The 133,818-nt window shown below is 36.6% G+C and overlaps 8 protein-coding genes, 1 long non-coding RNA gene and 3 pseudogenes across 15 annotated transcripts in view; 5 read left to right on the top strand and 7 right to left on the bottom strand.

Moving 5' to 3' along the window:
- The first annotated feature begins 45,396 nt into the window (after nt 1-45,396).
- Nucleotides 45,397-49,073, top strand: LOC137716826 (carotenoid cleavage dioxygenase 8 homolog B, chloroplastic-like). Its single transcript, XM_068456196.2, has 6 exons — nt 45,397-45,714; nt 46,806-47,549; nt 47,643-47,836; nt 48,018-48,207; nt 48,328-48,430; nt 48,676-49,073. The coding sequence occupies exons 1-6, from the start codon at nt 45,397-45,399 to the stop codon at nt 48,825-48,827; spliced, it is 1,701 nt and encodes a 566-aa protein (XP_068312297.2). The 3' UTR covers nt 48,828-49,073.
- Nucleotides 49,074-51,036: 1,963 nt separating this feature from the next.
- Nucleotides 51,037-53,659, bottom strand: LOC137718636 (YebC-like protein). Of its 3 annotated transcripts, none has more exons than XM_068458185.2 (7): nt 53,400-53,659; nt 53,155-53,318; nt 52,955-53,016; nt 52,592-52,748; nt 52,184-52,458; nt 51,617-51,737; nt 51,037-51,456 (listed from the first exon to the last, which is right to left on the bottom strand). In XM_068458185.2, the coding sequence occupies exons 1-7, from the start codon at nt 53,518-53,520 to the stop codon at nt 51,364-51,366; spliced, it is 993 nt and encodes a 330-aa protein (XP_068314286.2). In that variant the 5' UTR covers nt 53,521-53,659; the 3' UTR covers nt 51,037-51,363. The 3 variants fall into 3 exon arrangements, with proteins under 3 accessions (XP_068314286.2, XP_068314287.2, XP_088554328.1); XM_068458186.2 differs by having other exon boundaries at nt 53,406-53,657; XM_088698202.1 differs by having other exon boundaries at nt 53,155-53,299; nt 53,400-53,537.
- Nucleotides 53,660-57,104: 3,445 nt separating this feature from the next.
- LOC148695186 (xylan glycosyltransferase MUCI21 pseudogene) lies at nt 57,105-57,491 on the bottom strand (annotated as a pseudogene).
- Nucleotides 57,492-66,649: 9,158 nt separating this feature from the next.
- Nucleotides 66,650-67,340, bottom strand: LOC148695187 (uncharacterized). Its single transcript, XR_015965244.1, has 2 exons — nt 67,269-67,340; nt 66,650-66,973 (listed from the first exon to the last, which is right to left on the bottom strand). It is a non-coding gene; the product is annotated as an uncharacterized LOC148695187 (long non-coding RNA).
- Nucleotides 67,341-77,677: 10,337 nt separating this feature from the next.
- LOC137717503 (protein unc-13 homolog) lies at nt 77,678-82,202 on the top strand. Its single transcript, XM_068456889.2, has 5 exons — nt 77,678-78,273; nt 78,644-79,510; nt 79,902-80,357; nt 80,545-80,734; nt 80,824-82,202. The coding sequence occupies exons 1-5, from the start codon at nt 77,734-77,736 to the stop codon at nt 81,756-81,758; spliced, it is 2,988 nt and encodes a 995-aa protein (XP_068312990.2). The 5' UTR covers nt 77,678-77,733; the 3' UTR covers nt 81,759-82,202.
- Nucleotides 82,203-83,324: 1,122 nt separating this feature from the next.
- On the bottom strand, nt 83,325-85,851 carry LOC137717726 (ultraviolet-B receptor UVR8). 3 transcript variants are annotated; one of them, XM_088698583.1, is made up of 4 exons: nt 85,418-85,851; nt 84,885-84,917; nt 84,673-84,773; nt 83,325-84,579 (listed from the first exon to the last, which is right to left on the bottom strand). In XM_088698583.1, the coding sequence occupies exons 1-4, from the start codon at nt 85,689-85,691 to the stop codon at nt 83,593-83,595; spliced, it is 1,395 nt and encodes a 464-aa protein (XP_088554709.1). In that variant the 5' UTR covers nt 85,692-85,851; the 3' UTR covers nt 83,325-83,592. The 3 variants fall into 3 exon arrangements, with proteins under 3 accessions (XP_088554709.1, XP_088554708.1, XP_088554710.1); XM_088698582.1 differs by having other exon boundaries at nt 84,885-84,920; XM_088698584.1 differs by having other exon boundaries at nt 84,885-85,338; nt 85,418-85,521.
- Nucleotides 85,852-90,749: 4,898 nt separating this feature from the next.
- LOC137718667 (uncharacterized) lies at nt 90,750-92,082 on the bottom strand. The gene has a single exon (XM_068458217.2). It carries the CDS (start codon nt 91,683-91,685, stop codon nt 90,939-90,941), a length of 747 nt encoding a protein of 248 aa, XP_068314318.2. The 5' UTR covers nt 91,686-92,082; the 3' UTR covers nt 90,750-90,938.
- Nucleotides 92,083-92,942: 860 nt separating this feature from the next.
- On the bottom strand, nt 92,943-95,794 carry LOC137716994 (uncharacterized; annotated as a pseudogene).
- Nucleotides 95,795-96,479: 685 nt separating this feature from the next.
- LOC137718479 (protein NONRESPONDING TO OXYLIPINS 2, mitochondrial pseudogene) lies at nt 96,480-99,824 on the top strand (annotated as a pseudogene). Its single transcript, XR_015965104.1, has 3 exons — nt 96,480-96,811; nt 96,947-97,086; nt 98,820-99,824. The product of XR_015965104.1 is annotated as a protein NONRESPONDING TO OXYLIPINS 2, mitochondrial pseudogene (transcript).
- A 5,743-nt stretch (nt 99,825-105,567) lies between these two features.
- On the bottom strand, nt 105,568-107,287 carry LOC137718683 (GATA transcription factor 12). The gene is made up of 2 exons (XM_068458230.2): nt 106,755-107,287; nt 105,568-106,535 (listed from the first exon to the last, which is right to left on the bottom strand). The coding sequence occupies exons 1-2, from the start codon at nt 107,088-107,090 to the stop codon at nt 105,741-105,743; spliced, it is 1,131 nt and encodes a 376-aa protein (XP_068314331.2). The 5' UTR covers nt 107,091-107,287; the 3' UTR covers nt 105,568-105,740.
- A 5,080-nt stretch (nt 107,288-112,367) lies between these two features.
- Nucleotides 112,368-121,122, top strand: LOC137716861 (uncharacterized). 2 transcript variants are annotated; one of them, XR_015965169.1, is made up of 8 exons: nt 112,368-112,833; nt 112,950-112,994; nt 113,265-113,334; nt 113,426-113,467; nt 120,076-120,149; nt 120,312-120,382; nt 120,498-120,607; nt 120,886-121,122. XR_015965169.1 is itself a non-coding variant. In XM_088698385.1 (7 exons), exons 1-7 carry the CDS (start codon nt 112,675-112,677, stop codon nt 120,544-120,546), a joined length of 510 nt encoding a protein of 169 aa, XP_088554511.1. In that variant the 5' UTR covers nt 112,368-112,674; the 3' UTR covers nt 120,547-120,626. The 2 variants fall into 2 exon arrangements, 1 of the variants encoding a protein (XP_088554511.1); XM_088698385.1 differs by lacking the exon at nt 120,886-121,122 and having other exon boundaries at nt 120,498-120,626.
- Nucleotides 121,123-128,608: 7,486 nt separating this feature from the next.
- Nucleotides 128,609-133,818, top strand: part of LOC137717670 (homeobox-leucine zipper protein ATHB-8) — a 6,826-nt gene continuing 1,616 nt past the window's right edge. The window contains exons 1-14 of the mRNA XM_068457107.2: nt 128,609-129,103; nt 129,301-129,536; nt 129,674-129,833; nt 130,412-130,524; nt 130,685-130,775; nt 131,510-131,605; nt 131,709-131,822; nt 131,929-132,012; nt 132,266-132,421; nt 132,521-132,595; nt 132,772-132,878; nt 132,966-133,155; nt 133,362-133,547; nt 133,679-133,762. Coding sequence (XP_068313208.1) covers nt 129,316-129,536; nt 129,674-129,833; nt 130,412-130,524; nt 130,685-130,775; nt 131,510-131,605; nt 131,709-131,822; nt 131,929-132,012; nt 132,266-132,421; nt 132,521-132,595; nt 132,772-132,878; nt 132,966-133,155; nt 133,362-133,547; nt 133,679-133,762 — 1,677 coding nt within the window. The 5' untranslated portion in view covers nt 128,609-129,103; nt 129,301-129,315. The remainder of the gene's footprint in view (nt 129,104-129,300; nt 129,537-129,673; nt 129,834-130,411; nt 130,525-130,684; nt 130,776-131,509; nt 131,606-131,708; nt 131,823-131,928; nt 132,013-132,265; nt 132,422-132,520; nt 132,596-132,771; nt 132,879-132,965; nt 133,156-133,361; nt 133,548-133,678; nt 133,763-133,818) is intronic.

A 133,818-nucleotide genomic window follows, 5' to 3' on the forward strand; every position in this document is an offset into this window, starting at 1 on the left:
CCGTTCGTCGCAAGTCCCAATCTAACGTTCCGAGGCTCACGTGCAAATTCGGTGTACAGTTGATCAAATTTTTTCTAGGCCTCTCCATCTGCAGGATGTCTCATAACTTCATCATCCACTCGCCTGTCTTTATGCCACCTCATGTCGCTTGCAGTGTGCGTGACATATACATTCGCTGTAACTTGGGCTTTAATGGGAGATAAAGCATAACTTTTTGTGGAATCTTCGTTTTTCTATTTTGAGATGTCATTTTAAACCGCAACTCTACATACAAGACATTTATCCAACGCTTTATTCTCTTTGTAGAACAAAATGCAATTATTTTTGCACGCGTGAATTTTTTCATATCCCAATCCAAGACCACTCAACACCTTCTTTGCACTTTTATGATCTTTAGGAAAGCAATTGTCTTTTGGAAGTATCCTCTTGAAAACCCCCAAAAAGTAATCAAAACATTAGTTCGACATATGAAACATTTTTTTTTTCCATGCATTAACTTAACAATGGCCATGAGCATTGAAAATCCTTCACAATCGGGGTATAATTCTTGCTTAGCATTTTTTAATAGTATTTTGTATTTTTCGAGTGCTTCACTGTCCATGGTGGAAGGGACGCCATCTTCTACTTCCACAGTCGTATTCGAACTAGCGGTTGGAAGAGCATCATTGATAATGTCCATAATTTGATCATTTGGCTCCACAACAGAGTCAATTGTATCCACTGCTTGGGTAACGTGGGAGGATGAAGCGTATTGTATTTGTTCTCCATGATGATTTCACATAGTATAGGTTTCCATCATCTCATTTCCCACTAAATGGTATCGAACAGTTTCAAAATATTGAATCCTTAAGTTGTTCCACTTTCTACAAGGACACCGAATTTGAGTTGAATTTCGGTTGTTTGCAATTGCAAAATCGATGAATTGATTTATTCCATCCAAATATTCGTCAACTCATCTGTTAGGATTTTGTATCCACTGTTTGTCCATTTCATCTGCAAACAAAAAAAATTTACAAAGGTTTACAACAACTTTAATTATGACATGCCACCTTATGCCTCCGGTATGGGTCCCATCTCATTCGAGAATGCATAGTTACGTGCTGTAATTTAAGGTTCCAACAAATTAGAGTTCGAGCATGGGAAAAATTCAGCAGCATCTTCCTGCAGTTCTTCAAGTGCACGACGTAGATACAAAAAACTACGAAGCACCCAAAGAACTCAAAGAGATGCTACCACATTTCCCATGTTCAAACTCTAATACGTGAACCGCAAACTACAACATGTAAATGTGCAATCTCAAACTGTCCAAAATTTTGGGACAATTCAAGAATTAATTGGACTGTAGTCATGGTTTCGCATCCATTCGCGAAATCCAGCTAATTCTCAAACGAGAAACTAAGCACATATGAACATTGCGAACCATTTTTTGTACATCCATACTAAAATGATTGCATATAAATACATAAACTCACAACACCTATAAACTACATACAACACAATTTAAATGAATGGAAATTAGATAAATTAGTTAAGAAAAATTATACCTCAAACTGTTGGAAATTGCACCAAGGGAAGGCAGCTGGTGCAATTGGTTTCCAGCTTCTGCCTTCTTGCAATCTGGTTAAGTTCAGTAAAGTGAAGAACTTTGTCCAACGCAACCATCGTCGCGCAAAACCTTGGGCTTCAACATTTTTGGCATTATTTGACTACGATTTCCCAGTACATTGACGTGGCCTTCCACTTTTTGCACGCCTTCCAACTTTCCCTAGTTTTTTTAAACCCATTGCGCGACAAACTATGGTTTGTCGCGCGTGTATTTTATTTATTATTATTTTTTTTTTTGGGATATTGACAACATTTTTTCATTAACTCTTCAAATTTTTTCAAACCACATACATATTTAATAAATAATACCATTTGTGCATATTTAATTAATATACTTATTAAAATGTATTAATTTCATTCATAATAAACATATTTAATAAAAAAAATTTCATACTAAAAAAAACTTAAAATTCATAAATAATTATTAAATGAGCAATAAAATCAAAATAAGAAATCTTATTCTACTCATCCGCCGGTACTTCTGGTTCTTGTTGTAGTGCTGCAGCGCATTCATTATCAAACTTCCACTCCTGGAATCTCGACTTGAACACATTGTCGATAGCCTTCATTAGATTGGGTCACATTTGTCAATGTCCCAATTGGCCTATCATGCAAAAATTAATAAATTAAAATCTTACTATTCTTAAATAAGCAAGAAAATCAAAATAAGAAATCTTATTCTACTCATCAGCAGGTACTTCTGGTTCTTGTTGTAGTGCTGTAGTGCATTCATTATCAAACTTCCACTCTTGGAATCTCGACTTGAACACATTGTCAATAGCCTTCATTAGATTTGGATCACTTTTGTCAATGTCCCAATTGGCCTGTTATGCAAAAATTCATAAATTAAAATCTCACTATTATATTATATTTAACAAACATAATTATTATTTAACTAATGAAATTAGCACATGCAGCTAACTCATAAATTATGTGCATCTTCAGCTCCTCAGGGATAGCTCTCCAAGACTCCCAATCCGCAACACATTTGGTACACACCATTGCTCCTACATCGGACGAAATGTCGGCTCGCTTATTTGACTTCACAACCCCTATAATTTCGTCCATAGTGATTTGGTAACAGCTCCCCCTATAAGTGTGTCGGACCCGTACCACAGCTCTTTTCCTCTTGTCTATCAACAAAAAATAATTTCATAATACTAAAGCTAAATAAAAACTTTATACAAAATGCAAAAATTTCAACGCAAACCTTTTCCAAAACCTTCTCCATCTGTTGCCTTTGATGAACGTGCATCTTTGTCGCCCATCGTACCAACACTCCCTATAACTGAACGCCCTTGCGTGACTAAACCTTTGTCGCTCAAGAGTTTGCATAGCAACAACTTTGTCGTGAAAAGGTTTTAGCGACCAAGTTATTGTAATTATAAAGTTTACGTAAACATAGATATCTATGTTTACGTCAACTTTATAATTACCAACAAATTTTCAGTTATAATATATATTCTAAAAATAATTACTACCTTAAATAAATTGATATTATATTCCATTCAATTAATAAATTAAATAATTAATACCTTAAATAAATTGATATTATACTCCATTCAATTATGTAATTAACCAAACATGAATTAATACATAATTAACTCCAAATACATAACTTATAAAAAGTACCTTAAATTTAAATATTGTCATACAAAACATAAATTTAAAACAACTATTTCTATGGTCCTCCATTCCACTAGACTTCATAACGCCACCTATTGTAACCTCCCTCCAATGCATCCTCTATCAACTTCATCAACTATTCGTTTGTATCATCATCAAGAGTATACTTACACTATTACACATATATGCAAATAATTAATTCTAACATATAACAAAAAATTTCACAAAGTTAATTATTGATCCGTCAACAATATACTTACTAATAATTCATCCATCACCGCCTTCTTCGTATTCTCCGGCACATCTTTCCAAGAATACCACTCAATAGTAGGACAATTGTTCCCCATGGCTACAACAATCGCATGCGCAAACTAAAAATGCTGCCTCAAATCATTTGGGTCATGTTATCATCCTTGTTTTATAGGCAGGCTAGGGCCTTTGCACGACAAATGCTTTGTCGTGCAAAGACCTCACTAAATACATTGCAGATTATGTTGATTCACATGCACTGAATGCTTTGACTGTAACTTGCTCGATGAAGCCTTTGTCGCGCAAGTGTTCCTCGGTTTCCCAAGCGTTGAATGTTCTGCCCTAGAAAATGAACAAACTTTGCGTGACAAAGACTTTGTCGTGCAAAGATACAGCGGGAAAATCTTCATTGCACGTTAGTTTTCTCGCTAAAAAAAAATCGCTTTTTTCTTGTTGGCTTTGCGTGACGAACATGTTTTTTGTCATCGTGCAAAAGGTTTTGGGCGACTAAGTGCTTCGTCGCGCAACGTTCACTACCCTTGCACGATAAAGGTATGTTCATCATTGCGTACGGTCTCATTGTGTTACAGAATTTGATTTGTCGTGCAAAATTCTGTCGTGGAAGTAGTTTTTCGTACTAGTGTTTAGATTTTAAAAAGTGAAGTGAGAGGCATGGACTTCGGATGTTAACAGTTTCACTCAAGTTCAGCCATTTGAAAGCTCTGAGAAGATGAAAATAGGCAATGGTCAAGGTTTGCCTATCAAGCATGTTGGATCTACAATGCTTACAACTCCTTCATCTCTTAAACTTAATCAAGTTCTTCATGTTCCTAATCTTACTGAGGACCTTTTATCTGTGAAACAATTATGTAAAGACAATCGATGTTGGTATTTATGATGATACACTGTTTTTTGTGCAGGACAAGGTAATAAGGGCAATACTGTACCAAGGCAGGAGTAAGCCTAATGAGTTGTTTCAGATTCCTGTGTTCAAGAATGTACAATCTTAACATTTTCCAAGACATACCTCTGCATTTCTAGGTCAAGCTATCAGGTCTACTCTCTGGCACCAACGAATGGGTCATCCTACCAATGAGGTCCTCTCTGTTATGTTACATAAGTCTCAAATAAGTCACCAAGTAAATGACAATTGTAAATTGTGCTCATATTGTATTAAGGGAAAAACGTCTAGATTACTTTTTTCTCAGGATTCTTCTAGATGTTTAGTACCTTTTGAGAGAATTCATTCAGATATTTGGGGTCCCTCTCCAGTTAAATCCATTGAAAAATATAGGTATTATGTAACCTTCGTGGATGATTATACCAGATTTGTATGGATCTTTCTGTTATGCAATAAATCTGATGTTTTCCCATTATTTGTGAGATTCTACACCTTTGTTTCTGTGCATTTTGGTTCTGCCATAAAGTTTTTCCAAACTAATGGAGGTGGTGAATATGTTTCAAGCAGTTTGATAATTTTCTTGCTTCTAAAGGAATTTTACACAGGATTTCTTGCCCTTACGCTCCACAACAGAATGAGTTTGTGGAGCGAATGAATAGACATATCATCGATACTGCTATTACTTTGTTATTTGTTGCTGGATTGCCCTTGGATTTCTGGTATCATGCATGTGCACACTCTGTGTATCTTATTAATCGTATGCCTTGTAAAGCTTTACATATGGAATCCCCTTTCTCAATGTTATATCATCACCTCCTCAGTTACAGCATATAAGGGTCTTTGGATTAGCTGCTTACCCTTATATCAGGCCATATAATTCTCATAAACTTTAATTTTGATCTGTGTTATGTATCTTTCTGGGCTATGCAGTTGGTTACAAAGGTATTATTTGTTGTGATCTTCAACACAAGAAATTATTATTATCCAAACATATGGTTTATGATGAGATTTTATTTCCTGCTAAACAATGGCATTCATCTGAGCCTGTTAATTGTGTGGTACCATACTTTCAATTGTCTCATCGTTTGGTAGTTACATTGCCTTCCATGGTTCATTAGCAACAGAATTCAGATACTTCTAGTGCAAGATTGTTTGAACAAGAATCTAAAACTTATACACCAACAACTCATTCTAGCTACTTCTTCATCTACTTCAACCTTGTTACTTGTTCTCCCTCATACGCAATTACAGGTATTACTTCCTCCCCTTGCTTCTAATGTTTCTAGTGATACTCCAATTCATCATTCCCTCATCAAGACTAGGCTTAAGACAAGTGCTATCTCTAGACAAGATTATTCAGCTTATTTGGCTACTTCCTCCGAGTCTAAGTCCCTGCAAATTAATGCTGATGAATTTAGTTTCTCTGGTTTTATTTTTCTTGCCAATGTTGTTGATGTGGATGAACTAAGAACTTTTCGAAGTGTGTGTACCAATCCTTTGTGGCAGAAGGCTATGCTAGAAGAATTTGATGCCTTGAAATCTCAAGGCACATGGGTTCTAGTTCCCTCTCCTCCAGATAGGTTTGTCGTGGGTTGCAAGTGGATTTATAAAATTAAAAGAAACTCCGATGGCAATTTTCTCGCTATAAGGCCTATTTGGTTGCTTAGGGTTTTACACAAGAATAAGGTGTTGATTTTTTTGAGACATTTAGTCCTGTTGTGCGGCATTCCACAGTTCGACTTATTTTGGCTTTTTCTATGACTCATCGTTGGAATCTACGCCAATGGGATATAAAGAATGCGTTCTTACATGGTGAATTGCAGGATGAAGTTTATATGCAATAGCCCCCAGGTTTTGTGGATTCTCAACATCCTTCTCATGTGTGTAGATTAGTCAAATCCTTATATGGTCTTAAACAAGCCCCTAGGGTTTGGCATTCTAAGTTCACTGGAGTTTTACCTGCATTAGGCTTTATTGTTTCTCAATCTGACACCAGTTTATTTGTCAAACATGATGGCACTTATATTGTGATTTTATTATTATACGTGGATGATATAATCATCACAGGATCCAGTGATACACAGGTTCAATCTGTTATCAATACTCTTGGTGAACTATTTGAAGGACATGGGCAAACTGACATACTTTCTTGGTCTTCACATTCAATCCAAAGATAATGGGGATTTGTTTGTAAATCAAACCAAGTATGCTATTGACTTACTGAAAAAGCCAGGGATGGAGAATTGTAAACCTGCTTTCACTCCTTCCAAGCCTCACTCTCAATTACTTGTCACAGAAGGTACTCCACTTCCTGATGCAACTTTATATCGTAGTCTTGTCGGTACTCTCCAGTATCTCACATTCACACGGCCCGATATTGCTCATTCAGTTGGTGTTGTTTGTCAATTTATGCATCAACCTACTGATGCTCATTTCTTCTTGGTCAAACGCATTCTTCGATATATCAAAGGCACCTTAACATGTGGTCTTACTTACCAAGCTGCCTCTTCTGCTATGCTATCAACTTATTTTGATTCCAATTGGGCAGCTGATATTAATACACGGCGTTCCATCACTGGTTATGTTGTCTTTTTAGGTGCCAATCCAGTCTCATGGCAGTCCAAGCGGCAAGCATTCGTGTCTTGTAGCTCCACTGAAGCTGAATATAAAGCACTTGCTCACTGTGCTGCAAATGTTTGTTGGTTGCGATACATTATAAAGGATTTGCATATTTTTCTTTCTTCTCCTCCTTTGCTGCAGTGTGAAAACTTGTCTGCTCTTGCTCTTAGCACCAATCCTGTCTTCCATTCCCGTATCAAACATCTTGATACTGATTATCATTTTGTGCGGGAAAAAGTTCAAAAAGGCGATATCTTGGTGTAGTATGTTCCTATTACTGATCAGGTGGCTGATGTCTTTACAAAAAGGCTTCACATTCCTGTTTTTGTGCGTCATTGTTACAATCTTAACCTTGGTGTCCTTGGTTAAGATTGAAGGGGGGTGTAATAGCATAAATGTATAGGTGTCATTGTTGTATTGATCCATTTGTCAAATGAGTATAGGTATCATTGTTGCTAAGGTTGCAAAACTATAAATAATCTGAGTTGTAATAAAGCGGTTGATGAGAAAATGTAAAAAAATTGCAATCCTTTCTTCGAGCTCTCTTTCTCTCTCCTTCTCTCTCTCTCTAAACTGTGATCATATTTCTTCAAGCTCAAATCCTAGAATTCAACTGTTAACAAAACATGGCTTCTATGCCTACTATGATTAGAGTGGACGTAGTCATTTCCCAAAGGGAACACCTCAAATTGTATTCGTCTTTGGGCAAACGGGAAGGATAGTGGCTGTGGCGACTTAACGGGCTCCGGTCACAATTGGTGTCGTGTTTGGGGCAGAAAAGAAAGGAAATGCAAGCTGACCCTGACAACGACTGTCGGCATTGCGTTAGGTCTCCACGTGTCCCTGTTCTGACCACTATGATACTTTTGCATGTCCAGGCTGTCACTCACCCCGGGTTAGAGTTACAAAATTATTATACATGTCCCACCAGAGATTTAAATTTTTGATGTGGCCGTGCGTACTGTACCGGGCCTGCTATGACAATGATTGTATGCGACATATGTTGGAAAATAATTCAGTATATTAAGTGTTAATAATTGAAGTTGTTAATTTTTATTTTATTTTATTTTATGTATTCAATCATACTATATTATAATATTTGATTTAACGGATCATGTTCATGATACGTACACAAAAAATTCTCACATTTTCTCTTTGAATTCCAAACTCTTATGTTTGACCCATCCAAGCAAAAAATTGTACGATGTTTTATATTTAAAGGACTGTCTATATTTTCTTCGTTAGCAGCGAAGCATTTGAAGCAACTTTTGCTCATGTGTGTTGTCAAGCAAACGGCATTGTTCATCGCTCTGCTCTTCATTTTGGTTGTTTTTTGTAACTGATTTGAGGAGCATCTGACCTAATATCATATATGCTTGTTGAAGATTGTAGGGTTTGGTTTGTTGGCTGCTTTGTTTTATCAGCCCTTGTGTGCTTCTTGTGATCTATTTGTTTCACTTGCTCAATGAAAGCTATCAAGCAACTTTAGAAAAAAATAGTGTTGGACGTAACAAAATTTATAAAATAAGCGATTAATTTTGGGTATAATTGCTAAAGTGCGTGGTTGGTGACATGTATGGATTGCATTCTCAATATTTATGGCTGTCCAACCATAGTGCGATGCTAATATGCACGAAACTTCTAATATACAACTTGTAGGAAGGAAGGAGGTAAGCATTGGTTGGCTAGTGGTCCAAACATAAAAGTGAAGATTAAATGATGTCAAGATACAGTCGGCGATCGATTAATGAAATATGCTGTAAATTATTATGTTCATTGGAAAGATCAGTATGCAAAATTATTGGCTTTTCTTCTCAAGATTACGACTAACCGGGAGATGTGTTGAAAATCAAGAAATTGTTCATCATCATGTGCAAGCAAAGCCAAAGAGCTGGGCCAATAATTTTTGGGTCTAATGGCTTAAACTCAAGCAAAATATAAGACAGAATTTCAAATTTTCTTTGTCGGCATGGAAAATATCAAAAACTGATTGAGTGTGATCTCCAAAAAAAGGGAAATAAAAAGCTCCACTTGACTTGTAGGTAATGGAGGTCTACATCTCATTGTCCCATGGAACCATGGAAGGCTTGCCAGTGGTGTCAAATAATTTAGATTCTTAACAATAGGACAGGATACTTTCCGGATATTTAATGTGCGGACCTTCGAGATTCATTGATCCTGATCGTTCACGACAAATCTAAGGGTTAAGATCCCACTCAGATTGTTCACTGCCTTTTCTCTCTCCCTTTTCTACTGCCATATGCGTCCATCTCTCCTTTTCTTCTTCTTCCTCTTTTTCTCTACCTTCACAGACTTCTGAACCTCCCAACAACCCACCATTGCCTACTCCAACTCCCCCTACTACAAGTCTACAACCCCTTTTCTTCCCCTCTCAATCCCTCTCCTACGACACCCACCTCTCCATCCTCTACTCCCACTGCCGTGACATCATCAACCCCGTCCATGATAACCTCTTACACCTAGTCTAGCAAGGAGGAGCTGACGGCGTAAAGGATCCGGAAGGGCATGAGGGATCCGGAGGGCATCCTAGTCCCGAAACAATGATATGGGAAGCTATATAACATATATTTATTATTATAATATGGCATAATATATAATCCACTCATTAATAATTACAAAACTGTCACATAATTTTAGTTTGCAAATTTGTAGAGAGATTAATTTTGTAGACTAAATTTTGTAAACTAAATAACATGAAAGTTGATGATTGGATTATTACATAAACGTTGATAAATATGTTCATTTTCTATTAGTAACACATTATTTAGTTTGCAAATTATGTAAATAAATTTAGTCTCAAAGATCAATTAAAATAAAAAAATAAAAGAAAAAAATAATCGTTATAAATCAATCTAAACATTATTTAGTTGGTTTTAGATAAAATACTTATATGTATTCAACACAATCACCAGTTTGACGGTCAAATTGTCATTATATTAAATACATATTCACATGAATTATATAATGTGCGCAAATTTTGTATAAAACTAACTTACCCTATACTTCCACGCACACACCTTTTTTCTCCTAATATCACATTATTTATAAAGACGCATGATGACATTATTATTTCCATTGCAAACCCTCAATTTTCTTGGGAGATAAGTTTATCTTTTTTCTATTGACAATATATATTTAGCGTTAAGAGCATTTCATGTTCCACTCGAAATTGAGTTTTCCACTCCATAATATTATTTGTGTAAAAGCAAAGTTATTTCAAAATTAGATAGACTAATGATACTAATTACTAATAATAAAGAATAACCTTTCTATTTTGTTCTCACAATCCCAAAGGAGCTACGCTACTTTCCCAAAATCATAGAGGGGATTTACTGCTTACCATCTTTGATGACATTGAACAAAATAGCTTCATTCAAAAGACGCCTCCCCCCGCTAGGAAAATTTTAAGGAGAATAACCTTCGTATGCGGCTAAAAGTTTGATGGGTTTCACCAAGTTTGTGTGGTCTATTTTAGCCCCTAAACGCGATCGCAATTCGAAAATACTAAATATATTTCATGGCCAAGTCGGGCAAAGCAACCATATCATGTAGTGATATATTTTTAATATTGGTGATACTAAAGAGATTATCTGCTTGAAGTATATTTTGTAAATTATATGATGTGACACTTAATAGATGAATTCCTTGTTTAATTATTAAATAAGGTATTCAACTATCAATTACCTTATTATGTGATCAACAAAATATAATCTAAAAACATGATCATCTCAGCATTTTTTTTTTAATATTCAGAAACTTAAGAGGTGCACCAAGTGAAAATTATTGGCCGTCAATCGTATTTATAGGAGTCACATCCACTGTTAACTAAGCGGTGGAATTCTCAAATAGCAAAGAGAGAACAAAGAAAGAGAGAGAATAGTGTCACAAGAATTGAAAGATTTCTAGGGAGAGAAAAGGAAAACTGATTTCACTAATGATTGCCTAATAATAACATTGTTCAATTACAAATGATGATCCTCGCCGGATCTTCTTTGTGAAGATTTTTGCCGAATCCTCTTTGTGAGGATTTTAGGGATCTTCCAAGCACATCCGTTCATCATATATCGTGTGGTCAGAAATCATTATAAATTTTTTTATTTAAAATTGAACATAAAGAGTACTTGATAAAAACTGACCTCACGATGTACGATGAACAGATGTGATTGAAAGATCATCATAATCCTCAAAAAGATAATCCGACGAAAATCCTTATTAAAAGAATCCGATGAGGATCCTCACAAAGAAAATCCTACGAGGATCCTTTATCTGTTAACACAACAATTCATTACAACAAACCTCCTAATATATTGCCTTTCACCAAAAGCGAAAAAAAAAAAAAAAAAAAAAAAACCTCCTAATCTATTGCCACTTGGCAGTCAATACAACCTTTAGATCTTTACTCTTATCATCCACATCGTGTAGTACCACAGCTTTTGGTGATGCGACGTGTCCACTTATCAGTGGACTGCCGTACAATGTGGTCCTAAGTAGAAATGGGAGAGGATGGAAAAGTAAGAAAATGAGGGGATGGCCGGGCTGCGAGCCCACGACTTTGCGGCGTTTGAACCACCAGCCCAATTGTCTCCCCTGAGCTTTTTGTCAACGACACCAGTACGTGTAAGTCCTTGGGACAACCATGCATGGACCAGCTAAGCCAGGCTTGACTAGTCACTGCTCCAGGAGGATTCATTTCAGTAGTGTAGGACATGGCATATTTCTGCTATGTCAGCTGTTGACTAATAGTTAGATTGATGGTTTTACCCTTCTATACTAGGGGGTTTAGGTCAAGCCACACTTAAACTAAACTCGGACATCAATTGTATTAACGTTTTTCTTACCAGCCTTATATGTTATGTTCTTATATTATTCATTTGAATTATTAAGTACAATGTTCTATCTTTTAAGACTTGAAGATCACACATATGTATGGATAACTCTTGATCATCAGTTATTATTCTGAATATTAAAATAAGAAGTTTCCAAGTTGATTAAGTAAATAAATAATTAGGGTCGATGACGGATCCAAATAGGAGACCATGAAAGGCTATTACTCCCTCTCAACATTCATGCCAGTCATCACAATACCCTAAAGCATTCTTCAATATCACAGCTCATTGTTTTTCTTTTAAGGTTGGGGGGCAAAAGTTGCTTGATAAGACCAGTAGGGGTAAACATATATTTCCTTGAGAGCCAAACTTCATCATGCCTCCTCTAAGAAAAATATTTCTGAATATGTTTCACGAGTCACTTTGCCAAAATTAAATATGTTCATTTAGGAAGACATAAGATCATATTACTCTGACAGTGACCATATTGTTTCTCTTTCGAGCAATGAATGATGAACCAGATATATAGCAACATTTTCTCTATGAAAGCCATGTTTCATTAGAGACCTATGAAAGAGCTCAAGTTTCTCTATGAAAGCCATGTTTCATTAGACATACCGATTGGATTGAACTGGTGTTGTCAGTAGTAGTTTTCTCTTTTTATAATTTTAACCTATTGACATATAGGATTGGGCAACCCATGCGGCTCGGTGCAAATAGGCAGACAGATTCAATTAGACCCATGTGAATCGCGCCATGGCTGGCTGGCTGCATTGCAGGGTTATCATGCAAGTTAGCATCTCTTGTCACTGTGGCTGCTGGCTAGGCAACAGCCACGACTGGGTGCTGCATGGCATTTAATCAAGTTTGCGACATTGAGGAGGACCGATCGACCTTTTCACCATAAAACTCCAAGCTGTGGAAAAATATCAAATATACGTACCATCAGAGTCACTACACAATAATTTATAGGGTAGTATATATTGACAAAATTCATTTAAATTTCCTGCTTCTCTTGCCGTCCAAAATGTTTTTCTGAGATATGGATAAAGATTACGTAGGGAATAGTCCTCTCAAACATTTATTTGGTACGTATAGTATGTATTTTAAAAGTGCCAACTATTAATGAATCATTCTTCCTTCTGTGACAAGTGGATGAAACACCATGTTCGTAGCAGCAGGGAGATTATTGAAGGTTTCCATGGACAAGTTGCATTATCGTGACTCATGCATTGCAAACTGAGTGAAAAACAGTCCTTTGATTCGGTTTCTCTGCTTATAGATATGCAAGATCTTACAGATATATGTAATCGCGGTGGAATGATTTTAGCATCCAATGCTGTTGAATTAGGGTTTGGCCCATATAATGCAAACGCATGAACATTTTGGGCTGCATGTAAATTTCTGTGATGAGACAATCTAGTTGGATTAGGCATGTATGCAATAAAACTACAATTCATTGTTTGTCCGTATGGTTGGAAACTTGGAATATGGTAGAGATCTTCAGATGAGCAAACATTCGAATATAATGGGCTTTTTTCACCAAAAGGAGGGAAAAGTTCTGTGGGCTTTGAAGCACCCAGAAAATCCAACTGTTTTGTAAACTTAGGGCGGATAACTTATATGTTTTGTAGAAAAGAAAAGGAAAGAAAAAAAATGATTGACATAAAAATGCAGAGTACATAAAGGAAAGAGGGAACCATCTTAGCACTTCTCTTTTCAGGTAAAAATTGATCAAACTAAAGAATGAAAATCTATTTGCCACATTAGGCTTAATTCACCACATTATCACAAACATAGAGTACTTCAACTTTAGAACCATGATAGGACATATAGCTTTATTGATTAAGCAAATTTAATCGTTCCGTACTTCTCAAGTTCAAGGTCCCTAAGCTAATAACGTTGTTTGATAGAAAAGAGAGGGGAAAAAAAAAAAAAAATCTCAGAACCATGAAGAAATATTTTTAACCATGCACTGTTTTTATTGGACAGTTATTCACGTCACAATAATGGATAGATCACTCCTTAAATTATGGTTGGTAATTGAAAGATTGAAGAAAAATTGTCAAATAAAAGCACTCATTAAAGAGCATTGGGTGGTTCAGATCGGGTTGGTAACCTAAGTAGATGGTAAACCAACTCATCCAAACTATTCTTAAATGGGTTGAGTTTGGGTGGCGAGTTCTACAAGTTTGGCCTAATTACTTTTTTTTTATATTACTAATGAGAATATGAGGGGCACATATTAAAGATTCGTTGTATATAAGGCATGAATCATATGAATCTGGTGTTGCAGAATCACATGTTACTTACATTAAAATTTCATGATTCAAAGTAGGTTTAGGAATCAATATTGTATTACACAAGTACGGTTGAGAATCATTGAATTTTATGTATGTATGTGGGCCGGTTTACTAGTGTTCCAACTCCCACGGGCAGGCATCTCCCGCAACGTAAGCATGTTGTTCGCAACCACCCAAGAAGCACAAGATTTGAGAGTCCAGGCCCCTGCGCGAGTCTTTATTTTTATGTAAAGTAAATCTTCGGCTCTCACTACAGAAACGAGAAATATGCGCTCAACAATACCTCCTAAGCCCCCTGCCAAGTGATCGAGGCATCGGGCCCGATTTAGAGAAAGGGGAGGCCTCCGTTGATTGTGTACGGACAAAATATAACAAGGGTCGGTTTTTTATTAGGATTTTTTGTGGTTGGTCGGTTTTGTTTATAATAGGATAAGGATTATAATCTTCTAGGGCTGAGGATTGCTTTTCTGTTGGGTCTTTATAAATTCATCTCTTTCTAAATTAAAAGCCTAAGACGGTCAGAACCCACCCCCATACCCTCCTTAAAAATGAAAGACATACAGACACTGCTTTAATATGATCAGAGGAAGATGTAGTAGATTAGCATGAGACTTATAGTCCTCAATAAACGCAATATAAAACCATTATATGTTGAAAATAGTGTTTTATAACTAGTGTGATTGTGTAAACAAAAAGTAGTAATTCTAAAGAATTTAAAAGACCATTTTTTCTAGTATAACTTGTATTATTTGGAGGGTAAGTAAAACCATTATAATTAGTAATAATAAAGGCACTTGACATGAAAAATAACATACATAATTCCTCAAATTAGCATTAATAAATATATGAAACTCTTCTTGTGAAGGAGTAATTTTTGGAGTCTAAAAGATATCTTGTGGAGGAGGTATCAAGCTAGTATATATTGATTTGTTTCCATCTTTAAATCTTGTGTCAATATGTCTTGGCAGTTCAATTTTCTTTTATCCATATCGAGTCACAATCAATAGGGGCTTTTTAACTTCCGGCTTACTAATATCGTATCGATGATGGGCAAGCTTCGAACTCTAAACCTATTTTTCAACTCATTACCTCTCTTCTCGATCATGTGCGATTGTATTTATTATTAAACACCAGAGAGCTTGCTGATGAATATGCTTTGGGGAATATACTTACATATGTATACGTACAAGATATATTGTTTCTCATGCTTAGTTATCATTAGTCAATACTCATAGATCAAAAGACAAAACAGAGCTATCTGATGGATAATATAGTTTTGTGTACTTAACAACAAAACGCTCTAGCTAGGAACAAAATTGACGGGCTTGACAAGAAATACAGCAAATCAAAATTCAACCATTGCTTGTTTGTTATACAACGTCACAGTTCATTTTGGATTGGATGCTCTAATTCTAGCTACTACCATATACAAAAGCAACAATCCAAATACAATCCATGTATTAGTTCTTCTTTTGCAAATAGAATCATAAATGGTATGTATCTACTTAACCTATATATATAGTGATCGTAAATGTTATAATGGATTACGGCTTCATTTCATCATATTCATGACTATGATCTAGTGATATTTCTCATCACTTAAAATACTTAAAAGTAAGAGGTCTTAGGTTCTATTCTCGTCAAATGTGAAGTTGAACCACATTATTATGGCAAACTCATTGTGAGTCTAAGCCCACTCCCCCTTCCCCCTTCCATTTTTAAATGTAGATAATATCGTTTGTTTAAAAAACAAAAAAGAGTTGAGGAATTGTTGATCTGTGATGATATGAATGGAGGTTTACTTTTTCTCGCATGAGTTTTCAATTATAGGAAAGCAGTTTTCTTTAAACGAACATTAATAAAGGATTAGTCAAGACCTTAATGCAGATAAATGAGAAGAAATGTCATATTCGGCAAAGAAATACGCCGCTTGCATTAAAATTAATGAGTGTTATTAGACCCATCTCATTATTCTATTCTAAACTCACATTATAATCCCATCCACTATAAAATATTAAAAAAATTAAAATGTGTTGTAGTCATATGTAAAATAAGAATGTGATTGTGTAAATCCTAATGTATCTAGGGATATCTTTGAATATTTCCTTTAGTAGTTAATATATTATTAAAGTTGTAATCCCAAAAAGGTAAGGATTTAACATATCCTACCACTATAAATAAAGGCATAAGGGATGTGATACAAGACACACCTCACAATTAAATCTCTCTCTTCTCTCTCTCATTGTCGTCGGCCTCCCCCTCTCTATTCCCTTAGAATAGCTCAGTTAAATAAACCTACTGTTGATGTATATTTCCTTCCTAATGCTAGAATATATTTAGTATAATGGCATAAGTAAGGGTGTCGAATCCACAGGGACTGATTGGACCTATGTAACTACTTGTTTTGCTTAAAACTCTAAGAAATGAATCAAACTAGTCTAAATAGGCAGATTTGAATCAAACTAATCAAACTATGCAGATTTGTTGTTGTAACTTGAAAGCATAAGAGAATGAAGTAAACACAAATCAATGAATCAACAACCAATATAATGAGATAGTATCAATGGAAATGAAACTAGGGATTCGATTTCACCATTGCTCAATTAAATCCATGTTTGTTAAGTTGGTTTATACTCATTCATCTACAAATTTCTTGAGTTTGTTTCACTTGGATATGATCAACCATATGATGTGTGGATTTGATCAAATGTCTCTAATCTTGAACCTAATTGTGATGTGCAACTTTGGTTCATAATCTAGAGTATGTAATGCACAAGAAACGTTCACTAAACCAAAGGGAACACTCGGCAGGATGTTTGCCAAGCTCTCCCTTCATTCATTCACAAATCCACCAATATTAGACATGATGTATGTTTTAATCTTGGCTAAATAACTTGTGGTTAACTCAAATGGAGATCAAGCATACAAATCAACTCACAAATTCACAATTATAACAGAGAATGAAGCAAGAACTAGGTAGACAAACTGAGCATTCTAACTTAATTACATAGCAAACTTTGCAAGGTTACATCGAATCCCTAGAAGAAGCTTAGTTACAATTCATGTCTACAAAAGATTTGACATAAAAGTATAAAACATGAATGAACATAGAATTGATAAGAATGAACCCTTGAAGCAAAACTGATGTTGAAGTCCTTGAAGAGTTCCTTGGTGTTGCTTCTCCAAATGTGGTGCGGATGAAGTAGATTGGTTTGGTTTGGATGGTTTCTGCCCTTAGGACAGAAATGGACAGAGAATGGAGTGAAATGGGAGAGGTTATGGGTGTGTAAATGGACTGAAATGAAGAGGGAAACTTGCGGATGGGAAAGGGAGAGAATAATGGACAGTTTCTGTGAAAGGAAAAGAATGTAGAATCCAATGGTATGGAGGGGAAGAATGAGTGTATGATGGACAGAAAATGGAGCCAAATAGAGTGTGTGTGATCTCCCAACAATCAGATTGGATCTAGGAGTTGTTTAACTCAGATGGCAGAGCATAATTCAGATGGAATGATGGGTTTCTGAGTGTAGTGGACGCATGGCTTGGACAACTCTGCAAGTATGTGTTTTGTTTAATCAAAATGCATGTGTAAAGTCTGCCACAAGGGAGTGGAACCTGCAAAGGTCAATTGGAGCACCAGAAAATGTTTATACAAGTCTGAAAATGGGAAGAACACACGGCATGGACAAAGGAATGGGTTGGATTTATGAAATGATGGCATGAAATGGAATTTCTGGAATAAAGGATGCAAGGAATGGACATAATCTGCAGGTATGTGGATATTTAATCCAAGAAACATGTGCAAAGTCTGCCACAAGGGAGTGGACAATCTGAAACTTGGTTAGAATAATCTGGACATGGGAATGGAAGTGCAAAGGTGATTTGTTTCGGATGTGGAAATGCACAAGGGAGCTGGAAATGCATGAGAGTGCTCGGCAAAGTGTTTGAACATGCATGTGAATGTATGTTTTGGTGTTGAAACCACCTAATCTGACTTCAATGCTTGTTTTGTTTAGAATCACTCAAAATGGCCGAATTGCACCACTTAACATTTTCACATCATTTCCTGAAATTCCAACATTCAAACGTCTCCTAGGTTCTTCATTTGGAATTCAATTTAAATCCCTAGAATCCTCTCCACGTTTTGAGTAATGCTCAGCTACCAAAAGGAATGTTTTTACTCTATTTGTCTTCTCATTGATCCAAACTCACCCTTGGCTGCACACTAACACAAAACAATGTAAAACGCGACTAGTTTAATCCAAAACAATCACAAAGACACCAAATAAGGAAGATATAAATGCATGCAAAATGTGACTTATCACCTACAACACGTTATCAGTATGCTCTTGTTAGAAGCTAAGGAACTGAAGGATCGTAGGAGGAGGCTATCTTCTACAAAATTCAAAGGCTTTTACTTATTTTTTCTGCCAATCAGATACACTTAAAATAACGTAAGATATTTGAAACGACCATGAAGTATGAAAACATTCCCTATGATGCATGAACCCTCAATGTTTATATTTTTCTTCCGATATATATATATATATATATATATATATATATATATATATTGTATATGTTTCATATATTTGTCAATATATATATGTTTCATGCATTATGCAATTATATATGTTTCATACATATATATATATATATATATATATATATGGAATTTGTGAGTCAAAGAATATAAATAAATTAGAAGCAATTTAGGGTTTGAATTTTTCAAACCCTAGAGAAGTCAAAAAAAATAATAATAAAATTTAGGGAACCGTGGGGCACCGCCGCCGCACCACCACTGTGGCATCACCATTGACCTCTACGCTGGTCTGCAGCCCAGCCGTGTCTAGCACGCCACTAGGACCATGTCTAGCACGCCACTAGGACCATGTCATTTCGACGTCTGGACCATGGCAGCAGCGCTTTGGGCTTTGCTGCACCTAAACGGACATGGCCTGGTAGGCTTAATAGGCCCGAAACCCAGCCCATCCTTTAAGAAAGCTTGCAGCCTTTTCTTGGACCTATCCATGTGTTCCCGACCCAATAAGCTAGCAGCCTTATGCTACTCGGCTTTGTCTTGCACCCTAGGCCCGTCTGCTGTAAGTCCATGTCATTTGTTGGGCCTTATCCATGCCTCAGCCAACTTGCCTGAAGTTTTTGCTGCTGAGCTTAACTCGCCCCGACCCAAAAATCCAAAACCCAGCTTCGGCTGGGCTTCCCCACACTAACCTGTAAGCCAGCCTTAGGCTGGGCTTGCCCCATGCTTGGTTTTTAAGTCCAAAACCAGTAGTTTTTGCTATTGGGCTGCCCAAACCACACGACCAGAGGCCTGCAGCACTCCTGTGACCCAATAAGTCTGCAGCCGAATTGCATAGCCTATTGCCGTATTATTTTTTCGACCCAATGCCAATTTTTGGCAATCCCCACGTTATAAATCATGCCCAAAATATGTTTTGGGATATTTGGTTTACGCTGATTAATTCTAATTTAAGTATCACTTGGTTTATCACCAACCAAAGCTAATTTGACATGTCTGTGATTATTTTGCTTCCACGATCGACCCGGTTTGGTCCCGATCTATTGAACTAATTAAAAGTGACATGCAGTCCATTAATCTGATAATTAATCCAAAATTATTGACATGGAGATCACTTTTGGACATTAACGATTCAATAATTTATTTAAATACTTTGAACCGTTAACATCTTTTCGTAGTCTCGAATCTCTCACACTTGAGTTCCCGAAGCAACTCAAATCCACTACACTTCAATCAGCATATTGCATTCTATGTTCTTATAGGAACCTCTCCTTTATGAACTAATCGTTCATAAAACTAAATTGAACCTATAGTTTCATATTTAGTGCCCTTGAAACCCAAAGTTTTCAATCAAAACTTACCACATGAAACCTGTAGCTTTCATGTTTAAATTAAACCAATACATGTCTATAGAACCCGAATGTTCTACAATGTATGTCTATCGATTACCATTTGACTAACCATGTTTTGTTGTACCCTTTTTTAGGGACATGTCCAACTTGAAGAAGCTCGATTTCACCACTTTGGAAGTCTATAGAAGAAACTACCTAAAGTGGGTTCAAGATATGAAACTCCATCTTACTGCAAAGAGTATTAGAGCCACTATCGAGGCACCTACTGACACCAAAACCCGTCAATGAAGCTCAGAAAGCTATTGCAATGATCTTCATTCGAAGCCACATCCATGATGCTCTGTAGACCGAGTTCCTCGCTGAAGAGGATGGACACACCCTCTAGCTTATTCTGGCTAATCATTTCGATCACTAGAAAGACATCTACTTGCCTAAAGCAAGACACGACTAGCAACATCTTCGTTTCCAAAACTTTAAGTCTGTGAATGAATACAACTCTGAAGTTTATAGAATTCGATCACTACTTAAGTTTTGTAAAATGAACTTAACAGAATCAGATCTCTTAAAGAAGACCTATTCGACCTTCCATGTCACCAATATTGTCCTGCAGCAACAATATAGGGCACAGAAGTTCATCAAGCTTGACCCACTAGCTCGAACGTCGCGCCTGAAGGGCATGCGACCAATTCAAGCAGCCATAAACGACACAAAAATCATCTTGACCGTGCCAATAGACGGCAAGCCCAACCATGGGCCCAATGTTAATAAAGCCAAGGCCCACCCAAAGGAGGAAATTTTACCCAGAAGTGTCAACCCCTTGCTCCTAAGGCCCCAAACTTCAATAACAAGGGAAAAACTACCGTTTAATCGGCTTCCACTGAAATGGACATGTGTTACCATTGTGGATTAAAGGGTCATTGGTCACGCGTATGCTGAGCTACCCCTGAGGTTATTGCCAAGTATCATTCCTGTCGTGAGTCTAACTTTGCCCATGTAGAACATCCCGAAGATGCTACTACATCCATGGAGATATCATATTTTCAGGAGGCATCAGCTCCTATGGATGAATAAGTTTTATTCTTCTAGACATGTTTTAAGGTGTTTTTACCCCTTGTGGCTGAACCCACTAGGAGTGGCCGAACACCCCCCCCCCCCCACCAAAAAAATTTGTATCTTTATGGTTTAATTTTTGGACAATTTTCCTAAGTATTTAGAATAATTTGTTTGGTTTTTGTTTGTTTTGAATTATGGATAACTTTTTTATGGATATTATTTCTTGAATTGATTAATTGAATGAATGGAATTATATTTATGCATGTGATCAATTCAACCAATTTATTTCTAGGTATGTCTAGTAGGGAAGTTAGTTGTCTGGTTGATAGTGTCACACACACCATATTGCGTGAGCGACACTATTTTACTAATTTCGTACCTAAGAAAACACCTCTAACAACTCTCTCAGGCTCATCCAACCTGATTGAAGGATACGGAAAGGCTTGTATCATGTTGTCTAATGGTACCGTCTTAACTATTAAAGAGGCGTTCTATTCTCCACGTTTTGGAAGAACGTTGTTGAGTTTTAGAGATATTCGAGATAATCAATATCATATTGAAACCACTGAAGAGAATGGATCTGAATTTCTTTGTATCACTTCTTACGAGTATGGCCATAAGCATATTCACGAGAAGTTGGAACATCTTCCGAGTGGGTTGTACATCACAGCCATTTGTGGCATAGAAGCCCACCATGTGGCCGACCTTATGACTGAGTTCCATAGCACTTTGCTGCTTTGGTATGACCGTATGGGATATCTCGGACATGACATGATGCGTCGTATCCTCAAATCATCACATGGGCATTATTTACCTCCATACTTTGGATTCCCGCCATGCAAAGCGTGTTATTTGGGTAAGTTATACTCAACCCTCAATTACAAAGATTATTCACAACCCTTCTAAGTTTCTTCAAAGGATTCAAAGGGATATTTGTGGACCTATCCAATCAACATGCGGATCATTTAGATACTTTATGGTGTTGGTTGATGCATCGACACGATGGTCACATGTTTGCCTACTATCGGCACTCAACACTGCATTTGCGAAACTCCTAGCACAAATTATGAAGCTAAAGGCTCACTATCCTGATTATTCAATCAAGTCGATTCGATAATAACGCTGGAGAGTTTAAATCACATACTTTTAGCGATTATTGAATGATTGAAGTCGAACATCTCGTACCCCATGTTCACACCCAAAATGGCCTGGCAGAAGCTTTCATAAAGCATCTTCAATTGATAGCTCGAACTTTGGTTATGCGAACCAAGTTGTTGGTATATGCCTGGGGCTATGCAATATTGCACGCAATTATACTGGTCCGCCTAAGGCCCATCGCTACCCAACCTCATTCACCGTTACAGTTGGTTACTGGATACAAGCCTGACATATTGCATTTACGTGTGTTTAGGTGCATAGTCTATGTACCAATAGCTCCGCTGTGACATCCCACATCGCCCAGGGGAGTGATCCTTAAATGTATATTCCCATCCCTACCTAGCACGAGGCCTTTTGGGAGCTCACTGGCTTCGTGTTCCGTAGGAACTCCGAAGTTAAGCGAGAAGGGGGCTAGAGCAATCCCATGATGGGTGACCCACTGGGAAGTTGCTCGTGAGTTCCCAAAAATAAAACCGTGAGGGAATGGTAAGCCCAAATCGGACAATATCGTGCTATGGTGGTGGAGCGGGCCCGGGAAGTGATCCGCCCCGGGCCGGGATGTGACAATTTGGTATCAAAGCCTAACCCTGACCGCGTGTGTGCCGACGAGGACGTCAGGCCCCTAAGGGGGGTGGATTGTGACATCCCACATCGCCCAGTGGAGTGATCCTTAAATGTATATTCCCATCCCTACCTAGCACGAGGCCTTTTGGGAGCTCACTGGCTTCGGGTTCCGTAGGAACTCCGAAGTTAAGCGAGAAAGGGGCTAGAGCAATCCCATGATGGGTGACCCACTGGGAAGTTGCTCGTGAGTTCCCAAAAAAAAAACCGTGAGGGAATGGTAAGCCCAAAGCGGACAATATCGTGCTATGGTGGTGGAGCGGGCCCGGGAAGTGATCCGCCCAGGGCCGAGATGTGACATTCGCCACTACGTACCAAAATGGGTCCTCAGAGAAAAATGGGAACCAATGTTGGTTATGATTTGCCATCAATTATTCGCTATTTAGAGCCCTTGACAGAAGATATATTTACCACACGTTTTGCGGATTGTCACTTTGATGAACAGTTTTCTTGTCGTTAAGGGGAGATAAGCATGTTAACGTTCCTGAAGAACACCACGAATTATCGTGGTATGCTCCAACTATGTCTCATTTAGATCCCTGCACTACCCAGTATGAAATTGATTTGCGACGAATTATAGATCTCAGAGCATTGCTCAAAGCATGCCAAATGCTTTTACTGATCTAGCTAAGGTGACAAGATTATATATATCTGCTGCAAACACACTTGCAAGGATAGACGTACCCCGCGTACGTTGTAATCCCATTTGGGAAGGCCGGACCATCCTTGAAAGTGGGGAGGCCGTACTTTCCATGTGGCCCGGTACATTGATGGCTAGCCAATCATCTGATCCGACCCTGAAGCATATCAGACCCTTTGGTTTAAAGGATTCACAACCCTGGAAGAGGAAAACGGCATAAACTAGTGACCCTAGTTTGAATCCGACCATCGTGTACTCATCTTTACCAACGTATGAGATTATTCTAGATTACGGTGATGTCTTAGATGAGACAACCTGACCTTCCAAGAATCGCAAGATTTCGGTCCACTACCCAATATTAGATAAGGTTTGGAATCGGAATGAGATGATCGTCGATGATGCATTTGCGTATATAGTGGCTACTGACATCATGCTTAGCAATGACATTAAACCACGTTCTGTTGATGAATGCTAACGTAGAACGGATTGGTAAAACTGGAAATAAGCAATCCAGGTCGAACTTGATTCGCTTGCGAAACTTAAGGTGTTTGGACTAATAACTCTTACTCCACCATATGTGAAGCCCGTGGGAGACGTATTGCCTTGTAATGGACATTATAATGTTCTGCTACATAATCAGATTGGTAGTTTCTGAAAAACTGAATATGCAGCTTATGGACGTGGTAACTGCTTATCTCTATGGGGATCTAGGTACGGAAATCTATATGAAAGTTCCAGAAAGACTTCCATTGATTGGTTTAAATAGCTCTAGATCACGGAACACTCTCTCTATCAGATTGAGGAGATCACTTTACGGATTGAAACAATCTGGGTGAATGTGGTATAACCGTCTGAGTGAATATTTGACAAGTCAAGGTTATGTGAATAACAAATTATACCCATGCATGTTCATAAAGAAGTCACATTCCGGATTTGTGATGATTGCAGTTTATGTCGATGACATAAACCTTATCAGAACTCCCACAAAGCTAGAGGAAATTGTTGTTCACTTGAAATCGGAATTTGAGATGAAAGATCTTGGGAAAACTTGATATTGTCTCAGCTTGGAGATCGAGCATTGCTCGGATGGAATCTTAGTACATCAATCGAACTACACCCAAAAGGTATTGCGACATTTTAATAAGAATAAAGTGAAGCCTTCAAGTACTCTCATAGTCGTTCGGACTCTAAATGCTGAACAAGATCCCTTTCGTCCCAAGGAGGATGAGGAAGAGATTTTGAAGCCTGAAGTTCCATACCTAAGTGCAATTAGGGCTTTATTGTACTCGGCTCAATGCACTAGACCTGACATCTCCATCATTGTTAATCTATTGGCTAGATATAGCAATGTGCCCACACGTAGACATTGGAATGATGTTAACATTTTCTGCTACCTCAAGGGTACGATAGATTTGGGCTTGTTCTGTACCCACGAATCTTTAAGATGAGCCGCTGCCCCCTATGTTGTCGAGTTGATTCTCACCTTGTTGGTTACGCAAATGCTAGATATCTGTCTAACCCATATAGGGCACGTTCTCAAACGGACTATGTCTTTATCGTTGGAGACACCGCTATATCTTATAGGTCTACCAAGAAAACGCTAGTTGTGACTTCTTTGAACCATGCTGAGATCCTTGCCCTATATGAAGCATCGCTTGAGTGCTTTTGGTTGAGAGCAGTCATGGAACATATTTGAAGCACTAGTGGTCTTACTTCCGTCGTTGACCTTTCTACGACGATCTTTGAAGACAATGCAACATGTATCAAGTAGTTGAAGAATGGAAACATGAAGGGAGACAACACCAAGCATATAATGCCAAAGTTCTTTTATTCTTACCAACAACAACATCATCAGAACATTGAAGTCAAGCAAATCCTTTCTCAGGATAACCTGGCCGATCTCTTTACCAAGTCATTGCCCAAGTCTGCTTTTTAGAAGCTCGTCCAAGGAATCGATATGCATAAATTATCTGAGTTGAATCACTTGTAGTTCTCTTATTTGGAAGTTATGTCTAACTCAGAGGAAATATCCTGAAGCATACTCCCTTGATCTTAATGTACTATTTTTCCTACGATTATGAGCATTTTTCTCACTGGATTTTTGCTACCTAACGAGGTTTTGATGAGGCACCCATCTTGGGATGATCATACTTCGTTAAGTTCACTATTTACATCCTGTTTGACGTTTATTTTAGATATTATGCATACTTCTCATTTTTCTCTTTAGTCTATGAGTTTTCACTTGCCTTAAGTTTTACCATAGTGAGGTTTTGTAAGTTTCACTACCAATGCATATTTTCTTTATATTTGAGACTCGCATTCGTCCGTTACGCTACCGACTTCATCAACTGTTCTACCTTATCTGCTGAAGATCTTATGCGATGTTTTGTTTGAGTATTTACACACTTAAGGGGGAGTGTTGCAGTCATATTTAGAATAAGAATGTGATTGTGTAAATCCTATTGTATCTAGGGATATCTTTGAATATTCCCTTTAGTAGTTAATATCCTATTAGAGTTGTAATCCTAAAAGGGTAAGGATTTAACCTATCTTACTACTATAAATAAAGGCACAATTAGGTGATACAAGACATACCTCACAATTAAATCTCTCTCTTTTCCCTCTTATTGCCGCCGGCCTCCCCCTCTCTATTCCCTTATAATAGCTCAGTTAAATAAGCCTACAACAAAATGTTATTTCTTTACCCACCATTATTCCCAAGATAATCTCTAATATATATATTAATTGTCAAGGAATAATATTAATATGCTTTAAAAAAAAAAAAAAACCACCATCCTTTCTTAATTGCAATACCGTACCTCCATTACCCTAGCCACCCCAACACCTCCACCCATCCCCCTAAAAAGCCAAAAACCTTTGACACCTGCTTGGTGGCATCTCCTTTGGAAAGAAATAAACAAGAGGGGTAGGAAGAGAGAAGCATGAGGGAGATTGCTCCAATACATAGGCAGTTGCTCCAAATCAATTTATTCCAATTGGGATTTGGGTATTTTTCAACTTGAAAATCTGGTTTGTTGTCATCCTCTTCCATGGTGCCTCCTTTGTTTTGCATCTCCATTCTACACGTGACTAGTAGCCGTTGTTGTTCGTCTATGAGGAAGAGGAAGAGAGGGTGGAAGTGGTAGGACCGGAATTGAAAGGGAGAGTGGGGTGGTCTTTATCGCTAGGGAGGGGTGATGGATGATTGGGGACTTGATAGTTGTCGACTCATCATGGCTGATTTAGGAGGGTGATGGATTTATTTTATGTTTTTTTTAGTTTTAGTTTTTCTTTATCTTGTTTTAGTTTGTCTAATTACAATTATAACGAATTTATAAATATGAATCTAAAAGTCTTTTGCTAAAAGAATAAATATGTGACTGACATTTTCATTAAAAGGCAAGTGTGAAAATAAGACTTGTGGTTTTAGTAGCACTCAAATTAATTAATTAGAGACACTCTTTGGACTAGCTAAAACGAGCTTTAGAGGCAGCTAGGGTTCTGACGTTATGTAATAACATTCATTTCCTTCTAATGTATCTCAAATTCAAACCTTCAACCAAAATAATTAAGGCACCAAGATAATGGTACATGTTCATCATTTGTGCTTAAAATTCGACATCTCACTATCAAATATTGATACATAATTATTCATTTGTTCTAAAACTTGTGCTAATAAACTATTCTAAGAGCATCTACACGTACACGATGAAAATTCTATGAAATCATAATTTATCATGAGCTAGCGCTTTGGTAATGTTGCAAAGTGTACCGTAAAATGGATTCTCTTCCCACTAATTCTGAATCAAGGAATGGAATCAGCTTGCTTTATTGACTTGAAGTCTTGAATTAGCACCAAAGAAGACTACAAAAACAAAGGCTGACCTAACGACTACCATTTAAGCAACTTATTTAGGAAATTATGAGAAGCTGACACGTCACTCCGCATCAGCACGGGCCACAGATTCATATTATCGTTTTGGACCGTCCACTAACAAATTTAATTAGGCTTAATTAAACAAGGTGTTGCTTGTATGGGGAAACCTTAATTTTGTCCGCCACATTCGAGCACTTATGTCATGCTTTGATTAAAAAGCTGTGGGAATCAATTAGGGCATGAAGAGACAGAAGCAATTACAAGGGTCTTGATTTCACTAAGCAACAGGAGAGTAGTCATCCAATTGCAAACCAGACATGACTTTGTATGGAGGCACTCAAGTTCATTAGGTAAGTGGACCATTAATCATTCTTCAAATAACTTGATTTGGGATTTCATCATGCTTTACATATCCTACGCAACAATAAAATGTTTAGCATATTTACTTACTTGGTATGGGTAATCTAATAAATAAATAAAAAAAGAGATAAGAAGAACTGAGTATGAGAAAAACTCTCATTGCTCATTAATTATCTCATACCTTAACTTATTCACTCTTTTAGGTCTTGGTAAACACATAAATGAGACTGATACTTATTCTTTACAACATCATTCCTCTTAACAACACTGCAAACATTTAAATGCATGAATGAGAATGTTATGTATTGCATATTCCTTATAATGTCCTAAAGTTATCTTTGACTCGAATCAAAATAGTTCAAGTTATACCATATCACATGCATAGAGATTACAGAGTCAAATTTGAGTTTTAAACTTTAACTCTTTTGCATTTAAAAAATTTATACTCAATTACGTATAAATCAAAAATACAAATTTTAATCTGTATCTTCTAAGGTGGAGTCCCAATTTTAACTCTAGAGCTACATCGAATTTGAAATATAACTTTGAATATTACTCTAAAGTCATATATGAACTCCAAACTTTTAATATTGAGTCAAATTTAGAATCAAATTTAACTTTATACTCTAATTTTTAGGTTCATTTCTATTAATTTTAACTTCTCACTCAAATTAACTGTATATTGCTAATGCCACCAATCAAATTATTATCAAAGTAAGTGATATTTTTTAGGAGTAATTAGAATTCCTTACATTTTTTTTCCAATTTGTTTACCCTAAACATCTGTTCTTTTACAAAATTTGGTTAAAATGCTTTGGTCAATTGCCAGCATTTTTCTATTTATTTAATATATATCCACTTAAGCTAACTAAAAACTAATTTCCTATGATCTATGATCTACAAATTTTAAATTCGTGGTTTTATTAAAAATGTTAATTTAACTAATTCCTTATTATCACTAAAAAAAATAGTCCCTTCCTTTATTAAAAAAAATTCGTTAATACTTTCATAAGAAAACTTTATCAATTTGTTAGAATTTTACGTATAGTTATATAAAAATTATATTTAAAACTTATGATACATGTGAAAATAAACGTACCGATTTTTGGTATGTTTAGATTCTAAATGTACCAAGAAACAAAATGTACCAAATATCCAAATGTACCATATAATCAGACGTACCAATATTATAGGTAGTTAGACATACCTCTAATAAAATTGTAAAAAAAAAGTTTAATCAAATTCTTCAAATAGATGTTTAATCAATAAAATTAAAAAACAACGCACTTATATAAAAAATTTAAGAGTTGTACACCTTTGTTAATTAGACATACCTCTAATAAAATTGTAAAAAAAATGTTTAATCAAATTCTTCAAATAGATGTTTAATCAATAAAATTAAAAATTAAGGCACTTATATCAAAAATTTAAGAGTTGTGCACTTTTGTTTTCCATGTGGAAGAAAATATACAGTAAACAACAAGTTGACCAACCTAAATAGGCTTGTAAGACCACAACCATCTACTCATTCCCATCACCAATATGTGTACAAAAACTGACATCTAAGAATTAAGGCATGTGACATATCGAAATATAATATAGGCAAGAATTAGAAAGCATGTTCGTTTGGCTGTTGAAACTGAACATGATTTAAGTGGGGTTGGGGGGTAGGGAGGGGAGGGGCGGTGGTTTACTTAAATGAAGCTCAAATCATGAAAAGTGGTGGATTATTCATGGAAAATGGAAAGCATCATAATTTTCTTTGGACATGAAATGACCCAACAAGTTTGTTTTGTCTCCCTCCACTTTGGACGGCCATATATACCATGACCCATAATGTTTGTTTCTAAATTCCTTGTCTTCTTAATTTTTTTTTTTCTTCTTTTTTTTTTTTTTCCTTTTTCCTTTTTCCTTTTTTCTTTTTGGGGTTTCCATTTTTTTTTTTTCCTTACGAATTTTTGTATTGTTCCCAATTTTGGAGCTTTGACACAAATTATGTAGTCATTATGAATGAGTCCTAGCTAGCTAGTGACCTGTTTGATTAAGGATAAGTCAAAATTGATTTATTGATTTCAATAGGTAGAAGATCAATCCCACATTTGAGTGGAAGCTTTCAAACCACAACATGAATATGTGTGGCGTTGGTATTCTTAACACAAAATTGATGGGAGAGCTAATCGCCTCTTGGATTTGAAATGAAAGCGAAACTTGTACTGATCCCCTTTGTTTTAGCAAAACGTTTGATGAAATAATTGCCAGATTATTGCTATACATCATCATAAACATATATCACACATGATTCAAGCTACCTGTTCTCATGATATAAGGCATTTAATTATGTCTTCATTTCTTCCAAATAAATGGTTTACGGTTTAAGTGATTCATGGTAGACTGAGAAAATATAATTGAATTAAGATGGTTGAAATTAGTGGCGGAACTAACTTCAAAAATTCGGAGAATGAGCAATTACATAATGCTTCAACATGTTCATCAGCATGAAAAAAGCCCTTTGATTAAATTTTTTTGCACCTTTTTTCTGGGCTATTTTTTCTTAATAAGTTATTGCTAAAATTAAGTCAGACAAAACAGGTATATATGGTTTCTCTAGCTACCCATAGTGTGTAAATTTCAAAATATTCTTTCACACAAAAAATTTATGAATATTTGCTAAAATGTTCGCAGCCTTGCATGTACCAATAAGAATCTCAACCCAAATAATAGTTAAATAAAGGTACCTATATTGTAATTGGGAATTCTTTTGCTCCCGCTTAAAGTGGGGTTGTTGTTCATCGTCTTATTGTTTAAATCTCGAAATTTCTTATCTTAGAATTAGATCAAGTAAACCAAACTAATTTAAATATAATCAATAAAGTGGTAAGCATCATCCGTACGCATTGTAATTTGCATTGGCATATGGATCCCCACTCGATGCATACTGATCCCATATAAGTTTTTTAGATCTTCTATAAAAAAATTTGTCACATGAAGGTATTTATTATACTAACAGTCTAACATATATCTTTATCTTCACCGTTGTCTAAGTTTTGCGTGTGTTATTTAATTTTAATGATTTCTTTTAAAGAATTTTTGTTGCAATTTTGCTTCATTATTGCTTTTTGTTATTTAAAAAAAAAATAAGTCATCATCAACTCCATTAATAAAGAGTTACAGAGATTGTGGGGGCTCATTGGAACCTTGCTCAAAGAAAATTCTTAGTGAAAACTCTGAACGAAGGAGAAAGAATGCCACACCTTCCTTACAACTCCAGAACTGGTTTACCGGCAACAATACAACTAATAGCCATGCATGGCCAACTTCAAACAAGAAAAGTAAGATTCTAGGTCTGCTATTGCTTATAAGGTGTCCCTCAAATAACTTAAACGTGTTGTTAAACAAGTTTACAAACAGAAGCACACCGTACTACATGGTTAGGTTTTCTTTGAAAATAACAATGCAAGCATAGATAAAAGTTGTGAAGATGACACTATACCTATTAGGACAAATTAAATAATAGGAGTTTTAACGAAAAGCTTGTGGTACTGTTCACTTTAACGAAAAGTCAATCCTAGTGTTATTCACTTGACCTTTTATTTTGTCCTTATCGTTAAAACTCAAAATTTTCAAGTCATTTTCATTAAGTTTCCATTAAATAATTAATGATCCAAAACCAACTCTTAAAAGTACTTTTCCCAAAAAAAACCTCTCGCCTTTCCTATACCCGTGACCTAAACATCAAACCCTAACTAACGCTCCTCTAGCCATCGGCCTCTTGCTACAGCTCGGGGTTGGCAACAGCTGCTCTTCCTTCTTCCTTTACTCATTCTCTCTATCCCTTCCCCGCACCTCCCACTCCTCCATCTTTCTACCCACTATTTTGTGAGCAACCCTCCATGCTTTAATGGAGTGTCATTCTCAAAACTATGAAGATTGAAGAAATATTGATGAAGATGAAGAAAGAATATGCAGAAAACAAAGAGAGAGAGAGCTCGAGAATGTTTGAGAGAAAAAGCTTGTAGTTTGCTTTATGATGAAGTAATCTTTATAGTGTACACATATACTGTTTTTAACAGTTTTCTAATCTTGTAGTGAAAGCTAACAACATGGACAAGATTCTAATAACCTTATAACTACCTATTACAATAGTTATAACAACCTATCTTATATGTCGACAAGTGGCTACATCTGTGCCCTTTATACATTCTTCACTTGGATCCTTATCTTTGTTACTCTTACATTCCCCCTCAATCTCATGCTTCAGTGAACTGAGCATGAGATTGCCACAGTGTTGCTGAAATAATGGAATAGATAACCCTTTTGTAAAAATGTCAACTGATTGATCAGCTGAGGATACATGTTGAACAAATGAAGGTATCCTCTAGTAACTCTTTCTCGAACAAAATGGTAATATATTTCAATATGTTTGGATTTTACACGAAATACTAGATTTGTGGAAAGGGCTATGGCTAAAACATTATCACAATGTATCATTGGAGGAAGTGTTATTGGAACATGTAGATCACAGAAAAGTTGTCTTATGCAAGCAAGTTCTGATACTGTGATGACAAGTGCTCTATATTCAGCCTCGGTTGATGACCTCGAAACAATATGCTACTTTTTTTAAGCCCATGAGATAGGATTTGAACCAAGAAATACAACAAAACTAGAAATTGATCTTCTATCATTGTGATCTCCAGCCTAATCCGCATCACTATATGATTGAATGTATAGTGGTTTTGGTTTGAAGTGAATTTCATAGTCTGATGTGCTTTTAAAGTACCTGATAGTTTTCTTGAATGCAATTACATAAAACTTCATTGGATTATGCATGAATTGACATGCTTCATTCACTGAAAAAGTTATATCAGGCCTTGTGAATGTAAGGTATTGCAGTGCCCCCAACAATAATTTGATATTGGTCAGGACTATGGTATGGTTTTCCATCATCCTTGATTAGTCTGTGATAAGGAAGACATGGAGTAGCACATGGTTTGTAGTCTTGAAGATCCACTTTATCAACTAAATCTTTCACATACTTTGACTGAAACACAAATATCCCTTCAATATTGTAACTTATTTGTAATCCCAAAAAGTAATGTAAAGTGCCCAAATCCTTCATTTCAAATTCTGTTGTCAAATCTCTAATGACTTTGGAGATCGGTTGTGGATCACTACCAGTTAATTTCACATCATCCATATAGAGTAAAAGTACTACAATTCCCTGTGCTAGGTGTTTAACAAATTGTGAAGGACCAGCTTGTGATGCTTGAAAACCCAAACTTGGCAAAAAGTTTGTGAATCTTTTATTCCAGGCTCTGATAGCTTGTTTGACTCATACAATAACTTTTGAAGTTTGTAAACGTAATTGGATGGACAATTTGAACTCTGAAAACCTGGAGGTTGTTCCATATATACTTTTTTTTTAAGAAATCCATGTAGAAAGACATTTTTAACATCTAACTACCTGAGATACCACTTAAACTGAGCTGCAAAAGCAAGAATGAGTTTAATTGTTGTAGGCTTGACAACTAGATTGAATGGTTCTACATAATCAATACCTTCTTAACTGTATCCCTTAGCTACAAGCCTAACTTTGTATCTTGACACTGAACCATCTGCATTTGTCTTTACTCTATATACCCATTTGCAGCCAACAAGGTTTTTATCAAGTGGAAGAAGCATTAGGGACCAAGTTTGTTGAGAATGAAGAGTATCAATCTCTTCTTGCATTGCTGATTTCCATTTTGGGATCTTAGATGCTGCTTAATGTCTTTGGTTCTATAGTAGGTATATGAGAAGTTTTGACAGTTGCAGAATAGGTTTTCCTTTTAATAATACCATTCTTTGACCTTGTTTGCATTGGATACAAATTCATATGGATTGGAAAAACAATAGTGAGTTGTTCAGTTTAGAAATCAAGATCAACAGGGATTGGTGATTGTGTAGATTCTGGTATAGGCGCTGTATTAGGTGATGATTATGTAGCTGATGTATCTGAGTAATGCAATGTGGGTGATTGAACAAACTAGGGATGGGTTCAAAAAACCGAAAACCGAAAAAAACCGAAAACCGAACCGGACCGAGACCGAAAAAAACCGAACCGAAAAAAAAACCGAACCGAATCTGATCGGTTCGGTTTCGGTTTTTGAGGCTCGGAAACCGAACCGATATATATATATATATATAATTTTTTTGAATATTTATAAATAGTTTAGTCATACAATCATAACAAAACAGAACCTGTTGCCAAGTTGGTTTCAGTGAAACTTTACAAGCATGGAGGCATGGGTTCGAACCCTTATGCCTTCAGGATTTGTGAGATTTTTTTAATTTTTTAATCTTTTTAACAAAACCCTTAAGTGTAACCCTAACCCTCCTCCTCCTTATTTTTCATTCCGCCTGGCCTATTAATATGAATGTGAACTTTCATATTTCCTTTTTTTTTTTTAATAATTTTGGAGGGAGAGAGAAAAAAAAAAAAAAAAAAAAAAAACCGAAAAAAACCGAAACCGAACCGAGAAAAACCGAACCCAAAAAAAACCGAACCCAAAAAAACCGAAAAAAATTTGAACCGAACCGAACCGAACCGAAAATTTCGGTTCGGTTTCGGTTTTGAGAAAAAACCGAACCGATTAGAACCGAACCCAGCCCTAGAACAAACTATGTGGCACTAGATGAAGACGAATGTGTTTCTAAAGATTCTAAAGCTCTAGATGCATTCAATAATTATATGGCTCTACATGAACTTTGATTCAAAGATTTTGTGTCTCGAGATGATCATGAATGTATATTAGATGATGGTAATGTAAATTGATTATGCATGGAGATTGATGGTAATGGGATACCAGATGAATGTAGTGGGTTATTGTTTGGTGATATTGTAGAATATGGAAACTGTGTTTCATAAAAAAGGACATGTCTAGAAACGTAAATTTTATTGGTAACAACATCTAGACATTTAAACCCTTTAGATCATCTCCAACCCTTGGCTAAAACCTAAAATTTTTAGCCCATAAAATTTAAGTTTTAGCCTAGAAACAACTTTTTTGCTTCAACCCTTCTGACCTAAAATTTTAGCCCCAGATTATTAAATAATGAATTCAGGTTTTTCTTTTTTGGTAAATTAATTTTTTTTAAAATTGTGTAGACTATCGTACATTCATTTTTATGAACATTTTAATCTAAAAATATTTAAATTCTGATAAATATTGAAAAATCACTAAATCGATACATGAAACACTATGGAAGAATATGAAAATCATGATAGAGATGTATAAATACAAAATACATGAAACACATAAGACACACAAAACACATGTGAAGCGCATACAAAACACATGTGAAGCACATACGCATGTGAAGGACATGCAAAACACATGATAGAGATGAAGCACACACAAAACACATGTGAAACATGTGACACACACGAAACACAAACCAAATACATACAAAACGCATGAAACGCATGAAACACACCTACACATATTAAACACAAACCTTCAATCATCCTCTATATAAACACAGGTTGAATATCAAACCATCACACAATGTATTCACCAAATTTTCAACTTTCAAAGTGTTTTTATTTCCTAAAAATCCTCAATATCTCATTAATGGGTGATAGAAAAAGGTGTAGCTTGGCAATGCAGATGACATAATACCAAGCAACCTTGACAATACGAATGTAGAAATGAACAACGCAGAAGCCAAATTTGCAAACTCACTTATGCAATATGAGCACCATGTCAAATCTAGCCATCGTGGTTTTGTCACGGATCGTTCATTTGTGTAATGTGATAAAGAATAGTGTCATGATCGAATGATGAAAGATTATTTCATCGAACGTCCTAGATATCCTGCTCATGATTTTCAGAGGCGGTTTCAGATGAGAATAGAGCTTTTTGAAACCATCTTAAACGCAGTTGTCAATCATGACCACTATTTTGCAAGGAAGATAGATGTCGTAGGCCGACAAAGTCTATCACCTCATCAGAAGCTCACACCTGCATTTCAGATGCTAGCTAATGGGTGCTCTGCAAACTCAACTAACAAGTATTGCCGACTTGTACAAAGTACTGCTATTGAGAACCTGAAGTGCTTGTGTAAGGCAATTGAAGCCATATATGGAGCCACATACCTCTGCAAGCCAAATCTTGAAGATTTGAAGAGGCTTCTATGTAAAGCAGACAAAAGAGGCTTCCATGGCATAATAGGAAGTCTCGATTGTATGCATTGGGAGTGCAAGAATTATCCTATTGCTTGGGCTAGCCAATTTACGGGCTGACACAACAAACCAACAATCGTGCTCGAGGTTATGGCGTCTTACGACACATGGATTTGGCATGCATTCTTCGGCACTCCTGGATCAAACAACGATATCAACGTTCTTTGGTCATGACACACTCCGCAAAGATTTGGTTGAGTATATATGGCGCCGAGAAGGTGAACGTTGATGATATTGGTGTATTAATGTGTTCTTGTGTTAAGTTAAAGTGTTCTATTTCTTTTATTTTATGTAATAATTTTAAGTGTACTATGTTGGTATTTTCTAGTAATAAATTGAAGTGTCTTCTTATGCAAAGTCTTTTGTCTAGTACATTGTCAAAATTATTGAATGCCGTTTGAATTATTGAATGCATCTATTGTACATCAAAGTGTGCAATAATAAGTACAATAATTATTGAAGGCATCTAGATTAATAAAAGCAATAATTAATAAGCCATAAATTTAATACACACGACAATTAATGAACCACATAAATTTAATACAAACGACAATTCATAAACCACATAAACTTAATACAATCGATAATTCATAAACTTAATAATGATATCCACCATATTGACTTGGTGGTGGACTTGGGATATAGCATTGAGATGAATCATTATCTTGAAATATACTCCTTGGGGCATGCCTTCGCAAAATTTCCTTTTGCTTATCACGTAAGAATTTTTTCCTCTCTGGAGTGTATTTGTTGAGGTCCTCCATCATGAAATTACATTCAAACCTTTCTTGCTCCCTATCCCCTTCTTCCTTCATGGCCAAATGCATTCAGGTCGTTTCTTCTTGCCGAGAGTTATGGCTTTCGGTCAGCCTTGCAAATCCGGTAGCAATTTTTGCACTCATCGAATCTTGGGACTTATCTTTTCTCTTTGCTTCCTTTTGCTTATCTCTTCATAGGGGCCTTGCAAACGAAGAAGTTGGGGTCAATTCATTGATACATTCATCGACACCTTCATTCACATCACTTGTTGGTGCAGATTCACGTTGAAATAATCTTCCCTATTGTTGGTCCGCATCGTTTCCCCACCTCGGACAATCCTTGAGGATATCCCAAGCATGATGCAACTTAAAAGGTTGTCCTTTTGATGTTACTCTTGTCTTGTAAATTGTCATTGCTTTGTCACCTTATGCAAAAAATACATAAAAACAATTAGTTGTAAAATAATATTATATACATGACAAATCTCAATAAAGAAACTCACAATTTCTGCAACACTCCTTCCACTAGCCATGTCAACCATGGCTCTTTCCAAGCTTCCCTTCCATAAGTGCATTCTTTGTTGATAACCTTCCACCAGTCGTAAACAACACCACCTTCCCTTCGGTCGGATTTGAAGTTTTCATGGAACTTATCAACGATTTTACCCCACAAAACTTTTTTATTTTGATTTGTGCCAATGGCACCATCTTCATTAATAGAAATACATGCCAAACATAAAGTAACATCTTCTTCACAGTTCCAATTACGACCTCTAACATGTTCTTTTGCCATCTTGAAAAATTTGGAAATGGGAAGAAATGGTAGAAAGAAAAATTGGAAGAATTGTAGGAGAAATGTGAGTTTTGTGTGGATGTTTGAACAAATACATAGGTATTTACAGAGTTTTTGGGTGATTTTTGAGTTAAATATATATGTTTTAAATTATTTTAGCCGTTGGATTTAAATTTGGGCCGTTAGATCTTTTTTTTTTTTTTTTTTACCATTAGATTTGATTATATTCGATCTTAGCCATTGGATTCAATAAATATATAAATATAAAACTAAAAAAAAAAAGTTTGAATCTAGGCTGTTGGATCAACCAACGGCCTATTGATTCCATCCGTCGGATCAAAAGAGCTGCTGGCTTAACTAGGGAATGTGGCCAACATGCCCACATGGGTAGGGCCTAGTCGGCCTGAATGCTTGTGTGTCGCGTGCATCTGGCGAGTGGGTGGAGAGCGTTTGGCGCACAAACTGCCCGGTTTCAAATGGGTGGGGCTCACACCGAATCATGGGCTAAAATTTGGGTGGAATTTGGCTTTCTTTTGGCTTTTAAGTTTTAGCCCACACATTTAGCTTGGGTTGGGTTTTTTTTTGTTGTTTTGGGGGGGGGGGGGGGGGGGAATAAAAGCTCAAATTTAGCTTTTAACTCCTGCATATCCCAGAAAAATGCAAGTTGTTTTTGGTTGAAGTTTTATAGTATTGTATGGTTTAAGCAATGGATAGCATGCACATCCAAAAACTTTGGGATGAGTAATATCTGGCACTTTACCAAATAGTAAGGTATAAGGAGTTTACATTTTAAGAACAACACAGGTCATTCTATTAATCAGATATGTGGCAGTGACATAAGCATTGAACCAAAATTTGATGGTAGTTCAGCAATTTGGCGTAATGTAGTGGTAGTTTCCACAATATGTCTATGTTTTCTCTTTGCCATTCCATTTTGTTCTAGAGTGTATTGGCAAGATTTTTAGTGTAAAATGCCTTTTGAGGTAAGAAAGGTTTGAAACCTTATGCTTGTATATTCACAACCACAATCACTTTGAAATTTTTTAATTTGTGCAGTAAATTAAGTACACAAAAAAGTATAGAACTGAACAAAAATTGCACAAACTTCTTATTTATTATTCATCGGGAAAACCCATAGGTATCTAGTACATTTATCAACAAAGTTAACATAGTATTTATAGCCTTCAAATGACAATACAGGGGCATGACCCCATACATCACTGTGTATCGCTTCTAGAGGATGTATAGACTTATTTGAGAGGATAAAAAAAATGGTATTTTAGTAAATTTTCCTTCTATACAAGGTGTACATATAGTTGGACATATATCTGTGAATGCAGAAATCTTAGTGTGTTGCAGTGTTGTAGAGGTGGTAGCATTGGATTGATGTCCTAGTTTTTTTGTGCCATAAGCTTTTGCTAATTGGTTTTATATGGTAACATGCATGTAAAAGTGAGGATGCAGGTGATAGTTTTTGTGAAGATAGAGGATTAAATGGAATAGGATAATGACCAGCTCTACACAGTCTCTTGAGAAGAATTTTCCCTACAATTTTGTCTTGAACACAAAATGAAATATCATCACATATGAATCTACATTGATTATCCTTGCACAGTTGATAAATAGATAGCAGATGTTGTGATAGCCTAGGAGCATGCAATACATTTCTCAATGTGAAAGTATGTGTAAGAGTTACTAATTTTGATGTGCCAATATTGGAAATGCTCAAATACGCACCACTAGCCATGGTTATCATATCATTTCCTTAATAAGTTGCAACAAAGTCCAAATTTGCAAGCTCAAATGTCATATGAGATGTTGCACCAGTATCTGCAACCCAATATTGCTCAAGTGGTGCAATTGGATTATGATTAACATACATTGCAATGAGATGAGGAGATGTGGTCTTCCTTGATATGCAAAATTGTTTCTGTGATAGCATTGAGTGGCTAAATGTCCAAACTTCCAACAAATTTGACATTGAAATGTGATGTCAGTGGTTGAATTGTTATACCTTTGAAAATAATTTGATGTAACATGACCTCTTTTGTTGTAGATTTGACAAGTTGGAATCTCAGTGGGATGCTCAGGACATGAATACTAATAAGGTTTTCGAGTGCCAAAAATTCCAGAACTCGAATTGGGAACATTAGATCTTTGACCACTATTGTATGGAAACCTGCCTCTTCCTTTTTTTCTCTGAAGTTAGAGCCTTTGTAACCACCAAAATTGTAAGAATTAACCTGATGATTGTTTGATGATTCATAATTTAGAGTTGACCTATGGCTTGAATTATGCCCCTGAGAACTTGATCCACCATTAAATTATACTCTTGACTTAAACATCCAAACCAGCAAAAAACTGTGATTGAGATGGATGACTATCAAGAACCAACGTTTTCCTTTTATCTGGTTAAGCACATACAGCCATTACAGTCTCAAAGTTCAAGGATGTCTCAAAAGATTAACTAATAATAGCTTCTTCAGCAATTGTGATTTGAAATCTTTAAGAGTAATACCACTGTCTCTTACTCAAATAACATGGCAAAATGTGTTATATTATACAGAGAGCCCCTTGAGAGCAAGAATGATAACATCATCATCTTCAAATGTGACTTCAGCTACTGCAAGATGGTCTTTTGCATCTTTGATCTTCTAAAGATACACAGTTACTAAATCAGACTCTTTCTTAATGTTTTGAAGCTCCGTTTTCATCTAAAAGATGGTAGTTGTGGTTACTGTAGAAAACCATTCCTTGAGATTTACCCACATGTCATGAGAACTCGTGCTTCCAAGTATACACGAAATTGCAGTAGGAGACAAAGTTGTTGTGAGAAGTTACATCAGGGCACGATCGTGCCTTTTTCAGACTTGATACATATCAGTTTCTAGTCCTTCGATGTTTAAGTCATCAATAAACCTCTATAGGCATTTCTTTGATCCATCGATGAAACCCAATATACCATGTCTTTCCAACAGGAACATGATCTGAAAACTTCATGTAAGGTAGCTGGAATCATCCTACTTGACTGTTACAGATGTAGAAACAGTCGGAATTAGGCTCGTAATGGGAGGTTGTACAATCTGTAATTGAGCAGTTCTAACCATTGTTGCAGAAAGAATGAATCTTTGTCACTAAGAACTTTAATTAAGCAGTTGGCGTGCAACAGAAGAACACCTTATTTTCTGGCGATTTGACACTTCAAAGAATCCCAATTTGTCACAAATGCTTATCAAACTAGAGGGTTTAGAAAAGAAATCAGAGTGTAGAAGTTTTGCGAAAGCACCAGTCCCGGCAATGATACCATGTGAAGATTGAAGAAATATTGATGCAGATGAAGAAAGAATATGCAAAAAACAAAGAGAGAATGAGAAAGAGAGAGAAATAGAGCTCGAAAGTGTTTGAGAGAGAAAGCTTGTATCTTCCTTTATGATGGTGTAATCTTTACAGTGTACACATGTACTGTTTTTAACAGTTTTCTAATCTTGTAGTGAAAGCTAACAACCTAGATAAGATTCTAAAATCCTTATAACTACCTATTACAATCCTTATAACAACCTATCTTATATGTCGACAAGTAGCTACATCTGTGCCCTTTGGATGCTTTTCTTTGTTATTATTACAAAAACCATCACATTATCATTTCAAGATAGATTTGTGGGATTGAGTTGGACTTATGCTTGTGGTCGGTTGAAGCCCCCTCTTACCAGTTAGTTTCCACAATGGTCGTGCACCCTCGACGTTTTAGTGGCTAAACCGCTTCCTTGCTTCAGATTCCAGTCCAGTCCACCTCTAAGGACTATAAAGGTGTGTTTGTTTGCCCTCTTTAGCTTTCACTAGACTAGACTAGATTAAGTTTTTGTGTAAGCCTATGTTTGGTTTCAGCAATGACTAACTTTAATGGGATAAAGTGGGGCTCGCATGGACTAACGGGTTCGCTAAAGGTTCTTAGCGAGACCCCCCAATTTTGGGCGGATTGCTAAGACCAATGAGCTTCGCTTCATCTCTCACAGCTTCGCCCGTTTCGTCTTTTTCTTCCTCACTTACTCAACCATTTTCAAAACCAGACAGCACAGTCTGAAACGCAGAATTTGACCCAAAATTCGAAACAACCCAGAATTTGAAACCCATTTTCAAAAATCCAACCACGAATTCGAAACAAAAAACAAAAACAAATTTACAGAATCGTTGTGCATCTATCGTTCCATCAGTTGCACATTAGTTGTTCCAGTACCACCAAAATCCAAATCTCGCTATGGGATCTATTGATTTTTTTTTATTTGTTCGTTTTGCTTAGCTGTGAGAGGGGAAGTTTTTTTTGACGACGAGTGGGATGAGCACCGATACCTTTGCACTAAAAGGGAGAAAAAGGAAGTGAAGATGTGAGAGAAAGTGAAGAGGGAGAGATGTGTCGTCTGCAAAGTTGTGAGAAAGAGGAAAAGGGGAAGCGGTTGTGAGAGAGAAAGGGGAAGCTCCTTCCAGAAATGAGTAGGGGGAAGCTGCAAAAATATTTAAAAAAAAAAAAAAATCTAATGCAGAAGATATTTTTATAATTTAAAAATGAATTAAAAATAATAAAAATTTAAGAGTTATAAAAATTTTTATTTTAGTCTGACACTGCACCAAACACTTCACTAAGTTAGTCCAATTTAGTCTAATCTAAGTCAGTCCAGCGTAATCCTTGAAGCTAGTCCAGTCCGAGATAGTCCGATGCAACAAACACACCCTAATTGTTATGAATCTAGATTGATTAGTGATGGTTGCGGACCCATGAAAAGATCTATGATTGAATTGTTGTCCATGACCAAGTATATGACAAATACACCTTGATTAGGTCGTGGCTGGTGTAGATCCGGTGGCGTTGCAGATGGTCCGGATCAGCACGCCCCACTTCGGCGTTGTGGATATAAGCTGATGGTGAATTCTTTCTAGCTTAGCAGCGTTTTGTGTATGTTTGTGCCGCCCATCATTTTGTGTGGCCTCGCTTCTTAGAGATTGCTTTTGTGTTCCTAGATTTTGAATTTTCCACCATTAATCTATTGTGGCAAATGTATACTGATGGTTCTTGTGTGTCCATGGTTTCCATATAGGGGATTAATTAAGTTTGCTTATATGCTTATTCTCTCCAAATCCAGGATTTTGTCATTGAAAAAGTTCTACTCAATTAGCACACTTGTAATTGTAATTGTGTTGTAATCGTGTTGTTTTGTATCAATGAATTATCACTATCACATTTACTTAAATTATCACTTTCATAATGTTTGATTTAACTTTATGTGTGACCGTCCAAGGTTTGTTGTTAGAAGGAAGCAGAATATATGTTTATGAAATTATAACATATCCGTGTGTGTAATTTGTCTCAATGTTAGCTTTGGACATACAAAATAAATTGAATAAATTTTGAGATGCTAACGAAATATTCAGGCATAAATAAAAGAATTAGTATGGCGGCTTCCCCTTTTGTACACACGTCCAGCAACATAATGGACATTGGCTGCAAAAATATGGCACATAAGTATACAAATAAAATTGATGTATGAAAAAGGCTAGAAATACCATTACTTGTATACTACATTTAAAGTATTTCTTGAAGGTTTCCTTAACGTCACTCTCCAAGTACACAATGGACAAAAGATTTAATAAAAAAAAAATTTAGATTCCATGTGAGTTGTAAATGGATTCGAAACCTCTTGATGTTTGGATATTAAGTAATGTTTGGTAAACTAAATTTGTACATTCTATTTAGAAATTAAATATATCACTAATAAGAAATAAATACATTAATCAACGTTTATATAATAATCCAATCATCAACTCCCATATCATTTGATTTACAAAATTTTGTCTACTCATAATTTCTCCTTAGCATTATCCTTAGATATTTTATCAAACCATCACATCAAGACAAATAAGAAAACTTCTTGTTAATTGTCGCTTACAAAGAAAATTTAAGAAGTTAGCCATACGGTCGATTTAATCATGTAGATTATATGAGACAAATTACACGTAACGCATGTGATTTCTGATAATTATCAGTTACTGTATAAAATATAATAATATTACTCTGACTATATATTTTTACTGTCATTTTTGAGTTCTTCTTATGTGCAATCTTTAACAAAATGATATAATAATTAATTTGGAGGTATCTAGCTAATTTTTTCAAATAAATAAAAATATTGTTTCTTTTCTTGCATGATGATCTGACGTTTTTTTTTTTTTTTTTTTCGACAAATGATAGTGCTATTATGTTAAAACGTTAGTTAGGGAAAAGAAGGATCAGTGAATGTCAAACTTGCACTAGGATTCATAGATATAATTGATTTCTGAACTGCTCTAAAACATCATCGACTTCTCACAAATATTATAACATAAAAAAGGGTAAGCTATATGTCATAGTGTTGACTTTAAAAATTACAAAACCTACGTGGCACGCAGGCCAAGTAACTAATAAGCTAACTACGTCATTCGGTTGAATGCAGGGCGTGCCAACTCGTCGGCCGAGCTCGGCCGAGGAGTAAAATTCGTTGATGTCACGTTGAGCGCGTTGTTGACTTCTCTATCTTGCGATTGCGACCGAGGAAGGAACAATCTCGGTCTCTGGGTTTTATAGCCTGAAGACAAGGCTACTAATTCTGCGAAGTTCACAAATCGTCGGAGCCCGATTCGGTCACTGTGATTATATTCGTAAGAGTATAAGCACGTCGAATCGAGACCAAACTATATGGACACAGGTACTCAAATGTGATGTATATCTTGATGGTAAATGTAGTTCGGCCGTCGGAATGCCGAACTCTGAAATTTACTTGTGAGTATCCAATCATAAAATCATTCAGCGTCCAGTACGCTGAATAACGCAATTCGTAACACCTGACTATGCTGAGAAGGCTAGCAAGGTGACCTCTACCAACAAGGGTTCGAAAACCCTTCTCGGCCGAGACTTAGATAGGTAACCGGTCGGCCTCGACGCAGTACTGTTTATCCAAACTAAAGGTGCTTCTCGGTCGGCTGATTATGCGGCAACAATGCTGTTTATCCAAACTGAAGGTGCTCGACGGGTGCCTCCACAGTGTTGTTTATCCAAACTGAAGGTGTGTCGGCAGAAAAAGAAAAGGAAAAAAATCTCAAGGTATTTGAGAGGTTTTGCGCAGGGCAATTGTATGCTGAATTGAAGGTCCTTTTTTTTGTTGCATGATTTCTTGTATTTATAGCACCCCATTCCTTGAGACCGAATTGCATCCTTATCTGGATTGGGAGTCCTTGTCCCGTTCCAACTCTACTTCGAACAAACCTACTCCCACTAGGACTTTGAACTTTCCCCTCTTCTGAGGCTTTATTCTTTGCCAGCCGAGAATCCTGGTCGCACCAGGACTTCCTCGACCCTTTCTGTTTATCTAGACTACTTCTTAGGATAGGACTCGACTGACCTTGCCAACTGGCCCGGAATTTATCACTCGGCCCATAGCATTTGACACAGCCTTGGGCCGAGCACAACCTGCTGCTTGGCCCAACAATATTATTTTGGGCCCAACCACATAGTAATAAGCTCTTGTAGCTCGGTTGACTAGAGCACCCATTCAGTATAAGGTTGTCTTTAGTCAAACCACCAACGGAAGCATATTGGTATGCCCATCTTCTCTATTTTAGGTTTTCCTTGAAAAAATATACATACAAAACAGCCATGTCAGCTAGTGAAGGGGAATTCCACCAATGAAGATTCCAAATGGGGATGCATAGGACACTTGTTTCCAACTAGTTAACTTGCCCTATTTGCAATCTTTCCCTGCCGACCCTCCTCTATATAAAGGACATTAGACCTCACACTCTTTAACCCACTCTTAATACACAGCTGCTTAGTTCTGAACTAGTTTTCATGGCCTCCATAACATTTTCAGGCGCTACTGGAAACTTCTCTTTGCTGCCAACAGCTGCCGTTTCTGAGAACTCAAATAATATAAAAGGTGGGTTTAATCCCTTAAAAAAGAACTTGAACAATACCAGAAAAAAGCACAATGGTCGCAGCTTGGTGTCCACAAACGTAGCAAGTCCACCATTGCCCGCAATAGCTCATCCACCCCCAAAAGAAGAGAGTGGTGATGGTTACGACAGGAGTCACGTAGCATGGACGAGTGTGCGGCAGGAGAGATGGGAAGGAGAGCTGCTTGTCCAAGGAGAAATACCATTGTGGCTGGTATGTGATCGTTCATTAATTAATTTCATGAACATAATTCTTGGTTTATTCTATCAAAGAATTGTTGCTAATGATGATTCCTTGTTACTAAATCTAAACTACAAATTTATTTGAGATTCACCATGATAAATTGGTTCAAATTCATAACACATCGTATCTTCTGTTGCCATACAACAAAAAAAAAATTATTCAAAATATCAAATACACCCAATAAGAACTCAATCTATATCATATATATATATATATATATATATATATTAGGGTTAGGTCAAAAATAAAAAATAAAGGATCAAAATACGGTACGATGTTGTAAGCCAAAATAATGTAAGTTTACGACTTTACTCAGAAACTTGCAGGAAATAAAAATAGAAGAAAGCGCAAATTTGTAAAAAAAAAAAACCAACCCTTTTCTTATTCCCACTAATTTGATCCTGCTTTTCTAACCTTTCTTGCTTCGTAGTGAGAGGCCTACCTACCACGCACATAGAAAGAAGATTTGTCCTTGATGACGCGTGTGTCTTCTTGCTAAATGCTAGTGCTAGTATATGATTAATTTTGAACAATGATATCATTTATATTAAGAGAGGGAGAGAGGTTAGCTTATCCTAATATTGGATTAATAATAATGTAGTTCAAATTTGTTTTTGACGATAATCGAACCTAAGATCTATCACTTACAAATAAAAAGAAGAATATCACTAAAATGTAGTACTAAATGATAATATATGATTAATTAAGCTACACTAAGTCTGATAATGAATTAATCAACTTACTGTCGATCGCCACATAATGCATCGGACAAATGTGGCGCTGGGCCTGCCGGCCAAGTACAAATATTCCCGACTTTAATTACTTTTAAAATGCTATATAATTCATCGACAAGAATGTAATATGACGTTGGCCTTGTCCATTTCTTTTACTATTTATTTATTACCAACTATTTGTCTCATTCCTAATAATTTTTCTAATACTTCTATCTACAGTTATCTGTAGACAAATAGATCCAAATTAATTAGGCACCATTTTATTATAAAGGGTGAACATTTGCTGAATATATAGCTAGCTCATAATTAACTTAATGTCACATGCAGAAAGGTACGTACCTAAGAAATGGTCCAGGGCTGTGGCACGTTGGGGACTACAACTTCCGCCACCTCTTTGACGGCTATGCCATGCTCGCCAAACTCCACTTCCACGACGGCCGCCTCACTGCTGGCCACCGCCAGATTGAATCCGAGGCCTACACAGCTGCCATGAAGAACCAAAAAATATGTTTCCGTGAATTCTCTGAGGTCCCTAAGCCGGCCAATTTCCTATCTTATATTGGAGAACTAGCCAACTTATTCTCTGGTACATCGTTGACTGACAACGCCAACACCGGAGTGGTTAAGCTAGGTGATGGTCGGGTTGTGTGCCTCACAGAAACCCAGAAAGGATCAATAGTGATTGACCCGACCACGTTGGACACTTTAGGAAAATTTGAGTACAGTGACACATTGGGTGGTTTGATACACTCGGCACATCCTATTGTGACCGATACCGAGTTTTTGACTTTGTTGCCGGATTTAATCAAGCCGGGGTATTTAGCGATCAGGATGGAGCCGGGTACTAATGAGAGGAAGGTGATCGGGCGGGTTGATTGTAGCCGTGGACCGGCTCCTGGTTGGGTGCACTCTTTCCCTGTGACCGAGCACTACATCATTGTGCCCGAAATGCCACTGAGGTATTGTGCTGGGAATTTGCTCAAGGCCGAGCCCACTCCCTTGTACAAGTTTGAGTGGCACCCTGACTCGAAGGCGTTTATGCATGTCATGTGTAAAGCTAGTGGTAACGTTGTAAGTTACTACCCATCTGACATTTTATGTACTAATTAGTATGTTTTTTGATCTTTCGATTTATTATTTGTATGCAATTCCTTTGTTTTGAAGGTGACAAGTGTGGAAGTTCCATTGTACATTACGTTTCATTTCATTAATGCTTATGAGGAGACAGATGAGGATGGTAGGGTTACTGCTATCATTGCCGATTGTTGTGAACACAACGCTGACACCACGATTCTGGATAAGCTTAAGATTCAGAATCTTCGGTTGTATACCGGCAAAGATGTACTACCAGATGCTCAGTACGTACATGATATGACTACTCGTCTTATATAAATCAATACATAACATGATCTTGCGAGACTGGGAATTCTTTATCATGTTTAATATATTCGAACAAAAATTCTGTCAAAATTAACCATATATGTGACCTAAATTGGAGCTAGCTATTAATTTGTTATTATTCTTTTGATGGAAATTCAGGGTTGGTAGGTTCAAGATACCACTGGATGGGAGTCCATATGGAAAATTGGAGGCAGCACTAGACCCAAATGAGCATGGAAGAGGGATGGACATGTGCAGCATAAACCCTGCTTATCTGGGCAAAAAATACAGATACGCTTATGCTTGCGGGGCTCAGCGCCCGTGTAACTTCCCTAACACCCTCACCAAGGTATTATTAATTAAAGTTACAAAATTACATGCACTACTTCCATTTTTCCACGTTGTATTATATCATCAGCGGTTTTGAGCTAGTTTCTCACTCAAATTCTTTGAATATATGTAATTGCAGATTGATTTGGTAGAGAAGAAAGCTAAGAATTGGTACGATGAGGGAGCAGTGCCATCCGAGCCGTTCTTTGTTGCCCGTCCCGGGGCAACTGAAGAAGATGATGGTGAGATTATCATACTTGAAAACTAAAAATCAAAATCAAGCCAAATTTTAAAACTCTTAAAGGCACTTTTCAGTGGTTTTTTTTTTTTTTTTTTTTTTTTTTTTTTTAAAGTAGAAAACGAAATGGTTATCAACATCTCCTTAATTTTATAAAGAAATTACTTACAATTAGAAAACTTAAAAAAGAAGAGTTATTACTTTTTTATTTGGAATGATTTCTAAGACATTTATGTGTACATGATATAGGTGTTGTAATCTCGATGATTAGTGAGAAAAATGGAGATGGATATGCATTGCTGTTAGATGGATCAACGTTTGAAGAGATTGCTAGGGCAAAGTTCCCCTATGGTCTTCCATATGGACTGCATGGATGCTGGGTTCCCTCCAAAGAATCATAGAAATGATGAACTAGACAGTATCAGTTCTACATTCGTTATTTACAGCTAGCCAAAGAATGTTCCCACTTCGACTACGTTGATATATATGTAGGTCACGGTTAGCTGGGTACACAAAAATATGCTATTCGTTTATATGATATGAGTGACATGTAAGCAGATAGATATAGGCTGTACCTACGCATAACAATGTGACAAAATCTATGTTCATATTTCTTTTCGTTTTAAGTGAGCGTTGCGAGTTATAAACTCTATATATATATATATATATATATATATATTTTTTTTTTTTCTTTTTGTTAAACATGTACTATACATATTTATCCCATAATTTGAAAGCTCAATCAATATTTGTTGGTCGGCCGAAAAATAAATTAGTATTTTGAAGTTCATTTGATAATCATTTCGTTTTCAGTTATTGGTTTTAATTTTTTAAAAACTAATAACTTATTTGATAATTATATTTAGTTTTAAAAAAAATAAAAGGGTTAACTACAAGTAACTACCCAACTTTAAGGATGATTCCAAATTAGTCCCAACACTTTCTAAAACATTCCAAAAACTACCAATCATTTTGAAAAATGAACATTTGTTAGGTCACTACCGTTAAGTGATGAGGTGAGCAAATTTAGTGTTTAACTTGACTCAAGAGACCAATTTTGGGTTTTAGAGCTTCAAAGATGGTGATCGGTAAAGATCAACTTCAATTTTTGTCCACGTTATCACTTAACATTAATGACATCATCATTTTACACTGGTAACATGTGATTATTGCCTAAGATGTCTAATTTTCAAAACGTTAGGTACTTATTTGAAATGTTTTAAAAGGTTAAGTCAATTTGGAATCACCCCTAAATATAAAATAGTTATACGTACCTAACCCAAAATAAAAACTATAAGCCAAAAACTGAAAGCAAATTTTTTAAGTTTTCAAATTTTGGCTTTCAATGAAATCTGAAAATAGTTACAAAAAAAAAAAAAAAAGTTTTTAATTTTCATACTAAATAAATAAAAAAAAAACTGAAAACTGAGGGAAAAAAAAAAAAAAAGTTAGTAAACGAGCCATAAGTGCATTTCTATTTTCCGATACCAAACTGCCTCCGTGGGCAGCCAGTGCAATATGATTTTGGGTACGTTCCTACTGAAATCAGTTAGCCGGTATACATAGATTATTATAAGTTATTCTAAAGTTCACCAAATAATTTCGGCATAGAGAAAGAAAAAATGGATAACTAATTACATGCAGAGAGGGACGTACCTAAGGAAATGATCAGGGTCTTTGGCACATTGAAAACTACAATTTCCGGCACCTCTTCGACGGCTATGTAATGTTAGCTAAGCTCCACTCCAGACGGCGGCCTCACTGCCAAACCAATTCCGAGGCTTACAGGACGGCCATAAAAACCAAAAAGCTACGTTATCATGGATTCTCTGAAGTCCCAATGCACTATAACCTCCTATCCTACCTCCTCGAGCTTGCCAGTCTATTAGTCTTTGGTGCATCACCGTAAATTCGTTGATGGCCGTGTTGTTTGCATTACCGAAACTTAAAGGACACATTGGGGAAACTTGAGTACAGTGACTTGTTAGGGGGTTTGAACGAAAGGAAGGTGACAGGCCAGATCGATTGTAGGGGTGGAAGCACTGCGGATTGGATTCCCTCTCTTCCTATGACAGATCACTATGAAATGTCACTCAGTCAAAAGCGTTTATGCAGGCCATGTGCAGAGGTGGTGGCAAAATTTTACGTCCCTTTCTTGACTGAGTGGTATTTCTCTTTTCAGTGTTGGAAGAAGTCCCAAATTTAATTTTCGCTTCCCTCGTACCATAAATAACTTTGTAATATTCATTTCATTGTTTTGAAGGTGGTGTGCATGGAAGCCCTGCTGTGTATACCATATCACCTCATCGATGCTTACGAAGAGGAAGACGAAGATGAAGGCGGGAGGGTGACAACGATTACTGTAGATTTTTGTGAGCACAATGTTGATTGTCGATACAATGATTCTCAACAAGTTTAGGTTACAGTACCTCCAGTCGTATACCGGCAAAAATGTACTACCAGATGCTAGGTATAATTTAGTGCCACACCATTCACATTTTCCATTACCAAGACTATATTATGAAGGTGATTTCCGCACTCCGCTTTTCTTTCCATGAACTCTTTTTTTTTAGCCGTTAGATTGAAAAGAGTAAGGAGAATCAAGGCCCGTTTACAAAAGGAAGAATGGAAATCATTTCCCCACATTACTATTGTTATTCAAGGATTTCTTTTATTTGTTCTCTGATAACAAGCACATTTCAATATATGCTCTTCTTCCTCAAACTTCCCAAGTATGAAAATACAGTACAACAAAATTTTCTTCCTAGAGAACAGAATGGTAAGGTAACGACCCCGCACCCGTCTCTCCTCTTTAAGTGATCTCGACAGACATACTTCAATTGAGTTAGATACCAAAGACAAACCAGATCGAAGAATATTGTAAGGCCAAGAGCTCAATTCGATTGCTGAAATGATGACTAAAGATAGAGATTTTGATCACTTCTGGTCCGTATACACAGCATCAACATCATCAAGTTCAAGCAATTGGGACATAAGTTCCTTGTTCAACTCCATAGCCTCGTCATCTACCTGCAACAGACCAGTAGTTTTACCTCAAATGCTTGAAATCGACTTGTAAATATGAAGACAGTTTGTGAAACAGTATACAATTCGCATGGTGACAAGAAGAAGAAATCCCAGCTATAAGGCTGTAACAGATCAAAGTCATATGTATGCAGGAGAGACAAACCTCAATAGCGCTTATTGGAAGCAGCTCAGAACCATTATCCGTCTCAAAACTTACTCCTTCCTCACGTAGCTTTGAAAGTACTGTTGTGTAGTTCTCTGATGAGCTTACGATTTTGAAATATCTACCAGAAACCCAAAAAACAAAAAAATAAATTAAATAAAGTTAAGAACTGTATATAGCGAAAGGAGAATAGTTCACAATGATGGGTGTGTGTGTGTGCACGCCTGTGTGTGCTCACGAAAATATGCATATATCCACATTTCAATGATTGAACCAGGTGCCTACAATAACACGTATGAAGGGAGTTCAACTACTAGATGGGCTTGAGGCTCCCATTTAATGAGCATGAAAGTTGACCTGACCACAAGTGAAGATCTTGTATTTCACAGAAAACGTAAGCTCACAGGCAAAGTGAGTCAAGAAGACTCATACCTTGGACAATGGCAATCACAACTCAATTGGATGACGTTAACTTAGCAAAATCATATATCGGTTAAAAAAACCAGAGAAAGTTGAGTTACAACACAAATATAACACATAAGGAATGCAGCTCTAGTGGAAAATTACCCTTCTGAATTATCTTCGGTATCATCTTCATATACTGGTGGTTCTATAACATCCTCAGCACCAGCATCTAAAGCAATGGAAAGGAGCTGATCTTTATCAACATCTGAAGCTTTTATGTTTACAACCCGAGCACGCCTGAATTTGAACAAAACAGATCCTGAGTCAGCCATCTTCGCCCCACAGTCCTTCAACACCTCTCTAACTGCTGCCACAGACCGGTTTATTTTATCAGTCAAGACCTCGACTACCATACAAGCTCCACCAAAACCATATACCTGACAATAGTAGCACCCAATAAAATCAGGTCACATGAGAAAAGTATCAAGCCAATAAAATAAATCCTTAATGTTGAACATAAAACATTTAAGTAGGACCAAAGAAGATCTAGCAGATGACACTGATACCAACCTCGTATACTTTCTCAATGTAAGCTTCTTGTCCTTTCTCAGATGCTTTCTTAATGTTGCGCTCCACAATTTCCTTGGGTACATCCAGCTCCTTGGCTTTCTCTAAAACAGTTGCCAGGGCCATATTCGATATAGGACTTGGACCGCCTTTCTTTACACTGCACCATTAAGGCACAACGAAAAGTTACCGGCATTGCACAATACCAAATACCCCCTATTGTTGAAACTATGAAACTTGTTATATTCTCAATAACTATGACTAGGAGATAACATTTGCCTTTATACAAAGATTAGACTTTAATCAATGCTAAATCAGGCAATCAGCAGTAGCAAAATACAAAGAAGGCCGGAGCGACTAACTTACGCAGAAACAACTTCCTTCCCTATCCTGCTATATAGCTTTGCCTTCTTTGCATCTTGAGCCCCCTGCAGTACCAATTCCACAACTTTCAAAACAAACCCAACAAACAGTCACAAAACGCTGACACACATTACACGGGCATTTCATCAAACATTTGGCGTGCAAGAAAATAAAAACCTACAAAGCAGAACGAATGAGCTGACCTTTCGGCCGGCGATTTTGCTGGAACGCCTGCCCATACAGAGAGGAGCGACGGTCCATATGGTTCTTCTCGCTGCAGCGCCGCCGTGCATGTGGGTCAAAACCCATGGCGGCAATGATGAAATTGCAGATGAATACGATAACTTTCTGCTCAGCAGAACATTCCCTGAATCAAAAAGTCAGCTAAAATTTCACTCTCGAAAGCAAAATTCAGAATTCAAAGAGAGGAAGAAGATGGGTATATGACATGTACAGTGAAGAGCCAAGGAGTTAAGGGACTTGGAGGAGACGCCATTGCTGAATCTGTGAACAATTGCTCCTAATGCTCTCATTGTACTAGACGACCCCATCACTGTTTGCCGCCGCATTCGAATTTGTGTCCGAGTCCGTGACGCTGTCCAGTGTCCACTGCCACTGGAGGTGAAAATCTGCGAGCAGCTTCACGATCATACCCTTTTTTATTGGGCCTTGGCGCCACCAGCGCATATGAGCCTGGCCCAAACCTACGTGAGCCTGGATTTTGAGTACCAAACAAGCTTTTTTCTGCATCTCGGTTTCGTATTTCTAATATGCTCCGGTGAATTCTACACCCCGAAACATTTTGCTCGAATTTTTTGTAAATGATTCGATTCGGAGTATTGGGGTATTGATTTTCGGTTTGATTTATTTATTCATTATTTTTAAAGAAACTTTAACTAAAGGCTTCTAGTTAATTTTCACAAAAAATCACATTTTTACACTAAAAGATCAATCCTGGTACTATTCATTTCACCTTTTATTTTATCTTTATCGTTAAAACTCAAACTTTTCAAACCATATTCATTAGTTTTTCTTTATTTTAACAGAGTGGATGTTTCAAATTTTTTGGACATCTTCTAACATTAGTTTCATTTTCCATGTAAGAAATATAGTTCATGACGATTTGTATTGTGATTTTGCAATTAAACTATAAACTATCCGATCACCCTTTACTTTTCTTCCGAAAAAACCGAGCACAAACTTTTGGGACGTTTACTAATTTGGATAAAGAATTGGAACTATTTTGATTCCTGATTTTCTCGAAAAAACTTATATGGGACTTAACTTGCTACTAAAATTTACTGAGTGGTACTACAATTTACTCAAAACTCATCACGTGACAAATCTTAAGGACTGGTTTGGTATTGCTGTGCTTTGAAAAAAAAAACTGATTTTGCTGTGCTGTGAGAATAAGCAGCAGAGTATTTGATAAACATTTTTGTAAAAGTGCTTTTGAAAAAAAAAAAAAAACAATATTATAATGCTTGATAAACTTTTATGTAAAACAGATGTGAAAAAAAAACTGGTTTTTCAAAGCTGGGTTTTGCAGCTTTGTGTTTTTGGTTTTTTTTCACCCAAAACTGTGGAAAAAAAAACTGAAGCTGAATGTTTACCAAACTAGGGCTTTATGTTTTATAGCCCTAGTTTGCAGCTTTGTATTTTATAACCATTTTTTTCAGAATTACCTCAGTACCAAGATAGAGCTTAGATATCTTTTATTATTTATATTTAAAACTTTCATAACTATTTTTCCTACTAATTAGTATACACGATGAATCAATCTAATTGTTCATTTTTTTTTTCTTCTTTTCCCTTTTTTTTTTCGTTCCCAAATATTCCCTCCAGCATATATTTTGCCAGACTCTTCACTTTCTTCTCCCGTACTTCTTTCTCTCTTCCACTTTGTTCTCTTGCGTTTCTTCAAAAAAAAAAAAAAAAAATATATATATATATATATATATATATTTGTAGGGCTTCTCCAACTTTTATCATGGGAATCAATTAAGAATTTGTAAGTTTATTTTTCGTTATTTATACAATAATTGATTTGATCTTGTGAACTTGACATGAATAACCCACATATATATAGGCGTATTAGGGTTCGTATATTAGTCCAATCTTTAATTTTAATTTCAAAACAATCTAAGTTTAATATTCTTTAATAAACATCTTGATAAATATCATGCACAACCTCTCCGGCAACACTTTTGCATCACCTTTTAGAGACAGAACACTCTGATTCACCGTATCAAAATTCAATGCCTTAGAATCTGTGTGAAAAGAGTTTTCCAACAAATATCAATTCTACTAGATTGATGCGAACAAACAATTTAAAAAATAAAAATAAAAATTACAAATGAGCACACATGATGTGGGCACGATTATTTTATGAAAATAGAATCTCAATTTCCAAAAAATGAAAAATAAAATCATGTGTGACTAACTAGCCTTGAGGTGAGTGGAGATGCTAATCAGAACTTGTTTCCATGCTTTTGGGAATGAAAATGAGAGAGAGAGAGAGAGGAGAAGAAGAAAAAAAATGAATGGTACTAAAATTTGAAATATTTTGATACAAAAAGAAAAAAACCTATGATATTGGAAGTAATTTGATTCCTGATTTTCTTGAGAAGAACTTGTGTGGGGTTTAACTTGCCATTAAAATTTGCTGAATGTCACTACAATTCATTCAAAACTCGCAACATGGCAAGGCTTAGATATCTTTTATTATTTATATTTAAGACTTTCATAATTATTTTTCCTACTAATTAGTATACACCATGAATCAATCTACTGGTTCTTTTTTTTTTCTTCTTTTCCCTTTTTTTTCGGTCCCAAATATTCCGTTCAGCATATATTTTGCCAGACTCTTCACTTTCTTCTCCCACACTTCTTTCTCTCCCACTTTGTTCTCTTGCATTTCTTCAAAAAAAAAAATATATATATATATATATATATTTGTAGGGATTCTCCAACTTTTATCATGGGAATCAATCAAGAATTTGTAAGTTTTTTTTTTTCGTTATTTATAGAATAGTTGATTTGATCTTATGAACTTGACATGAATAACCCACATATATATAGGCGTATTAGGGTTCATATGTTAGTCTAATCTTTAATTTTAATCCATAAAACAATCTAAGTTTGATATTCTTTCATTAAGCATCTTGATAAATATCGTGCACAACCTCCCGGCAACACTTTTGCATCACCTTTTGAGACAGAACACTCTGATTCACCATATCAAAATTCATTGCCTTAGAATCTGTGTGAAAAGAGTTTTCCAATAAATATCAATTCTACTAGATTGATGCGAACAAACAATTAAAAAAAAATTACAAATGAACACACATGATGTGGGCACGATTATTTTATGAAAATAGAATCTCAATTTCCAAAAAATGAAAAATGAAATCATGTGTGACTAACTAGCCTTGAGGTGAGTGGAGGTGCTAATCAGAACTTGTTTCCATGCTTTTGGGAAGAAAAATGAGAGAGAGAGAGGAGAAGAAGAAAAAAATGAACCATTAGATTGATGTCATGGTATATTTTAGTTTGTAGAAAAAATAATGGAGCATTTAGATCCAAGTCGAAAAATTTGAGTCAAACTTTCTGATTGAGTCCAGTTCCATGTGCCTTATATCAGTTTATAGGTTCAATTGATCTTTTTATGCCCATTTTGCCCTTTTATAATTTAAATGAAAATATATTTAAATTTTTTTATTTATCCAAGTTTTGAATCTTCAAAATGCCTTTAATCTATCCAATATCCAAGGAAAAAAAAAATTAATATCAAAATTCATAGCACGTTTTATCAACAACAAAATCTACTGTGATATAATTAGGTTTATTATATTAACACCTCACAAATTGTTGAATAAACCCCATACACTTAATACACCCCATATTTTCTTTTTCACTTAAAAATTATCTTAATACACCCCACATATTTTCCCATAATACCCCCACACCCCACATTCTCAATATACACCTTATATTTTGTACATACACCCCACATTTCTCAAATCTTATAACACTCATTTTTAATTTTTAGGGATTGAATCTGACCATTTAAACGTTTAGTCTGCCGAAAGATTTCAAATCATCTAAACGTTTAGTTTGCCGAATGATTTCAAAATGATGATTTGAAATCATCTTAGTATAGTTTGCATTGACAGATGTCTACCATCGTTAAGTAGGGTAACATCAATAATGGCTTCATTGCTGGATTTTTAAGAACAGGATCAACTTTACCATACTTATCGTACAATGAGCTCTCTGTGGGAAAAATTTTGTCGCCGCTGTAGTTTAAATCAAGCTTTCTTGCAAGTTCCCCAAAGTATGCCTCTGCTCCCCAACTAGTTCCAAGAGGAATCACTTGGATCAACACATAGCCAGGTCTCATGAACAGAAAATGTGTCATGGTAGCACCGTGAACCCCTATCACGACATCACTCAAATTAAGAACCCAATAAATTTTTACCAACTCAATCCTCCAATCAGATCTAAGAACTTCAACTTCAAACCCAATTTTCTCAGACATTTCCACCAACAAGTCCTCATTGGTTTTGCTCTTGATCCGTTTCTAGATACGATCACCAATTTAGGCCTCTCTATTTGTCAAAAACAATTTTTCTTAATCAACATGTTCATAGTTTCATTGGTTAGGGTTTTGTTGAACAATGGAGGGTGAGAGGGTTTTGATAGTTGAGAAGAGAAATAATACACTAAAAGTGATTTGAGGTGTATTTAGAATTTTTATTTTATTTTAAAAAAAAAACCTAATAAGGTCAAAATTGTCATTGCATAGTGGGGTAAATAAGTCATTTAATATTAAATTTTAATGTGGGGTGTGTTCAACATTTTGTGGGGTGCTAATATAAAAATCCTATAATTATCTAAATATTATTCATTCTTGATAAAAGTATATTACAAAAAGAAAAAACCTATGATATAGGTACATAAATACAAGTAATAAGTGATGAACATATGTAAATAATATCTAATTAAACTGTGGTGTAGGTAAATAATGCATCTAATCTGTGATGCAGGTAGACAATGCAATCAAGCTTTGATGCAAGTAGTTTACAAACAAAAAAAAAACATATGATACATATGCAATTAATGATATAGGTAGAGTATTATTTAAAAAATAATAATAAAAAAATTAAAATTAAAAAAAAATTAAAAAAAAAAAACCTATGTTATAGGTAGATAAACACAAATTAATCTTAGATAGATTATCAACAAAATATGTGATATATATAGGTAGATAGATACAATTATTCATGGTACAGGTACACTATAATATAAAAGACAAGTGATATAGGTAGATAAAAACCAAAAACATTCGTGAAGAAAGATGATATTGAGGGAGGAAACACAAAAGAAAATACTAATTCCTATAAAAAGGAGAAATAATCTAAAAATAAAAGATAAGGAGACGAAGAACCCCAAAATACAAGATTGACTAGTGTAATCTCTTTTTTTTAATCCAATCAAATGTATATTGATCATCCTTATGGAAGGAGGAGGAGCAGAAGAGGAATATTATGGAAGAAGATTATTGAGCAAAATAATGCAGGAAGAGAAATATATTGTGAGGGAGAAACAAGAAAAGAAAAATGAACGGTTTGTGGAAGGAGAAGAAAAAATGAGATTTAAATCCCTATAATAATCCTATAATTAAGAATAAGATTAATATTAATCACAAATTAAAAAAAACAGTAATTAGTTAATTAGTTAATTTTTAAGGGTAAATGTGGCAAGAGAATACAAATAAGCTGATGTGGATAATAAATTACTCGACCTAACTCAAAAATTAAACAAAAGTGGACTATAACTAATAATGGCTCATAAAATTGGACCTATATTAAGTTTTTCCAAAAATTATGAGAATTTTAAATATAAAAGAAAGGCAAAAGATTATATTTAAGATTTGCCCCGTGGCGAGTTTTGAATGGATTGTAGTGCCAATAACCGTTCGTTCCGGTATAAATAGTCAGTATTTGTTTTTCCAGCAAAAGTAGGGACAATTGAGATTGTTTAAGCAACTCACATAATCATTGACCTCTTGCCAATTGATTCTAAGTAGCTTTATCGAGATTAGAAGCGAATTGTGCAAAGGCTTCTAATTCTGCAAATTGTGCCAATTCCAATTTTAATTTGCCAACTACTTGTTTCATCGCTTTAATTTGAGCAGCAGATCCTACCTTGGAAATCGAAATACCCACATTAATGGCCGGTCTGATTCCAGAATTGAATAAATTGGCAGATAAAAATATTTGTCCATCTGTAATGGAAATTATATACAAGTCAAGTCTCATACAAATTTTTCTCAATTTTCTCGCTTTTTACTAACACATAATAATTAGAATTTCTCCAATTTATAATCCTTTTTAGGTCAAGTTTTTGTTTTTGTTTTAATTTTTTTTATATACAAATAATTTTCATAAAAACCTTAAACACGACCCATTTACCTATCTTCTCAACCCGCTCTAGACATGCACTAGCTATTTGAGACTACTTTTTTTTCCTAATGTCCATGTATTTGAAATTGACATGCAGCATGCTCCATGGCCACACAAACTCTACAGCCTTGATCTAATGACATTCTTCTTTATATGTAGGTACGTAATCTTATGTTAAATTCTTTTGAATGACGAATTCGATAACTAATAATAACTGACTTTAACTCAAATCCTTACTTTATAATATTGTTGCAGAAAATTTGTAGTAGACTTTCTAATTTTGGGATCATAAAAAATACGAACGAATAGGAATTAAACACTCATCCTCGTCAAAAGAAAGATAATTTTAATGTTATCCTCCAAAATCATATCAATAGCAGGTTGACTTGTTAGCCAATAAAATCATACATGAAAAGGGTCATCAAATTTTTTTCCCTACATGTTGTATTTGAGTTTGCTTTTCTCCAACACCGAGTTTTCCACGTGCTATTCACACGATTACGTGTGAGGTCCCCGTATGTTCAAGTTGTATATATGTTATTTGGAGGAGAATAATACTACGTTGGTGATGCAATTAACCTTTAGTTAGGTTCTTTAATTGGCAATATGCATGTCACGAGGTGTAGTTTTTACAAGTTTGTCTTTTATGTATGGTGGTGTCAAACTATTACTAGTTTGATCATTATGTAAGCAGGAGGTGGCCAAGTAATTACATGCAGTTGTTGTGTTGGCAACAATCTTACATGCAGAGGATTTGCACGTAAGTTGTTAGCATGAGGTGTTAATATTATCCAAGTTTTGGAGATAGGTTTTGCAGCCACATTCAACTAATAAGGGCATTGTAAATTGTAATTGCGGACTTTATAACCTATAAATAGCAGCATTGCTTCATTGTTTTTTCATGGCAGCATGCAGAGAGTTTCACGTAGAGATATAGAGAGTGTGGGAAAGAGAAAGAAACAAAGAAATGATGACGTATGGAGTTGGCAGATAAATTTCTTTGCCAAGGTTCGGTTTATTGAGGTCAGTGGTTTATGTAATATGTTTAAAATATTCTTATTTTTCTTATAAATGTGAAAACCACGAGCTATCATGTGTTTTGATCTATATATTTTCAAATATCTCCCTATTTCAAGTCAAGCATGTTGGATATGTTGAAATGTTTCAGAGTTATTATATATGGTGATATGTGGTTTATTTGGAAATGTTCATGGAGCATGAGAACTTCAGTGTTGGGTTATCCGAGTGATAAATGCAAGGCACATGGGAGCATTAGGGCAAAATGGCCAATTTAGGGGTCACGTGGTGAACTACATGTTATGGAGGACACTAACATGTGAAGGGACAATGTGATATGGCATGATACGTCATAAAGACTTTGATATGATTGTACTATGTTATAATGTGAGTAAAATAGCATGCTTGACTGGCATATTACCTATTCTACTAATTGGTGATGATGGTTGTTGCTCACCCCTTATCCTTTTATTATACAAATGAGTTATTTGGCAAGATAGGTGCTAGACAAGTTGAAGTTGCGTCAGACAACAAATTTAAGAGTTTATATTATTTATGTACACCCTGTAAAGATTTTCGAGTTATTTGTATAAGAGAAGTTTTTTTTTTCTTTTTATTTCATTTTACTCGTGCGCCTACGCGGGGTCATATTTTTCCGCCAACTCCAAGTTCGAGACGTGACATTATCTCTAAAGGGCAATAATGTCAATTTCTCCATACTCTCCTTCTTCGTCCTTTTCTCCACACCCAAGTTAACCAATTCACCTCTCAAACCTAGCATTTCTATATGTTTCTACTCTGTTTAACCTCTCAAACCCAATATTTCTCTATGTTTCTCCTCCAATCTCCAAACCCATCATTCAATTTCTTATTATTTTGTTATTCAGTCAAGGTGTAGATTGGGTCAGTGGTGTTGAAGCTCCTGTCGCCGCAAGAGCTGAAGTGGAGAGAAGAACGAGCTTACCACTGGAGTTTTCTGTTAATCTACATAAATCTATGGTGTTTTTAGAGAGAGGAAGGAGTTGGAGAATATCAAAGAGAAATGAGAGAGAGAAGAATCTTTAAGATTTTTGTATTAATTTCTTAATCATTAAGAAAGTACATTGACTTGGTATTTATACAATTTACAACACTTCTAACAAACAAATTACCTCTCTAAGACTGTGACACTTGTTATAATTCTACAGTTACAATATACCTCTATCACCCCCCTCAATCACATGCTTTGATGAACCAAGCATGAGATTCTTATAGTGAATTCTAAAAAAAGGGTGCACTCAGCTCTTTAGTTAATATATCAGTTCTTTGGAAGACACAAATTGCACACGAAGTTTCCCTTTGGCTACTCTTTCTCGGACAAAGTGAACATCGATCTCTATATGCTTGGTCTTCTAGTGTTGTACAAGATTAAAGGAAAATGTAATAGCTGAGAGATTGTCACAAAACAACATCGAACAAATAAGGAAGGAAAACTGCAAAAATGTAAGAATCTATTAGATCCAATCTAACTCTGCATTAGTAGTGGACAGTGCTCTATATTAGCTTCAGTAAAGAACTTTGACACTGTCTGTTGCTTCTTAAGTGACCAATAAATGAGATTGTTGCCTAGGAAAACAACCAAATCAGTGGTGAACCTTTTGTCATTGGGATCTTCTTCCCAATCAGCATCACTAATGGCCTTCAATCCTAATTCACCTCTAAAATAAGAGAGATCAAAATCTGTAGCTCATTTCAAATATGTCGTAATCCTTTTCACTGCAAAGAAGTGAGAGACCATAGGTGCCTGCATAAATTAACAGACTTGATGTAATGAAAAGGCTAATGAGGTCTAGTAAATGTTAGGTACTGTAACACACCTACTACACTTTTATACAATGCAGGATTGGAGAAGGGTTCACCATCATCTTTCAATAGCATGTTATAAGGTAAACATAGAGTGTCACGTGCTTTAACTTCAATCATTTCAGTCTTGTGAAGCAAGTCCTGATCATATTTCTATTAAGACAAAAATAAACCATTGGCTGTTCTTGAGATTTGAATGCCCAGAAAATAATGAAGAGGGCCCAAATCCTTAATATTAAACTCAAAAGTTAAGGCTTTAATCACTTGTTGAATTGCATCAACATCACTGCCATCGACATAGAGCATCAAAATCACAATTTAAGAACCAACAGTTTTCACAAACAATGAAGAGTTTGAGTATGTGTTCTTGAAACCCAGCTGAGGAAGAAACTGAGTAAATCGATCATTCCCTGCTCTTGGGGCTTGTTTCAACCTATAAAGAGACTTATATAACTTACAAACCAACTGAGGAAAATTTAAATCTTCAAAACCAGGTGGCTGAGCCATATACACCTCCTCCTGCAAAATTCCATGCAAAAATGCATTTTTGACATCAAGTTATCTGAGTGACCAATTAAATTGAGTTGCAAGGGCTAGAACAATTCTCACTGTTGTTGGCTTAACAATAGGACTGAATGTTTCACTATATTCTATAACATGCTCCTATCTAAACCTTTTTTGCAACTAATCGAGCCTTATGCCTTGTTATTGAACCATCAACATGTTTTTTTATCTTGAATATCCATTTCCAACCTGCAAGATTTTTGTTTGCAGGTAAAGAAATCATACTCCATGTTCCTTGATGATGCAATGCCTCAATTTCTTCTTTCACGGCTTATAACCAAACTGGACTTTTAAGGGCAAACTTTAAGTATGCGGCTCACTAGCAGATAAATCAACAGGCTGAGAGGCACTTAATGCATAAAGTAATGCTTTCTTTTTAATAATTCCACTGTTACTTCTATTCTACATAAGATGTAAATTGAGAGGTGGTATAGAGATAACCACTTGAAAAGCGTCACAAGAATGATCAAGAGCAACAAGGACTGAAGAAGTTGTACTTGCTGCATCAGTAATGGATTGGGATGTGGATGGTGTGGATAGGTAGGAAAAGATATGTGAGGTACAAGAATATGAGATTCAGGAGATGAAAACCTCTATAATGATGTATTTGAAACGGAATGTGTATCAGTAGGTAATGTATTTGTATGTGACTTAACTATAGGTGTTGGAGGTTGTGCAACAACATTTTGAGATGTAACAACTGGAAAAATATTTAAACCAATATAAGTGCATAAGGAAATTGCATTTGTTTTGTTTTGGTCAATAAGTCTGTGTAGGGAAATTTTTGTTCACAAAAAACCACATGCATAGACACATATATCCTTTGAGAAGGCACATTAAAGAATATAAAACCTTTGTACTTGATTGCATCACCTAGAAATACACATTTGGTGGCTTTGGCTTGTAATTTGGTGCTGTTGTAAGGTTTGAGAAGAAGGAAACATGCACATCCAAATATTCTTAAGTGAGATAAGACCAGAACACACCCAAATAGAGGTTTAAATGGCAAATTATTGGATAAGACTGAGGAATGCATTTTATTTATGACATATGCAACCGTTTGACAAGTAACTGACCAAAATTGGGAAGGTAATTTTGCTATTTGTGACAATGTAACTGTGGTTTCAATAAGATGCATATGTTTTCTCTCAGCTAACCCATTTTGTTCTGGTGTATATGGACATGATTTCTGATGTAGATGCTTTTGGTTGACAAAAAATTCTGGATTGTCTTACTAATGTATTCACCTCCTCCATCAATTTGTAAAATTTGAATTGTTGCAGAGAATTAAGTAAGTAGAAATGAAAGGCAATAAATGTTGCAAAAAAGTTAAAATCCAGCAATATCTAGTATATTCATCTATTAAAGTAACAAAATACCTAAAGTCATCCACATATAAGCAAGGTGTTGGACCCCACAAATCTATCTGCACCACTCAAATGGTTTTACATACTTATCAATACTTATAGGAAATGGTAACTTGCAAAATTTCCCTTTTAGACAGCTCTGATACATGACAGATACAGACTCTTTTGCACAACTAATATTGAATTGGTGTAACATCAAAGACACAATGGAATCAGTGGGATGACCTAACCTATTATGTCATAGTATAGAAGTGACAAGTTGACCAAGGAAAGCTTTGGTTTTCAAACTGCTTTGAGTAGATGCTGGATAGAAGTTGACATGAAAAGAAATGGGATAGAGTCCATTATTGCACAACCCCTTGTATAGTATCCTTTATGCGGCCTTGTCATGTATTCAAAAACAAAAAGCATCAAGGATAAGCCAACAATTATTGTCTAAACATATTATATGTACTAACAATAAATTGTGTCAGCTTTGGAACATATAATACTAAATTTAACTTAATAGGATGCACTAATGGTTTGAGAATACTGTTACCAATATGTGACATAGACAAACCTTTACTCTTTGCAGTTTGAATGGTTTCATTAGATGGATAAAGAGAAGCCATATAAAGGTTGGTCAAATCAGATGTCAAATGATTTGTTGCCCTTGAGTTAGTGAGCTAAACTTGTGGCTGAGAAAAAGAAGGTTGAGACACCATTGTATGCTAGCCTGCATTTGTGAGTGTGGAGATGGATTGTAATTGGCTTGAAACTGTTGTTGAGGGCTAAACTGAGACTACTGACTTCTGGAACTAGAACCAATGTAGTTAGGACTCTTCTCATTGTAAAAATAGTACCAATTAGAGTGATTGAACTTTTCACAAATTTGACCGTTAGACATCTCATGTGAATTGGAACCACAAAATGCAGCAGAGTGACCCTCAGTATTACACAGCTGATATGTGAGTAATGGTGGAGCTGAAAGTCATGTGCTGAATTGAGGAGATGGACCAAGAACACCAGGATTTGGTGTTTGTATGACATGAGTCTAAGTAGGGTAATAATGTCTAGGCTGAAAGTTTCAAGCCCCTTGATTAAATCTCCTCTTACCTTTGTTTCTGTTGCTGTTAAACTGTTTAAACCCTCTCGAGACAAATCCAAATTGACCAGAATTGGAATGAAATTACTGATTGAATTTATTTTGAAAATTAGAAGGAGGATGATTAGCCACCGTTGCAAATAAGAACTGTGTAGTTGTATTAGAGTTAATGATAGTCTTTTCAACAAGCAACTGAGACTTGAACTCTTTAAGAGATATGAAATTCTCTATTCCCGGTCCTGAATGTGTTATATTATGCAGGTAAACCATTCAATGCAAGAATAACAATATCCTCATCCACAAAGTATACTCCTACAACAGACAAATAGTCCCTAGCCTCCTTGATTTTTTGTAAGCATTGAGATATAGAATCAGACCATTTCTTAATTGTTTGTGGGTTATACTTCATTTGGAAAATGCTAATTTAGATATTGTAGAAAATTGTTCTTTTAGTTCAAAGATCTTTGGAACTGACACTTCCAATAACACAAGACATAACCACTTAAGACAGAGAAGCAGTTCTGAGTTGCATAATTGCTCGATCATGCATCATCCATACTAAATATGCATCACCATCAGTAAAAGATGAAGAATCTGTTGAATGAAGTCCAGATTCACTAGACTAAGATGCATTGTGTGGAGGACAAGGATTGGAACTATCCACAAATCTCATAATTCCATTACTTTCAAGCAATACTTTTGGAAATGCCAATTCAAGTAATTTGTATCATCAAGTTTAACATTCATAGAAGTTGAAATTGATGAAATAAGAGCAATAACAGGAAATTGAAGAAGTTGCAATTGATAAGCAATTACCATTTTCGCTGACTTTGCAAAAAATTATGAAATTGCACCAAAAGCTAAGTGCGATAAAACGTTGAACACTTGTTGTACATCGATCGAAGAAACTAGGAGAAGAACTGAGGTCACATATGTCTTTAAGCTTTCTTGTATTAATTTCTTGATCATTAAGAAAGTACATTGACTTGGTATTTATACAATTCATAACACGTCTAACAAACTAACTACCTCTTTAAGATTGTGACACTTGTCACAATCTTACAGTTACAATATATCTCTATTATGTTGACGGGGTGGGGAAATGTTTAGTTGACGACCATGACGGTGTAGACACAGTCGTAGCCCCATTTGGGAGTATTTTGTACCCCGTTGGAGAGATAGCTCATGTCGAATCGAAATCTGAAACCTATTGGAATTCATCAGGACATTGCCTTATGTCACTTAAACTCTTCCATCTAGGGATGACAACGGTTCGGTTTAAGGATAGAAATATTATATTCATTTCCATAACCACAAAAATTAACCACATCCATAACCGCAAATTAACCATTACAGATTATCCATAACCATACCCACTGATGCAAAATACAAATTACCAGTTGTACACAACAAATTGCATATTTACTACAATACAATGATTACATGAAAAACCACATATTCAAAATACAAATATTGCCAGTTGTACGCTAAAACTAATAACAAACCAAAGAGTTATACTAAGAAATACCAAACTATCCAAGAAGTACAAATAAGCTTGCAATAACAAGGACATTGTCGCTTGAAGACTTTACATTTCTTTGAATACCTCCAAGCGAAATGACCTTGAGAATGAAATAATGCCCTTAATGCTTGACCCTCAACAATTGTTGCCTCTCTCTATCTACATGGACATAAGCATATGGATCAAAAGAAAGAAAATCTTGAACTACTATATGCAAAAATAAACATTTGATCTTAATCAAGAAAAGTGAAAAGATATACACTTGAAACCAAAAGTTTTTGATTTTATTTTATTTTCATTAACCAAACCAATACCATAAACAAAGACTTCTTTTTTTAATAAAGCATAAACAGTAGTAACTAAGCCAATGCTATAAACTAAATCATTAATTAGCCCAAAAATTAATCTCAAATTCAATCATTAATTAGCCCAAAAATTAATCTCAAATTCTTACCTTGTCTGCAGGTTCTTTGTGCAAATAGAATAGAAACTGCAAAGCAAAGAAAGCCACGGCTTAAGAATGAAACATGACTCAAAATTTATATTAAAAAATCTTAAACGTATAAAAAGTTAAAAACTACATGTGCAGAAGAGTGCTAGCATGTATCAAATCAAGAGCCTTGAAATATTAATTTCATTAGATTACTACTTCACGACTAACAATAAGGATTGATTTTTATTTTCCATATTCAACACCAGAATTTGATAACTTTTTCTCCAAAGGCTACCCACTAATTAAAGTTTTCAAGAAAACAATTTGTGACAAAATTAAACTGAAATGAGTAAATAATATTTCTCCACAAACTAAAATTATAAGCATGAATAAGCATTGAGTTTGGTATGATTAAGGACCAAGAAGGGGAAAGTAGAGTCACAATTTGTGATGGAATTCAAGAAACACAATTCCAATAAGAGTATAATCAGAATCACACTTAAGGAATTGGGAGTCAAAATTGTCTAAATAATATCATTAAAATTAGATAACAAAAAAAGACAAAAAAAAGAAAGAACAAGCACCCTGGTTGAATTGCGGAAACAAGCATGCAATTAAAAAACTAGGGTAACCCTCAGTCTCACAGTTTTCAAAATTCTTAACCCCTTCAATGCTCACCTTTCAAAACCCCAAACCCACATTGTCATAGAGAAAATCATAAATCCAACTCCATCTCTTTGGTTTTGAAACCCTAGCCCAATCCCCGATCCCTAATCTTTCGATTTTAAAACTTGAAATCAAAATCACCAAAATGGAGAACTTGAAATCAAAATCAAAGAAGCAATACCTTCAAGAAAATTAGGACATATGTACATCAAAATCGAATATAAATTCAAGTTTGAAATCGAACTCAATTGGAATCAGATTGAAAGCAAAATCTAATAAACAATCACGATTTGAGAAATGAAAATTGAAATTAGAGAAATATACAGAGCACACACCTAAAGAAGTTATAACATGAAAGAAAGATTCACAATATCATCAATGGTGGAGATTCACCGCCCATAATTTAATCAATCTCATAGATCGATTGCCATTTCGACTGACAACAGCGATTGTGCCAATGCCGCCATCGCCTCTGAAATCGACCGAGATATAAACCGATGAGATCTCGTGCTCTCTAGTTGGAGACGAAAACGAAGATCTTGTAGATTGGGAATACCTAACATGCCCAAAGAAATAGAAAAAAATTAGGGTTAGTTTGGGGTTGGGCTAATCTTCGACATAAGAATAGGGGTGAGACCTGGTGGTTGGTGGCGTCTGATATGAAAACGGTAAATAGGTTTCATTGAGATTTGAAATTTGAGTGTGTATTATTATATTGGTTGATAAAAAAAAATTAAAAATTATAATTATAACGACAACACTTACAGTCCATGGTAGATTTAAAAAGGCGCTATTGTCAAAAGTTTTGTAACAACGGACATGCCTCGTGATAATATATAGCCAAACTATAACAGGCTTTAAACGCACGTTGTTGCTTTAACACCTTCAGCCACGGGCCACACTACGCCCGTTGTTAAACTAATTTATTTACCACGGACTTCAAACATCCGTGATTAAATTGGACTTTTTATGTCTGTGGTCAATCAGCCGTGGTAGATGTGGTGTTGTAGCATAATGGTCTAATAATAAAAAACATAACAATGAATGAATTTTATAGAGTATAAAAATAAGAGTATTAAATAAAATATTGATGATGTGAGCTGTTGATATCTCCCATAAGCATTATGTTGAGATCTCCCATAAATAGTATATATATATATATATATATATTATATATTATTTGGTTTGGATTCGGGAACGGATACAGATTGAGGACCCCTATAACCATATCTAAAACTATAACCGATTAAAGTTCACGGTTTTCTCCATACCCATTATATACCCAAATTTTCATACCCAAATCCACTCCATTCGGATGATTATCCACAGTTATCAAGTTTCACGGTTTGAATTGTCATTCCTACTTCCATCCTTCATTTGGGGCTCTTTAGAAGTTGTCAAGTTCCTCACTTTTGTGATTTTCTTCCCAAAAACCCAATCTTGTTCTTTCAGTTTCGATACCCATCTCTTAAAAATTTAACCTTGTGTTTATATATTTGGTTTCTGCTGTGTTATGAATGTTTTCAGCAATGCCCATTTGGTTTTTCTTCTTTAATTTAATTGAGTTTTGGGATATAATTGAAGATCATAGTTCATTTCGACATTGATTTTTCTACTGTAAAATATAGTTTAAGCACAAAAGTAAGGTTAATTTTAGTGTTGATTAGCTTGGAGAGGTTGATGACAGCGGTGGCGAGATGATGCGTTGTGGACAGCATGTGGGTGGAGAAATGGAAAGGAGAAGAAGGTATGGAAAAATTGGCATTGTTGTCCTTTATGGGCGATCATGTGGATAGCACGCGGAATACTAAACAGAAAATTAGATAGAAATTTTGAGAATTTAACAGCGAGGTGGAAATTGACCAATTATAAAAGTTGAGAAGACGAAGCAGTCAAACTTAAAGTTAAGGAGAAAATTGATTAATCCTTACAAGTTCAGGAGGTAAATCGACGAATACCTCTTTGAATTACGTATTTGTAAATCCGTTGCCTAGTAAGACAATCATTCTTGGATTAATAGTAGTAATCACTTATGATTAGAACATGTAAGCATTCTTAAAACCATGTGTGGGCATGTTGTCGTGTAATAACCACTCACTTATGTTCTATAAATTATTCGACCAACTGTCGTTGTAACTTGTAATCCAACTTTCTTAATATTTACGATTAATTATACGATTCTGGTCCCTCTAGGCATTTTTTTTTTTTTTTGTACGATGGTAAATTTTATTGTTGGGTAAATATCAATTTATTACCTTCAAGTTTCGTGATTTTCAATATTTATACATGAAGTTTTTTTTGTCTCAGAATCATACTTAAAATGTTAATTTTGGGATAATCTCATACATCTGTTAGTCTGACTATTAAGTCTCCCGTTAACTGATGACGTAGCGTTTATGTGGACAATAACTGGACGCCACGTGTAATTAATAGTATACGTAGAAATTAAAAATTCAAGAACAAAAAAAACTAGAACCCCATTCCCCACCCGACACCCCTGTATTCCCTCCACCCCCTTCGTCTTCTCCACCCAAGCAAAAGATTCAACACTTGGCTATCCCTCAGAGCTGAAATGGGCATGGCGTCCAGTTGGTGGCGCAGCCGGATGCGTTGATTGGGAGATCCGGGAGCCTAAGGTCAATGACGGAGGGTCTGGATCCGGACGGAGGGGAACTTGGGGATTCGAAGCGGGTCGGGTCGGGTTTGGGCCATTGGATGCGAGGGCAGCTGCAGCAGACTCCCTCTGTGAGCTCCGTCGCACATAATACTCTCATCGCCAGTCTCTCTCTCTAACTTTCTCTCTCTAGCTCTGTTCTAAGTTCATCTGGGACTTTTGCACCATTTTCTTTGAACTTTTCTGTCTTTGTTTCTGAGATGGCAAAATAACAACAAAATAATTGCTTTCATGCATTTTGTTTGTATGCTGCTGGGGACTGCGATCGTGGTATTTCGAATTTGTATAAATTTTGACTGTGACAAAGATTTTAAGATTTGGGTTTTGGATTTATTTTACAGAAATGGTTGGATTCTTGGAGGGATGAAGGGGGTGTAGCCGTGGAGGGGGTGGAGGGGATGAAGGGGTGTCGGGTGGGGAAGATGAATGGAGGGTGGAGATGAGGGAGGGTGGTGCGGGTTGCAAAGGAGAGAAGGGATGGATGATAGGTTGGGGTTGCAGAGGAGAGAAGGGAGGGTACGAGTTGCAGAGGAAAGAAGAGAGGGGGGGAGTTAGAAGACAGGTGGATTTTTCCTTTTTTTTTGAATTTATTAATTTTTAATTTTCACGTAGCCCTTAATGACATGTGGTATTCATTTATTATCTAAATATGTGCCATATCATCAGTTAACGGGAGACGTAATAGTCAGACTAACAGATGTATGAGACTGTTCCAAAATTAACACTTTAAGTATGATTCTGTGACAAAAAAAACTTCATGTACCAAATGTTGAAAATCACGAAATTTGAAGGTAGTAAATTGAGATTTACCCTCTATTATTAACACATAAAATATTTACAAACTGAGATCCAAATACAAATAAAGCCCAATACGAAAATATGAATCCCAAATGAAAATGCCCAACCCAGAGTCTGAGCCAAAACAAACAAAAGCAAAACAAAAAACCCTAAGTACACATACACTGTCAACACCGCTGACCACGAACCACCGCCCCTTGCAGACATTAGAATCCAACCAAACGAAGCCTCCAAACATGAAATCAAGAAGATTCCACCCTCCTCCATCATGCCACAAAACTCAAATCCACAGACATCAAGTGAGGGAAACTCAAGGGAGGAACATCCCACAGGAAATAGTGCAAACAAAGGCACACAGATGGAAGGTGGTGGTGTGGCCACCCTAGCAGAAGCTCTACACACCTTCTAAGAGAGTTGCGAAACACGGTAAGAAGATACAGTTGCAGATCTAGGAAATTATGGGATCAAGATAGGCCATAACCATTGGGGATAGGTAGAAAATGGGTTAAAAGTGTCATGGATGTTGGAAAATAGCAAGGGAAGAGAAAAAATGGACAGAATTTTCTGACGCTGGCCAAGGTTCAACTCTACTGCCTTAGAAATATGTTAGCTGCAGAATCAGTAAGGGATCCATGCCACCTCTGTTTGACAAAATTTGTTATTTCCACATACATGTCGGGAGCTTATATCCATGACCTAGTTCCGGCACTGGTCTTTTTTCTCAGAGGAATGCCGAATTTATCTACCTTATATGTAGAATCAGTTGGCCTGCAATTATAATTCAAGAAAATGAAAAAAAAAAAAAAAAAAAAAAAAAAAAAAAAAAAAATCAAATAGAGAGAGTTGTTTAATTTGATATTTTTACAATGGCAACAAGCTAACATGGCATATCCATCCACACGGTTGACTTGATTTTTTGGTCTGTCCAAGCATACTATATGTTCTTCCATTTTCATGCATGAATTTGGTTTCTCTGTCATTGTTTCTGAACCACCAACCTCAACCCAGCATGAAACCGCTATAATAACTCCTTCTCTTTCTATCAAATCGAATTCCTCCATTTCAAAAACAACCAAATCAAAGTGGAAAAATGAAGCATTCATCGGAACAAAGCCGCCGAAACAAGTTCAAAGAAGTTTAATGGTAGAAACTGGCGAAAAAGTGTCTGGGAAAAAAAAAAAAAAAAAAAACCAAAACATAAAACTGTTTCTGGAGAACCCAAAACATAACACTGTTTCTGGTAAAAAATATTGGATACAATATTTGTTTTGTTTGTGCACAAACAAACACTGTATTTGGAAAGAAAAGAAACAAAATCCAGTAACAGTGACTTAAATTCCAGAAATAATAACTTAGATTCCAGAAACAGTGACTTAGATTCCAAAAACAGTCTATGATTTAACCTTTGATTGTTTTTTTTTTCTTTAATGCATCAATTGATTATATTTAAGAAACATGATGCTTATTTTGATTTGAATCCAAATACAATGAATTTTATTATTTCTTTTCTAGCTTACATTTAAGAAACAATGTGTTTATTTCATTTGGATACAGAAACAGTGACTTAGATTCTAGAAACAGTAACTTAAATTTCAGAAACAGTGACTTAGATTCCAAAAACAGTTTATTTTTACAGCCCAGAAACAATCTTCTGGACTGTAAAAATAGAAAAACAGATTTCAAATTCTTTTGGACTGTAAAAATAGAAAAACAGATTTCAAATTTATTTTCTGGAGAAACAAACGATGAACTCCACTGACGAAAAAAAAATTAAAAAGCAGTACCTCAAATACATTATGAATAATAACGACGATCACATTTCAACGAAATAATACAAAATATAAATTAAATAGCACACTAGGTTTCAAAGTTTATAGTTTTTCTTCTCTTCCTTGTCAAAATTCCAACAATCTTGACACTAGTGAACACAGTTATGCCATACAGATATATCAACCCGTAAAATGTATACAAATCAAGTCTGATAAAGCAACTTCAATTGGACAGTGGAGGCATCGAATCATTATATATGAAATGCAATGCAATAGTAGTAAATCAACCATCATATTAGCTAATCATAATTAACCTCACCAATTGCAATCACAACAGACAACTAAATGAAATTTTCAATTTCAGAATAAAAGCGCACACAACAATTTCAGGGACAAACCTACACAACAAACCACGTCCGTTAGAAATAGATAGACCCCTGGCACGAATGCTGAAGCACTACATTATCTCTCTTCAAAACCCTAGTCTTTAATCCTTTACGAACCTCCCCAACTACTTTCAAGACAAAGCCACTTTGAAGATCCAACTCTCTTTTGTAATTTCAACTTAGTACAGATGCTAAAAGAAAGGAAAACAATCATAACCCCCGCTTCCTCGTCAACTTTGCCATTGTTTGCAAGATCCAAGTTATGTCCTTAGCAATCACAAGACGAGACACTCCTGAATGACAACGTCCATCGCTGGAGATCGTCGTCAACCAGTTATGTCATTTACGATGGAGAACGAAAAGTTTCAATTGTTGTAGAAGAGAGGGATTGGAAGTAGGTGGCCGGAGAAGAAAATGATTGGTGTTGGGTTGCTGGAGAAAGACAAGATAAGACAAGCTATTTTCAATGGGGAAACAGAGCATAGCAGAGAGAACGGAAGAGAGATTAAACGGAAAAGGCTGTCAGGGGCAAAATCGGAAGCTGATTGTTTGGGCTATTTTAATTGGACTTGTTTAGTGTGGGGCTCGTCCTAAGTTATTACGTAACATTCAAAGTTTTCAGACCTTGTCCGATCCTGGAAGATGTGGTCCCGACGATTCTCCAGCCGTCGTAGACGGCTTAACTTCTGGAAAGACCAAAGCTACTGTGCCAGATGTGGTGGTGGTGGCGCTGATCACGGAAGGTAGGTTCTTGGCGCGCCGACTCTTCATTTATGTGTTTGTAATTTGTGATTTTGGGTTTTGAGCTACTGTTTTGCTTGAATTCGGTTTGTGGGGTTTGGGTTTTGGTTGAAATTTGAAGTCTTGGAAATGTTGGTTTGGTGGTTGTGGAATGTCATGTTAGATAGCGGCGCCATTACGTTTGGTTTGAAAAATTGTATCCAGTTTGGTATTTGTGGGTTCTTCGCTTAGAGGAAGAAGAGCAGAGAGTTATGGAGGTTTAGAGATAGAAGAAGAGGAGAGAGGGGGAAGAAGAAGGAGGAGGAAAATGAAGATACTTTCATGGTTTAGGGAGGGTCAAAGATTGGGTGCCATAACATCGGGTACGCCTTTGCACCCAAAAAAGAGCAAACCTTCATCCAGCCCTCTCTCATCCACCATGCTTCCTGATACGGCATCGATTTCGTCCCATTTCAATCCTTGATTCCACCACCACCGCCAAGACCCTGATCGAGCAAGGCCTCTTCGATTGCATCATCCACAAGAGAGAATGGAGGGAATGGGTGCAGGTGCAGAGGAGAGAAGGGAGGGTGGTGTAGGTGTAGAAGAGAGAATGGAAGGAATGGGTACTAGCTGCAGAAGAGATGGAGGAGGGAGAGAGGGTGCGAGGGAGAAGGTGGGTATGGTCTTTCTATTTTTTTTATTTTTATATTTTAAATATTGAAGCAGGCCTATATTGACACGTGATGCTTAGTAATTGTTCATGTGAGTGTCACGTCATCATTTAATAGAAGTTCTAACGAGAAACTTAACAGAGTATGAGATTGTCCTAAAATTAACACTTTAGGTATGACTCTAGGATGAAAAAAACTTCATGTATCAAATGTTGAAAAAGCTTAAGGGTAGTAATATTTACCTTTAAAAATAAGTAGATAACTGCGTTACTTTTTTTTAACTGTATTAATATTTGAAAAGTTTTGTCTCGTCCAACATGCTAAAGTTTAAGAAAATGATGACTTAAGCATATTATCCTAAATTGCAACAATTTGTAGTGATTGAAAATCGACAGTGTAGAGACTACAGTTATATTGCGACTTGATATTTGTATTTGTACACAAGAAGCACACGGTGACAAGTTTTAGCCATGCGGGGTGGCTGAACTTAACCAAATACTTTGTATAATATACAAGTGAAAAACCAGATTTAGTTTCAGTAATCCAACTTACCAAGTAGTTCGATTCTTAAACAATATTTATCGTTTGATTGTTTGGACAATTTCTTAAAGCGAATCTTCACCGTTCATTCTTTGAACTACTCAATGTTTCTGAAATATATTGATGAAGGGTAATGCTAGGGAAATTAAAATTTTAAACTAAATTTGCAAATTAAATGATGCGTCACCAATAAAAAATAAACACGTTAATCAACATTTAAGTAATAATTTAATCATCAATAACCACATTATTTAGTTTATATAATTTAATTTAAATTTTTAATCTCTTTAACATTACTGATTGATGAAAGGAAGTATGGACCGGATGACCAGCAAATGAAAGAAGGATGGAGAGTCCATATCCAACCTTGTGCCTGCACGTTCCAGCTTTCTTTTGTGAATAATATATTCAGTATTTAATTAATTAATTAAATTGTGAAATCATGCAAAGCTTTTAGAGTGTGTTTGTTAAACCGGATTATCTTTGATTGAACTAGCTTCAGGGACTAAGTTAGACTGGCTTAGACTAGACTAAAGCTAGACAAACTTAATGAAGTGTTTGGTGCAGTATCGAACTAAGAAACTGGATACTAACAAATTCTAATATAATATTATTTAATCTAATATATAGTAATATTTTATTATTTAATATCTTTTTCTTTTTTCTAAATTCTCTTTGCCTCTCCCGAGAATTCATTCCACCCCTGCAGATCATTCAAACAATTGTAGAGCAAATCAAAAGCCAATTCGAAATCACATCAAACCCAATTCGAAATCAAAATCAAATGAAAACAAGAATCTCAAGCCGCTGCAGTTCGAAATTCTGGGTTCAGGGTAAGGTGAGAGTGGTGGTGAGCTGGTGGTGTGATCTCGCTAGAGTTGGCGAGTTGTGGTGTGATGGTGGCTATCGGTGCTCAAGAGAACAGAGAGCAGAGAGAGGATGAGAGGGAGCATATGAAGATTGGGCAGGCGAGGTCTTAGCAATCTTATGGGTATTGGGAGGTCTCGCTAAGAACTCCTAGTAAAGGGGTTTGTCCATGCGAGTCCCCTTTAATCTAATTAAACACAATACCCTACGGAACAAACAACTAGTCCAGTAACACTTAGTGAGGACAACCAAACGCTTCCTTAATTTTCGGATGAAGATGATGATGATGATAGTAATAATAATAATAATAATAATTAAGGGAATAGACACATGAGAACATTCCTTGAATTTTTCTTTTAGGCTTACACTGCCTTCTCTTTTTGTCTTTGCTTAATATTTGTTTACTCGTTTTCACAACGAGCATGGCCGCCGATGGAAATTGATATATTGCCCACTCTAATTCTTAGGTATCTACACATATTAAACAATTTAATTAATAGTTCAATTTGATTTAATAGTTAAAATTGGGAACCGTTGAGGTGTCACCGATAAGAAATAAACACGTGAATCAACGGTCAAGTAATAATTCAATTATCAACTTCAATGTCATTTAGTTTACAAAATTTAGTCTACAAATTTAATTTCCTTAGCATTATGCATAAATAAAGGACTCTAATAATGTAAATCTTTGTTGGATTGTATAATATATTTTAGATAGTTTCCTAATCATAAATGTATTACTTTCATGTAAGTATTTTTCTTTTTTTACTAGCATAAACAGACACAATGAGGTGAGAAATAATCACCAAATTCTTTGCCACTAACCCATTAATTTTTCCCTCAGTAAAATAGACCTACAACACGTTATTAATACACTCTCATTGATGTGCTAAGGAACTTAAAGTTCTTGGAGAAGGTTTTTCTTCAACTAGCTGTCAAAGGTTTTATTTCTTTTTGCAATTTAGTAATATTTTTTTTACGTGTGAGAAGGTTTATTCCATATATGTTAGTTTAAATATCAATTTTTTATATATAAAAAATTATTTTTAGTTTAAATATAAGGAATTATTATCCACACAATTATTTTTATTTTCGACATCCTATTAATTTAAGTTCTTTGATTTTTTTTCGATTCATTCGATTTGATTGATAAAAATTAAGAAGAATGTGTGAAAAGTAAAGATGACGGTGTAAATAGTCACCATTAATAAATCTGATAAAAAAATCATAAATATATAAAACAATATATTAATTTTCAATTAACCAAAAAGTTAAAAAAAATAAATAAATAAATAATAAATGAGAAGACACCGTTGGTGTGTGTGTGTAATGTATAACTACAGTCCAATACTTGGACTTCATCTCTCTCTTCCTTTCTCTGTATCTTCTTCAATGGCTCACCTCTTTAGAGACCTCTCTTCACTGGGCCAATCTAAGAGGGGGACCACTGCCGCCACCACAACCACCGCCACACCACTCACCATACCCGCCAAACCCATTGCCACTATGGGCACCGATCTCCCATCTCCTCTAGGCCAGCTCTCGGCCCAACTCAGCGACTCGGACCTCCGACTCACCGCCTACGAGATCTTCGTCGCCGCCTGCCGCACATCTACTGGAAAGGCATTGAATTTCACACCCTCCACCGCTGACTCGCCAACCCAGCACGCCAATTCTCCCAACGGGTCGCCCGCGCTGCAGAGATCGCTCACTTCCACTGCTGCCAGCAAGATGAAGAAGGCTTTGGGTCTCAAATCGCCGGGCTCCGGCACCAAGAAGAGCCCTGGGTTGACCGGGTCCGGGGCCGGGTCGGGTCCCGGGAAGCCCAAAAGGGCTATGACGGTGGGTGAGCTGATGAGGATCCAAATGGGGATTTCTGAGGCCACTGACTCCAGAGTCCGGAGAGCTCTGCTTAGGATTTCTGCTTCACAGGTCAGCTCAATTTCAATACTTTTTTTTTCTTTCTCATTTGTGGTTTTTGTTAATCTGACTTTGAAGGGTTTAATTTTGTTTTGATTTATTTTTAGTGGGTAGTGTTTGTTTTTTTTATAATTCTGATGAGATTGTTTAGCTCAAATTTGAGAGTGGTTTGGTCAATTTTGGATTGCAAAAATGGTTTCTTTGCTAAATGTAGTTTGATCCTATGAAATTTACAGTGCTAAATGAATCAAAATCTTCGTTTCTAGGTAGTATGCTGCACCGAATGCTTGGTTTATAGTCGGGATTTTCGAGCTCTTGTTTAAGGGTTGTTTGCATTGGAGTTGTAATTAATCAAGTGTTTTGTTTGATGTACTCGTTGCAGGTCGGAAGGCGAATTGAGTCAGTGGTAGTCCCACTGGAACTGCTACAGCAGCTCAAGTGCTCTGATTTCACTGACCAACAAGAATACGATGCATGGCAAAAAAGAACCCTCAAAATTCTTGAGGCCGGTCTCCTCTTGCATCCCCATGTGCCATTAGACAAGTCGAATAATGCTGCACAGAGGTTGCGCCAAGTTATTAACGGGGCATTGGACAGGCCCTTTGAAACCGGTAGAAATAATGAGACTTTGCAGGTTCTTCGTAATGCTGTTACTGCTCTTGCGTCCAGGTCATCCGATGGTCTGTATGATACATCACATTGGGCAGATGGGTTACCATTGAATCTCCGGCTTTATGAGAGGCTTCTAGAAGCCTGCTTTGATCTTCACGACGAAACATCTATAATAGAGGAAGTTGACGAGCTAATGGAGCATATTAAGAAGACCTGGTCAATCCTTGGAATGAATCACATGCTCCATAACCTTTGCTTTACTTGGGTTTTATTTCACCGTTTTGTTGCAACTGGTCAAGTAGAATTGGACCTTTTGTACGCTGCTGATAGTCAGCTAGCTGAAGTTGCTAAAGATGCAAAGGCAACGAAGGATTCCGAGTTCTGCAAGATCTTGAGTTCAACATTGACTTCAATATTGGGTTGGGCAGAGAAAAGACTCCTTGCATATCATGACACTTTTGATAGCAGTAACATTGACACCATGCAGGCAATTGTTTCTCTGGGTGTAGTAGCAGCTAGGATTTTAGTTGAAGATATATCGAATGAGTACCGCAGGAGGAGAAAAAAGGAAGTTGATGTTGCTCGTAGCAGGATTGACACTTATATCAGATCATCGTTACGCACTGCTTTTGCTCAGGCAAGTCCTCTGTATCTGCCATTGGCTGCTCCCTTTCCTTCCTTAAGTAAGAGGGAAAATACAACGAATTTCATATCCATTTTGGTTATAGGGGATCATTTGATGTTGTGTGAAGCCAGTAACATCTATGCAGCATGGATACTAGAGCGGGATTTGGTATCCAACAACTTGCATGATGTTGTATGCTTTGTCAATGTACCCCAAAGTAAAAGCCTAATTATACGGAGTCTGCATTACGTGCTTAAGGCATATCATGCATACGACATAACAGTATACTGTTATTGTGAAAGGCCTAAAAAGAACAAAAACAATAATTAAAAAATATACATGATAATTGACGTCCTTATATCTCTCTACCTGACCTGAATTTTTTTTTTCACTTATTATGCAGAGAATGGAAAAGGCAGACTCAAGCAGGAGAGCATCAAGACACCAGCCAAATCCCCTTCCTGTTTTGGCCATCCTTGCGAAGGACGTTGGTGAGCTGGCAGTTAAGGAGAAAGAGGTTTTCAGTCCAATATTGAAGAGATGGCATCCTTTTGCGGCCGGGGTAGCTGTGGCAACCCTTCACGCATGCTATGCGAATGAGATTAAACAATTCATATCGGGTATAGTGGAGTTGACACCAGATGCTGTACAAGTTTTGACAGCTGCAGATAAGCTGGAGAAAGATCTTGTGCTGATAGCAGTTTTAGATTCCGTAGATAGTGATGACGGTGGCAAGGCAATAATTCGTGAGATGCCTCCTTACGAGGCTGAAACTGCAATTGCAAATCTGGTGAAAGTGTGGATTAAGACAAGAGTGGATAGACTGAAAGAATGGATTGATAGGAATCTAGAACAAGAGGTGTGAACTAACTATATTCATCTGTTAGTCTGAATCAAACGTTGATAGTGTTTTTCGGCCTTATATATGGAACACTCCTTTGCATTTTCTTTTAATGTTAGGCATTTTTCATTTGTTACTTTTGCTCATTACTTGCGACTTTGGTGAATCTTTCCAAAACATAACCATTTACATTGCACTGTTTCAGATATGGAACCCACAAGTAAACAAAGATGGATATGCTCCATCTGCTGTTGAAGTTTTGCGAATCTTTGATGAAACTCTGGAAGCATTCTTTCAGCTGCCAATACCAATGCATCCTGCATTGCTTCCTGACTTGATGACCGGCCTTGATAGATGTCTTCAATACTACGTAACCAAGGCAAAATCTGGATGTGGTAAATAATTTTGTAACTCAAGTTATGTGTATGTGGACTAAGGTGTGTTCTTTTTGTGGTAGCCAATAGTGTTCATTTTTGTTGTGCAGGATCCCGCAATACGTTTGTTCCCACTATGCCAGCATTGACCAGATGTACCATCGGATCAAAGTTCCAAGGATTTGGCAAAAAGAAGGAAAAATCACCAGTTCCTCAGAAGAGGAACTCTCTGGTTGCGACACTCAATGGGGATAACTCCTTTGGGATACCACAGATGTGTGTTTGTATAAACACATTGCAAAGAATCCGGAGTGAGTTGGAGGTTTTGGAGAAACGGATTATTACTCATCTCAGAAATTCAAAATCTGCTAATGAAGAAGACTTCTCGAATGGACTGGGGAAAAAGTTTGAACTCACACCTGCAGCTTGTGTGGAAGCAATCCAACAGCTTTGTGAGGCAGTGGCTTATAAAATGATCTTCCATGACTTAAGTCATGTTCTGTGGGATGGTTTGTACGTTGGGGAACCATCCTTTTGTAGGATAGACGCTTTTCTTGACGAGCTGGAGAAGAATTTACTCATCATATCCAACACTGTGCACGAAAGAGTTCGAACACGGATTATTACTGACATAATGAGAGCGTCATTTGATGGATTCTTACTGGTTTTGCTTGCTGGAGGCCCCTCTCGTGCATTCTCTCGGCAGGATTCCCAAATAATAGAGGATGATTTCAAAGCCCTCAAAGATCTATTCTGGGCCAATGGGGATGGCTTGCCTTCTGAATTAATAGACAAGTTTTCAACAACTGTGAGAGGTGTGCTTCCCCTTTTCAAAACCGATACTGAGAGTCTTGTTGAACGGTTTAGACGTGTGACCTTGGAGTCATATGGCTCGTCCGCCAGGTCCAGACTCCCGTTGCCCCCAACTTCCGGGCAGTGGAACCCAACTGAACCAAACACGCTCCTCCGGGTGTTGTGCTACAGAAATGATGAAGCAGCCACCAAGTTTCTTAAGAAGACTTATAATCTGCCCAAGAAACTGTAAGTTAATGCGAGGATGCTACATGGAAAGATAACCGTGGGGTGGACTTTTGGCGGGCATTGTCTTGCTGAACATTCTCAGACCGTGCTGAGATGTCACATTTGCCCTAGGAAGTGGCGGTGGTTTTGTATAGTAAATTCTTGAGACGAGTGGTATAAATCCAGCAGTTTGCCAAGACACGAAGACGAGTTTAGAAGGACGCAAACTTCTGGAGGTCGATTATTCTTTGTCTTTTTCATTTATTTTCGTCGTTTAGAGGCTTGTATAATCCTATTGGTGTTATTCTTTTAAATGTTCTACTGCACAGCATTTTTTCCTACTCTCGAAATGTTCGATGTTATATTTTGTCAGTCATTTGTTGGTTTTCTTGTTGGTATAGAGAATAACAAGGTTTTGCTGATCGTATAATTGATCAGAATGTGATATAAGTGATGCTGTTGGTTGCAATTTATGGATCCCTTCGCTAAAGCAATTGTTTCCTTTTCAGCCGGATGCGATGAGCAGAGGGAAGTGATTTTCGCACTCTGCACTCCTCCGGCTTTTTCCTTTTCTTTTGTATGAAATAAATCGAAGACAAAAACAGAACGCGAGAGTGAAAATCACTACCCTAAGATAACTCTTTCTGTAATCCGAACTTCTACTCGAACATTATAATGCTAATTTACAAAGACGCCCATTTCGGGGAATTTCTGCAAGATACTACCCAACACCTAATGCAGCAGTTCAACGTGTTGCTGCCTATATCCCAGAGCTGCCGGGAAAACAAACACTTTCTTTACTCCTCCAAGGTGGCACGGCCGAGATTTGTAGCAGGCGCTAACCGTGCAGAAGTGAGGGCTTGCGGTGGTAAGTCTGCTTTGACAACGTCAGGACGGAGCTTAGCCATGGAAAGCTCTTGGAGTTTATTCAACAAGAGGCTTGTCTGAGACACATATAGCAGAGGCTGCTCCGGCCAGTTAAGCAACTTCTACTGCAAAAGAGTTTTAAAAAATAAAAATAAAAAAAAGCCTCCAGCACCTTTCCTACCATGCTTGCAATGGTACACCCCAGCAATCTAAAAACTGAAAAACTTTTAAACACAAAGTAACAGTTTAGAGGGAGTAGGCTAAACCTCGTAATGATGGATCATGCAAGCGGTACTACTTCTTATGTTCCTATTTCTCGTACATAGTACATAAACTGATGATAATTTAGCATGAACAAACGACATTATCTACACTAACTGGTGGGGGACTGGGCTAAGCCTGGGCTAGCCATAATAATGTGGTTCAAATTTGCCTTTGGCGACAATCGAACATAAGACTTCTCACTTATAAGTAAAGAGGAATACCAATAGACCATAGTACTAAGTGGCGGTAACGGTAAAATGTTATTTGTAGTTCTCTAAGTAAGATACTTTAGATTCGAAACTCGAAAATGACAAGTCCGCGTTCAATTTATTTTTTCACCGCAATAGTGTAGACATATCGTCGTATAAAGAAACTATTTTATCCTATAAAAATCATAATTAGAATTGTTGAATAACAAAATATGTCAATTACAATTTAGTAGAGTGACGGAGCAGACAAATACATGATCCCCAAGCTCTTTATTCAAACAATACAAATCATTTCCTCAATTACATATAATCTCTTTATGTCTAAAGAATCAAACTCTCACTTTACATCTATATAGCAAGCAAACAACTTGGAAAAACCAACTTCCAAAGTTTCTGTACAAACTGCACAGAGATTTGTATTACAGCTTCAAACATATGTACATTGCCTTTGTATTCACCATACGGAATCACACAGCTCGATTTATCGGAGAAGAACCGAGACATTCCTTTTATCATCTCTTACATCTCTGCTTCGGCGTCTACTGTCAAATTTCTTTCCCCTCTGTTATCTCCATCATCAATAGGTTTTCGCTTATCGACAGTGTTTAATTCTTCTTGTTTGAAATCCGCTGTAAGAGGAGGCCAGAAGACCTCAGCAGGAGAATAACAGTCAATCGTCTTACCATTTCCAAGAACCCCACTCCTTCCTCTCCCCCAAGACCAAAGCTTAAATCCATCATTTGCAACTAGAACAGTATGAGCTGCCCCACAGACAACTTGGATTGGATCCTGAAATTTTGTTCCATTCAATCCGTTAATCTGTAGGGGAGAGATGGCATCCCCTGAATCAGTCTCGCTAAAAGTAGCATCTCGGCATAGGCCAAGACCCTTCTCCATTCCCCACGACCACACATCTCCGGCAGATGAAACAACGCTGGTGTGAAATAAGCCACAGTCAAGAGACACCAGGTATACATTCTGTGGCAATTCTTTCACAGGTTCAGGAGACAATCCACTTTCGGTGGTTCCATGCCCGAGCTGCCCATTTTCTCCAAGGCCGAACGTCCAACACATGCTTTCCAATGTGTCATTTGGGCTTTTTCTGTGGGTAAGCAAAGCTGTGTGAAAAGCACCACATGCTACCTCATAAACTGCGAAAGGGGAGTCGTGATCAAATAGTTCTACTATTTGGGGACGATTCCTGCTCCCTTTATCCCCCAGGCCTAACTGGCCATGGCCGTTACCGCCCCAAGAGAAGCAAACAAGATCTTCACCTTTATATGCTTCTCCGGCAGAAACCAGGGCCACAACATGCTCATTTCCACATGCCACCTTCACAACAACGTGGCCATAGAAATCCCAAACAGGAGTTGGGTTGCAACTGCTAATCAGCGAGAATCCACCTTCATTGCTGCTGCTTTCGTGTGGGAAATTTCCCCACACCCAGAGGACACCAATGCTATCAATTGCTAGGGACATCATCCCTCCAGCTTTAACAGAACAAACCTGATGTAGACAAAAACGGTAACTGAAAAAATTACACAAGGATCTTATATTAATCATTCACTTACTGCAATGATAATATAACTTCTTCCACACCTTTAGTGGCACGTCACTCTCCGTTGCAGAGGCCACCTCAAGAAACTGCACCAGCAAGCTGGGCACCAAAGAATTTTCTCCAGTTACGCCAAGTTGGCCATCCGTTCAACAGTCAAGGATTTAAACAACACAAATGAAAGAACACAGTGGCCATTTCCATAAGTAAATCTTTTCATTGCACTGAATTACTTAGTAACTCTAATGAAGGATACATTTGTTGTGACCCCAGCACCAAGCCGATCCATCTTCTGCCACCACGAAAGTAAAGTTAGAACAGAGGAGTTTCATGTCCAGCGTTCGATTATTTCACTGTTTTATTACTTCAATCTTCGAACTAGACTCCGGCTAAACCTATTCCCAGATACATATTCTTGGTCCTGATATCGAACCGATTGACTAAACACCTACCTGTATAGTTAGTTTATCTATAATATTATCATATATAGTTTGTCAAGCAACAAAATCCAATCACACACATACTACAACCACACTGTAACATTTTAAATTCCAATGCCATTAATCCCAGTAAAAGCTTCAAAGTCGCCTTCTATGTATGCAAAATGGAGGAAAGTTATAAACTTTTCATTTGAAGATATTTTAAACTACCCTAATATATAGGAAGCGCAGGATTCCAACTTTGGTATAGCCAAGTGGCCTAACACACGTCTGCGGAAAGTTGTGAACTTTAATTATCAGAAATAAGTTATAACCGCACAAAACAAACTCACAGCAATCATAAACTGACCAGCAAGAGCAAGACTGTGGTAAGCACCGGCGGCAACTCCCACAAATTTGGGCCTCGCTCCTTCTTCACTGCGAGGATCATTGAACTTTATTCGAACCGGGGAGAGCTCGTCGGACTCCGAACCGGTCCCGAGCCGCCCAAACATGCCTCTTCCCCACGAATACACAAACCCATCGCCGGTCAGAGCCAGAGTGTGTGCTTCGCCGGCGGCCACCGCCACCACCTTTTGAGACAAGTTGTCGCCGTTCGGAGGAGTGACGCTTTCCTCTTCCATTCCTGGAGCTGAAGCGACCCAGAAGAGAGGTGTTTTGAGAAAATGCCGATCAAAATGCAGAGGCCTTCTTCTTTAGCTGGAATTTCTTTGTGCAATGACCCTGCTTGTCAGATGTGATGACAAAACGCCAATAAGAGCTACACCGTATATAATGAAAAGTTTTGTAGAAAAATACCTTAGAGACATTTAGTACTTATGTTGTGACAGTTAACATTGCCTTTCATACTCGCTGACACACCCCGACCGAGATCAGGGCATGCTGGCCGTCACACGAAGGTGACGTAGCCATGTGCACGTGCAGAAGCTAATAAGAAGGTAATATAAAAGTACTAATAATTAAAAACCTAACATCATACAAAGTACTAGTGTATGTGAGACACAATTCAGAGCAAGTCTACAACAGTCCAAAAGGAAAAGATACGACATATTTACACCCGAAGGTGACCCTACAATGGTGAATGTCTGTCAGAAATGCCGGGACGCCCTCTGGGATAAACCACCGCACTTGCTAGACCACTAGAACCTGGAGGGGCGCAAAAACAAAAGCGTGAGTGGGCAAAAACAAAGTTCTTTGAAAACTCTTTAGCAAAACACATTCTAACCCCTCGCCGTAAAACCTGTATACTTCCCAGAAAATGAACATATATACGTATGTATAGGTATGCCAATCATGCTCCACAATATGCCATTCATGCTCCATAATATGCCATTCAGAATCTCATAATCAAATATGAATGCTCAAGCGTAATTCACATCACAATATATAATCTGGCAGCCGGGAGTCACCTAACGTGACATGTACCGCTGCACCTAGAGCTCCACGCTCAACTCAATCACTGAATCTGCACACGAGTCGGAACCACCTAACGTGGTCTGTACGACAAGCTGGGTGTAATATATATGTATGCTCTAGTGCTACGATCACGTGAAGCTGTGCGATAATCGCGGGTCACCTACAAGTCGGAACCACCTAATGTGGTCTGTACGACAGGCTTGCACCTATCTTGGATCCAAGGCGAGCATGCGGTGCTGGTGAACATACACGTGAAGGCTGTGCCCTGGCCCTGGGCGGGAGCACTAACACCGGGGGTGCAGATTATGAGCTCTCTAAACCTCTCAAACTACCATCGCATAATAAACAGAAATGTATAACCACATGAATACCGCTTACCTGGCACTTACCTGTGCGTCCACAGCACCAAATACACATGTATATATGTATGTATGTCACCAATAATACATGCAATGATGCGTAAACAATATTCAAATGATGCATGGCATAAAACATATAACCTTTTCTATTTAATTTCTGGGAATTAATATGTATATAGGTATATACGGAAAACAAAAGCCCACTCACTGATAATTAGAAGGGTCGTAGCCCCCCTGCCTCGAGTGTGTACGCTCGTCTTCGGAAAACGAATCACCTATACGCGACAAAGTTACGAAAACATTAATTTAAAAGCACCTAAGCAACTTCTCGTAATAACTTCTCATACATTGCTCAAATTGGACAAATGAATATACCAATGTGATCTACACAACCTCAGGATCACACCCATATTTTTAGAAAAATTTTTGGACCACGCACGCGCCCCCACGCGCCTGACCCCGCACGGACCTACGCGCCCCCACGCGCGGCCCACGTGCACTGCACACTGACGGCGTCAACTGACGCCGTCAGGAATATTCCGTTAACTGACGGAATATTCCGTCAAATCTAACCAGATTCCGTCCACTGCCGTTAGGAATATTCCGTTAGACTTAACGGAATATTCCCCTGTCTTCTCCGGCGAGCCTTCGCCGGCGCCGTCGCCGGCGCCGGTGGCCGGAAAACTGGGAAATTTTCCAACTTTGTTTTCTCACTCGTTTTTCAACCAAATTTCACGTTCTTTATACCAAAATGAAGCTTAGAACTAGTAGAACAACGTTAGACTAGTTTTAAGGCCTAAAAATTAAAGAATCTCACCTGTCTTCAAGGTCAAAACTCGGCCAACTTTGCACAGGACGATCGTGACGTCCAAATTCACCCAACGAACTACTCCGAGGCTCCTTGGGACCTCACAAACACATCTACAAGCTTAGAAATTCCAAAAACAAGCTAGTTTAGGTTTGCATGAACAGTGTAAAATTCGGCCATTGTTGAAACGACGTGAAAACGTTCGAATTCTTACCTAGAATTGGTATGGTTGTGCTCCTCACAACCTCACGAGCACGAGGGTGGTCTTGGTTTCTTAATTGGTGCAGGTTTGAGTATGTTTGTATGTGTGGCCGTGTGTGTTGAAGGAAGAAGAAGAAGATGGATTCGGGGAGAGAGAGAGAGAGACTGAGACAGAGACAGAGAGACAAAGAGTGAGGGAATGAGGGAGGGAATCCCGGGAAAGTGAGGGTGAGGTGTGAGTGTGTGTGTGGTCCTACAACACCACACTACACAACACTTAACGTACACAAACAAATTAGGGTAAAATTGTCATTTTAAATGTACGTCTCGTTAGTTTCGGGACGGGATGTTACACTCGCACTCATGTTTATTTATTTTGTATCGATTATTTTTAAATTTATTGAATTTAAATGTTAGATGTATAAAAAAAATAAAAAAATAAAAAACATGAAAAATAATACTTTTTTTTTCCTTCGTATAAATGATATTTTAGATTAATCTATTCTGAGAGAAATAAAATATTTTGAAGAAATTATTTAAAGGAAGGGATCTTCATTTTTTTATAAAACTATGGATTCGTTGTGGGATCTACATCATATCGAATTTTAACGATTCGAACCGTCTATTTTTCAAGTTGTACCTTATAGATCATCCTTACAAAATATTAACTAAATCGGAAATATTTAAGACGTCTAATTGGATTAAAAAAAATGAACGAATACTTTGTTATATAAGAAACAATAAAATTTGATCTTGATAATTAAATAGGCAAATAGTTTCGAATTGAATTGAATTTTTGCAAGGATGATTTATGAATCAAAACTTACAAAATAGACCGTTCATATCGTTGAAATTTGATGTGGAGTGGTCCCATACCAGATCCCCATTTTTTGAAAAAAAAATAAAAAAGGAATTCCTTTTACATAAAGGACCTGAAGTTTTGAATATCCAAAACATAATTGGTTGAAAAAAAAATATATGCTAAACATCAGGACAATTCATCGCTTAAATTTTGTTAATCAATTTGATCAAGGGCTTAAAGAAGATGAGGAAAACACCAGATTTCTCCACGCAAATTTAGAGCCACAAATTAAAAATCAGCATAAATGTGAAGCAAAATAATAGAACTTGGGTCTGGTTGAAAGTGACTTGAACCAATTTTGATAATGCTAATCTATCTGCCGATTTGTAGTGTGAAGTTGTCATTGGCAGATGGTTGATTGGAATTGGATTTGTCAGACGCAAGAAGTTTAAGCACGTTGCACGTTGCATTAAGAAGCTTATCCGATCAATTGGGTTTCTAATTGTCAAAATAATTGATCATTAGAATTTGACTTAACCTGCCACAGCCGTACGGTTGATCTCTTGCTTAGAGAATAATCCAAGAAATGTCCACTCGTTCCTAACACAATGAGAGAATCTCCCCTGCACTGGGATATACATCTCCTTGTATCTATAAGACGTGATGTGTATATATACACAATGAAATATATATGGTGACACGACATAGTTTTCAAATAATGAATGGTTGCTGAAAGAAGCGCAGCAGCTTATGCTTAAATTCAATTAAATTTTGACAAGTGTTTGAACAAGTGGAGTGATATTGGTTCAAGTTTATCTATTTTTTGAATACGTGTTGAACTCTGGTTGATTCAACAGAAGATTCTGCTTGTCTTTCAGCAGCAAATGATTACGGGATAAATTATATAAAATTATCTTAAATATTAGATCTGTCACAGTTTCATATTCATCGTTAAAAGATTTTAATGTCATACTTTATCTACGAATTTGTTACAATCCATCAGTTTATCTGTCAATTCTTCCGTTAAATAGTGATGCAGCTTAAGACGGGCCTAGTCTCTATTAAAAAATTAATTAAATATTAAAAAATAAAAAATAAAATCATCTAATAATTTTTTTGCATGGGGGACCCACCCCTTGTTCAAAAAAAAAAAAAAAAAAACATAAAAACAACACAGAATCCTCTTTTCAATTACACACCCCACCGCACCAAATCTCCTCGCTCCTCCGGGTCAACCCCGCCATATCCTTCCTCCTCTTGACGGAGGCCCTCTTCGCCCTCCCCTCCATCCAACGCACCACCGACGAGCTTGTCTTCAAGGACTTCAACTTCTCGGCGCTCTACGTCGCGAACTCCCCCTCCCTCGCCCATCTCTGCGAGGCCGGCCATGAAATTAAGGCGCAGTGCAGCCTCGTCTTCCAGAACTTCACGCACGCGTCCCCGTCTTCCAGAACTTCATCATCAACTACGACGCCAAGAGGATCGATTTGGGCAGCAAGTCATTGAATAATTACATCAAGAGGATCGATTCGTTGGGCCGTGGTGGCTGAGTTGATGAAATCGCGAACTAGGATTCGGGATCTGCGAACGAAGAACGCACGGAAGTGGGTTTGAATCACTCGGGAGGTGGAATCTCTGAGAGAGCGGGAGTACGGAGAGTGAGAGCAATGCGAGCCAGAGGAGGAGTAGTGGTGGAGGGACGAGATATTTAGGGCAGGTGGGCTCTCGGTTTGGGGTTGCGAGAAGACGGGAGCGGGGAAGAAGGGTGAGGAGGATAAGAGGTGGTCCCCATACAAAATTTTTTTTCTTTTTAGTTTTTAATATTTTATAAATATTTTATTTTTTTAATAGAAAATGTGTTCATCTCAAGCTACATCATTAGTTAACGGAAGGATTGACAGACAAATTGACGAAAGGTATAAAATTGTAACAAATTCGTAGATGAGGTATGTTATTGAAATTTTTTAAAGATAAAGTATGAAACTGTGACTGATCTAATAGTTGAGATAGTTTTATATAATTTACCCATCATTATTCTATTTTAAAGCTTATCATGCTATACACGTAATAATATGGACAATTTCAATTCGAGTAATTAAATAATAAACAATTGGTCTATCTCTTTCAAATTTTTGATCACTTTCAAGTTTCCACACTAAGCAATTTGTATTTTCCTTTTCCTAGATTATCCGTCAATCTATTTACAATTATGAAGCATCCCTTGTAACCTGTCCTTGTAATAATTTAACTTAATTTACATTAAATTACACTGAGATTATTTGGGTCAACCATCACCAGATAGACCCTCACTAGCATTACCAATGTCATCTTGATCATGATTAGTAGCATAATAAGCAGCCAAATTCAAGTACTTATCTTGTTTCACAATCCTATTAATATCCTTCCACCTTGCCCTACAAATCACGCAACTAGCCGACCTCCTCCCGCTGCTCCTCTTCCACGTCATCAAACACTCTTCGTGAATAGGGTTTCTACACGTCCCGCAAGCCACCACCTTCTCTTGCTTTCCCGCCATCTCCTCCAAACAAACCGGGCAGCTCCTTCCCTCTTCAATTTCCACCTGATGACGTGGCTTTGTTGCTGACGACGACGAGGAGCCCTGAAAAAACAACTGGTGAAACCTCTCTCGAAGGCTGAAAGCCGCCAGTGCTTCCGGCAGCGTAGGCAGCCCTAAGAGGCGGTTGACCTGGCACGGCCGCAGCGTCCCCCTCCTCAGACATGCGTCATCGAGGGGAAGGCCCAACGCTCGGATGAACACGAAGAAAATGTGCTTGCATGGGGTTGTACGGTCCGGGCACGTGCATGAAGGAGTAGCGGATAAGGAGACGGTGTAGACGTTCCCCGTGGCGCCTAACACGAAGAAGTTGGAGTCTCGGCGATGGAGGAGGCGGAGGTTGTGGTGAAGGGCTCGAAGAATGCGGTCGGCAAAGGGTTGCGTGGGTTTGAACCGGGTTCGCTTGCGTTGGGGGTGGTGGTTTGGTGGGGAGGAGGTGGAGGCAACGGAGTCCATTAGGGCAGTTATGGAAGCTGTTAAGGTGGTGGATTATTGGGAACAAAATTTGACAAATGCGGAAGAACTGTTTGTTATGTGGGAATGGTGGGATTTGTATGTGGATGGGATTCTTTGTGTGAGATGGAGGAGTACGTGAGGGATAGCGGGAGGGTAGGGGAGTTTGGTCAAGTTTTTTGGAGAACTACAAAGCCTTGACTTGGAGAATTGGATTGTGAGGGTAGACCCTCAAGCCACGTTATAGGGCAAGTGCCGTGGTACAAATGTTTGGCAAACCATTTCTTTTCTGCATTTGCAAATTGGATAATATCCTAGAGAATTATTCTCCAAAGCCTAGCACCAAAATAGTTAGAGGTCTAAACTCTAAATTGTGACCAACGTTACTCTTGGTTTGGATGATTATTCTACTTTCTTATGTTGGAAGAAATTTTAAGTTCGAATATCTTCTCATGTTGATTAAAAAGACTAAAAAAAAAAAAAAAAAAAAAAAAATCTCTAAATAATTGTTACCGATGATTATTGTCTATTTTGATACCGTTTCATAGAATGACAACATGATATATCTAATTCAATCATATTATAATATGTTTATGCCAATATTTTGTCTAAATTATGAACAATAAACTCTTCAGACTTGGTTAATATTGTTAACATCATTTGCTAGTAGCAAACATGATGAAACGGGTTGCCTAGAACAATGTATGTTTTGCACCCACATTCGAATCATGCTCCAAGTAAAAATATCGTCTAAATGGTGTCCTAATTTGTTTTTCTAGGCTAGGCTCATAAAGTTGAGTAGTTCTTTGTACACCCAAGTTTCGTCTTTAAACATCCAGTTGCCTGTGAAAAATTTAGTATGAACTTCTGAATGGTTGGAATCGATTTCACCATTCAAAAGAGTTATGTGATCAAAGTAATTACAACAGTCTTCTTTTTGTTTGAGGAAAGAAAAAGGCAAGGCTACTGTACTTTATTGTTAAAGTAAACAATAATCCAATTTTTCCCTCCCATAAAACCCCTTTGTTTGATACAAGCGGTACTCGGGAAAGAGGAAAACTAATACAAGAATATATGTTTCCATAAGTAAATGTTGTTAATCATTCAGACTATTGCTTTAACTATGACAATCATTATTTTTCTTTTTGACAAAGCGAAATTCTAAATCTACCTATGGAACCGAAGATTCAACTCAGTTAGAAAAAATTGGAGCCATTAACTTTTCCAACTGACGTAATATTCACTTCTCTTTGTTGTGAGTTAATCGGTTATGGCCTATGCAAAAGAGATTATAATTTGAGAAATTTGGAAAAGTAACCATATTTTAGACGTCATATAGAATTATAGCCATCCTTTTAATTTTATAATAATTTTAACCAAAACTTGATGTAAATTCCTCATTGCTCTTAACCATGAAAAAATAACAATTAGTTGAGATCTTGAAGCATTAAAGAGGTGATTATCATGATCCTGATAAGAACAAAATGTTGGTCTTATTCGGAAAATTTGGAGAACAAGTTTGGGAAGTTTTTCTTCGGCTGAGGCCTCAACCTTTGACTATGAAGAAGCACTTTTGGAAGAAAAAAAAAATAGAGCTACTATGCTACCTAAATAATAAAATCTTTGTCTACCTAAATGATAAAATCTTTATCAACATTGCAAGTATGGAGAGGTGTCGGTTCTTTATTTTTTTTATTCGCCTGTTCTTAGTATGGACTCTATGTGGATTTAGGTGTCCAGTGTGCATTAGGAATGTGAGAGTGCATAAAAATGTAAACAAATGATACATACCAACATACGCAAGCCTCTATTTTGATTCTTGTGCACTTTTTCCTCTGCCCACTTTGTTAAGGTCGAATTCCATGAACTTGTTGTGTTTCAACATTCGTTGAACCACTCTTGGAGAATACCTCTAAGGTGATCCGCTAAATTAATGATAGGCAACCTTTGAGCATCCTTCAGTTTTGCATTCATGGATTCGGCAATGTTGGTTGTCATCATGTTGTATCGTTTTCTACTGAAATGTGCCAAAGCCCATCTATGATACCCAATTTCTTTAAGATATTTTCCTACTTTTACATCTTTGATTGCCCAAATATCAGTCATAACACTATTAAACTCTGACACAAAGTATGCTTTTGTCGTAGTGTAATATAACTTAAACATCGTTTCATCATCACCAAAGTTATTCCTCATGTTGCCAGCTCCATGATACATACAAGCTCCATGATATGCCTTTGGAAACACAGTTTGCACAGCTTTACCAATGCTTCCATGTCGATCAGATACAAACACCAAGTCTGTTACCTCTCCAATAGCACTTCTCAATTTTGTAAGAAACCATGTCCATGAAGCGTCATTTTCTGAGTCACCCACACCAAATGCCAAAGGATATATTTGATTTTGTCCATCATGGCATACAACGACAAATAAGGTGCCAAGATATTTACCCTTTAGAAAAGTCCCATCAACTACTACCACATGCCTCATAGAACCATGAAATCCCCTTATAGAGGCTCCTATTGCCATAAAAAAGTATAAAAAGTGATTATTATCATCCGTTTCTATATGTGTTACTGTCCCAAGATTTTTACTTTCTAACATGGCACAATAGGCAGGAAGTGCGGCAAAAGATTCCTCTGGCGATCTTCAGATCATGTCAAATGCATGCTCTCTTGCTCTCCAAGGTTTCTTGTAGGTCATATTAACCCTAACTTGTGCTCGCATATCCTCAATGATGTCTTTAGGTCTATATACACGTGATGCCCCTTCATACTTTGACTTTATAAATTGGCCAACAACAGAACTACTTGCTTACCGATGATCACGCTGAACAACATCTAATGAACAAGAATGATTAGTTTCAAATTTTGGTAGTTTAAAAAATTCTAACACTTGTACCTTGGTTGCATGAAGTCGCCACTTGCAATTATCATCCACACATCTAATTTCCAAACGATCCTTAGTTGATCTTTCCACTTTAAACTCATAATTCTTCTGTCACATCCCGGTCCGGGGGGACCACTTCCCGGGCTCGCTCCACCACCGTAGCACGATATTGTCCGCTTTGGGCTTACCATTCCCTCACGGTTTTGTTTTTGGGAACTCACGAGTAACTTCCCAGTGGATCACCCATCATAGGATTGCTTTAGCCCCCTTCTCACTTAACTTCGAAGTTCCTACGGAACCCGAAGCCAGTGAGCTCCCAAAAGGCCTCGTGCTTGGTAGGGATAGGAATATACATATAAGGATCACTCCCCTGGGCGATGTGGGATGTCACAATCCACCCCCTTTAGGGGCCCAACGTCCTTGTCGGCACACTCGCGGCCAGGGTTAGGCTCTGATACCAAATTGTCACATCTCGGTCCGAGGAGGACCACTTTCCGGGCCCGCTCCACCACCGTAGCACGATATTGTCCGCTTTGGGCTTACCATTCCTTCACGGTTTTGTTTTTGGGAACTCATGAGCAACTTCCCAGTGGGTCACCCATCATGGGATTGCTCTAGCTCCTTTCTCGCTTAACTTCGGAGTTCCTACGGAACCTGAAGCCAATGAGCTCCCAAAAGGCCTCGTGCTTGGTAGGGATGGGAATATACATATAAGGATCACTCCTCTCGGCGATGTGGGATGTCACATCTTCCTCATTGCAATCATAGCTAATTGTTTTTACAACTCTTTCTTACTCAAGTACAATTGTCCGACCATAATATCTCCATCTATATTCAAATCTACAATATTATCATAGTCTTGTATGCTCTTACGTTTGTTACGACGAGACGACGATAGATTGACATTAGCATTCATTAGACTGCACATTATCAAAATGGGTACTGTTATGTTAGTCATCAGTAAACTCAAAACTCACATCTATTGAAGTCTCACTAATCTAGGCATTGTCTTGAAGAACTTGACTTGGTTGTTCATCACCCAAAATGTCATCATTCTCTTGAATTGCCGCTGTTGGTGATGGGGAACTGTATGCAATTGGGTGTTCATCTTCAAGTTCATTTAGAGGATATGTTGTAACATATAACGGAATCTTGTTCAGTTTTACAAAAAGACTTTCACATACCCAACTAGTCACATCGTCATTGTCTACAATCTTCATCATATTTTGCATCCCTAAGTTGCTCATGCATTGATGATGTACTGAGATTCTAAATTCACTCGAACTAACATGAAGACTATATACCATGTATAAGATCTTGATGAGTAACTTTGGTTGACACTACCATTGCTTTCACTTGACCATCTGTGTATTGGCTATCAACCCTCCTCCATCCGTAATGGATCACGGTCACAAATTGAGTCATATTCTGAAAGAAAAAAAAATTAATTAGCGCATCTAACTAACCTGCAAATATATTAAAATTAGGAAAAAGTTTTAGAGAAAAATTAATTAGCACATATAACTAACTTGCTAGGGTTTTGGGTTTTAAGTTTCGGGTTTCAGTGGTGAAATGGACACCTCCCTGATATATGGCGGCGATGCCAAAGCCTTAAGAATCCACACCAAGCAAAAGCTCCCCCTTGATTCCAAAACCCACTTGCAGGTCCTCTCTTCTCCTAATTTTCTTCAATTTTTAATCTCTCCATGTTTTTCTTTTTCTTTTTTGTCAAAATCTCTCCCTGTTTTTCATTCTTGGTTGATTGTTGTTGATTGCCATGAAGGTTTTGTTTTTGTTGTGAGAAACCATAATATTAAGGGTACATTAATACTTTTACATCAAGTTTTGGTTAGAATTATCATAAAATTAAAATGATGGCTATAATTTTATATGGGATCGAAAATATGGTTACTTTTCTAAATTTTCTGTATAATTTCACCCAACAGTTAATAAACTGAAATAATAATATTATCCATGACCTTTTTGGTAATTTCACCAAAAATGCAAAAACCCCAATAGAATCCCTGCCTCTCCAACCTCCAACTACTGTGAGTCTGCGATTGTTAACCCCAAAACCCTAACTCCGTCGTATCTCCGCTGAGTGCTCCAATGGCTTCTCGCTGCAGATCTTTCTCGAAGCCGGTTTTCTCTCTTCTCAAATCCACCGTCAACAAACGGGCGTTCAAGGCCACTCCCATGCCTTCTCTCCCCACTGCCCGCCCTTCTATCAATCTCTCAAGGTGAGCAAAGTCCTTTTAAACCCATTAAATTCTCAATATTTTGGGATAATTCTCAATTGGGCATTGTCGAATTTTTTAATTCAGGTCGTTTTCTCTATTGGGTTTTTCCTCAAGTCAGCAAAGCTCTTGACTTTTTTCGAATTTTTTGAATTGCTGGCCGATTCCTCGGTTGGGTTGTCTGCAATCTCTGCTTCCATTTCACACAGCGGTGTCTTCAGCCCGGCTCACGTCGTGCCTCGGCATTGACTCGAGGAGCTCGAGGTCATTGTCTCAGGGTATGCTCGGTGCAAACCCAGGAGTTTGATTTCTCCAATGTTTTGTATTTATTATCTGTAAGCAACTTTTTTACTCTATAGATAGCTAAAAGTTGAATCCTGAATTTGTATTGTTCTTCATTTCCATAGATAGCTAAAAGTTGAATCCTGAATTTGTATTGTTCTTCATTTCCATGATTTTAATGCCCAATTTGTTTACTTGTCGTTGCAAATCGATGAAACGACAAAATTGGTATTCATTTATAGCACTCTGAACCATTATGTCTTTGTTATTTGCTTACTCAGAATGTGCAAACTTTGGATCTTTTGTTAATGTGATTTATCTAGTCAAATTTTCGGTCTGAGAACAAAGTTTACAGGAGCAAATTTGGGCCGCATAGTTAGAAAATTGAGAGGGTAAATAACATCTAAAACTGGTAGAGTAATAGTACTGCTCAAGAAAACCAGCTTGCACTGAGCTTTAGATGTGTTGTTTGACGTACAACATGTCACAGTTGAGAATTCATCTAGTGTTATTTGTTGCCTGTGATAATACTTTAGATTTTGGTAAGATTCAAACTTTTAGAAACAGGCACCTAGATTGGGGATGGAAGGTGCTGTTTGCTGCCAATAGTGTTGAAACTCTATTGGTTTTATGTTTTCCTTACTTTATTAGATAAACTGTGGCTTTTAAACCTCAATGCGTGGGAAGAAATAATTCATGAAAAGTTTCAGCCAAATTGCACACTCCATACCAAATACTTGACATATTCTTTATAAGGATAAAATTCCAAGAAGCAAGAAATTTTGTCAATCTAATATTTTTTGAGAAACTAATGGCATATAATCTTTTGAAGTCTCAGAAAAAGGAAAAAGGGTATGCATCTAATCTATGCACTGTACTAAAACCATTGTCTCTACCTTTAATTTCCTGGTTCAGTTTTCATAATGCTTGGAGGTTTTTCCCCTCTATGATCTTGTGAAGTCATGATTGGATTTTGAGCTTCAATTTGTTCTCTAGATGTTTAAGTCTTACAAACTTAGACGTTTTCGTGACTTGGACCATTTTGTTTCAGTGCTTACATCTAAGTTGTTTACTAGTCTTTGAGTATGATGAATGTTTGAGCATTTGTTATTTTAACTGTATCATATTGTTCTCATGGAATGCATATGATAGTGATAGTTCAAATTTTGATTCCCTGATGGAAGACCTTGTAATGTGTACACAAGCCTGAAAATCCTGTTCTCCGGTGTAAGCCATCAGTTGAAAATTGTGGTTTTCAAGTTTTGATGTAAATAGTTAGTAACCAATCATTAATGTGGGAAGAGCCATCTGATTTGTAAAGGCCGAAGAAAGATGTAAATAATTGTGCTCATTTTATGATTAAATTGCCCATCATTCTTTGGGTTGTGAATACGTGGTTCTTAACACGACTGTGGTACACTCAGAAGTATGGAAATCTGTTCTGTTTGAAAATTATAAGTCTGACATTACATTACTAGTATTTGCCCTTCCTATTATGATCTATCCCTTCTCAAAATAGATGGATTTACAAATTTCTAGTGGTGGTTTGCAACTACTCGACCACTTCATGCAGTAATACTGGTTATATATGATTTAGTTTGTTCAGCGGAATATTGTTGTATGCTAAGGATTCAGATTACCTGATTAAGTCGTTTTCATCAGTATTGATAGTGAGGTCCTTTAATTCTAACACACTCTGCTTATTTTTCTGCTTCTTTAATATATTCAGAAATAGGTCTCAGCGTGCCTCGATAAGTGATTGAAGAAGTTGGAAGATAGAGGCCAATGGACGAGTTTCATCACCTCTGCTCTCAGCAAGTCCTTTTCATCTTGGAGTTAAGATTTAAACAGTTTTGTATCACAGCGGCTGCAAGAATTGAATGCTCTGACTCAGATCTATAATTGTTTGAATTCTCCTTCAAATATTTCTTTTACGTATATACTCATGTATGCCATACACCTTAGTATAGTAGAATTGTCGGCATGCCATACGCCACAGCATAGTAGAATTGTCGGCATTTATGCTCTATGGCAGCACAGCAGCAATGTAGAGGAGAAAATAATAGTGATGAGTTTGTCACATTTCAAGGGGTGATATTTTGGCTTGTGTTCTAAGTTACAGTTATGCATTTTTCTCTATTTACCTGAAAATAAAGTAAAGTTGCCATTGCCAAGGTGGGCAACTGGGTTTCTGTCACGTAGCACTCAATTTGATAAAAAGGACAGGATAAAAAGTGAAGTGCAGGTGAGGATGCGGGGCGGTCGATGTGATAAGTTGGTGTCCAAAATGTCTCCCATTTGTTTGAAAAAGGAGCATTGGCCTTAGTCCCAGTATGTCTCCTACCTCCTCCATCACACAATACACTCGCATGTGCACTTCTTTCAGACTGAAGCTATGTTCGTGTACGGAACTCACTGTCAATGTGTCACTTCCCAAGCATGATTGAAATGCAACGAAAATCTAATCAGTTGTTTCGTATTCAAGGGGTTTGCAGTTCAAGTTGTTAATTGCACTTATCCTCTGCCCAATGTTTTGTGTTCGATTCCTGCTGTCCTGATATTGCTTGTGCGGGAGATTTTGGTCCTTATAATGAGGTGAAGTTTCATTTCAGTCTAAATAGTATCAAGTGTTGCTAGTCAATGTTTTTGAATTGCCATGGTGCCTCTTTGATGTATATTAGAATAGTGATATCGCTTTTTCGAGAATAATACTAAGTATCCATTGTTCACTGAATGAGCCTTGGCTGCCAGACATTTCAATGGTCAATATTCTTGTGAACATCAACCCCACTTCATAGCTAAATAAATAGTTGTCATTAGCAGCCCCTTCTGCAAGTGTACAAATAACCTGCCCTGTGTATTTGTTCGGTTGGTACTTGTTGAACGGAAATTTAATTAATTAATTAATTGATAAAATATATTGAAGTTGGAGAGTCACTGGTTACCATGTTAGGGCAATTGAGAGAGAAAAAGCTTTGGGAGCTTATAAAAATGGTGGCCAAGTCACTGTCGGAAAGAAAAAAAAAAAAAAAAAAAAAAAAAAAAGGGAAAGGAGACAAAACCCTTTATAATGCACATGAACATATGCTCCATGCATGGAAGCCATTCACTTTTGGTTTCAAAGATTTCAATTATTGACTAATGACCATATTTAGTAGTATTAACTTTAATCTAATCCTCCCAACTGAAAGAGCAGTTTTCACTTAATTAACGAAGATCAAAGGACATAAATTAATTAGGGGTGTATGAGAAGTAAAAATGGGTGTTTGGATAGCACACGCCTAAACACATCTCACTTATATATGTTACAACTTTTTATTGTATTACTCTATAATGAAATAGCATGCATGTAGTCATAACAGATTTTTGTCCCAAATTGAGCTAGTTATATAGAAGAATAAACTCCACATTGTAATATGTTAACGCTCAAAATTAGGAGATTAACAAAGTCCAGTGTGGTCATGTGGTCAGCCCTTGATTGGCTTCAGATTGCAATGATAAGAACTGAACAACAAAGTTTAAGTGGTTCACCCTGAAAAACTGGGTTACATCTGGGTTACGTCCACTGAATGAAAGGTTACAAATAGCGCTCGGCATAAACTCGTTTCTTTATTCTCTTTTTTTTGTCTGGCATGTTCTAAGGAGTACTCGTCCTCCTTATATAGTCCCTCAACGAGCCTCATGTCCATGGGCTTGAGTCTTCCACCGCTTTGCATTTAATGCACTGAATACATAAAGTTGACATGCTAGCTGCCCCTCCGTCCTTTACTCGACGCATGGTGATGAAGTGACATTTGTTTAGGTCCACTTGCATGCTTTCTTGGGACAATGTGTACCGAGCGCCTTGTTCGGTCCTAGGGTTTATGAGATTCCTCACCTGAGCGCTTGATCTGACAGCCTTTATGTCCTTTATAGGCTCTTGTTCTCTTAGTGGCCAATACGTGGGCAAAAATTAATCACCGAGTAGGCCTATCCCCACAGGCGGAGCCACCTTAGGCTCAGAGGGGGCGGATGCCCCCATCCATTTTTTTTGTGTGTGAAAAAAATATGTACTTTTTCAGTTCTTTGTAACATTAGTATTAACTCTTTCATATGCTTTTTTTTTTTTGGTTGCAAAAACATTTTCAGTCATGAAATTTATGAAGATCGATTGTGAAATTGTATGAGAGAATAACAGATAAATGATAACATGGTTATTTTTGTAGAGAGAGATGTTTGATGGTATTGGTAATGAGGTTGTCATGCAATGCTTTCAAAACATTAAAACGCATCAATGGATATTGTGATATGTTATATGAAAAACCTTATGGACTAATATATAAGTGTTTTGTTTAGTATATTTTTGTGCTTTTTAATTTGTGACTTTGTTGTTTAAAGATGCTCCTATCCATGCATATCTCTGGCTTCGTCCCTACCAGTCCCTGTGTCCTTGGAACTTCACGCTATAAGCAGTCAGAAAGTACTTTATGAGAAAGCGCTTTGACTTTATTGCTTATAGATAAACTAGACCGTTGAGTGGTCGGCTGTAGCACTCGAGACCATCCTTTCAATTCCGTTGGGCCTTGGTCTTCTCGTTTTTTGGACCTTCCTTCCTTCCTTCCTTCTTCCCTTTGGGCCTTTATTTCCCTTCAGGCTTTGTTCCCTTAGGCTTCTAGGGGTTGGAAAGGACCCTGCATTAGAATAATAAGTTATAATTTTTCTATGTCGCATCTTAAGAAACTTGTCTCCACATAGTAAAAATTCTCAATAAGTAGAAAACTATGCAATATTGTTATGAACATAAATTTAAGATGAAATAAAATATTTTCGAGATTAGGTGTCTCTCTTTTACCAATGTTATATCTTGAAAATTGGCATGCTCCACCACTAATCTAATGTGATTATTTGTTCTCATACTATATTCCTTAGGGATAACTAAGTAAAAAAATACTTTTTTTTTTAACTATACCTCTATTAGATAATAACCTCGCGATATAAAATTGATATATAGAGGTTTTACTTTAGCGCAACATCAGTTGAATTAATAACATTCGAGTGCAATAGCAGGAAGGACCATGGAGTATGTTTAAAGGGTTTTTCATTTCCTGAAATGGTTAAATTATAGATTTAACATCTCTTACCCTCGATGTGTAGTTCTCCTTACAACTAATAATATTAACGAAAAACACTAAAAGAGGCAAATGATTGAAAGAAAAAAAAAAAAACGCTTCTCATTTGGATGGTGTTATCCACACACCTATATTTTACCTTTCACATTCTCCTGTTAATTTTTGTCATTTTTCTTTTGTTCTATAATATATATTTTTCCAAAGTATTACAGTTCAGCTTTATTTTAATTAATATTATTATTGTTTGTTACACTTATAAGATTAATATTAATGCAGAAACTGGTGTGTGTCTCTTTGTGAGAGATGGCATCATAAACCAGTGAGACTGGGTGCATGAGGGCATGAAAAGGAGGCATGTGACCACCGCAAACTTTGCTACACCCTCACACTAATGTACAAATATTTATCAGAATTATCTGTTTAATTAATAATTAAAGATGCAAACTTTTATCTTTGAAATTAATTAATATTATTATTCCCAGCAGTACTACTGCTAAGGTTCCTTGGTTAATTTCCTATTATTATTTTCTGTTTACTTTGTTAGCTAACGATAAGAGCAAAATCAAATTTCAGAGACAGAAAATCGTGCAAACTACATAGCCAGCTTAGAAAAATATATTTAATTTATAAACAATGTATAAATTAAACCTAATTAACAGACCTTTGGATCGGCACTGTCTAGGATCCTGCATGCATGCATCTGCAGTATCATAGCATTTGTCAACTTCAATAAACAATTTAATTTCATTTACCAGAAACTAATTTTATGTACTTAATACTCTTAATTAGTTTTGTTTATACAAATAATATCGAAAGTTAGAGGAAATCGAACTTAGAACTTCTAGTATACATAAATATTGCGTTTGATTAATAAAGTGCTAACAATGCACAATGTCAGTAGCAGACACCGCACCTCTAGTGTAAGAACAATATGAAATAACAGTTAGCTTCGCTGTTTTTCTCTTCTTAAAGAGACTCTAAGCGTTTTTCTTTCACATGAAAGAGCGCTTTGAAGAGAGATTTTTTTTTCCTTGTTTGATGTACAAAATCAGATAGATTTTGGAACAATGTAAAGTGTTAAGTTTTCTACCTTGGTAAGGTTACTCCAGTCAGTTTTTTACCTTGGTAAGGTTGCTCCGGTCATTAAGTGTAGATACACATGTAGAGGGATAAAGATAGAAAAGCAAACACAAGATGTACGTGATCACCTTAAGTTGGGCTACGTCCACATGGGTAGATGAGTTCTTATTAATATTTTAGAGTTTACATAATACAATGGTTTAAGCAAAATCATCATTAGTGAGTTCTAATAATGATTTAAGTACAACAATGGCATTACAAATTAATTGTAGGAGAATAATCTCTTTTTATAGTTGCCGCACCCTTTTGTCCGCGGTCGATATAGGACTCTCGGGGCTTCATTCTAGCCTTGACTTGTGTCGCGTTGTGATTGACTTTCTAATTAGAGATTGATGAAGTTATAAAGTTGACCCGTTTTCAGTAGCTTCATATTTAATGAAGTATGTTACAAACAACCCTGAACACCAAACCTTGAGCCAAACTGATATCTGTTTCGACCCAATTTCGACCCGAAAATTTTCTTTTGAGTGATAAATTAGGAAACCAAAAAAAGTGACAATAAAAAGGGAGTTTGTGTTTCTATGGTCTTGGTCCTAGTATTTGTAGTCCTAGACTTATGCTGAAATCTTGTGGAAGTGAAACCACGTGCAATAAAGTTATAGAAAAAGTGTGGGTTTTGCGAAATGGAGGCAGATTGTATGCGTTCCTGTTTGGTGCTCTTCTCATCCTCTCTTATTTTGTGCAGTCACGGTTAAGTCACGTCAATATTTTATATTGAATTTTTTTTTTATAGAGATAATAAGACAAAAAGCAATAGAAATATAAAATGTTGACGTAGTTTAATCATGACTGCACAAATAAAAAGAGATAAGAATGGCACCCAAACAAGAAGGTAGACAATCTACCTCCTTGCGAAATACATGCATCTTCAATTATTTTCTTTTCCATTGGGAGTTTCGTATTTTATTTTCTCCAAATCCAGTAAGATTTTTTTATCATATATATTTAGTAACAAATTCAGCCAACCGGATTTCTTGCAGCAGAAAACGATGTCAAAAAATCTGCTGGCCAATCTGCCTCTTCTTTCTAACATTCTCTGAAATGGTTAAAATCCCCACCAGCTTCAATCAGTTTTTTTCACTGAAATTCATGCAAAAAATTATAATATTAGACTAGTTAATTATCTTTCCTCACACTCCTTTCTCTTGCTCAAATCAAAATATATAAATAAATAGAAACAATTTACGTAATATTTTCGAAATTTCGATGTCTATAATTCCGTTGGTTGTGGTTACTCACATTTAGATTCAACCAGTAAGTGGAAAAGGATTTGGTGGGTGTTTGTTTACCTTGAAAACCAAAGTGCTTGGAATGAAATTGAAAACACCGAGTTGGGGTGTGAAGGTGAAACCAACAGATTGGGACTTGTAGAATTATAATATGCTTTCGAGACTTGTAACTCAAGCAGTTAACGTGATTAAACTGATAACTGTGTGAATGATGGGTAATTAGTATATTGGAGGAGAGATTAAAGAGGGTGGAGTCCAGCAATTGTTGTGATGCAAATTATGATTAGGTTTGGAGACCTTTCACCTGGTGAAGTTGGGGTGTCAACAAGATAACATGATTATCTCTTACCAAACACCAACTAATTAATTAGTGGGTGCACATTGCACATTTGGACAACTATAACATGTATAATTCAACATCAATCCCCTGCCCCATGAACAATTTTTTTTACCAATAATTACCTTAATTGCATAAAAATTGCATTCATACAAACCATTAACTTGGAAATTAGGGTTATACTCTTAATAATAATGATGATTAATGATGAAGACGATACTACTCCAACTCTTTTAAACGCATTGGAGGCAACTCCAAACCCCAAACAACGTGGTAGGGGCAAACGAATAATGATAGGTTACTAATGAAAAGATATAAATTATGTTCAACAGAAACTATTTTTAGCATTTTAAGAAAGTCATTATGTGATTCTTACTGCTAGCTCAAAGTTTAATATTGAACGAGAGCCCATCTATTAAAAACTCAATAGCTTAATTTGACAACAACGTCAAATTAGGCAACAAGAGTCTTGGCGCTATTCCACTTCAAAAATGAAGATACTATTGGAGAATTTTTTTTTTTGTTGGTTTTTTAAATCATAGAATGTGTATTTGGTACTTTTGACATCTTTTTTAAAAATAATTTTACGGGCTTTAAAAACTACTGTAGCTTTGATATTAGTTCATTTCAACTTAATTATGCTCAAAGAATATGTGAAAAAAATAAAACAAAGGAAACTAGAAAATTCAAAATTAAGTTAGGGAAAATAACCCTAGGATAAAGAAAATAACATTACGAAATTGTCTAATTAATTAAAAAAAAAAAAGATCAACTGGGGCCCACTAAATTAACCTCGAAAAGTTGCCTAGTTTAAGCTACTCTAGCTCGCTCCCCGACTAGATCAGCTGCCGGAAATCGGGCCCCACGTGCTGATGAATCAAGTAATCTCCGCCGTTGGATACGTCAAAGACCATATTCTGATGGTGGTGGTGGTGATGATGCTGCGGCGGCGGCACCTGGTGAATGAAAGTCTGCTGCGCCCTCACTATCTCCTTCTGCCGCCGCAATTCCAGCACCTTACGGTGCGAGTTGGAGTGCTTCGTCAGCACGAACGTCGGGCTCGCCGCCGGTCGGTACTCCGGCACTAGCCGACCCGACTTGTATCGAACACCGCACGCGTTGCACAGTGTCTTCGGACCCATCGGCCCCGTCCGCCACTGCGGCGTCTTGTCCGTTGCGCAATGCATGCACTTTCTCCCGTCACCGGGCCCACCGCCCGAACCTTCCTGGCTCTCCTTCTTCTTCGGTGCCGCCTTCACCGTCTTCTTCCCCGTGCTGGAAGGCGGGGGGAATGGAGACGCTGCCTCCGCTGCTGAAACGACGACGTCGGATTGCTCCGGAGTCGAGGAGAGGAGGAGGAGGCGGGAGGTCCAGTTGCACGGGGCGGCCCTGGACCGCTTGCTTCGGGCCTTGGCGGGGACCGAGACTTCCGGGTTGAATATCGGGTTGTTATTGCCGTTAGGATTGATATTGGTTCGGGTGGGGTCCGGTTGGAATTGGCGGGTCTCGAAGGCCGGTTGGTCGGGTCGGGATTTCATTCCGGATATCAGCTGCAGCTTCTGCAGGTCCTCGCTGGAAAATGATTCCTCCACGAAATTCGACAGCCATTCGAGCTCAGCCAAATCGTCGCACTGAAACAAAAATCACATAATTAATTAATAAATTAATCAATTAATCAAAACCCCACTTAAATTTAAATTTGAATCTTCTATTTTTTTCATTTCAATTTCGAATTCCGAAGAACTGTAGGCAGTAATTCATCAAAACTCAATTTTGTCGTTTTTTGTTTTTGGGATTGAAAAAAAAATTCAAAAGTCAAATTTACCCAAAAAATCAGCTAAATTATTTACCGGGACGCAGAGGTCACTGGAGAAGGGGCCCTCGGTAAGATTCCGGGGCCCGAAATTGGGTTCAGAGCCCGATAAGGAGGACGAATTGCAGCTGTCGATGACGTTAATTGGCGAAGAGTCGGTGGAGTTTCCGATGACGTTGTCAAAAGCAGCAGGACAACCACCGTCGGTAATGACAGCGTCGTCGTCGTTGGAAAAGTCAAGGAGGTCCTCCACCATAAAGTGGTCCCCGCCGCCACCAACGGCGGTCCTGTTGTTACTGCTATCGAAGGAGTGGCGCTTTTCGGGTGTGAATTGTGGGCAGAAACTGTTCTTGTAGTACTCCGGAGCTTCCATGGCTGCAAGGGAGCTCTAGAATTTTAGACTGTTATTATATTTTTGGGTTTTTTTTCTGGTATTTTTTTGGGTGTTGGAGTTAAGGCAATGAGGAAAGAGAGGGAATGAGAGGAGAGGGAGAGTAGTGAGGGAGGAGTGAGAGAGAAAGTGTAGGAAGAGGGAGAGAGCCCAGAGGGTTTATTTTGCGCTTCAAGAGGGTCACACGGACACCTAAAATGGTGGATTTTGACGAGAGCAAAAATTAAAAAATTATTATTTTTTTTTTTTGTAAAGCAAATTTTATATTTTTAAAAGAAAAGAAAAGAAAAGAAAATCACTTAATACAACAAAAATTTAAAGAGGCTTTAATTTTGGTTTTAAAGGGAAATCTCCCCATGTTTACTCTTATGCCCTTTTTCTATTTTCGTTTCTTTTGAACCGCTTAATATTACAGTTTAATGTTATTTCTCTTCATTTGTAAGTACGAGGTTTTAGGTTGAATTCTTGTCAAATGCGAATTTGAACTACATTATTACTAGCTCATTGTGAGATTTAAACTCATCCCTCCTTAGTAGTTAGTATAGATATATCGTTTGTTAAAAAAAATATAAATGTATATATTTTGCCCATTTGCTATTTGCTTCAACAAGAGAAAGAAAATCATGAATGAGATCGTTATACCACTACTAGATGTTGTTAATAAATTTGTTGCGATCGATATGAATGGCATATCTTGGACCTAGAACACCTTTACAACATTTTAAACCAGTATTTCATTAGCATGTGAGAAAATTACAGTAAATTAAGTAAATTATTAACCTTCGAAATAAGAAATTAACCTTCCAATATCTACATTAAGAGGAGAGAGGATCCCCTTTTTATCAAAGGTATGAAATCGGACGCACGTGCATGGCTAATGATGTTGATGATCACCTGGTTGCACTATTGGCATGGAGGGTAAAATGGTAAAGTTCGCGTGAATTTTTTAACTGGGAAATTTAAGATAAAATATAAGTTAAAACGTGATTAAGAGTTAAAATTCAACCCCTTAGGAACCGATCTAGCAGGTTTGTCGCTGAGACTTGTGCATTAGCGTCCAAGTTTACACAGACCGATTCCTCTGCTTTAATTTTTATAGGGAGACGTGCTTTTATTTATTGATTTATTTTTATTTTAATAATTTTATCTTTTTTTGTTTTTGATTTTCACCTATTTTTTAAAAAGTAAATTATAACAATGATCTCTTAATTTTAATTTAATTGGAGTCATAGTCCCTTAATTAAAAATCTATTACCATTGGTTCCTCAACTCATCAAAACATGTAGTTATGATCCCTCAACTTTAACTAAATTGGAGCAATAATTGCAGCAATGATCATTCCAACATAATTTATTTTGACAAAATTCTGACCAAGTTAACGAAAAGAACCATAGCTACACGTTTTGATGAGTTGAGGGACCCCAACAATAACAATGGTCCTTCCAACATAACTTATTTTGACAAAATTCTGACGATGTTGATGAAAATGACCATAACTACATATTTTGATGAGTTGATGACCAATGGTAATAGATTTTTAGCTGAAGAACCATTGCCCTAATTTAATTAAAGTTGAGGGATCATTGTTACAAATTCCTATTTTTTAAATTAAATTATAATATTGTGTGTTTTTTGAACTAATCCCTGTGCAAAATGCTTTATTTTATGGGGAAGCCCTCCTCACTTGTAAGCACGACGGTTACAGCTAGACATGAGCTAATCAACGGCTGGGATCTTCCGAACGTGTTCCCCTCTTACTATACTACCCTGCCATTTCGGATTTCACTTTTCACCTCGCCTTGCCTCGTAGGATTGTGAACGGGTCTATTGTTAATTTTGTAAAACACTTTGTTTTTACTAGCTACTAGAGTAGAGAATCTGCTTTACAACTGCTAAGAAAACAACTTAAATAATACATGTATAATAATAGTGTAATGTTTCGTGTCATAAAAAATTACAGTTCTCGACTGGATGCACACATGTGATAGATCAACATTTTCTTTTATTAAACATGATTAATGTCATTTCAATCTATGACTTTTAAATCCAAAAATCTAATCGCACGGCTACTTATTTAGCCGAACAAGGATTAGCAAGTGAAAAAGAGTTTTGATCCAGTCTTTTAAAAAACAGAATAGTGTTCTTCTCATTCGTTAACATTTGCAAAACTTGTAGCCGTCAGTCCGCCACTGCACTCTTCTCCTCCGCCACATACTCAAACTTAGGTGGTCCTCAGAGATCCTCGCCACCATTTATCTGGGCTTTTTGGTGGTTCCTTAATGCATCTGCCACTATATATACTATTGTAACCAACTTAGGTTCGATTTTGATCAAAGATGAATTTGAACCACATTATTACTAGATCATTTTGAAGATTAGTCCACTCATGTACCCTTTAGTGTAAATAATCTCTTTTGTTAAAAAAAAAAAAAAAAAAACAACTTAATTAAATTCATAGCTGCAAGTAAATTACAATTAGGTACAAGATCAAATAGTATGAAAATTTTATTTCTCGTAAGTAGGGCTAGGAACAATTTGATTCCAAAGCCATAGAATATTTATTGCCGCCAACAAATATTAACTCACTCATCTCCTACAGTCGACTACAAAAAACGAAAAGCCACGTCGTCCCAATTAACATGCATAAGGGAAGCCGATGGTGGTGAAAACTTCCGGACTAACAAAAAGATATCGTAAACGTAACTGTTGAATGTCGGGTGAGTCACCACGTGGCGGACACTCAAAAATGCAGGCTCGGAGTGGGGTGGGTCCCAATCTGATGACACCAATCCCTATGTAAGTCCGGGTAGAATTGGATAAGATATTTTTTTATAGAGAAATTGGAGAAGGCGTTACTCTGCTTATTTATTGCCGTTAAGATATTTTATTTTATGCTCCCTTTTTTTTTCCTATTATTTTTATTTATTTTCTCACTTTTTTTGCGTGAATTAAAAGGAAAGCCTGAAAAAGAGAGGGTACCTGGGCCGTTGCTTGGCATGGAGGGTTCCACTTTTTCACAGATATTTTCGTCTTTTCAACATTTCATTAATGGTAATATTTAAATATCCTTTTGAAAAACCACACCAGGTGATCTTTTGATAAAGGTGCGGATTGCGGTTTCTCAATAAACATAAGAAATATGAGAGGTTCCGAATTTGATATTCAAAGCTATAAATCTGGTTAACTGTGGTCATGGATATGATAAATTTCCGGCCCATAACTTATTTGGACCCGAAATGAGTGAATAATTATAATTTACTACCGATTGTTCTATTTTTTTTAATAAATAAATAAATAACAGTTAATATATATTTTTATCAAGAGGGTTTGTGGGGTCCATTTTGCACGAGATAGAGTAGGGTGTAGTGTCAGCTGCCCATGTGAGTGCTTTCGCTGGTATCGAAAGGAGAAACTGACGGTGGTCAATGACACGTGTCGACAATCCATAGCGCATTGCCTTTTGTAAGGTGTTCGGACCGGATATGTTAGAATTTAGATGTAAATCATGCACATGATTCATCGTCTTGTAGTTTACGATAACGTGCATGCACGTGCCGCGTGGGGGTAACATGTGAAAGGTGGGTAGTGTTGCGTGCGTCATTTTCTACACTTGTTGCAGCCATGCAGTGAGAGATAATGGTTTGGAGGTTGTTAGGTTTGATTTGTTTGACTAATTGTGATTTGCAGGACGTTAATCATATGCGTCAAGATGCAGTTACTAGTTAATTAGTAAGTATTAAGGGCATCGATAGGGAGCTAAGCACAATCGTCCAAGCACACATCAACCGTTGATATATGTAAACTCTACACCCATCAACGTCCGGTAATCATCTGTTTTAACCTTAATTGAAGACATGGTTCAAAAGCCGGTGACAGATCTAGTAATTTTTCAATAATTAATGAGAGGAAGGATGAAGAAGTACTAAGATAGTTTTGTGAAAAGAAACTATTCTACATCTAAGTATACATGTGATTGTCGAAAGAATAACTCATTAGGGTTTCTGCCGGTAAAGCTAAAAGGAAAGCAAGAAGTAGTTAGAATTTGACTATCGTGATGGAGCTGGATTAATATTTCTTTTTTTTATACAAACTATATTACTACTTTAAGCTAGACTAAAAAAAAAGGGTGTGCTATCTACACACCTCTTGTTAATTTCTGTCCATTGATCTTCTTCAATTTATCTTATCTGACGACTGAAAACTAAAAATGTGTGAGAGAAGTAAAAAGGGGTGTGTGGATATCACACCCCAAAAAAAATTAACCTGTAATGCAGTAAGTTGATAAAAAATAAGGAAAACTAATGAAAAAAAACTTGAAAATTTTGAGTTTTAACCAAAATGACAAAATAAAGGGTAAAATCAATAATACTATGATTGACTTTTTAATGTAAAAATATAATTTTTCATTAAAATGAACAATACCTGAGTTTTTCATTAAAATTCTCATAAAAATACTCTTACCATCGTAACTTTCCTCATCGTGAAAGGAGCTATAATGTTGTAATGTAACGAGAAAGGAATAAAAGCTGCATGCAATGCTGCATGGCTAAGCTACTCGGCAGTCGGCAACCGTCTTCAAAGGCCTCTTGAGATTCTCTGGGCAATGGGCAACTGTGAGTTTGCGTTGACCAAAAGTTACTTAGTCCAATGGATTAAGCAAAGGCCCACAGGTTTGCGTTGCAAGCCCAAGTCCTTTTCTTTTTCAAATTTTGGTACTGTGGTGGGTGCATATTTACCACTTTACCCTCCCAGCTCCGCAAGCAGATGCAGTCCTTGGTTTCTTCGGATGGTCTTTAAGTCGAGTGCTTAATTAAGCTTTTTAATACTTGCAAATGGATGCCCCAAAAAAGAAAAACTCATCTAGTACGTACGGTATCAGAAACCTTAGAAATTGCTGAGAACGTGGAAGATGGGTGGGGATATCAGACGGAAAGATGGTTTGGACGGAGAAGGGAGAAAGGTGGGAAAGAATTATTTTTTTTAATTAATTAATTAATTAATTTTTTTTATTCTAGTTAGCGAATGAATGGACCTCGCTCCTGCCACGTCATTATTTAACAGCCAAATTAACAGAAATTTTAACAGAGGTAGGACATTGTAACGAATTCATAAGTTAAGGTATGATATTGCAATGTTTAAAACATGAGGTATGAGATTTTTAATTAACTTGGCAAAACAACCAGAAATAAATTGTTAGATTTTTATCTTCCTAAGGGCTAAAAGTGATTTTTGCAATCAGAACGCTTCTGTCATAAAACCCTTCCAAGTTCTTTTGAACTTCAACCCTTCTTCTGATTCAAGTGCTTAAGAACAAAAGCGCTTCCGACAGAAGCAGTCTAGATTTTAGTACGCACGACATTTTCTTTCTTGGGTTTTATGAGGCCTTTGCCTGGGCTGGGTTCTTCCAGTCCAAAATAGGCCCATGACCAATAATCAATGGAGGAACACTCGGGACTTGGAGAGTGCGAGATGAAGCGGCTTTGTGCATTGCGGTGGAGCACTGAAATTCTCAGAGCTTGAACCGGAGTCAGATCGAGCGCGAAATCACAGAGAGAGATTCAAAGCAATGGAGAAGAAGCAAAGCAGACCAATGAAGCTGTTAAACGCGATTGTATCAGAGCCATACTATCTGCTCCATTTCTTAACTTTCTTCTCCTACATCGTCCTCCGCACCTTCGCCGCCCATGTCCTTTCCGCCCACATCACCGATCACCTCCTCCACCGAGTAATTTCCCATCCCTCCCTCTCTCTCTCTCTCTCTCTCTCTCTCTCTCTCTCCATTTCGATCTCCATTTTGATTCATAAATTTACCGTTTTCTTTATGATTGTAATTTTTTTCAGGAAATTCGAGCGGCTTTGACGTTCGGGCTCTTGACTGCAATCAAGGTTTGGAATTTTTCAACTTCAGCATTGCAATTGGAGCAAAACCCACGTTTAATTTTCAATTTGTGTTTCTGGGCAATTTGTTATTTTGTTTTTTAAATGTTTTATTTGGAATTAGAAGGATTTATTGCTGATTCACTCTTTTCTGCAAAGGTGAGACAAAAAATAATCTCCATTTCCACCACTTATTAGTCTTAATCATCATTTTAACAATGTATTTGTTGTATTCACCTATTTGATTTCTACTCGAGGTAATATCTTTGTTTGTTTCAGATTTTTCTTATCGGTCTCACTTTAATTCTGGACCGCCACTTGACTCTTTGGTACGTTGTGGCGTTTACAGGTGGGTATATCTTCAAATTGCCTTTCTTTTTCTGCAGTGATATATGTATTTTGACCTAATTGCACATCTATTGTTGTTTCATTCTCTGCAGTGATACATATTTTCACACAACAACCCGCCTTTCAAACATTAGGTACACGCTAAACTCTTTTATTTCCCCCTTCTTTCTTTTCCGTTCCTTTTACCTTGTTAACATCAAGTAGATTAGATGCAAATTGTGAATGAGTTTCGCTTGCTATATAATTGAGTTTTGCATTAGTATCAAAACCTTCTACTGTTTTGATATTGATGCAAAACTTCTCGATTAAAACTATTTTCTTACTGAGGAAATGAGTTGAGCATTTTGAGTGACTTGGTTGAAGAGATATTCTCGAAGAGGAAGAAAAGTTAGGCATTCTTGCAAGCTTGCCTTGTCATGGAGGACGGAGGTCGACGTATATAGGGATTTCCCAATAGCAAGTAGTGGTGCTGTTCTTTTACTCTTGTCAGCAATAATGGTGTTGGAACAGTAAAATTCACGCGTTTCAACTTTGTTAGAGATCTTTGACAAAGTTGCCCATGATATCCGAAAAGCTGAGATTGCGTCTAAAAAGCCCGACCAACTTTATTCAGGAAAAATCTAGCTTTTGAAATTTGGAGAGCGGCACCTCTTCGATATTTTTGAACAAGTGGCCTTGTTGCCTCTTCTTTTTATAGAGGCATCAATTGTGTTAACAACACGCTCAAAAAGTTGTTGCCTGTAGAAATTTTCCTTTTCTTTTTTTTTTTTTTTTTTTTTTGCATTTCTGTGATTTCAATTTATCTGATCTCCTTTTTTTTCATCATTTCTGAAAATGGCTTGCCTATCTAACCGTCATTTTGATTTGAATGTTGTGGAAGATGAAGACATGTCTTCTCAAGACAACATATGACACCCATTATTCTTATCCCCTAATGGTCCTCTTACAGTTGGGGACTCTATGATGAAGAATGACATAACTGCTACAGTGGTAAATAGGAATCTCCTCACTCCCAAGGATAGCGTGATACTTTCCTAACGGTCCAATAAGTTGGTTGTTCAAGACTATCTGGTTTTCAGTGTTTAGTGTGCATGCTCTGTATCTAATATGGGCCAACGCCTACTTGCCCAAACTCGCTAAGTTGAATCATTGATGGCTGAGGTGGCAAGTCTTAGACAAGAGATCAGATGGCTTAAGCATGAAAATAGAGAGTTGCACATGTTTGCAAATAATTACTCAACGAGTATGGAAAGAAAACTTAACCAGCTGCAGGAATCCAAAAGTCGGATTCAAAATGATCATCATATGTTTGTGGCTGTTTTCCAAAGACGCTTATTGCCTTTGCCATCTGGAGTTTTACCAAGTATTGAGACTCCGAATAATCAACCTCCAGTGCCTCTTCTTTCTCAAGTTCTGTCGAGTACTGAGGCTTCACATGACTAACCCTTGTGAAGGTTCCCTCTTGTTTGTTTGTTTTAACTCATGTGTATGCATATTTCTTTTGTTAACGGCGACGGTGCTGCAAATGTTGTCATGGTGTTGTTGAAGTGTTGGTGATCGGTGGGTGTCGCAGCGGTTTATTACTATCGGCAAAGGCTTCAGGGTCTGTCTTTCGCTGTTGTACACAACATGTTTCAAATCCTTCCATATTCAACCTGTTTCAAATCCTTCCTCTCTGATGACAACATGTTTGCTTCTTAAATAAATGTGTTTGAAAATTTTGTATGGACTATATATCTTAAGCAACATCCATTATTGTTTGCTTCTTACAGTTATCTTAAATAAATGTGCTTGAACTCATGTCTAGCAAACGCATATACCTTGAGCAGCAATTTTCCTCCGCTTTCTCCTATACTTCGTGACCTCGCTGGCCGTATTTGAGGTGTCTCGAGCAGCATCAACACCATAAGGTTGTGCTAACCATTTTGAGCGACCACATCTGCTAGTAGAACCACCACCAACAACATCCAACCCACTAAAACAAACAACACAAAATTATTCAAGTTTTCCAACAACATCTAACTACTAACAAATTTTAGCAAGTTTAAATTCGTACCCACAGTTCCCCATATGAGAGACACAGAGAGAAAGAGAGAGATAGAGGGAGGGAGAGAGAGAGGGGGGAGAGAGAGAAAGAGCGAGAGCAAGAGTGTTACCTTCTAAACTTTGGTTGCAAGTGTTGAACTGGAAGTAAATGAGGAGAGAGGAAGGATAAGGAAATGAGGAGAGGAGAAAAGGGGGAAGGGGAGAAGGCACCGGTGCAAGGAGGGGGTTATATTCTGGAAAATTGCATTACTGTCGGTTAAAACCGACAGAAACATTTTCATTACTGGTAGTTTTAACCGACAGAAAAAAAAGACGGCAAAAATCCCGCCAACATTCCCTCCCAAAATTTTAATTCCTGCCCCCCTTAACCGCCCCAAAAAACAAAATTTGTTACGATTTAAAAAAATAAAATACTAATTGTTTGGTTTAATAAATAAATAAATAATATGTATTTAAATAGAATACATTTTTAAAAATTAAATAAATAATTGTTTAATTTAATAGATAATAACCCACGTAAAATATGCAACAAAGAAACAAAAAGATAATTGTACAATGAAAATGTCATCACACAAACTAAATATTGTCTAATCTATACTTGAAAAACATAAATAAAAATTTAGCACAAATTACTTTTGCCTCTTAAAAATTTAGGCAAATTTAACGGAGATATGAATTCTACAAAATTAGTTTCAATGATCGAACCATCAAACTTGTTTGTAGATACTACAAGTTCGCATACGTAAAAAATCGTAAAAACAAACATTCAGAGATTAGATAACAGAACAAAAGTTTTTTACGGTTATAATGAAAAATCACAATTTAACGGCTATTTTAGCTCCAATTTTAATGATTTTTTTACAGCTACACACCTCGACTCTGTAAGAATGCAATGAATAAATTTGATCTTCAATTTAAAATATTTACATTAGTGGATACCACAAAATCTTATTTTATACTTAATGGAAGTATAACATTAACTCTTAAGTGTTTATTTAATCTATTATTTTGACGCGATACACATTCTACGAAACTTTTTTCAATGATCTAACCGTCAAACTTATATGTACACACTCCGAGATCGCATGCGTAAAAAAATCACAAAAAATGAACATTCAGAAATTAGGTAACAAAACAAAAGTTTTTTACGGTTATAAACGAAAAATCACAATTTAACGGTTATTTTAGGTCCGATTTTGATGATTTTTTATAGCTACACTTCTCGACCCTATAAGAATGCATTGAATGAATTCGATCTTCAATTTAAAATATTTACACTAGTGGATATCACAAAATCTTATTTTATACTTAATGGAAGTATAACATTAACTCTTTAGTGTTTATTTAATCTACTGTTTTGACGCGATACACATTCTACGAAACTTTTTTCAATGATCTAACCGTCAAACTTATATGTACACACTCCGAGATCGCATGCGTAAAAAATCACAAAAAACAAACATTCAGAAATTAGGTAATAAAACAAAAGTTTTTTACGGTTATAAACGTAAAACGGTTATTTTAGGTTCGATTTTGATGATTTTTTATATAGCTACACTCCTCGACCCTATAAGAATGCATTGAATGAATTCGATCTTCAATTTAAAATATTTACGCTGGTCGATATCACAAGTCTTACTTTTATACTTAATGGAAGTGTAATATTAACTCTAAGTGTTTGTTTAATCTACTGTTTTGACGCTATATGCATTCTACGAAACTTTTTTCAATGATCCAACCGTAAAACTTATTTGTACACAATCCGAGATTGCATGCATAAAAAATTGTAAAAAACAAACATTCAGAGATTACGTAATGGAACAAAAGTTTTTGACGGTTATAAACGAAAAATCACAATTTAACGGTTATTTTAGTTCCAATTTTAATAATTTTTTACAGCTACACTCCTTGATCCTATAAGAATGCAATGAATAAAGTTGATCTTCAATTAAAAATATTTACACTCGTGGATACCACAAATCTTACTTTATACTTGATGGAAGTATAATATTAACGTGTTTGTTTAATCTACCCTTTTGACGCGATATGCATTCTATGAAAAAAAATTCAACAATCCAACCATAAAACTTATTTGTACACACTCTGAGATTGCATACGTAAAAATTTGGAAAAAACAAACAATCATAGATTAAGTAACGGAACAAACGTTTTCAACGTTTATAAACGAAAAATCACAATTTAACGGTTATTTTAGCTTCGATTTTAATGAATTTTTTACAAATATACTCCTCAACACTATAAGAATGTAATGAATAAATTTGATCTTCAATTTAAACTATTTACACTAAGATTTTATACTTAATGGAAGTATAACATTAACTCTTAAATGTTTATTTAATCTACCGTTTTGACACAATACACATTCTACAAAACTTTTTTCAATGATCTAACCGTCAAACTTGTTTGTACACACTCCGAGATCGCATACGTAAAAAATCACAAAAAACAAACATTCAGAGATTAGGTAACAAAACAAAAGTTTTCGATAGTTATAAACGAAAAATCACAATTTAACGGTTATTTTAGCTCTGATTTTGATGATTTTTTACAGCTACACTCCTCGACCTTATAAGAATGCAATGAATGAATTCGATCTTCAATTTAAAATATTTACACTAGTGGATAAATCTTATTGTATACCTAATGGAAGTATAACATTAACTCTTAAGTGTTTGTTAAATCTGTCAATTTGATAGGATATGCATTCTACGAAACTAATTTCAACGATCCAACCGTTAGATATGTTTGTATATACTCCGAGATAGCATGTGTAAAAAATCGCAAAAAAAAAGAAAGAAAACATTCAGAGATTATTCTGGTGGCCATCCAAAATTTTGATTTGTTCGTGTCGGTTATATCCGACAGGGCCATGAGTGAAAAGAAAAGAAAAAATTAAAAAATGTGTTTATTTATTTATTTTTAATCAATATAACATTTTAAAATAATAAAATTAGACATGATAGAGTACACCAGATGTCCATGTGTGTTTATGTGCCAGACAATGTGCTTTGTGACGCATTGAAAAAACTTGTTTGAATTTCTTTGTATCTTATTGCTTGCCTGTGAGGGAGCATAATCCTTATTACAAAAATGATAGAGCTTCAGATTGTAGTCTGTTGTTATTATTCTCTCAGAAAATTTATGGCTTGTGGGAATTGGGTTTATTAGACTTTAGAGTCATGAGTGAAAAAAAAAAATATTTAAAATATGTGTGTATTTATTTATTTTTAATCAATATAACATATTAAATTAATAAAATTTTCATTTCTGTCGATTATAACCGTCAGAATACTAAAACAATAACCGCCAGAAAGTAAAATAATAAAATAGTCAATTTCTAAAGGTTATAACCACCACAATTAACTTAAAAACCGTCAGAAACTTCAAAAATATTTATAAATAAAAAAGGATTCAAAAATACTGTTGGTTATAACCGACAGTATTTTTGTGATATCCGTCAGGAATTTATGTCTGATATAACTGATAGGATTTTTCTAATATCCGCCACTAATTAAATGATGTGTCGGATATATTTTATCCGACAAGATTTTTCTAATATCCGCCACCATCATCCGTCACCTAAAGCTAATATTGTAGTAATGAGTGTATACCACCCTTGGATCAATTTCGACTCCAAAGAAATGAAGCAAATCCAAACCTTTGAAGGAAATGAGAAAGCTCTCTGGCCAAAGAAAACACTCACGTTCTTCACCAAGCTCACAGAGAATTAACAAGCACAACTACAAGTGCCGATTCAACCCCAACAAAGCCGAAGACCACTTGCCACGTGAAGCTCCTCGTGGTCCAATTTCATTCAAGGTCAAAGCTCAACGGCCCTTGAAGAAACCTCGAGCCTAATTCAAAATCAAGCCTCGACGGCCCTTTAATCGACATCTACATTGAGGGACTTCAAAACACATCTCCTACACGTGACAAGCACATGTATATGACGCGCCTCTAAGTGGGGGCATTTGTAGACATCGAAATTTCGGTGAAATAAATGTTCACCAACGCATTAAAGTTTCGACGTGCCAAGGGATACGTGGTATGCGCCACGTTTGAATAAATTGTACACATGGCATGTGACTTAACAAAATCGGACGAGTCATCAAGAAGGACACGTGTCAACACTTGGCGGAAAGGAATTATTTGATTTTTTAATTTAATTAAATCAAATGTTAATTGGCAAGGCTTGAGAAGTCTATAAATACAAGGCTCCAAAGTAAAGGAAGGGGTTCATAATTCATTTCATGCCTAAACGCTAAAGCTTTGAAATTCCGAAGCTCTCAAGCACTCAAACCCCCTAAACACTCAAGCACTTAAGAAGACTCGCAAAATCCTTCGTGTTCTTCGTCAAAACCTTTGAAGAATCAACAAGCACAACTACATGTGCCAGTTATTCCTTCGCCACAAGCCAAATCCTTGAGGCAATTGTTCATTCAAGATCAAGTTATCGTGACCCTTGGATCAACAACCCCTACATCACACATCTACATCTTTCGGAGATCAAATCAGAGGATCAAGTTGTAAACAGATTGTAACCCTACAATTTCATCAATACAAACATTTACTTTGTACACGTGTTCTTGGCTCATTTATCGCCAGATCTTCGTGTTTACAATAATGTCTTAAACTAAATACTTATTCTGTGTTTTCATTTTACAATTTCTCTCAGGTACTTCTAGTAAATTGACACCGCTGCAGTTAGAAAGCTTGCTGACTGAAGGGAGCACGTCAAAACATTGGCTGGTTGGTTATGCAGACTTCTTCTCGAGTTTTTTTTTCATAAGATAGTGTATTGTGCTATTGCTATACACATCGTTTCAATAAATGCACTGTGATAGTATACGAAAGAGAGTTGCAATGTTAGCATTCTTTCCTTTGATATATTTAATATGGCATATTTGGCAGATTGAATTTCGTGCCTCTTACTCTCCTGCTTGGATACGCTCAAGTCGGTGCTTTCCTGAGCTTTCAATTACGTATGTTTCCCACCAGTTACCTCTAAATCCGAAGTACATAATATATCTTCTATGTAGCTATATTTAGTTACTGGCTCACTGCTCAGTAATCGATACTGAGACCATGTACTTGCAGGGAGCATGGGCCAACTTCCTACCTATGTCTTATTCACGAACGGAGCTGAAGTTGCACGGTATCCACAACTAGAATCTGAAGCAAAAGCATTTCGTGATCCCGTAACTAAGGTACTGGGACAAATTACATATCCAACATAGCTAGGTATGAACCAATTTCGTAGTCTTTGCTCTCATTGTTTTCAACTTCCCAGAACCTCAGTGAGACTGATGATTTGAGTTGGGTTCACCAGCTGTTTGGGTAACATAATCAAACATTGCTAATTCAATCTATCATGCCTTGATAATGCATCAGAGTTTTTGAAAATTATAATTCAACATGTGGTTTCATGTTAATGTCGTCCGACTTCCGACTCATTTCATTTACGGGCTTCTTGTTTGTGTTGCAGAAATTCCTTTGGTGGCATTTTAAGCCCGACAAGCACCTTCTTGAGTATATAAACGGTAAATAAGTTACACGTAAAACCTTTTCCTCCATTTCACATGGAAGGTGAGATTTTGAGCAAACGTGATTAAGCAGATCCAGGCATTGATTCAACTGTGAATTGTTCGGAATCCTCATAACTTTTGTATTTTGAACAAATTAAGCAGATTGTAGTAGAGAAAATTCAAGCAGAGAATTTGGATCGTTCACACAACTCTTGTAATTTTTGTATAAATTTGAGATAAATGGTTGATTTGTGATACATACTTCATAGATATTTAACCTCATGGAGTCATACAAATGCTTGTATCTCGAGTGATTGGCCTGGTTTGGTAAAAAGATGATATCATAAAAAGTTGGAAGCTGTTTTTGTGTTTGGTAAACATTCAGCTTCAGCTTTTTTTTCACAGTTTTGGGTGAAAAAAAGCCAAAAACAAGAAGCTGCAAAACCCAGCTTTGAAAAACCGGCTTTTTTTCACATCTGTTTACATAAAAGTTTACCAAACATTATAATACTGTTTTTTTTTTTTTTTCAAAAGTACTTTTACAAAAACGTTTTCCAAACACTTTGCTGCTTTATTTCACAGCTGCTTATTCTCACAGTACAACAGAAGTAATTTTTTTTTTTTTTAAAGCACATCAATACTAAACCAGTCCTTAGAGCGTCCGTACCTACAACTTTTGTGTCCGGTAACCCTCCTCCCAAAAACATTTACGGGGACAAGGGTGGGTTGGGCCTAATATGTTAGGCTTGTTTCATCTTAATTGGGCCTAATATTTTGGACTTGTTTCATCTTACTTGCCCAGTGACCATTTCCAACTTCAATTCTAGTTAACGCGGGTTTGAACTTGGGAAGTGAAGGAAGTGCGGAGGGTGGGTAAAGCAATAGCAGTGCCCCAATCCGAGAGCGCCACGTCAGAGTGGCAGTGGGGCCGGCCAGCCGCTTACCAGCTTTAATGTGGTGGGAAAACGGAAAACCGAGAACGGGCGTCCCGTCGCGGCCGTTTAAAGTGGCGCCGCCGAATATTCTGCCGTTTGAAATTGTTTAATAGAATATGATTTGATGGTGATATTTGATTGAGATCGCCGAAGAGAATATCAAATCGAGATCCAGGTGGGTCCCGATCCATATCTCTATTTGTACGCCGCTTTGTGGATCCCACCAATATACCTCCTCTCTTCTCCCATTTGGTTGTCGGCGCACGCAGGCACGCTGGCCGGCACTCTGCTTACTTTACTCACTCCCATTAGATTGTGCTTCGCTATGTGCCCTCCCTCCATCCCTTCCTTCCATCCTTCCTTCCTTTCTTCTCCCTTTTAACAATAGGATAAGAATAATGTTAGAAATATCATATTTTAAAATCAAATTATGTAAACTAGATGATTTGATTATTGATCATTGAACTATTAAATAAGTGTCGATTAATGTGTTTATTTTTTTTACTGATGACACATCATTTAGTTTGTAAATTTGATATCCCTAACATCATATGAATATTCATCCTTTTACTTCGCATGCCGTTCTTCAACGGTGGTGTTGTCTACTTTCTCGAGTTTCTTTCTTATTGTACAATTTCAAAAGATAACTTGAATTGTTTATTTTAAGTCATTGATAAATAATTTAAGAGAAATACTAAAGAGACTCTCTCAAAGTGAAGCTCCTTATAGATTTTCTGACTCCTCATGTTTTTGGCATAATATTTTATATGTTGGCATAGAAATTAAAGTTAAACTGTGAGGTGACAGAGAGTTCATGTCCCACTTTGAGAGAGCTCCGTTAACATTTCTCGTAATTTAAAATACAAAAGTTCAACTAAATCAAACAGTTTGTTAAAATTTTCACCCTATTAATACATTTAACATTGGAATTATAGAGGCTACAAAGCAAAAGAAATTAGGTCATTGTACCCTAGCTAGTCCTTCCTTTTTTTTGGTAACATAAACTGGGTAGAACACTCCAAAACTAACTCATGAAATTATATAAATAGTTCGAATTCTAAAAACTCCATTCATATCATCAAATAAATGATCCACAATCCACTCAGTTCGAGTCCTTTCGCATAAGTGTATAACATATGTTGTCTATTAACTTGATCACATCTAAAAGTTCATTTCATAATGAACATCATGCATTGATGTACTCTAAAAGTTTTGATGAATTACATCATCCAAAGAATATGAATGCAAGTTCTATGTGTATGCACAACGCATGCCCGTATGCATGTACGTTGGAGCTGAAAAATCCAACATCGTCGACAGATTCTGCTGTAAAAGTGGCAGGCACGATGAACAAGTAAGTGAGTGAGTCAAGTGACTAAAGACATTTGCGATGTGAATTAATTAGTACCAGAAATGAGCAAGCAAACCAGTGAAGATTTGAGCAAGTAAAAGATGCTTTGCAGTTGCACTACGAGGAAAATGGGAGGTAATAACTTGGGGGCCAGCGTACACGGCGGCGACAGGCGCCCCACAATTACTCAAATCACAATAAATCGCGCCAACGTAAAACTGATGAGGAGGACAAGGAGACAATGATCCGTCGTGTCACAGTAAAAGGAGACGATGCTGGACATAAAGGAGTGAAGTGAGTAAGTGAAAAGTAAAGTCCGTTACGTTGACGAAACGAAAGTAAAAGCATAAACCGCGCATCCCGAGGAGAATACAGAGCAGAAGAGAATGTCACTCGGTTTCTGTCTCTCTGACAGCACCACCACCGAAAGATGGCGACACGCCTGCTGTTCACGGTGGTCCCGCGCCTCTATATTATATATCCACTTCCCTATGCCCGCTAAGCAACTCCATCCAAAGTTCATGTGTTAGTTTTGTTTGTGGTCCTAAGCAAATATACCATGAAAACAAAGCGCCCTCGGATCTCATGCATTCATGTTACAAGATAAACTACGTATCTGTTTTTATTTAGTTTTCGATCTCAAAAAGTTGGTAATGTAAAATGGTTAAGATTCAGTTTCAAGACACAAATTAACTTGTGCTTGTTTTTTATTCGATGAGAAGTTTGTCACAATTAACATAAACCGAACCAAACCAAACTATCGTAGTTTCCTTAGTAATTTTAGGGTACATGCTTGTTTTTTTTCCCTATTTGTCAACTTCATAAGTTACTATATATGCGCAACAATATATTAAGTGTATGAAATTATTCCAATTTCTAACTTCTTTTGGTGTTTATTGACACACAGAAAATAAAAGTATGCATGAAAATTCATAATTATGTACCTAAAAATCATGAATCATATCAACCAGAGAACTAATTTATCTCATTCTCATTTCATTTGCCGGTGATAGATGCTAAGGGGACATTTTTAAAAGTAAGATTCTCTATGGACTCTCTACCACCTCATTTTTTATATAATGTTTCGTAATGTTGACATGGAAATTGATGTTAAACTTGTGAGATGACAGATAGTTCATTAAAAGTCTGACTCTAAGAGAGTCCCATTATCATTTCTCTTTTTCGATTCATGACTTTCCGGTTTCAAAATAAGTAACAATGTCATATAAAGTCCAACTTTAACAAAGTCCCATTAGCATTTCTCTTTTCTGACTCATGACTTTCCCGTTTCAAAATAAGTAAAAATGCCACATATTCATTTTCTTTTCCGAAACTCTCACTTAACCTCCCTGTTTTCCATCTTTTGTCGTCAGTGATAACCCCCTCCTCACCGAAAGATGTCATCTTATTTCCTCCATCTCAACCCTATAGGCCTATCCTCCATTGATTTTGTGGAGTTCCCTTTCTTTCTTAACGGAAAATTAGCCCTAGAAAATCTCTAACCTATTTCTTTTGTAATTCTTCGCTCGTATTATTAGTACCTTACATGCTACAAATGTTTAAGATATGCAATGCAATCGTCAATTGTGTGCGATACTATCATACTAGCATTTATTCATAATTGTAGATTACATGCTAACCAATAACGATAATAGCATCATAAGCGAATGAAGCTATAGCACTGGCGAATCCAATGAAGGCTCAGGAGGATCACTCGACCCTTCTAGTGTCCAAGTTGTTGTTATATGCCTTGTTTGTATCTTTTTTTTCTATATCAAAATTTTTAAGGTTTTGACCTTGTTGGTCCATTGAAAAGTAAGTGTGTGACTTGATTTTTTGATCCGTATCATCAGAGTTATAATTCATGAATGAAATTTAACATATTGTATTTTTTCTCTTTATTGTATTAATGATCACTGATTAGCTAATTACCTAATCCTAATTATATAATTTCTAGTTTCGCCATTGAGCTATCGGAACTCATTTTGTAATGAAAATTTGATGCTAGCACATAAATTTTACAAATCTATATAAACAAAATAAAATGGGAAAAAGGCAAAATTCCAAAGAAAAAAAAAATACAAAGTAAAGAGAAAATGGTGAACATGAGGTGGTTGGCAAGAAGGATCACGCTGTAAGTAAAGCTGAGGGGAGGGCTCTGCACGCGTGCGGGGGCCACATCCTTTTGGGCCCACAAGTGTGGACCACACCCAGAAGTGGTCTGCTGGCTGGCGTCGAGCACACTCTACACATCAATCGACACTTGTCGACCCGTTGCAGGCCCAAAGCTTTTACCAACAAAAAAATATAAAATATAAAAAGTAAAAAGAAAAAAATAATTCACATAACTTTGGTGGCACGCTTTTCTGTCCTACCACCGGGAGTGGCGGGGTATGCTGTCACTTTTACCAGCCCACAGGCTTCTGTCACACCCCGTTGACATATAATAAATAGTAAAATTAGATTAGGGCTTTCGCTTTAATTTTCTTTTGTGTTAGGCCATTGATGTTGCATGCCTCCTTATCTTTTAACAATTAACATAGATTAAGTCTTGGGGTTAACGCTAAGAGCTTATTAGTTAATTAGTGTAGTCTCCTCGACAATTAGTTCAATAATCAGTTTGAAAATACGTATGCTTATCAACTGTTGATATAGTTACGTTTGATGATTTTTACTTTATTTAAAAGGATAATGCTATTTAAACAGATAAAACGAATATACTTTCTGACACAATTTATACGTGATAGTATAGATGAGTTTTACGTACTATGGAAGGTCATGCCCATATTAGAGAGTGTACAAAAATGTGTAAGTTTTGTGTGTTAAAATAAAATTTGGATTGTTGTTAGACCAACCCTATTGTTTTATTTTTCCCAGCCACATTATAATCCCACCCACCATAAAAAGTAAAAAATTAAAATGTTATTTCCTCACTCATTATTATTCTTAGAAGAACCTCTAATATACAAGCCGAACAAAAGGATAAAAATGGGGAACACACGCTCAACCGTTGGATTTCTCTTATAATGAGATCGTGCGGCTGTCAGTTAACCATGCCTTTTTACATTTTTGTTTCTTTCTTTTTTCTTCACATATCTCTACCTCGCGAAGGCCCCACAAGAGGTTCTCCGATTCTTCTTGGGTTCGAGGTTGGAGTCGATTGATTTGCGCCTGCTTGTGAGGTAGAGTAATTTCTCCCATTCAAGGGGAAAAAAAGGGAAAAATAATAGGGTCATAAAGTCTTTTTCCTAAAAGGATAAATATGTCATTAAATAGGACAACGAGGTGAGTTTAATTGTTCTCTAAACTTAGGGTTGGTTTAGTATTGTTGTGCTTTGAAAAAAAGCTGATTTTGTTGTGCTGTGAGAATAAGCAGTTGTGAAATAAAGTAGTAGAGTGTTTGGTAAACTTTTTTGTAAAAGTGATTTTGAAAGAAAAAAAAAAAGCAGTAATATAGTGTTTGGTAAACTTTTATGTAAAACAGATGTGAAAAAAGCCCGTTTTTCAAAGCTGGGTTTTGCAGCTTCTTGTTTTTTGCTTTTTTTCATCTAAAATTGTGAAAAAATGCTAAAACTGAATATTTACCAAACACAAAAATAGCTCCCAGCTTTTTTTTATACAAACTTTTTTCAGAATCACCTCAGTACCAAACCAGGCATTATTATAGTCAAAATAAGTGCTTATTTTCATCAAATGGAGGACTTATTTGTAAAGACCTTTAAAAGTTTTAGGGTTTCGTAACTTTTACAAAATGGGGCAAAAAAGTGAATATCATGAAGGGGAAAAGAAGTTAGGTTATAATTGAATTCTTAAGTCTATCTTAAGATTTGGAGCAAACACCCACTTAGGTTGGTCTGCCATTAGCTTCTAATTTTGGCCAATCAAATTTAATTATTTTTTTTCCTTTTTAGTGACGGCCAACTTTGAGGAGTGGAGAATGTGGGAAGGTTTGAAAAATGGATGGTGGGAGATGAGGGAAGACCATGCCACATTGACTTGGGGAAATTTTGGCAAGTTGTATTGACTTGCACATGTTCAGTAAAGTGAAATTATGGTGGAGAAAAGTACTGTATTATTTTGTGTAAGACTATGAGGGGGTTCTAAGAAAGTGGCATACTTAGTCTTTTACCTAGGACAATTATGGATCTGCAAAATTCAACCCATTGTGACTTGTCATAGCATAGGACTCATTAAGATATAGATTGTTTAGCTGGATTGACTAGTATAGTGTGCCAGCCACTTTGCACATTATACGAAAACGTAAGTATAAAACGTGTTATGTGAGGTATACTGTACATTTGTTACATGTAAGTTTTTCTTAGCTAAACGACTTAGTTCGCATCCGCATTTTTTTTATATTGGAAGACAATCTTGTTGACAAATTGGAAAATAAACAGACTCAAAACCCTTTTCGAGAGTTAATTAACATAATTGGTAGTATCAAAATTTCTTCTGGTTAGTTAACTATGGTGACAAGTGACTAATTGATGGGTACACGTGGAGAAAATTTTCAGTGCGTTGAGAATACGGCCTGGTACATCAAATGTCATAATACAATTGGTTGAATTTTTTTTTTTTGAAGTTTCTAACCAATTATATTATTACACTTGGTATACCGGACCGTATGCCTGACATATTGAAAAATCTTTGGTAAGTATGAAAAAATTTATATTGTTTTGACCGAAAGTGGAGGGAGTGACATATATTCAATTAAAGTTGCTATGTTTTGGAAAAACAATAAAGACTTGGGTTATTGTTTGAATATTAGTGGGTTAGTAAAATATAGTGGGATGAAAACGTGTTTCCTTGCTTATTTAATCAACTAAGGACATATATCTATAACGAAGGGGTACATATAATAGGGTTGTGGAACTACATCATCAACATGTAAGGATGAATATTCTATATTCAGTCCAAACTAGTCGATAGAGAAAATACTTTGAATCAATATTCAAGTACTAGGCGCCACAGTACTGAAATAACCCACTATATAATTTGATGTATAAACATATTTTTCTATATTTTAATCTCATAAGGGAGGTTGATTAATCAAACATATATAATTTGTTTTCTAAGTATAAAGCAACCAGTTGGACACTTGTGCATGAAATCAGACAGACCCAAAATAATTAAACAACCATATGACAACATCCAATATTGCTTGACAGCCAAACTATGCTTATAAAAGTTGCATGTATATATAAGTGCATATATATATATGTATGTATTTGCATGAGGGGTGATGGCATGAGAAAATGAGGTCGCATGCTAAAACCCTCATGATTTTGTCTTTGTTTTCACATGCAAACCATTGTTTTTACCCTATTAACTTTTCACCTCAATTTCACATGAAGATTGGAGGGTAAATACGAATGGACTGACCGTCTGGCGTATGGCATGTACATCAAAGTGTGGATTGATGCGGAAAACTCAGAGATAAAAAGAGTCCTAGAGAGAGAGAGAGAGAGAGAGAGAGAGAGAGAGAGAGAGAGGACAGTTGGTGAGACAGAGTTTTAAGTGTTGGAAAGCGCCTAAACAAACCAGTACCGCAAGAAAAATCAGCAGTAAACGAGAGAGAGAGAAACAGAGAGAGAGAGAGAGAGAGAGAGAGAGAGAGAGAGAGAGAGAGAGAAATGATGTGAAAACAAGAAATGGTCGCTTTTATTCCTCTTCTGTCTGACATTAAGGGATTTTTCTCTTCTTAAAAACCTTTTCCTTTTATCATTTTTCTGCTCCATATATATTTATACATACATAAACAGTTTGAGTTTGAAAAACCAAAAGCAAAAGCCACTTCTCGACAACTCTGACCATGAATGAAACAACAAAATCACACTAATCGTCTCTCTAGCTTCCGGGCATCAACAAAACCTTCCTAGCAAATCCAAACCTGTAAGTTTCTTGCCTCAAAAATCTTCAATATTATCTCTTCTTCCCTTTATGATTCTGCTAGTGATTTTAACACTCATCTTTTAGTCTCATACGCTCCGTGCAGCGTAAAGTATGAGTACCAAAATCGCGATGTATGATTCGTGAGCTTATAGATCCGTATAAACATATGTAAATTTTGTGACTTTGGTGTTATATAGTGAGGAGGCCTTGTCATGATGGCGGTGACGTCATCCTGCAAAGATGGTGGGATGAAGATGCAGATGGACAATGGCAAGTACGTAAGGTACACGCCGGAGCAAGTGGAAGCTTTGGAGAGGTTGTACCATGAGTGCCCGAAGCCGAGCTCCATGCGCCGCCAGCAGCTCATCCGTGATTGCCCTATCCTCTCCAACATCGAGCCTAAGCAGATCAAAGTCTGGTTCCAAAACCGCAGGTGAAAAAAAGTTTAATATCTTTTCTGTTCATCAAGCAGTCAAATTTCTCAATTGGGTTGATTTATTTTTGGTTTTTAAATTTTGGGTTGGATCTATTTATTTATTTATTTTGGCTTGGGTTGTTGTGTTTGAGCAGATGTAGAGAGAAGCAGCGGAAGGAGGCGTCGAGGTTGCAGACCGTGAACAGAAAGCTGACGGCGATGAATAAGCTTCTGATGGAGGAGAATGATCGGTTGCAGAAGCAGGTGTCTCAGCTGGTCTACGAGAACAGCTACTTCCGCCAACAAACACAAAATGTAAAATCATTCACCTCCATCCTTTACAACATTCAAGTAAAAAAAAAAAAAAAAAAACAAAATATCATCCCAGTCAATTTTCTTACACAAATGGAGAAGCAAAATGCAAATTCTCACCAAATCACCGTAAATTATGAAAAGCGATTTTGACACTCATCTTTTAGCCACTGCACTTCAAATCGACAATTTTACAGTTTTTCTTAACCTACCGGCAAGACGTTAAAAAATGAGTCTTGAAATCACATGTAGTTTTTCACTCTTAATTTCTTCATATATAGTATTTCTTTTATTTTTGTTCCTTATTTCTCGTTAAGTTATTCAATCGTAAAGCTAGAATTAATTGAAATCATAGTTGTTGTGAGTTAAGAAAGGGGAATTCTCTTATATTGGCTCAATATGGTGAATCAAAATTGTTCTTCTCATAATTCCAATAAATGGGAATACAAATCAATCTAGGAAAAATTTGATATTTTATTTCTTGAAGATAATAAACTTCTTTTTTTTTTTTTTTTCTTCCCACTTAAAGTTTTTTGCATGATGGGGTTTTGAGATTTGTTGTTTCTTTGTTGGATTTGCAGGCTACTTTAGCCACGACAGACACAAGTTGTGATTCGGTGGTGACGAGCGGTCAACACCATTTGACTCCGCAGCAGCATCCACCACCACCACCAAGGGATGCGAGCCCTGCAGGGTCAGTGTTCAACACCATTTCATGATTTTATTCTTCTTGTATTTGTTATGTCCTTTTCACTTGTTTTTTTTGCTTTTCTTTGGACCGCTGAGAGAAGAGAATATATCAGATTTTGATTGTTCTTTCTTTCTTTTGTTTTGTTTTGTTTGTTTGTTTTTAGACTTCTGTCCATTGCAGAGGAAACTTTAGCAGAGTTTTTATCAAAGGCCACTGGGACTGCTGTGGAGTGGGTCCAATTGCCTGGGATGAAGGTCTCTCTCTCTCTCTCTCTCTCTCTCTAAACATCTTTTTTTTTTTTATTCTCAATACCATTTCAGCATACTTTGCTAAGCTTCCAAGCAACACCCAAAACACATCATTATCTCAATTTTTTTTGACACACTAATCTTTTGCTTTTGCACTTTTGGGTCCCCCATTCTTCTTATTTTTGCTTCACCCAAGGCAATAGAAGAATATTGTTTTGCATTCTTTTATGCCACATAATTGTCTGGTAAAGCTTTTAAAGTTCTCTCTTTATCAAATTCAAATGTACAACGAAGAGAAGTTATTTTTCAAAACGCATAAAAAACATTTGTGTGAGATACACAAAAGTGCAAAAGCATTCTTTTTATGTACTTTGTTAAATGACTTAAAGGATTATCAAGATGCATAAGAAAACATGGTGTAAGATACAGTGAATGTGTGTAATTTTTTTTTCTCAAAACGGATAAAATTTGATAAAGAATTGATAAATATGCACAAATTAAACCTGTTATACATTTTGCATCAAAACTAATAATGAGGACCGTATCTAACAATAAACAGTTAAACCTTTATTGTCTATTTAGTATTCCTCTAATTTTATTTTGAATTAAAAGTTTATAACCGATTTTAGTCATGCACATTTCCTTAAAAAATTAAAGAAGTAATTACAATCATTCTTTTCTTTTCTTTTTTTGGTCGGGTGCTGATTATGTACTTTGTACATGTGTTTTGAACTGCACAGCCTGGTCCGGATTCCATTGGAATCGTTGCAATTTCTCACGGTTGCACTGGTGTGGCAGCACGTGCATGTGGCCTTGTAGGTCTAGACCCTACAAGAGTAAGTTCTTCTTCTCCCCCACTTGCTCTACTAAATTAAAGCACTAAACTTTGTAAAATTTTGGTAATTAAGTGTTAATCAAAGATACTCTTGCTGTATACAGGTCGCTGAAATCCTCAAAGATCGGCCTTCGTGGTTCCGAAACTGCCGGTCTGTGGATGTGCTGAACGTGTTGTCCACGGGCAATGGTGGAACCATTGAACTGCTTTACATGCAGGTAACCAAGATCCTCTCCAGTCTCTATTTCTGTAGTTCTCGTATCTGTTTTCATCAATATTAATAATCGTGCTTAACAAATATCTGAATCTTTTTGCCTCTTTTAGCTCTATGCACCCACAACTTTGGCACCAGCTCGAGATTTCTGGTTGCTTCGCTACACATCGGTACTCGAAGATGGTAGTCTCGTGGTATGTGATGATTTTTTTGTCAAGATGTATGCACAAATGGAACTAAGTTACGAAGTTTTAATATAAAACACTAAACAAACAATAAGCCCTGTACATTAATTAGTGTCCCCCGTTACATTTTTTATTAAAATTTTGTAACCAATGTCCTTGTTTCTTTTGTACGAGCACTCAATAATTTGGTGTTACTTGTTTGTAACTTTGCCCATTTCAAGCACCTTTAATTTGGTATTTATGCTGTAATTGCTGTTGGTAGGTCTGTGAAAGATCACTTAACAACACACAGAATGGTCCTAGCATGCCACCAGTGCAGAATTTTGTGAGAGCAGAAATGCTGCCGAGCGGGTATCTAATTAGACCTTGTGAAGGTGGTGGCTCGATCCTTCACATTGTTGATCATATGGATTTGGAGGTATGCAGAGCAGTCTAGCTTTCGTACGTTGAAGCAATGTCATTTCCTTGGCTTGATCGATCACAATTTTGACTTGTTAATTTGATTGCTTTAAACCAGCCTTGGAGTGTACCCGAAGTGTTGCGCCCGCTTTATGAGTCATCAACACTTCTTGCTCAGAAGACAACGATGGCGGTAAGATTGTTTTCTCGTAATCGATGTCATTTTTCTTGTTTGGATATTAAAATTTGTTAGTTGAGAATGTTTGTTTAAAACAAGTTAGAATCGTAGAAACGATGAGCTTGCATAATATTCGAAGAATGAAGCATCATACGTCTTGTGTTCTAATGTAGACGTATTTCTTCTTTCAGGCATTACGCAACCTGAGGCAGATTTCTCAAGAAGTTTCTCAGCCTAATTCCGCTGGTTGGGGAAGAAGGCCTGCAGCTCTCCGTGCTCTTAGTCAGAGATTGAGCAAGTGCGTTATAATTTCACCTCCTTATGATTTCTTAGAATGGTTAATCAACTTTCACCTTGTTGGAGTCTTACAAATTTTGTATTGCAGGGGTTTCAATGAAGCAGTTAACGGGTTTACAGATGAAGGATGGTCTGTTCTAGAAAGTGATGGTGTTGATGATGTTACCCTTCTTGTGAACTCGTCTCCGGGCAAGATGATGAGTGCAAATCTTTATACCAATGGAGTTCCATCTATGAGCACTGCAGTCTTATGTGCCAAAGCATCCATGTTACTCCAAGTAAGGATTTAGATGCGTTTTGGCCAATAACTAACAAAATTAAGTTGCAATAATACCTAATAAGAAGCAGCAACTTGGAAAAGTATCCAGAAGGCACACATCAAATGATTTTGGTTTACATTTTGGTTTTTTGCTCTTTTTTTTCTCTCTAAACAAACATTTCAGAATTTAGTTATTGACTTGTGTATCGTTTCCATTGCCTTCAGAATGTGCCTCCAGCCATACTTCTTAGATTCTTGCGAGAACACCGATCAGAGTGGGCTGACAGAAGCATTGATGCTTATTCAGCAGCTGCTATTAAAGCTGGTCCCTGCAACATGCTAGGGCCTCGAGCTGGAAGTTTTGGGGATCAGGTTATTCTTCCCCTGGCTCACACAATTGAGCATGAAGAGGTAGGCACCTGGTTTTGAATTTTTCAGTTAACCGTAAAAGGCCATTCTCTCATTAATTTAGCTGCTTTTTTTCATCTTAGCGTAGCGATATGCAGTCTAAATTCTGATATATTTTGGTTTTCTGTAAACAGTTCATGGAGGTCATTAAGATTGAGAACATGGGCCACTATCGAGAGGATATGATGATGCCTGCAGCTGACATTTTCCTGTTGCAAGTAAGTACATATATTTTCTTTTCGATTTGATCTGTAACATAATGTTCTTGCAGTAG

The sequence above is a fragment of the Pyrus communis genome, chromosome 8, assembly GCF_041283825.1.
Source record: "Pyrus communis isolate YQ-2024b chromosome 8, ASM4128382v1, whole genome shotgun sequence".
Taxonomy (NCBI): Eukaryota; Viridiplantae; Streptophyta; class Magnoliopsida; order Rosales; family Rosaceae; genus Pyrus; species Pyrus communis.

Coding starts and splice junctions, on each gene's coding strand:
- LOC137716861 (XM_088698385.1), top strand. CDS start 112,675: ATGGAGAAGAAGCAAAGCAGACCAATGAAGCTGTTAAACGCGATTGTA. Junction 112,995..113,264: donor GGCTCTTGACTGCAATCAAG/GTTTGGAATTTT, acceptor TGTTTGTTTCAG/ATTTTTCTTATCGGTCTCAC. Junction 113,468..120,075: donor ACCCGCCTTTCAAACATTAG/GTACACGCTAAA, acceptor AATTTCTCTCAG/GTACTTCTAGTAAATTGACA.
- LOC137718667 (XM_068458217.2), bottom strand. CDS start 91,685: ATGGACTCCGTTGCCTCCACCTCCTCCCCACCAAACCACCACCCCCAA.
- LOC137718683 (XM_068458230.2), bottom strand. CDS start 107,090: ATGGAAGCTCCGGAGTACTACAAGAACAGTTTCTGCCCACAATTCACA. Junction 106,536..106,754: donor CCAGTGACCTCTGCGTCCCG/GTAAATAATTTA, acceptor TTTTTGTTTCAG/TGCGACGATTTGGCTGAGCT.
- LOC137716826 (XM_068456196.2), top strand. CDS start 45,397: ATGGCCTCCATAACATTTTCAGGCGCTACTGGAAACTTCTCTTTGCTG. Junction 47,550..47,642: donor GTAAAGCTAGTGGTAACGTT/GTAAGTTACTAC, acceptor TTTGTTTTGAAG/GTGACAAGTGTGGAAGTTCC. Junction 48,431..48,675: donor GGCAACTGAAGAAGATGATG/GTGAGATTATCA, acceptor TACATGATATAG/GTGTTGTAATCTCGATGATT.
- LOC137717503 (XM_068456889.2), top strand. CDS start 77,734: ATGGCTCACCTCTTTAGAGACCTCTCTTCACTGGGCCAATCTAAGAGG. Junction 78,274..78,643: donor TTAGGATTTCTGCTTCACAG/GTCAGCTCAATT, acceptor TACTCGTTGCAG/GTCGGAAGGCGAATTGAGTC. Junction 80,358..80,544: donor ATAGGAATCTAGAACAAGAG/GTGTGAACTAAC, acceptor GCACTGTTTCAG/ATATGGAACCCACAAGTAAA.
- LOC137718636 (XM_068458185.2), bottom strand. CDS start 53,520: ATGCGGCGGCAAACAGTGATGGGGTCGTCTAGTACAATGAGAGCATTA. Junction 51,738..52,183: donor ACCGAAGATAATTCAGAAGG/GTAATTTTCCAC, acceptor GGTTTCTGGTAG/ATATTTCAAAATCGTAAGCT. Junction 51,457..51,616: donor TTCCAATAAGCGCTATTGAG/GTTTGTCTCTCC, acceptor GGTCTGTTGCAG/GTAGATGACGAGGCTATGGA.
- LOC137717726 (XM_088698582.1), bottom strand. CDS start 85,691: ATGGAAGAGGAAAGCGTCACTCCTCCGAACGGCGACAACTTGTCTCAA. Junction 84,921..85,417: donor CCACAGTCTTGCTCTTGCTG/GTCAGTTTATGA, acceptor TCGTGGTGGCAG/AAGATGGATCGGCTTGGTGC. Junction 84,774..84,884: donor GTGCTGGGGTCACAACAAAT/GTATCCTTCATT, acceptor ACTGTTGAACGG/ATGGCCAACTTGGCGTAACT.